Source organism: Gobio gobio (assembly GCF_949357685.1).
Source record: "Gobio gobio genome assembly, chromosome: 7".
In the NCBI taxonomy this organism is placed as follows: Eukaryota; Metazoa; Chordata; class Actinopteri; order Cypriniformes; family Gobionidae; genus Gobio; species Gobio gobio.
In genome coordinates, this window is record NC_137103.1 from 7,355,738 (window position 1) to 7,499,916 (window position 144,179).

At 40.3% G+C, this 144,179-nt stretch overlaps 6 protein-coding genes across 10 annotated transcripts in view; 2 read left to right on the forward strand and 4 right to left on the reverse strand.

Annotated features, from left to right (window-relative positions):
• The window catches only part of dip2a (disco-interacting protein 2 homolog A), a 203,141-nt gene extending 185,663 nt beyond the window's left edge, over positions 1-17,478 (reverse strand). Inside the window, exon 1 of one of the 2 annotated variants that reach the window (XM_079822075.1) lies at positions 16,971-17,478. In XM_079822075.1, coding sequence (XP_079678201.1) covers positions 16,971-17,094 — 124 coding nt within the window. In that variant the 5' untranslated portion in view covers positions 17,095-17,478. The remainder of the gene's footprint in view (positions 1-16,970) is intronic. The other variant, XM_079822074.1, reaches the window with a different exon arrangement.
• A 6,469-nt stretch (positions 17,479-23,947) lies between these two features.
• On the reverse strand, positions 23,948-45,421 carry cflarb (CASP8 and FADD-like apoptosis regulator b). Its single transcript, XM_079822080.1, has 9 exons — positions 45,324-45,421; positions 42,326-42,626; positions 38,578-38,683; positions 38,369-38,504; positions 36,866-37,030; positions 36,528-36,577; positions 34,505-34,574; positions 30,151-30,652; positions 23,948-24,612 (listed from the first exon to the last, which is right to left on the reverse strand). The coding sequence occupies exons 2-9, from the start codon at positions 42,607-42,609 to the stop codon at positions 24,483-24,485; spliced, it is 1,443 nt and encodes a 480-aa protein (XP_079678206.1). The 5' UTR covers positions 42,610-42,626; positions 45,324-45,421; the 3' UTR covers positions 23,948-24,482.
• A 4,289-nt stretch (positions 45,422-49,710) lies between these two features.
• ndufb3 (NADH:ubiquinone oxidoreductase subunit B3) lies at positions 49,711-53,526 on the reverse strand. Of its 2 annotated transcripts, none has more exons than XM_079822088.1 (3): positions 53,455-53,526; positions 52,529-52,667; positions 49,711-50,273 (listed from the first exon to the last, which is right to left on the reverse strand). In XM_079822088.1, exons 2-3 carry the CDS (start codon positions 52,654-52,656, stop codon positions 50,123-50,125), a joined length of 279 nt encoding a protein of 92 aa, XP_079678214.1. In that variant the 5' UTR covers positions 52,657-52,667; positions 53,455-53,526; the 3' UTR covers positions 49,711-50,122. The 2 variants fall into 2 exon arrangements, with proteins under 2 accessions (XP_079678214.1, XP_079678213.1); XM_079822087.1 differs by having other exon boundaries at positions 52,529-52,664; positions 53,455-53,520.
• Positions 52,959-58,766, forward strand: ybey (ybeY metalloendoribonuclease). The gene is made up of 4 exons (XM_079822086.1): positions 52,959-54,160; positions 55,971-56,102; positions 56,190-56,258; positions 58,610-58,766. Exons 1-4 carry the CDS (start codon positions 53,951-53,953, stop codon positions 58,703-58,705), a joined length of 507 nt encoding a protein of 168 aa, XP_079678212.1. The 5' UTR covers positions 52,959-53,950; the 3' UTR covers positions 58,706-58,766.
• An 11-nt stretch (positions 58,767-58,777) lies between these two features.
• usp37 (ubiquitin specific peptidase 37) lies at positions 58,778-93,473 on the reverse strand. 2 transcript variants are annotated; one of them, XM_079822078.1, is made up of 24 exons: positions 93,334-93,473; positions 91,707-91,916; positions 84,190-84,355; positions 83,991-84,085; positions 83,796-83,911; positions 82,508-82,585; positions 80,203-80,291; positions 80,026-80,119; positions 78,133-78,288; positions 77,766-77,897; positions 77,531-77,654; positions 75,812-76,017; positions 75,616-75,733; positions 72,128-72,207; positions 71,881-72,045; positions 71,757-71,804; positions 71,558-71,675; positions 67,191-67,398; positions 65,752-65,912; positions 62,033-62,093; positions 61,843-61,958; positions 61,703-61,772; positions 61,463-61,601; positions 58,778-59,806 (listed from the first exon to the last, which is right to left on the reverse strand). In XM_079822078.1, the coding sequence occupies exons 2-24, from the start codon at positions 91,878-91,880 to the stop codon at positions 59,725-59,727; spliced, it is 2,796 nt and encodes a 931-aa protein (XP_079678204.1). In that variant the 5' UTR covers positions 91,881-91,916; positions 93,334-93,473; the 3' UTR covers positions 58,778-59,724. The 2 variants fall into 2 exon arrangements, with proteins under 2 accessions (XP_079678204.1, XP_079678205.1); XM_079822079.1 differs by having other exon boundaries at positions 91,707-92,411; positions 93,334-93,468.
• Positions 93,411-109,013, forward strand: insig2 (insulin induced gene 2). 2 transcript variants are annotated; one of them, XM_079822085.1, is made up of 6 exons: positions 93,411-93,848; positions 96,211-96,538; positions 99,357-99,481; positions 106,393-106,559; positions 106,729-106,828; positions 107,986-109,013. In XM_079822085.1, the coding sequence occupies exons 2-6, from the start codon at positions 96,289-96,291 to the stop codon at positions 108,025-108,027; spliced, it is 684 nt and encodes a 227-aa protein (XP_079678211.1). In that variant the 5' UTR covers positions 93,411-93,848; positions 96,211-96,288; the 3' UTR covers positions 108,028-109,013. The 2 variants fall into 2 exon arrangements, with proteins under 2 accessions (XP_079678211.1, XP_079678210.1); XM_079822084.1 differs by having other exon boundaries at positions 93,716-93,848; positions 106,396-106,559.
• The last annotated feature ends 35,166 nt before the right edge of the window (positions 109,014-144,179 follow it).

Genomic DNA, 144,179 nt, shown 5'->3' on the forward strand with positions numbered 1-144,179 from the left:
GGCCCGTTCCCCAAGACAAATACAGGTTTTATTGTCCACAATAAACCAGTGTCAGGTGATTGCCTCTGGTCGACTGGATCAGATCATGTGTTTTACATTAGTCCAGGCCACACTGCAGCCGATCGGAGTCCTCGACTTCCCTCCAATCATGAACGGATGAATTCAACAGAAGTATAAGACGCTACTAAGGGTGCTTTCACACCTGCCTCATTTAGTTGGGTTGAATCGTACTAGAGTTGGTTTTCCCCTTTGGTGCGGTTCGTTTGGTCAGGTGTGAAAGCAGCAATCGCACTCGGGTGTGCACCAAAAGTGGACCAAACAAGCATGTCCTTGAAAAGAGTGATCTTGATACGCTTTCAAACGAACTCTGGAGCGGTTCGTTTGTGGTGAGAACGTGATCCAACCTCGAACAGACCCAACTGCAAAAAATACTGATCATTTTTGGACTAAACCAGCTGCCGTAGTCAGCTGCGCTGTGCATTATGGGATGAGGGAGTGTTTTTCGACAATTTGCACTTTAGCATTAGCCTGGATGCCAGCCAAACTTAGCCCCGCCCACAACATTTGAGCTTGGGCAGTTCGGTCTGGACTTGATCCGTGGAGGAGTAATTATGCCAGAACAGAAACTGTTCGGACCAATGAAATCATCAGGGCGGGCTTTAGACGATGATGGACAGATGATCAACAGTAACGTCATCAAAGAGTGCTTGGGTTGAATTTGTTCTAATCCTAAACTGAGAACTTGTTCGTATATGCATTCACCTTCACTATTTCTCTCAGAAATGATGATCGTGTTGGTAAGTACTCTGTGTATCCTTAAATTATTATTTTACAACTTCTTCTTCTTCTAATGTTAATTATTCCAGCGTGTGGGCAGACAGGGTTGCTAAGTTTTTACAGCAAAACTCGCCCAATTGCTACTCAAAACTAGCCAAAAACAAGCGCAATATCTTTCCGGTTGGGTTCTGAAAAAAAAGGCATCTGGGGGGTAAAATATGTGTTATTTGGGCAGGGCTGCCTGCTAAAATTCGCATTCCTGGGTCTGTATATCACATAATTGGGGTCGCTTCACTGTGTGCAGTTGAGTTCTGTTGACATTTGACAACTAACGTTATGCGTCGCTTCGTTGCTCTGATTGGTTGTAGGTCTATCCAATTGAGGTCTTTCCTGGTTCGGTTGAAACACGCCCCATAATCACAGCCCAACGGAGCAGATCAGACTCATATTCTGACTAGAATTGAGTATGACGACGTCAGGCTACTTTAGCATGGCAGCTCGCGGACAATCTTGGAGTAGTGAGGAGGTGCGGAGCCTCATAGACATTTGGTCTGATGACCATATCCGGTCCCAACTTTGGAAAACTCACAAGAACAGAGCGATCTCCGCTTGAAGTGACGAGCGATGTGATGTGGATGTAGTCATGTGACTGCATTTTGGTTCGTTTCAACTGGTTCGGAGCAAAGCAATCAGTGTGGTGTGAAAAGGAATCAAAAAAGCTGAAAAATGCTACAATGTATAATTGTTTGCCCTTGGTTCAGTCCAAATGAACCGAACTAGAGATGTGAAAGCACCCTAAGAGACACTGACAACAAAATGATGATACGATCGGATCTATTGACTACACTCGCCCGTCGGGCAACTGATTGACCCATCCCTGGTTATGTGTGTGTTGATGTGAGATTCCCTAGGTCTTGTTCTCACGGCATATCTGAGAAAAGTATCAGTATCCTCTCAATTCCTCTCAAAAATCCAATGAGATTCACTGATTCAGGCTTCATGTGGTAAAATCTTGAACAATTGATTTTATTCACGAAAAAAAAACGTAATATAATAAGTTACGCCAAAACAATGAAATGATTTCGTTTTGCTTTAAATGTTAGATTAGGTATGTTAATATGCTTTAAAACGTGTTAAGCATCATATATAACAAATAAGGCCCTATTTTAGCGATCTGAGCACACGGTGTGAAGCTCATGCCGCAGGTGCACTTCGGGCGATCTGGCCTGTGCTGCTCTTCCTGTGGTTCTCAGAGCCCGGCTCTCGGCTCCAGGCCGCTTCAGGATGCGATTGGTGTTCCGCGGGCCAATCAGAGGACACCGTGTGACAGATGGAGGCAGTGAGGGATTCTGGACAGTGGACAGTCAGTGGTGTCTGCTGAGATCAGACGACGCACACACAGCAGGTACAGAGCCTCTGAGAAACAGCATTCGTATTATCAGCAGACTCATGCACAATCAACACACACCTGTAACATTTAACAGTGACCTCTTATCTTGTAATGTTGCCGTTTAAGCATGAAAGCGTCCCTCCAGCGGGAGTTCTTCTCTATATCAGTGTTTCTGAACTCCTGAAACGCCTCCATTGTAGTCTTGAGTTTCTTCTGGCCTCTATTGTAACACGTCACAATATTCCTTATTATAATAATTCATACGCAGTATAAGTAGTTTGTTGAAAGTGCCGGTTATGGTAAGGGGCGGGACATTTCCCAAACACTCGACCAATCACAACACACTGCTCCAGCCGACCAATTTTGTGGAGGTGAAATACGGCCTGGATTTGTTTTCATGAGATTCGCCCTAAAAGACTCTTAAATCTTTTGGGTGTGAAGCTTTATAGATGAAAAGCCATCCATCCAAGCACATATTTTCGCTCTCTGCATTGGGATCTTGGCAAAAACAATGAGCTTAACATGTTTTATGTAGTCTTGGGATCAAAGGCATTGATTATAAAAACACTTGTTCGATCTCACCCTGGACCCGCGTGATTTGACAGCAGCAGTTAGCCGAAAGCCAGCGGAGGATCCTGGGAGTGAAATTAAAATGTGCACTAGCAATCTGCTCGTGGGCTTTCAATCACACACGCAGGACTCCTGCCAGCAATAAATCAATTCCCTACAAAACACAGCGCCTCAGTCCTTCTTCAAGAGCCCTGAACGCACTAAACACCTCCTGAGAGAGCGGCTGATAAAAGCACAACGCAAGCCAGAGGATATTTGTTAAAGAGATGAATGACACTTAATATACAGACACTAGCACTAGCTCTGGACCAAAAGCTACAGACGGTTGGATATGCTTTATAATGTATTCAATACTGCAAAATGCTGATAAAGGACCAGCACCGCCCATCCAGTTAGCATAACTAAGGTTCTGATGTCTTTTCTTAATTGAAAAGTGCAGATTTAAACCTAAATACAACTTGTTTTTTTTGTTACAGTGTAATTATACAACATGTACTTATGATAGGTTTAGGGTTAGTTGTGTTACGGTTGAGCAGGGAAGAGGATCTAATCGCAGCAGTTTATTAAACAAACACACAAAGAAAGATAATCCACACAGGGAAGACAACGACAATAATCCACACAGGGAAGACAACGACAATAATCCAGACAGGGAGCAGAAATGCAGCAGCTTCACAAACACATGTACAGACAACGGAAACAAAGGGAATATACACTGGATAACAAGAGGCTAACAAGAAACAGGTGTGAGTAATCAATCGCTATGGAAATGAAGTAAAACAGGAGGTAAACACTGGAAATGAACACCGGGAATAATCCACCTTTTTCCTGAGCAAACGATGAGCGCCGCCATGATGGACTCTAACTTCCGTTTGGACGCTGTCCTCTTCCGGTCTCCAAAACATTGTTAAAACAGGCTATAAAGAGCAACCGCATTCATTTTTGAATTATTGAATATTAAAATGAGTGCAGGGTTAACCTGTGCTGTTGTTGACTTCCATAACAACAGCAATAAACTGAAGGTATTCCAGGAAAGTACATGTTTTGAGCACCAGAAAAATCTGAAAAAAATGTCCGTATATGGCTTCATTTGCCTTACATTTTATGCCAAAAATGAGTATGGCTAGCACTTAAAGGATTAGTTCACTTCAAAATTTCCTGATAGTTTACTCACCCCCATCGCATCCGAGATGTTCATGTCTTTCTTTCTTCAGTCGAAAAGAAATTACGTTTTTTGAGGAAAACATCCCAAGATTTTTCTCCACATAATGGACTTCAATGGGAACCAACGGTTGAAGGTCCAAATCAATTCAGTTTCAAAGGAAGGGCTTCAGAGGATCTGCACGATCCCAGACGAGGAATAGAGCCTGATCTAGACAAACCATCGGCCATTTAAAACCAAAACCAAAAACATTTATATACTTTTTAACCTAAATTGCTCATCTTGCGCTCGACGTGTCACGGATTGCGTAATCACGTCGGAAAGGTCACGCTATGTCACGTAGCATCACATTTACCTCAGTGTCCACAGCTGTTAGTTCACCGAATACTCTATAAATATATACACTACATTAGCCTATTCATTATATTTTATCTTGGTATTTAAATAAATCTGTCATGAAAACTGACAGCCACCGTGTAAATGAATACAACGAATTGGAGTATAATTTGATTATTATATCTAACTGAATTGAATAGTTTGGGTTCTGTTGTTGATTGTGATATTACAGCAATGTCTAAGGGCTCCCTATATAGTTTACAGCATTAGCAGAGATTTTCCTTTTTATCCTTATAAGAAGTTTTAATTATAATTGAATTTATTTAGAGACAGGTACACAATTTGTTCAGCAAACCTTTGCTAATAATAATTAAATTGATTTTATGTTTAGTTTTCTCTCCCCTGCTGTACTGAACCTGTACCGAACTGCCATTTTGGTGTAGCGTTACACCCCTAATGTGCGCTCATCATTTTGAGGACAAAACCCCTCGAATGAGACTTTCACGTTCAGGAAAAAGGTGGATAGGAACAGAAAATATACTTCAAAATAAAAGTCCTTGAACACAAAACAAGGGAATCGCGACAAATTGCATGTAATTATGTATAATTTACTGTTATTACATAGTAGGTACACATGTAACAGTGTTACCACATTTGATTTAGTTTATTTATTTGTAGGTGTGGTTTCCAGACCTTTTTATACTGTGATGTTACCTAATTGCAACCAACGTTATGAAATGTTGTAATAATGTTGTGAATGTATGTGGTCACATTTACTTTTGTACGGTGAAATTTGAAGACCGCGAAATGCAGTCTTTGCAATAAACATCCAGTGACTCCTTCTCACGTGAGTTTTGCATTGCATTCAAGTTTGTTTAACTTTGAACTATTGATAATAGAAAACCGCGCTCTAAATCTAGCACAAGTTTTGCTAATGTGGTAGCACCTTATTAGAGTTAAAATTGAGGATTTGACCCGATAATTTTGTGTGCTACGTATTCTATATGCTCACCAGTGTTGCGATATAGCTTAGCAACATGCTAACAATACGATTTCTGTGACAATAACAAGAACTGATCGAATGTCTTCACTTTTCACCGAGTTAATTTAGTGAGGCAGCTTTGAAACAAAACCTATAATTTATGCAAAGGATGTTATGTGGCTGCAAATGATGTGAAAACCTGGAAACTGATAATATCCATTTGGTAACTGTCCAAAGAAAAGGTTTTTAGAAAGCGCTGAGCGACTCCATTAGCCTGAGCGGTAGAAACATCACTAAATAAAACATGACTAGCCCAAAAATACAAAGAGTGAGAGTGTTGAGATGTCATGTGGTGGGCGTATAAGTCAAATAAACCCAAAGAAGCAGTAACATTTTCATTAATGAATAATATTTAGTCGTATCATAGCATGGAACGCAAAGTAGGCCTAACAAAAAAATAAACATCAGTGAAAGAAACCCACAGAAAGTGCTCGAAAGAGAAGAGACCGTTTCAACAAACAGATCACGGCCCATAAAACAACAAACCCAGACACACACACACACACACCTACATACGACAGCACAGCAACACTCTGAAGTCTTCCCATGCTTTCAGGCACAAGCTTAAAAAATGTATGACCCCCTTAGAAAATCTATTCTCCACAGCCGCAGGCCAAAGCTGGCGTATCTGGCATGAGCTCCCGCCTGAAACAGCAGCACACTGGAGCTGATCTAGCTGGATCCCGTCTGTCTGTCTGTCTGTCTGTCTGTCTCAGAGCACAAACACAAGCTTTCTGTTCCTCACGGCGGTCCGGACGTGGTGTAACTTTAGAAACCAGTCAATCAAACTAACACATTTGGATTTGTTTGGGGGGTATTTGGAGGTTATCAATACTTTTCTCTCATTAAAGCAATGGTGTCACAGTTAAACAGTCACTTTTAAACACATAACGTGTCATGTGTCAACGTTTCGACGCTGCATGACAAAACTTGTTTACATACGCAGGGAAAATCACACACATGCTAGAGTTTCCATATCATCTTCCAAGCATCAGGAAATCTGAGATACTGACTCACACTTTACAATGTGGGCTCATTTTTTAAACACACATTAACTCAAATGAACTAATAACTAGCAATATATGTTTCCATTCATATTAATCTTTGGTAATACATATGCACATTTTGTTTTTGTAAAGTGTTACCAAATTCCAAAAAATGACCAAATTCACAGGAATCTTGCCAAAACTTTCCAAAAATGAATGACATTTTAATCAAATTAGAGAGGCTGGATTCTAATATAATACTTTTATTATTGATGCAACGATATGAACATTTTTGCCAATACCGATAACCGATAATTCCTTATATTTGAAAACCGATAACCAATATATTGGCCGATAAATCGAAATCCAAATTTTTATATGATTTTTGAGAGCCTGATTACAAAAACAGAAGTCTCAGCATTAAATCCATGTCCCAAACACACAATATTAATGTTCTCATTATGATTTGATGTAGTCTATATGACAGACTTACACTGCACACGTATTTTCCTTTATTGAAGTGATTCAATCATATTTCAATCAATTCAAACCCATCAGTGCGTGTCTGAAGTGTCTCAGATGAAGGAAATAATACATTATTAATCACCTTTAAATGTTCTTATCGGCTGATAACGTTAAAAATGAACATATAACGGCCGATGCTGATATGGTGGCCGATATATATCGTGCATCCCTAATTTTTATATAATGTTCTTACATGTCTAATAATAATAAAATAATCTTTAAAGGGTCAGTATTGGACAAATTCAGCCTCAAATTAATCTAATTGTTGCGCACTAATAATTAAACATATTAATTATTGATTCAAAATGCCTACAAAATAAACATAAGTTTTTTGTCAAAAGTCTTCCAGTGGTTTAGCAGGCCTATTCGCTTCACTAAACGGCCCATTCTAGGAGTTGCACGACGGTGTTCCTGAATATCCCGCCCACCGGTGAGCAGGATTACACGCTGCGCAAACGCTGAGTCATGTGAGCCGGGACGATCCTGACCTTTCCATCCCAATCCAGACCGGGATACAGGGAAGAGAGTTTCCCTCAAGCACACTGCCAACCTAAAACTTGGGATTTTGGAACCACATTTAGGGAACCAAGTTCAACTTCTACCAAGAGCAATATTATGATATGGTCTTTTATCTAGTTTTAAGGCCATTACATACTCAATGTAAGTGTACTCAAAGACAAGTCCCCGCTCCCAGGGCTGTGAGAATATAATGATGTCATTTTGTTCTCGGGGCCCTGGTTTGGGAGTTCGTTCTCGACACATCGTCTGAGCAGAACTTGTTTCTTGTGGGTGTCCGAGAACTATGGTGCGATTGGTCAGAAATGTAACTGTCCTGGCCAGAACGAACTTTGTTCTTGTTCTTGCCACCTCGAGAAATCAAACAAATCTCTTTGTTCTTGTGGAGTATGTGCCAAGCTTTACTTCCCACAGCAATAACAGACCACCGGAAGAAAATGAGTTTACAACGTTGTAAATAAAACAAAGATTATTGGAGTATGTTTCACATGAAAATACCAGCTTTTCAACTCCAAAATGTCATGTTTAATTTAATGTTACTTGCTTGTTACTTTGTAATATTTGTGAAATTTACAAGCAATTTCAGCTTGAAAACTGTTTCAAAGTCAATCCTACAGCCATTATATTTCAGTGTGCACTTCTGTGTTGTCTCTGCTTGAACTCTAGACTGCGTGCCGCTGAGCTCAGTATGGAGGGATTTTACATGTCTTAATTCAACCTCACAATGTGCCTGAGGAAACCTCCAGACAAACTCTTATTTCTGTCTTGGCCTTGCGCTAATAAAAGACAGCAGAAACCCCCTCGAACACAGAAGAAAGGCACGTCCAGAGCCGTGAAGAGGACCTGTTATACCCTTGATGTTGTTTTTGGCTCTACTAGAGCAGCTTTTCCTGCTTGAATGTTGATTATTATCCATATTCTCCATTGTTGCAGCTCGTCTCTTCCCAGTCTGTCAGTAACGCTTTGTTTAGTTCCCGTCTCTAAAGCTGGGTTTCCATCCAAACGTGAAGCAAATCTTTTCAAAGTCCGAGCGGATGATGGTATTGGTAACCAAGTAACCAAAAGCAAATAAAACTCAGCTTAACCTTTACATGAAAAATGCTTAACTTGGCTAAAGAAAGTGGTATTAAAAGACCAAACTAATAAAGCTGTCACGTTTGGTTTTGGGATTTTGGTTTATGTTTTCAAGTCTTTTATTTTGTAATTTTCCCTCAGTTATGTTTCCTGGTTCTTGTCATGTGACCTCCTTGCCCTCTTGTGATCATGTCATGTGCTTCCCTAGTTTCATGTGTCATGTTCTCATTGGTCGGTCTAGTCATCTGTCCACAGTTCTCATTGGTTCATTGTCTTGTCATGTGGTTGAGGTCTGGTTGTTCATTGGTTGTCATAGTCATGTGTTCCCCTAGTCTCTGTATATATAGTCCTCATGTTTGCCTTTGTCAGTTTGTCGAGTATTATCCATGTCTTCCAGTTCCATGTCTTTTGTTCATGCCAAGTCTGTGTTTATTGGATTTCTGTTCACATTTTGGATTTAATAAACTGCGTTTGGCTTCACTTACGCTCACCTCCAGTGGACTTCCGTTACAAAAGCATACTATGTACAGAAAAGCAGATGAGTCCAGAATATCAACGCACGTTAAAGGGTTAGTTCATCCAAAAATGAAAATTCTGTCATTAATTCCTCACCCTCATGTGGTTGGACACCCGTCAGACCTCCGTTCATCTTCAGACACAAATGAAGATATTTTAGTGTAAATCTGATGGCTGTGAAAGGCCTCCATTGGCTCAATGGCACGGTTCACTCTCAAGACCCTTAAAAGACACTAAAGACGTCGTTACAAAGTCCATCTCACTACAGCGGCTCTACAATAACTTTATGAATCGACGAGAATAGTTTTTGTGCGCAAAAGAACCCCTAAATAACGACTTATATAGTGATGACGATTTCAAAACACGGCATCATGAAGCTTCGAAGCGTTATGAATCAGTGAGTCGAATCAGCAGTTTGGATCGCGAATCATGATTCGACTCACTGATTCATAACGCTTCGAAGTTTCATGAGGCCGTGTTTTGAAATCGTCATCACTATATAAGTCGTTATTTAGGGTATTTTTGCGCACAAAAACTATTGTCGTCGATTCATAAAGTTATTGTAGAGCCGCTGTAGTGAGATGGACTTTGTATCGACGTCTTTAGTGTCTTTTAAGGGTCTTGAGAGTGAACCGTGCCATTGTGCCAATGGAGGCCTTTCAGAGCATCAGATTTACACTAAAATATCTTCATTTGTGTCTGAAGATGAACGGAGGTCTGACGGGTGTCCAACGACATGAGGGGAAGTAATTAATGACAGAATTTACATTTTTGGGTGAACTAACCCTTTAAGCGTTTTCCTCCCAAAATACGTTATACATTATTAATAAAACACAGGCAGGTTAAGTGATTTGCAAAAAACCTAATCTGTACTCCCACTTAGATTGTCATAACCACGAGGGAAAACTATTCCAACAAGCTCTCTCGCCCTGAACACAAATGTGTGTTCTTTCGTCAGATTCTGGGCTCATCTGCAGTGTGTTTGGGAAATGTCCCGCCCCTTACCATAACCACCAGTTTCAACACACTGCTAACTCACTCAACCAGGCCCAGTCCCTTTATTCTGCGTATGAATTATTATAATGAGGAATATTGTGACATGTTGGTTCCCAGAAGAAACTCACGACTACAATGGAGGCGTTTGAGGAGTTCAGAAACTGCTTAAATGTAGAGTTAGGCTGTGTTCACACTGCAGGTTGTCTGGCTATCACCAGACCAAGCTCAGTTTAAGATTGAACATTAGTCTGTGGAGTCTGCTCTGTATTTTCTACTGCACAAGAGGCGTGATAAACGGGCATCGTTCAAATGACTCTGAACGCAATTGGATAGTCCTTCAACCAATCAGATCCATCACTTCTCTATCCGTCATCGTGTTAAACCTGCCAATAGCGTGCCAGGTGGATAAGCCGGTTTGTGATTGGTCCCCGCAAATTTGTAACAGAAGCAGGATATAAATATGTACAGGTTTCCAGCCTGAGCTGCAGGGCGAAATCAAATCGCCGGCAGATCGGGCTGGGTTTACCCAGTCTACACCGCAGGCAAAAGTGGCCTAAATGTTTGCTCATATAACAGTGTCAACAGCACAAACCACAAGGAATATGATCTTTTCGGTTCTGATTTGGGCCTAAACCAGACACAGGACTGAGTGGTCATATCAGAATTCAGAAGACTTTTACGTCACTCTAGATCAACATTTGTCAAAATTAGTTATTTGGTAACTCGATGAATATGGGCAGTGGGACGGTGAGCTCTATACACAAGCCAAACGCGACTCTTACTCAGTGGTGTGTGTGTGTGTGTGTGTGTGTGTGTGTGTGTTCCTGAAGAAACCTACTCACTACAAAACACAACAGCTGGACAGAGTGCGCGTGGTCAGACCACAAACAAGATGGGAATATGACTTGGATGTTGTTGACCATGGACAAAGAAAGACTAACCAGCAATAACAAGTTATATATAGACTAGGAGCGAAATGATTCCTGTAAGAAGTAGGAAAAAAAAGCTTCACCATTTGGCTTCATGCCGTTCACTAGCTAGTGTGTCACAAAAAGTTGCTTGAAAAAGTGAGATAGAAGAATCTAATAATGACCAAACCAATACCATCACACCCAAACCACAGTCGCCTGACCAACCACATGAGAGGGAAGGACTAGCGATGACCGGTTCAACAGTCGTTTTAGGTCAAATTCATCACATGACCTGACATATGACTGTTGTCAGACTAGACTACATCCTCTCCTGCTTGCGGACATTGAGCAATACTCTTCAGATAATGTGTTCCTGAGCCATGGCTACAGACCGGAGAGGTCCGAGCGCTGAGGGAAAGTGAAGGAGAAATGAGAAATGAGAGAGAGAATGAATTATCAGTAGGAGCAGAGGCTCGCCGCAGGAGTTAATGCACACTATTTGTCTTCTTGCACTCATTCACGCCCCATCTCTCCACTGCTGATCTGTATCGAGGTCAACAGCTCGGCATGTGTGCATGACTCCCGGTCAAAGCCTGTGAAAACCCTACCAGAAGAGCCAGAGCACATTGGGTCTCTCAGACGAGCCCGTCCAACAGCTCTACATCAGATCTGACTTGAAGGTGTTGCATGAGTGTTTTTGGATTATCATTCTTTTAAAGTCTGTAGTACCTGACAAATATCACTGAAAGAGGCGTCTCGAAATCACACCTGCCTCTGTGACAGACTGCAGAAAAAACTGTCAGGGGAGCGTTGTGTGTTAGCCAATCAGAAACAAAGATCGGACAATCAAAGTGGATCTGAAATAGCATAAATGTGGTATTGCAATTAATCTCTCATTTCGAAATACCCACAAGTATCAAACCATGTGACTGAAAGAAAAACCCAAAACGCTGCTGGTGTACAGTACACGACTATAGAGCGCACAGTGCCCGGACACTTTCCCAACGCTTATTTTCCCATTCATTTGAAGAGTTATAAGCCATGAATCAAACCAAGCAGCTCAGATGTGAATCACAGCATTACAAACTTTGAGAACCTAAAGAGCCTTTGAAAACTGGACCAAAAGGCAAAGATACCTAATGAAGCATTGCACACAACATAATCGACTTAAAACAATATTTGAAGTTCATTATATAGATAATATATGAAAGACATTTTGGTGTCATGATATATACATGAAAAACATAGAAAATACAAATAAATTGTGTCTACTTTCATGTTTCAAATAACCTTCGTGAAAATAAAATGTCGAAATATGGGTGAAATAATGTGTAGAATTGGGTTACCCTTTACTTTAAGGTGTCGGTGTTAGAGTGTAAGTACTGAGTGATAGTAAGTAACTACATGTACTTACTATAGGGTCAGGGCTTGGTTTAGGGTTAGTCAGTTGCATGTAATTATGCATAATTTACTGTTATTAATATGGTAAGTACATGTAACATATGTAACACTGTAAAACAAAGTGTTACCTAAAATTGTCATTCAGCGTAATAGTCCGGATTCACCATTACATCTTAAAATAAACAAAAAATACCAAGTTAAAGAATATATTTGTTTTCTTGGTATCTTCATATAAGTGTTGGCTGTGTTATATTAATAGGACTATGTGACATTATTGTTCTTAAGTATTGAAATAACGAGAGGACTTTTGTCCTGAATATTAGGGGTGGGAGAAAAGGTCGATGCATCGCGATTCGTTATCTAGCGATTCAGAATCGATTCTCAAACATTCATACATAGCTAAACACACAATACATAGCGGAGCAAAGAGGACAACACGCCGACAGACAGGACAGAGCCAGTTACTTTTGATATGAAACAAAGTCTAAAATGTTTAAAATTTTGTCTTTTTTAAAGAAATTTGCGTAGAAATAGCGTTTTGTGGCTCTTTAATGTGTGGTGATCGCTATAGCGCCTCAGTTAAAGCTGTTTCGTGAACCGATCTCTTTCTTCTAGTTCATTGATAAGCATCAAATTAACAAGAATGAACACTAAAATAAATATTGTTTCAACCGCGGAAAGACGTCAGTAAATTCGGCGATGTGATTGGTCAGATCGCCTGTCAATCAAACTCGCGGCGAAGGATGAATTGGAAGTTAAAATGGACAAACGACGACCTGCTTACCTGGCGTAGCTCTGTTGCTTTTAAATGTGCTATATAAATAAAATTTTACTTGACTTGAAAGGAAACTTTTTTGGGTTTAAAGACTTTTTTTTGTTCAAATGTTCTAAAGAAACTGAAAAATAGTCACACTTAGTTGCAAATTGAGAACTGTTTGTTCTTAATGATTGTTCTTTGCAATTGTATGGCTTACCGTGTTTCATTCAGAGCGTGTTAATCCTGAATATAACGTTGTTAATAAAATAAAAATATTGAAAGGAATCTGTCAAATACTGTCAAACAGATATTCTAACTATAAACAAAAAGCATAGTAACTCCAATTTTGGATAACATGTAAAGTTCATGTATTTGCACAGCAGGATAATTAGTTACCAAAAAAGTATGTTAAGAATCGTTTTGGGAATCGGATCGTTACTCCCAGAATCAGAATCGGATCGAATCGTTAAGTGCCTTAAGATTCCCAGCCCTATTTCAGTGTCAACACTATCAACGGTGAAATGAATCTGCAGCAGTCAAGTGGTAAAAGTCCGAGCTCTGTAAGTTGTTCACCTTCATTATTATTGTAATGTCACGTGCTTCGAGACATGAGGTAGTTCAACGCTGACTCTCGTGATGCTTTGCTGAATCTGTGTGCGTTCGTGTGTTTTGAAGGAGGCGTGGCTTTGGAGCAAAGCTAACGTGCTATTGCTAGGCTTACCCTACCTTTAAACAAGTGAAGGATTGAGACCTTGAACATGAACCGGTCCTCGACACACACATCTATCACAGCTGAACTTAGCTAACAATGCAGTGCGGATTGACACGCATCCTTCAGCCAGTCATTAGCAGCAGCACATCAATGGATTCTCAAAGCTCAAAAAGACTAGCGAAAGAGCCTCGGGTTCCTCAGGGTTCCTCGAGGTCTCTGAGTCCTGCCCTGCATCTGAAGAGAGCCGAGAATAACACTAAACCAGCGTCACGTGATGCTGGATCCTCTACGGTGCACTTTTCCTTCTGCTCAAGACAAAGGGAATGGATGTTTTTTGTTACTTCAAGTTTACTTGAATCATTAATGCCGCCATACTGACACCGGCTGTGTGAAATAATGTCGAGCTGGGCCTGGTGACGTCTGCGAATGAAGGGATGGAGGAAAACAATGGCTATCAGACAGCGTGCAGGACAGGAAGTTATGCACACGCAAACAGGAAGCGGACAGGGGTTCGGCTGTTTTCTGCCGTCCCGCTGCGTTCCCTGTGTTGTTCGCTTGCGTCATATGCTCTCGAATTGTCAAATCAAGCAAAAATGATACTTTTACATAAGCCAGTACTGGGGATGTGTGGTGTGGTGATGGAGAGGGAGAAATCAGCCGTGACACAGAAGGAGCTGCTGCTATTTTGGATTGGTGAAACTTCCCTGAGCCTGCTGAGAAAGTAGGCCCGTCCCACAGCGAATCAAACGAGACACGGGTCAGAACGCCAGAGTTTCTGTCTGCACCAACACTACCATTCAGTGAGATCTGATCATAAATACAGTAAAAACTGTAATGTTGTGAAATATTCCAATGTAAAACAGCTGTTTTATGTGTATGTTTATTTGAAATTGAATCTTTTGTAACATTATAAAAGTCTTTACTGTCACTTTTGATCAATTTAGTGCCTATTTGCTGAATAAAAGTATTAATTTCTTTTTTAAAATATGATGAAATCTTCCTGCCCCCAGACAGTAGAGTATATTCTCAATCCTGCTCTACAATAATACTCAACCAACAGATCATTACTCAGCAGAACTAAAATTATAATGAATGCCCCTAGCCTATAAATCTAGACGCACCCTAGCGGCAGCAGATGTTATTTGCAGCCAGGGTCGTCTAGCAACTCTCCGTTGGCTTGCGAGCTTGTAAAACCAAACTCTGGTCAGGCCAATCACATCGTGTATAGAGTCTGTGGGCGGGCTTAACATAATGACGGCAGATTTGCGGAGGTTCTGCGTGCTACTCGTAAACACAGAAGCTGGCGAACTGCGGTCTTTTGAATCGGCTTTGGCCGTGACTCTGGAAGACTTGGAGTTAAGCTTTTCTTTGAGAAAAGAACAAAGAACGGCACTGAAGTCATTCTTAAGAAAGGAAGATGTGTTCTGAGTTTTGCCGACCGGATAGGGAAAAAGTTTAATCTATCAACTAGCTCCGCTTCACCTTCTGTTGCTCTGGTTGGTTGTAGCGCTGTCCAATTGCGTGCAGAGGGAATCTGATGGACAGCCGTTTATCCCGCCCCTCGGATTGAGCCCTGCCAATGGTGTGTTCCCAGACCCAACATCTCGATGTGTGTCTGGCTTGTCAGGCTAGAATGCCCCTGAATTACATAAACAAATTCTATAAAGAGCAGTTTTAAAGCCACAATACTGTGTGTAATTTTTCGCCGCAAGTGGTCGCTTATTCAAAACAAAGGCGTGTCTTGGTGACTTGATTTGGCGGAGCTTTTATTCAGCCGTAGTCGCCGCTTCCTCTTCTTCCGCTCATGTGCATGTGTATAACTCAAGCGGCTCCTCCCACAGTTTCTCTTGAAGCCGATACGGAAGTGAGTTAAACTGCAGTTCATGGACTGGCCACTAGAGACAGACTCCAGAAGGAGCAGAATCTCATTGAGCTCATGTTAAAATGGCCAACTTTACAGCAGAAGAACACATGTTTACAGTCTGGGACAAACTGTGCTTTTGGTCAATACGGCTAATTTTGCCCTTCATGACGACTGTGAGGGGGGTGAATTATTTTATAACTCATTCGTTTACATTATATAAAGCCTTAAAGTTCTGCAGGGCGTGGCCACTTTGAGTGACAGGTGGAGTGCTGCTTGTCTGCTGTCTATATTTTTGTACAGTCTATGTGTGTGTAACGCAGCGCTGTTTATCATATTACTCACATGAGTGTGTTAAAGTGATGTTATAATGCGACTACTATGAGACACTTGTTCACACTGCAGTGAGCGAGATCATATTAGGCGCTAAAACATGGGACTCACGGTAACTCAACAACACCAGATTTACACAAGAAGACTAACTGTGTTGAGCTGGAGAACAATGATCAGTTTCAGTCCATCAATGACCCAAACAGTGTCTAATAAAACACATCAGATATTAAAGCGTCTTTGGGGTTTGCATGGTTTCTACAAAATAAAACCGGAAATCGATGGTCCTGGATAAAATCACTTATTTCTATGGATTTAAACATTCTTGGAAACATTTGGGATAATGTAAGTACAAAAATCAACGTTCTAGAGATTTTTGGATATTTTAATCCAAATATCTTACATATTGTGCCTTTAAAAAGATCATGCCCTAATCGTGCATCCTGTTTAAAAGCATTGTAGTGATCTATATTATCTATTTTTTTTATGGATATAACTAAAAGGATATTCCTTGCAAGTCATGCTTGTGTGGGTTTAATTGGGGAAAGTATTAAGATCTCTGCCTGTTCATCATGTCAGGAAGAGAGACAGGTTTGATCAATACTCCTGTCAGCCAATGGCCTGCTCAGAGAAGATGTGCAGCACTGACTCGCACGTGACACGAGAAATGCAAAGCATGCTGTGGTTCATGTCTGAAATTTCCCTATCCAGATAAACTGGATGACCGGTAACAATCCAGATCACATTTCATTCAACAATCACAACTGAATGAAGTCTTGCGTGTGTTCCAGCAGCGCCTTTAAAATCACAACATGGCCATTCAGATGAAAGCCAAAGTAGCCTGAATTAAGCCAACGTGTTACTGTCTTTCTGCATTGCATTGCATTGCTTTTGGTTAGTGATCTGAAGCACTGAACCTGCGTTACAGCTATCCTCACCTCACAGAAACATGATGACAGATCTGATATCTCAGAACACATATGGACAGCTATTCGTATGTCAACAGCTCACAACCGTCATAACGCACGAAGCCCTGTTCAATCTGATGCAACCCCGATGTGCCGCATGGAGATGGGAATAAGGCAGCACGCGGAAATCCGCGACTCACCCTCGGAGAGCTCCAGCTCGAGCTCCGCCAGCTTCTCGCGCACCTCCGCCGGGAGAGTCATCGCGATCGCCGGCGACGGGTCCAGCATCATCATCAGTAATCCGGTGGAACTGCGTTCTGCCATAATGATCCAGCTGGGTCCGACAGCTCCAGGTCCTCGCCGGCCAGAGGGCTTGTTGTGGCTCAGATCAGCTGGTGGAGAGAGAGGGGCGGGCCGGGCGGCTGCTGGTCGCGGATCGCATGCAGATGTGAGAAGTATCGGGGCGGTTGCATATAGGCTGCTGTGCGCGTACAGCCCTGCCGCTCGGACCGCAGATCAAATGCTCAAATAGAAGATCCACACCCTTCTTCACGCCGGATGGCCGTGCATGTCTGAAGATTCCCGTATAATTCTTGGTGAAACAAAGGGAAACTCGCCCAACTCCGCTCTTCAGCGCGCCACCATCGCCATTGCAGCAGAGCAGCTGGGAAGAGCGCGAGAGCTGCTCCAGTCAATCCTGTCTCACCTACACACACACACACACACACACAGCAGTGACATGCGCTGGCAGTGCGCTGCACTTACTAAATAAACTGTAACAATAATGGGTCATTCCCCAATTATATAATTATAGATTTTGCAGTTTGATGGTTGTTTTGAAGTAAATTAGATGCATCCTATCAGACAAATAATATCTTATAATGTGTCAAATGTTTATAAACATGCAATGTGACACTTAAGCTAAATTAAAACTTTTAGTAGGCTATATATTAAGCTATAGGCCCAGCCATGACATTCAAATAACGAACAGGATGGTAACAGAGTTAAATATTAACGATCATTCTCTACTGACACAGTTTTCATCTTGATCATGTCATTATGACAGAGGTTATGATGGTAACAGGGCTGAATATTAAAGATCATCAGTTTTCATCTTGATCATGTCATTATGACAGAGGTTATGATGGTAACAGGGTTGAATATTAAAGATCATCAGTTTTCATCTTGATCATGTCATTATGACAGAGGTTATGATGGTAACAGAGTTGAATATTAAAGATCATCAGTTTACATCTTGATCATGTCATTATGACAGAGGTTATGATGGTAACAGGGTTGAATATTTAAGATCATCAGTTTACATCTTGATCATGTCATTATGACAGAGGTTATGATGGTAACAGGGCTGAATATTAAAGATCATCAGTTTTCATCTTGATCATGTCATTATGACAGAGGTTATGATGGTAACAGAGTTGAATATTTAAGATCATCAGTTTACATCTTGATCATGTCATTATGACAGAGGTTATGATGGTAACAGGGCTGAATATTAAAGATCATCAGTTTACATCTTGATCATGTCATTATGACAGAGGTTATGATGATAACAGAGTTGAATATTAAAGATCATCAGTTTACATCTTGATCATGTCATTATGACAGAGGTTATGATGGTAACAGGGTTGAATATTAAAGATCATCAGTTTACATCTTGATCATGTCATTATGACAGAGGTTATGATGGTAACAGGGTTGCATATTAAAGATAATCAGTTTACATCTTGATCATGTCATTATGACAGAGGTTATGATGGTAACAGGGTTGCATATTAAAGATAATCAGTTTACATCTTGATCATGTCATTATGACAGATGTTATGATGGTAACAGGGCTGAATATTAAAGATCATCAGTTTACATCTTGATCATGTCATTATGACAGAGGTTATGATGGTAACAGGGTTGCATATTAAAGATAATCAGTTTTCATCTTGATCATGTCATTATGACAGAGGTTATGATGGTAACAGGGCTGAATATTAAAGATCATCAGTTTACATCTTGATCATGTCATTATGACAGAGGTTATGATGGTAACAGGGTTGAATATTAAAGATAATCAGTTTTCATCTTGATCATGTCATTATGACAGAGGTTATGATGGTAACAGGGCTGAATATTAAAGATCATCAGTTTTCATCTTGATCATGTCATTATGACAGAGGTTATGATGGTAACAGAGCTGAATATTAAAGATCATCAGTTTTCATCTTGATCATGTCATTATGACAGAGGTTATGATGGTAACAGGGCTGAATATTAAAGATCATCAGTTTTCATCTTGATCATGTCATTATGACAGAGGTTATGATGGTAACAGGGTTAAATATTAAATATCATCAGTTTTCATCTTGATCATGTCATTATGACAGAGGTTATGATGGTAACAGGGTTGAATATTAAAGATCATCAGTTTACATCTTGATCATGTCATTATGACAGAGGTTATGATGGTAACAGGGTTAAATATTAAATATCATCAGTTTTCATCTTGATCATGTCATTATGACAGAGGTTATGATGGTAACAGAGTTGAATATTAAAGATAATCAGTTTTCATCTTGATCATGTCATTATGACAGAGGTTATGATGGTAACAGAGTTGAATATTAAAGATAATCAGTTTTCATCTTGATCATGTCATTATGACAGAGGTTATGATGGTAACAGAGTTGAATATTAAAGATCATCAGTTTTCATCTTGATCATGTCATTATGACAGAGGTTATGATGGTAACAGGGCTGAATATTAAAGATCATCAGTTTTCATCTTGATCATGTCATTATGACAGAGGTTATGATGGTAACAGGGCTGAATATTAAAGATCATCAGTTTACATCTTGATCATGTCATTATGACAGAGGTTATGATGGTAACAGAGTTGAATATTAAAGATAATCAGTTTACATCTTGATCATGTCATTATGACAGAGGTTATGATGGTAACAGAGTTGAATATTAAAGATCATCAGTTTACATCTTGATCATGTCATTATGACAGAGGTTATGATGGTAACAGGGTTAAATATTAAATATCATCAGTTTTCATCTTGATCATGTCATTATGACAGAGGTTATGATGGTAACAGGGTTGAATATTAAAGATCATCAGTTTACATCTTGATCATGTCATTATGACAGAGGTTATGATGGTAACAGGGTTAAATATTAAATATCATCAGTTTTCATCTTGATCATGTCATTATGACAGAGGTTATGATGGTAACAGAGTTGAATATTAAAGATAATCAGTTTTCATCTTGATCATGTCATTATGACAGAGGTTATGATGGTAACAGAGTTGAATATTAAAGATAATCAGTTTTCATCTTGATCATGTCATTATGACAGAGGTTATGATGGTAACAGAGTTGAATATTAAAGATCATCAGTTTTCATCTTGATCATGTCATTATGACAGAGGTTATGATGGTAACAGGGCTGAATATTAAAGATCATCAGTTTTCATCTTGATCATGTCATTATGACAGAGGTTATGATGGTAACAGGGCTGAATATTAAAGATCATCAGTTTACATCTTGATCATGTCATTATGACAGAGGTTATGATGGTAACAGAGTTGAATATTAAAGATCATCAGTTTACATCTTGATCATGTCATTATGACAGAGGTTATGATGGTAACAGAGTTGAATATTAAAGATCATCAGTTTTCATCTTGATCATGTCATTATGACAGAGGTTATGATGGTAACAGAGTTGAATATTAAAGATCATCAGTTTTCATCTTGATCATGTCATTATGACAGAGGTTATGATGGTAACAGGGCTGAATATTAAAGATCATCAGTTTTCATCTTGATCATGTCATTATGACAGAGGTTATGATGGTAACAGGGCTGAATATTAAAGATCATCAGTTTACATCTTGATCATGTCATTATGACAGAGGTTATGATGGTAACAGAGTTGAATATTAAATATCATCAGTTTTCATCTTGATCATGTCATTATGACAGAGGTTATGATGGTAACAGGGCTGAATATTAAAGATCATCAGTTTTCATCTTGATCATGTCATTATGACAGAGGTTATGATGGTAACAGGGTTGAATATTAAAGATCATCAGTTTACATCTTGATCATGTCATTATGACAGAGGTTATGATGATAACAGAGTTGAATATTAAAGATCATCAGTTTACATCTTGATCATGTCATTATGACAGAGGTTATGATGGTAACAGGGTTGCATATTAAAGATAATCAGTTTTCATCTTGATCATGTCATTATGACAGAGGTTATGATGGTAACAGGGCTGAATATTAAAGATCATCAGTTTTCATCTTGATCATGTCATTATGACAGAGGTTATGATGGTAACAGGGCTGAATATTAAAGATCATCAGTTTACATCTTGATCATGTCATTATGACAGAGGTTATGATGGTAACAGGGTTGAATATTAAAGATCATCAGTTTACATCTTGATTATGTCATTATGACAGAGGTTATGATGGTAACAGAGTTGAATATTAAAGATCATCAGTTTTCATCTTGATCATGTCATTATGACAGAGGTTATGATGGTAACAGGGCTGAATATTAAAGATCATCAGTTTACATCTTGATCATGTCATTATGACAGAGGTTATGATGGTAACAGAGCTGAATATTAAAGACCATCAGTTTTCATCTTGATCATGTCATTATGACAGAGGTTATGATGGTAACAGGGCTGAATATTAAAGATCATCAGTTTACATCTTGATCATGTCATTATGACAGAGGTTATGATGGTAACAGAGCTGAATATTAAAGATCATCAGTTTACATCTTGATCATGTCATTATGACAGAGGTTATGATGGTAACAGAGCTGAATATTAAAGATCATCAGTTTACATCTTGATCATGTCATTATGACAGAGGTTATGATGGTAACAGAGTTGAATATTAAAGATCATCAGTTTACATCTTGATCATGTCATTATGACAGAGGTTATGATGGTAACAGAGCTGAATATTAAAGATCATCAGTTTACATCTTGATCATGTCATTATGACAGAGGTTATGATGGTAACAGGGTTAAATATTAAAGATCATCAGTTTACATCTTGATCATGTCATTATGACAGAGGTTATGATGGTAACAGGGTTGAATATTAAATATCATCAGTTTACATCTTGATCATGTCATTATGACAGAGGTTATGATGGTAACAGGGTTAAATATTAAATATCATCAGTTTTCATCTTGATCATGTCATTATGACAGAGGTTATGATGGTAACAGGGTTGAATATTAAAGATCATCAGTTTACATCTTGATCATGTCATTATGACAGAGGTTATGATGGTAACAGGGTTAAATATTAAATATCATCAGTTTTCATCTTGATCATGTCATTATGACAGAGGTTATGATGGTAACAGGGTTGAATATTAAAGATCATCAGTTTTCATCTTGATCATGTCATTATGACAGAGGTTATGATGGTAACAGGGTTGAATATTAAATATCATCAGTTTTCATCTTGATCATGTCATTATGACAGAGGTTATGATGGTAACAGGGTTGAATATTAAAGATCATCAGTTTTCATCTTGATCATGTCATTATGACAGAGGTTATGATGGTAACAGGGTTGAATATTAAATATCATCAGTTTTCATCTTGATCATGTCATTATGACAGAGGTTATGATGGTAACAGGGTTGAATATTAAAGATCATCAGTTTTCATCTTGATCATGTCATTATGACAGAGGTTATGATGGTAACAGGGTTGAATATTAAATATCATCAGTTTTCATCTTGATCATGTCATTATGACAGAGGTTATGATGGCAACAGAGCTGAATATTAAAGATCATCAGTTTTCATCTTGATCATGTCATTATGACAGAGGTTATGATGGTAACAGAGTTGAATATTAAAGATCATCAGTTTACATCTTGATCATGTCATTATGACAGAGGTTATGATGGTAACAGGGTTGAATATTAAATATCATCAGTTTACATCTTGATCATGTCATTATGACAGAGGTTATGATGGTAACAGGGTTAAATATTAAATATCATCAGTTTTCATCTTGATCATGTCATTATGACAGAGGTTATGATGGTAACAGGGCTGAATATTAAAGATCATCAGTTTACATCTTGATCATGTCATTATGACAGAGGTTATGATGGTAACAGGGTTGAATATTAAAGATCATCAGTTTTCATCTTGATCATGTCATTATGACAGAGGTTATGATGGTAACAGGGCTGAATATTAAAGATCATCAGTTTTCATCTTGATCATGTCATTATGACAGAGGTTATGATGGTAACAGGGCTGAATATTAAAGATCATCAGTTTTCATCTTGATCATGTCATTATGACAGAGGTTATGATGGTAACAGGGTTGAATATTAAAGATCATCAGTTTACATCTTGATCATGTCATTATGACAGAGGTTATGATGGTAACAGGGCTGAATATTAAAGATCATCAGTTTACATCTTGATCATGTCATTATGACAGAGGTTATGATGGTAACAGGGTTGAATATTAAAGATCATCAGTTTACATCTTGATCATGTCATTATGACAGAGGTTATGATGGTAACAGGGTTAAATATTAAATATCATCAGTTTTCATCTTGATCATGTCATTATGACAGAGGTTATGATGGTAACAGGGCTGAATATTAAATATCATCAGTTTACATCTTGATCATGTCATTATGACAGAGGTTATGATGGTAACAGGGTTAAATATTAAATATCATCAGTTTTCATCTTGATCATGTCATTATGACAGAGGTTATGATGGTAACAGAGTTGAATATTAAAGATCATCAGTTTACATCTTGATCATGTCATTATGACAGAGGTTATGATGGTAACAGGGTTAAATATTAAATATCATCAGTTTTCATCTTGATCATGTCATTATGACAGATGTTATGATGGTAACAGAGTTGACGTGGATGATACGGAGATACGACTTCAAGTATTGTTTCAGATAAAATGTGCATATTTGCTAATTCTGCAAGGATATGGCGACACATGTACAGGCCAACATGCATCCTAATGAAGAAAACAAAACTATTTATAAAATATATTCAAGACATATTCAAGAGGGGCAGAAAATCTAAGCACACTTTATGAAAATAAACAGATGGAAATATTGTATTGAAAAGGAAGTTTAATGTTTAATTCTCTGACAATAAATACACATATTAGCACCTTGTATAACAGCAACATATAACGATGTAAACATTCCCATGTAAAAAAATTCATTTATGGTTATAAATAATGTAATTTTGATCACGAGTAATACAGTTTCCTGTGACATAGTCTATAGAAGTTGTCAATGTTCAAATACATTATTATTGTTTGGGAAATTTGCCAGTTTAAACAAATCATTTGTTCAATAAAATGATTTAAATAAGTGCTTTTCATTAAGGACAGTCAGTTCAGATGTTTTTAAAAGCAAAGAAAATGTCAAAACAAGTCAGTTCAAGTGTTGGTGAAGTTTTCCGCCATCGCTGGACGACACTGCCCACATGTGGACAATATGGGAAACTACAGCCTGAGAAATGTTCCCAGAATCCCTGCAAACCATCCATAATTGATACAATTCATATCCACACCATTATGATGATAATCATTCCTCAAACATCAGATGTTCAGACATAATCATCCTCCTTCACTTAGTAAGGATTCACGACAGATACACATTTTTCCTGAGAGTGTGTCTCAGATTTATCAAGTACGATGATTGGGCAGATTTGCGATTGTGTTCATACACGGCACGGTTGACCGCCATGTGCACGTCTACCAAATGAGTCCTCCTGAAACCAGAGAAAAACACACCCGTTATACTTACATTACATAAAGCTTAATCAATAAAGAATATCTTACACAGACAGAAGAGAGGTTTAAAGACAAAAACCTGACAAATGTCTTGAAATAAAACGTCTGAGCAATGATTAACTGACTCCAGGCCGATTAATTATTAGGAAAATAATGCTTTGAATCGTGAGCGCATTATTTAAGTCAATTATTCCTAACAAAACTGCCCTCGGGATTCCAGAGAGCCGTGTAATAACACTGAAGAGTAACATGTGATCTACAGTGGAAGCTGGACAGTATAATTGTAAAAAACTAGGGGTTTTACGACACTATTTTTAAGAAATCTTCAATGACGAAATATATGACTGGAAAAATATTCAAACTGAAACTCATAACATGCAAAACAATGCAGGTTTGATCTAATCTGGGGCTGTCACTAACGATTACTTTGGTAATCGCTCGATTCATATTTCGGCGATTAATCGAGTAATCAGATAATTTTTTTGTGTGGTAATAAAACTAGACCTAACTGAACAATAGCCTTTAAAAGACTTAAAATACATATAACAATAAGGAAATAATAACTAGTTCAAATAAAGCATCAAAAGCAAATCATTTTTCATGATTTGTTAACACAACCTTTTCAACTTCAGCTGGGTATCGATTCAGATGCTCTAATTCGATTCGATTCAACTCAATGAATATAGATTTAATACAAATACTATATTTATAAAACATAAGTTTACAAGTGGCAAATTAAAAAGAAATTAAGAGCCACAAACCTGTATATTAAACTCGTTTTATTTAAACCAATCTCCTTTGTTGTATTAACTCTCAACTTTAATTTCAATGAACTCAAATGTTAAAGTCAACCAGGTAACTTACATTTTTAAGTTAAACCAACAATTTCAGTGTATGGTTTTACTGAACAATAATGCAATCCTATTAAAGTTGTGTACATGTATTATAACACACGCCTGCAGAGGGCGCCAGCCTGGTGATTGTTGTTCCTTTACAGCGGATCAAATCCTTGCTTAATATTAAAAAACATTTCATTCAAATGTCCATTTATCTTTAATATTTGGCCACTTGTTCACGATAGAAACAAGCCACTGTCATTTCTTGAACAAGAATATATGGACGTCAAAAGATGCAAACTCAAAGCGAGGGATTCAACCTTTCTTTTGAAATGGTGCAGATTTAGAAACATGTATTCTGCTGTGTGGGTGTAGGTTTATTGACAGAAATTGAAGAGCTTTTTAAGAGCAATTGAAGAAAATGTAACTCAACACGTCAGTATGTGCTCTAAATGTGAATACAACTTCCAGCAGATCTCCATTACTTTATTCATTTGACTAAAAAGAGCTTAAAAGTTTGGGATAAGAAATCTAGGGAAATCTTGTGCTTTTATGATTAAAACAAGAACAAATATCTGCCAAACGTGTTCATAAAAATCAGCTTCATTCAAAAGCAATAGCCATTGACGGACACTTGTTCTTGTTTTAAGCATGAACTCACTTCATTTTGTTCAATTTCCCAGAAAACAAGACTGAACTTCCTCATTTTGTCACGTAAATGTCTCTTGATTTAAGGATGTTTGGAGATTTCAGACTTGCAATCAGTTTGAGGTTTTGTTCTTATGTAGCTGACACTGGTAGGATGGTGTGATGTATATATTGGTGGTTTTTCAGGGGTTAATGTTTATTTTTTAATTCTTTATGATTCAAATATGTATTTATGTGTATATGTGCCAATTTCTTTATTTTTTTGGTGGTATTGGATTTTGTTGTAGTTACCTAGCTTGTCTAAATCGATTGTCATGTGACTCTTCCTGGCGTATTGTTCAGATATACAGGCGGTGAAAGAGTTCATATCTTATGCCTTTCTTTATTAGGGCTTGAGCACCGATGGTGTGAGGACCCTACTGGAATTGCTCAGTTTATTATTATTATTATTCTCGCAAATTAATCACATTTTTGAGGGCCTAAACACACTGGAAAACTCACGAAAGTTTGCACACGCGTCAGAAGTGGCTAAAATGTTCGTCTGTTATGAGTTTCAGAATTAGGCGTGGCGAAATGAGAGCGTTACCAACAGCATTTCAACTAAGTGCCCCTCCCGCTACGTTTCACGTACAGCTATGAAATTCGGTACATATATGTAACAGCCCAACACCTACAAAAAAGTCTACTGAAAGATCTGAAAACCAACAGGAAGTCAGATATTTTGAATTTTCTTTGCTAAATTGTTGCCAATTTTTTGATTTGGTGTCTTTAGTGGGGCTATGTGTAAAACTGTTTTGCTGTTTCTAGTTTTCACAGTACCTCAGATCAATAAATCAAAACATGGACGTCAGTACATCAGAAGCGTGGACTGTTGACGCGTAGTTACAGCTTTAATGTTTAAATTACATTTTACTGACTTTCGTTCATCTTGGGAACACACACATGAAGATATTTTAATGAATATTGAATTCCTGCCCCTCCATTGACAGTCTACGCAGCTTTGATGCTTCAAAAAGTTCATAAAGAGATCCATAATCCATACGAATCAAAAGGTTTATTCCAAAGTTTCTGAAGAGACTCAATCTCTTTATATGATGAATGAAAGTCTTACGGGTTTGGATTGAATTTTAATTTTTGGTTGAACTGTCCCTTTAAGTGCTCAGACCTACTTTTATATTATTCATCCAAAATTTGACCCATTCTGAGAGTAAATTCAGTTTTTATGAATGGATTCTGCGGTTCTGTCCATGTTTTCTGCATCCCAGAAATCACAGTGCCCTAATTTAATGCCCTGATATTGAACTTAAAGGGTTAGTTCACCCAAAAATGCAAATTCTGTCATTAATGACTTCCCCTCATGTGGTTGGACACCCGTCAGACCTCCGTTCATCTTCAGACACAAATGAAGATATTTTAGTGTAAATCTGATGCTCTGAAAGGCCTCCATTTGCACAATGGCACAGTTCACTCTCAAGACCCTTAAAAGACACTAAAGACGTCCGCTGAATCGACTCACTGATTCATAACACTTCAAACTGCTGAATCTACTCACTGATTCATAACACTTCAAACTGCTGAATCGACTCACTGATTCATAACACTTCAAACTGCTGAATCGACTCACTGATTCATAACGCTTCAAACTGCTGAATCGACTCACTGATTCATAACACTTCAAACTGCTGAATCGACTCACTGATTCATAACACTTCAAACTGCTGAATCGACTCACTGATTCATAACACTTCAAACTGCTGAATCGACTCACTGATTCATAACGCTTCAAACTGCTGAATCGACTCACTGATTCATAACACTTCAAACTGCTGAATCGACTCACTGATTCATAACGCTTCAAACTGCTGAATCGACTCACTGATTCATAACGCTTCAAAGCTTCATGATGCTGTGTTTTGAAATCGGTCATCACTATATAAGTCGTTATTTAGTTTCTCATCGCTCCATAAAGTTATTGTAGAGCCGCTGTAGTGAGATGGACTTTGTAACGACGTCTTTAGTGTCTTTTAAGGGTCTTGAGAGTGTAAAGTGCATTGAGCCAATGGAGGCCTTTCAGAGCATCAGATTTACACTAAAATATCTTCATTTGTGTCTGAAGATGAACGGAGGTCTGACGGGTGTCCAACCACATGAGGGGAAGTCATTAATGACAGAATTTACATTTTTGGGTGAACTAACCCTTTAAGACTTTTTGCTCCAATTTAAGAGATTTTAAGGCCTTAAATTGTGGAAGGTGAAATTAAGACTTTTTTAAAACCCTGTTGAAAGCTGAGAGTTTGTTTCATATCAAAGGTAACTCGTCTGTGAGAGTGTGAGAACAGCAGTATTTCCTGAGTCTCACGCTGACTGTGCTTTAGCCACAAACCCTTTGACCTGGACCAGGGCTGTTTTTAGGCATAGGTGAACTAGGCGGTCGCCATCAGCTGAAGGAGCGCCAATGAACGCATATCAGCGGTGTGTGTAAAGGGTGTCAAGGCCACCCTGAGATATGATTGCCGCCCCCACTGGTTCCCCTAACTCTATTGGATCAGAGAACTGTCAATGACTATCTGACTGTTGCATGTAAAGTTTGCATTTGGAGCTCAACACCATCAGATCAGAGCTCGGTCAAAGCTTTAGCAAGGTAACGTTTTTTTTAACCACACAATAAAGCTAAATTCAAAGGCCAATTAAAAAAACAGGTACAATAAAAAGTGCACAAATCTGTATTTTGTTAGGGCCGTATTTGTGGCAGTCGAGAAATCACGCCGTGAAATGGGCAGATGGTGTAATATTACTCGGTGTGTATTATAGAGGCAAGATATAGGCTAACTTTAGCTGATATCATTATATTTAGACTCTATTAAGCTTTCTTCTCTTACTTGCACCTCCAAAAGGTGTGTGTTTTTGCGCTAATGCATTGTTAAAGGATCAGTGTGTAATTGCCCCATATAAAACTTCAACAGCCAATTTAAAAATAGTATAATAAAATGTGCTAATTCACAATATTTATTATCCTTTATCCGAATTGAATGCATCTTTAACAGATGGTGTTGAAAGCTGAATCGATTCATTCAGTTCTAACAGTGTCTACAGGGCATAGCGGTGCGTTATTTAAAGGGGAAGTTCAAGCGTCAATGAGAAACAAAGACCGCACTGAAGCAATATTTATTCTTGTTACTTTCATGTGACTGGAACAGCTTTTATACATAGTTTCCAAATTGTATTTGTATATATTTGTTAATAAGGATTACAGTTCCAAAATGGTATGTGTGTATGTATTAGTTAAAGGGTTAGTTCACCCAAAAATGTAAATTCTGTCATTAATTACTTCCCCTCATGTCGTTGGACACCCGTCAGACCTCCGTTCATCTTCAGACACAAATGAAGATATTTTAGTGTAAATCTGATGCTCTGAAAGGCCTCCATTGGCTCAATGCACTTTACACTCTCAAGACCCTTAAAAGACACTAAAGACGTCGTTACAAAGTCCATCTCACTACAGCGGCTCTACAATAACTTTATGAAGAGACGAGAATAGTTTTTGTGTGCAAAAAAACCCTAAATAACGACTTACATAGTGATGACGATTTCAAAACACGGCCTCATGAAGCTTCGAAGCGTTATGAATCAGTGAGTCAATTCAGCGGTTTGAATCGCCAAATTTCAGCAGTTTGACACGCGATACGAATCATGAATCGACTCACTGATTCATTGAGAGTGTAAAGTGCATTGAGCCAATGGAGGCCTTTCAGAGCATCAGATTTACACTAAAATATCTTCATTTGTGTCTGAAGATGAACGGAGGTCTGACGGGTGTCCAACCACATGAGGGGAAGTCATTAATGACAGAATTTACATTTTTGGGTGAACTAACCCTTTAAAAAGGATTACAATTAATACCAGTAATACCATGTTGCGTTTTAAGATTTGGCTGGGGGTGCCAATAAGGATTTCGCCTAGGGTGTCGAAATGGCTAGAAACGGCGCTGACCTGGACGGGAGATATGGTCAGGTTTTAATAACAGTGTCTCACCTCTTCTGTCCTTCAGTCAGGGAGGATCTCAGGGCCTGCAGGTACAGGGACCGGTGGCTGGGCGTCTCCAGCTGCCGCCCTTCAGTCCAGCAGTGGCTCCAGAAGACATCTGCGTCCGCTGGGACGGTCCTGGGCCGGCATGAGGACATGGGTGCGTCCGTCTCCAGCTCCCCGTCCTCCTGCCCTCCACAGCCCACACAGCCAGCACAGACCTCATAGCCCTGGATAAAGAAGAGCTTGGGCTTGCCTGCCAGGCCGGGGCAGGAGTGTGAGCTGAAGAGGCTCCTGACGGTGTCCAGACTCAGGCCTGGAGCGTGAGAGTCGGTGGCCAGCAGATCCGAGGAGCGGCTCCGGCTGATGATGCAGCAGATGAAGGCGGACGCCCGGTAGTGGCCCGGCTGACGGGCGGCTTCCCTCAGGGTGGACCGCACATCTCTCATGCTCAGCAGCTTGTGTGTGATCACATGGAAGTGTAAGGCCTTGAAGGTTTGCGCCAGCTGATCTGTGAGGAAAGCAGAGGTCTTAACCAGACGATAATCTATGTGTTTATCAGAACTATAATCTGGAGAGCTCTTTATTGGCAGTGATGGTTTCACGAAGAACCTTTAGCATCCATCCCACAAACATTCTTTAGAACCAGAAATGGTTCTTCTATGGTATTGTGCGAAAACCCCTTTTATTTTTAAGTGTGTAAAGCAGGGTTCCCACTCTTTTTCAGCAACCATTTTCCAGTACTTTTCCAGGACATTTTCAATTTTACTACGGCGGGAATAAAAGACAAGGATCATGCCAAATATTGCTTTCTAAGTCGTACAGTTTATTGCCATTACTTAATCCAGCATTTCTCAATATGAGCTCTTCATCATACATTATGACTGTGGAAGCTTGTTTACACCACAGAATAGAAAGAAAAGGTAATTGTGACTTTATCTCGCTATTCTGACTCTCTCGCATTTGCGAGTTTACATATTTGTGATATAAACGTGAAAATTGTCGCAATTCTTTTTTCCTCAGAATTTGACTTTATAACTTGCAATTGCAGTTTAGATTTCACAATTCAGAGAAAAGAAGTCACAATTGCAAGATATAAACTCGCAACTGCGCAAAAAAGTCAATTGTGAAGAAAAGGTCAGAATTGCGAGTTTATATCACGCAATTCTGACTTTATAACACACAAATGTGACTTTATATCAAAATGATGTGATTAGGGAGCAGCTTACGAGTTAACATTCACTGCATACATTTGAGCAGTTATAGCATTAGCATTAGCTAACACAAGACTAAACATCATTATTCAAAAAACTACACACACGCATCAAACTCAGCATTCCTGAACATGTGCTTCTGCAACTAGCGCTAATTGTTTGGGCCAGCGATAAACTCTTTATACTCAGCTAAAGAAATAACTTTTTTTTAAAGAATTTTCCCAGACAACAACAAGATTTTCCAGGACATTTTACATTTTCTCTAATTTTCCATGTGTTTTCCAAGACTGGAAAATTTGTCATCAATTTTCCAGGTTTTCCAGGACGAGTGGGAACCCTGTAAAGGCCCGCTCACACCATTAATAATAACTATAAATATAAGCATAACAATAATTTGCATCCACAGCAGCGGATGATAACACAGGGCTCAACGCCAAGGAGTTTTTCTACTGTCCCGATCAGGCCAGCGGTTCAGATTTTTACTTTCCCTGCCAAAATTTTCACTGGCCCCGCCACAAAAAAGTAATACATAAATGAATAAAATAGTAAGGTAGAAAGAATCAATAATCAAATGTAAAATAGCACTGCATAGTCTTCATTGTATATCTTAAAGGACAACTCCGGTGAAAAATGAACCTAGGGGTGATTAATACATGGTTAGCGAGTAGATCGTTCTCTGGGATGCGTTTTCATGAAAATCGAATGTAAAGAGTTTTATCTCTAAAAGCAGATTAGCTTATAATGCTAGTATATGGGGCACAGAATAAGTCAGATTAAATCGCTAGTTAATACCACTAACAAGGCTCAAAATAGCCTCACACTAACACGGGAGCATAATGAGGGTCCCTACAAGCAAACCCAAGCATTGAGAACTGTGTAAGTGTACAAACAGTTTAATAAGAAGATACTTTATAAAGACAGAACATTACGCATATACAGACAGGAGCCATCTTGGAAAACAGTCTCGACAAGTCGAGCCACGAACGCTGTGCTAAGCTGAACTTAATTCCTATAGACCAGCTCACTTCTTAGTGGACCAGCCTTGTTTGTGGTATTAACTAGCGATTTAATTTGACTTATTCTATGCCCCATATACTAGCATTATAAGCTAATCTGCTTTTAGAGATAAAACCCTTTACATTTAATTTTCATGAAAACACATCCCAGAGAACGATCTACTCGTTAACCATGTGTTAATCACCCCAAGGTTCATTTTTCACCAGAGTTGTCCTTTAAATATAGATGAATCTTTATTAAAGTTAGTCAGTTAGGCCCTGATCAGACAGACTGCGTTTCTCAGGTTTGAAAACGCCTCTTTTTGGTTGACGTTTTTTAATTTAGAAAATAGCAGTGCTGCGGTTTTTTTAAGTTGCTAGGCAACCCCCGAGTCAGCTGAGCTGTCAGTTTAATCAGAGTAACCGCCACCACAACGGAAGGCCCGCCTCTCCATTCATCCGATTGGACAATGGAAAATACGTGAATGACGTCAGGCTAGGGCTGGGCCGATAAATGATATCATATCGAATCGCGATAACATTTATGTCGATAACGATGATAAACTCTGGACATTTTTACTCGATATAGATTACTATAACAGCCAATCACACAGCAGAAATAAACGACAACAGCCAGTCAGAGCCAGTCAGCTGCAGCTTTAACCTGCTCATCAAAAGTACGGAAAACTCCACACCAGAAGGAGAACATGAGTGGAAGCCACGACGAACGTTAAATCAAAAGTGAAACTAGCCTTGAGTCATCATCCAAAGATGACGAATTTATTGATAAAAGGCGGCACGAATTGTTACTCATTTGAACCGCGTTAGCACATGCGGAAACTAAGACATTCATGTTTTCTATTAAGAAATGTATTTAAGGAAAAATGACTGGAAAAGTGTAAGGAATTCAAAAACATGAAGTGTTTGTCATATTCTGACAATAAAGTAACAGTCTGGTTTCTATAGCTTTCACTTCGGAGCAAAAATCTGCCTTTAAATTTTAAAGAACGAAAGAAATATATTTATCGTGATAATTATCGATATCGACTGATATGAAAAGATTGTATCGAGATCCTTTTTTGGGCTTATCGCCCAGCCCTACATCAGGCACTTTTCTGCTCAGACTTGAATTCTTTTCAACTTCAGGTGCTCCTGCAAGATAATCACCAAACAGATCAGCGTAATAACTAAAAAACACTCTATTTTGAAAATAGTTTGCTAATGAATGAACCTGTCATTACGATTACTACATGCAAACGTCTCATTCTGCTGTGCTGAATAAACAATTTCTCATTACAAAAAAAAAGTTTGTTCTATGAAAAGAAACATCAACAATACAATAGCAAGTTTTGCAGGAATAACTTTTAGATAGAAGTTTTGTACTGACAGATTTGAACATATAACCATATGTGACCATATCTGTGGCAACAGCCAACAATACATTGTGTGGCTCAAAATGATTAATTTTTCTTTTATGTAAAAAATCATAAGGATATTAGGATCATGTTCCATGAAGATATTTAGTAAATTTCCTACTGTAGATATATCAGAAATGTATTATTAGTCGTGTAATATGCGTTGCTAAGGACTTCATTTGGGCGACTTTAAAGGAGATTTTCTCAATGTTTCGATTTTTTTACGGCCTCAGATTCTAGATTTTGAAATATTGTCATATCCTAACAAACCATAAATCAATGGAAAGCTTATTTATTCAACTTTCAGATTATGTATACATCTCAATTAAAAAAAATTACCCTTTTGACTGGTTTTGTGATCCAGGGTCACATATGAAATATTACCTGATTAATCATAGAAGTTATTTGCTGTACTATTCAAAAGATTGCGCTCATTTGAAATGAGAAATTCATATTTTTATTCAGCAAGAATGCGTTAAATAGATCAAAAGTGACAGTAAAGACTTTTATAATGTTACGAAAGACCATATTTCAAATAAATGCTGTTCTTTTGAACTTTCGATTCACCAAAGAATCCTAAAAAATAACACGTATCACAGTTTCCACAGAAATATGAAGCTGTTTTCCTCACTGATAATAATCATAAATGTGTCTTGAGCTCAAATCCTCATATGAGAGTGAAGACTGCAGTAATGATGCTTGTGAATGAAGGTCTAAAGCAGTGATATCTCTCTCTCACCTCCTTCAGTGCCGACACAGTCTATGATTAAACACACTCCTCTGGGCTCCGTCTGCATACTGTACACTTCCTGCTGGACGTCACAGAGGTCAAAACAACACACTCGCATCACACACGCCACAACAATCACTCATTTCACTTCTGTCTGGAGTCTGCAGCCATAAAGTCTTACTAGGAAGCAGGGCTTGACATGAACACCCGTCAAATGTGTGTGTATTTCAGCAGTGGTGTGTAACACAGACACAACACACTTCGGTCGGTGGGCTGAATTTGATATAATATATCATTTTTTCAACTGCAGTCTTTTAAAAGGGCATCTGAAATGATAAACTAAGTGCAGTGTAGTGTAGTCGCCTTTCACTCAGACAGATCGCAGCGCCAGTTTAGCGGATTATTGGCTTTGAATGGTAATAAAGATGTAAAAATGCACGTCCTGGTGAGTATTCGGGTAAACACAGCCGGATGTCTTTAGTGAACGTTTACAGAGTTGAATGAGAAATCAGGTGTTACAGTGAATTGGGTCTGTGCAGCTCTTAAAGGGCCAGACCTCATATTCTGTGTGAGTAATGTTAATCACACAACAAAAGATAATAGAAAATCAGCCCATGCTTGACTGAATAACTTTAATATATTTAATTATTTAATTTCTCTATTGAATGCTACTGTTAATTAGAGCTACTGTAGCTGAAAATAAAGCACTGTTTTTGTCATATTGTTTGTATTTTATATTTTGGCTTATTAAAAAAAAAAAAAACTGATAAAATTAAATTAAATATCTATATTGTAATTATAAAATTACATTACAAAAATATTAAATTACTCGTATCATGAAATAAGATTTCGGTCATCCCAACCTGTTCAGAATAGTGGTTAGTGTTAACATGACAAACATCACGAAGTCATAATTTTGGTATCGTGACAACACTATTCTATATAAAAAGTATTTTTGCTGATATTCTCTTTTTTTGTTATGTTGGTTTACAAATTTGTACCTTTTTACATTTTTACTCTTTTAGTTTTACATTTTGTCAAGGGCTTGTTTACATTTATTGTTTGTTATAGTACACGACTGAAGGCCAACGCTGCAAGTTAAATTAAATGTTTTTAAGTAATTTCTTTGAAAATGATTGTAATAAATTAGTCGATAGATTAATCGATAAATTAGTTGATAGATTAATTGATATAAAAATAGGCGTTAGTGGCAGCCCTAGTTCAGTCGCTTAACGTGAAGAAATGGACAGAATATATTGGGCTACTGTTGTACAGTAGATTTAGCGCCGTCTCTATGTAATAATAATAATACGTCTCTACTAATAATAATAATAATAATGCAGATGGTTTATTATTTTTCACTTGATCTTTTTTATAATCAATGTTTACTTTTAAACAGCATACAGCCTTTAAATGTTTATGTATTAGTTACTTCTAATGGTTATCATCATAAATAATAAACTTATTGAATTTAATTCAATATTTAAATAAGATATTTTTAAAAAATATTTTGCTGTGGTACTGAATTTGGTACAGAGCACTGTAAAATGTTTATGGTATTGGTACCGACTACTGGAAGTTTGGTATCGTGACATCCCTACCGTTTCTCATGGTATGAATGTCCAAACTGTGGTCAGTGTAAACGCTCAGTGGCTTTAACTTTGGAAAACCACTAGCCACAGTGACCGCTGAGCAAAAAGGTTCATGTCAAGCCCTGCTAGCAAATAATGCCTATATAAGAATCGCTATGTTGCAGATATTTAAAGTGACTGTAACAAAATATTACCCTACATGCAAAACTGTATTTCAGTCTACATGCTGCTAACCTAAATGAACACGGACTCATCTGCATACACACCAGAGCGCTATATGAAGGTACTTTGCATGTGACCAAAGTACAGAATGAACCTTTTGTTTGAATAAAACCCAACAGTTTCCAAAGAACCATTGATGTTCCTTGTACAAATATAGAATATATGTTAAGCATATAATCGGAGAACATATTTCTAATTCATAACAGGGAAGAAATTACCTGAGAACAGGAGCTAGAGCTGGGCAGTTCCTTCCTCACGGTTTGCTTATCTATAAAAAACATAAATGTGTTATGCTACATAAGCAGTTCTAATGAAGGCGGATCAAAAAACATGAACTATTCTGAAACCCAGCACTATTTGAACATGTGTAATAACACAGATCACACAGGAATGGAGCAGTCAGACTGAATGTGTGTTTCTCATGACGCTTCACACACATGTCAACTCATTCATGAAGGCTGGTGGCTTACCACTTAACTCACAGTTTCTGACTTCACTGGAAAATGTGCAGCAGTGAGAAAGAATGAGTTTGTCTGAAGTATTTCCATCAACTCACCACAGGATTGGTGAATGCGGCTGGCGTTACAGGAAGCTGATGTGGGCACTGGCTGTGAATGAGAGGAACAGTGAGTGTGCGCTTGAGACTCAAAGCAAGCCCTGGATCTCACCAATGACGGACGCTCTGGAGGACACGCCCCTGCTCCAGCTCCGCCCCCTACAGCTGCAAGAGAGGTTTGCAGATCTTTAGAAAGGAAACCAAATCTAACCATCTCCATTTCCCAACAAACCCACATTCACACTAGTGAAGATACTATAACAGATAACAGATGACGTGAAGGAAGAGGAACTGAATCTCGATGTGGCATCATCACATTCCTATGACATTACTGAGGAAGTGATACTGTCTCTGATTGGTCAGATGGCCCTTTGAAACTTTACAGCCCTTTTACATTCACTAACAGCTCTACAGGAAAAGGAAGATCAAAAACACATACTAGGGGCACTTTAAACAGGGTTTAAGACTTTTTAAGACCATTATCAATTAAATTTAAGACCTATATCACGCAATAAAAGACTTACAAAGGAAAATGAGGAATCACAAAATGACTTGCAAAGCAAAATAATGAATTTATTAGTATTAGTAAACTTGCACTTCCTCATAGCTCAATCCCACCAGGATTGAAAATACATTTTTCACAAAAAATAATATATATAAATATATATATTCTTTTTATTATTCTTTTTTTTGGTGGTCATTTTGTGTGTTTTGTTTGTTTTTTTTCTTCATAATTAGGATGCCACATTTACCCTATTAATATATTAGATGCACAATAGTGACACATGGCAATAAAAGGTCCAGTGGTGTGCTCTAGCTGTAATAACATGACCGCTTAAAGTGACCAAATCTTACAACTAAACCACATCAATAAGCAATAGCTTAATATAAGTACAAATTCTCAAAGTAATCAAGTAAAGGGTGTGTATGTGTGTATTTAATCGTTCAGGGGCAATAAGCCTAGAAATAGAAAACATTTGCGCGGCAAACGCGTGCACAGAATCCAGTCAGTCCGACATCGGTCAGTAACGAACTGAGTTCGTGGTTTATTAACTTTTAGTGCTTTATTTGGTCATTATGCGAGATAGCAGGTACGAAAGATTTGGCTTTGCTTTCCCGATCGCGGAGCTGGAAGAACTGGAGAACTGAAGAATAAAATCTGTTTGATGTGTGTGTGGTACAATCCGAAAGAGACTCGCGCCAATAACACGAAAGCTGATTGGCTGCAATATAAGATGCATGCTGGTCTCATTTGTAGTTGAAATACAGCGAACTATAGTTGGACTAGCGGAAGAAAGAACTACAACAGCCCAGCCGGAATAAACACACACACACACACTTAAGCATTAGAGGTAGTGTTACATAAGACCTGTTTAAAATGATTTAAGACCTAGAACTCAATACTTCAGCGAATTTAAGACTTTTTAAGGGCTAAAATGTTGATTTTTAAAACCCCGTGGGACAATGACAACAAAGCACTAGTTCCCTGACGGTAAAGCCTACCTGTCTGCTGGAAGCGGCGGATCTTTTTAACCAGATCCATCCTATGAATGGACCTCAGGCAGCTTTCCATCAAGTCCATCTTCTCACTCGAGAGCTGGTCGAGTTTCTCCAACTCCACTACGATGTCTAAAAAACTCTGCAAATGTATTTCGCAAATGGTTAAAAATGCACAACAAGCATTAAACAGAGAGCTGAAGAACATGGCATACCTGGACGTTTTCCAGTTTTTGTTTGGGTAGAGTGTCCCTCAGTAAGAACGCCAATGACTTCAGGTCCTCCGTGTCCATGTCCTCGCTCACCTCCGCCATCAGGGCCCTGAAAACACACGGTTAAAGCCCATAGACGGTTAAAGCCCATAGACGGTTAAAGCCCATAGACGGTTAAAGCCCATAGACGGTTAAAGCCCATAGACGGTTAAAGCTCATAGACGGTTAAAGCTCATAGACGGTTAAAGCTCATAGACGGTTAAAGCCCATAGACGGTTAAGGCCCATAGACGGTTAAAGCCCATAGACGGTTAAGGCCCATAGACGGTTAAAGCCCATAGACGGTTAAAGCCCATAGACGGTTAAAGCCCATAGACGGTTAAAGCCCATAGACGGTTAAAGCCCATAGACGGTTAAGGCCCATAGACGGTTAAAGCTCATAGACGGTTAAGGCCCATAGACGGTTAAGGCCCATAGACGGTTAAAGCTCATAGACGGTTAAAGCTCATAGACGGTTAAAGCCCATAGACGTTTAAAGCCCATAGACGGTTAAAGCCCATAGACGGTTAAGGCCCATAGACGGTTAAAGCCCATAGACGGTTAAGGCCCATAGACGGTTAAAGCCCATAGACGGTTAAAGCTCATAGACGGTTAAAGCCCATAGACGGTTAAAGCTCATAGACGGTTAAAGCCCATAGACGGTTAAGGCCCATAGACGGTTAAAGCCCATAGACGGTTAAAGCCCATAGACGGTTAAGGCCCATAGATGGTTAAAGCCCATAGACGGTTAAGGCCCATAGATGGTTAAAGCCCATAGACGGTTAAAGCCCATAGACGGTTAAAGCCCATAGACGGTTAAAGCCCATAGACGGTTAAAGCTCATAGACGGTTAAAGCCCATAGACGGTTAAAGCTCATAGACGGTTAAAGCCCATAGACGGTTAAAGCTCATAGACGGTTAAAGCTCAGAGACGGTTAAAGCTCATAGACGGTTAAAGCTCATAGACGGTTAAAGTCCATAGACGGTTAAAGCCCATAGACGGTTAAAGCTCATAGACGGTTAAAGCCCATAGACGGTTAAAGCCCATAGACGGTTAAAGCCCATAGACGGTTAAAGCTCATAGACGGTTAAAGCTCAGAGACGGTTAAAGCTCATAGACGGTTAAAGCTCATAGACGGTTAAAGCCCATAGACGGTTAAAGCCCATAGACGGTTAAAGCTCATAGACGGTTAAAGCCCATAGACGGTTAAAGCCCATAGACGGTTAAAGCCCATAGACGGTTAAAGCCCATAGACGGTTAAAGCTCATAGACGGTTAAAGCTCATAGACGGTTAAAGCTCATAGACGGTTAAAGCCCATAGACGGTTAAAGCCCATAGACGGTTAAAGCTCATAGACGGTTAAAGCCCATAGACGGTTAAAGCCCATAGACGGTTAAAGCCCATAGACGGTTAAGGCCCATAGACGGTTAAAGCCCATAGACGGTTAAAGCCCATAGACGGTTAAAGCCCATAGACGGTTAAAGCCCATAGACGGTTAAAGCCCATAGACGGTTAAAGCCCATAGACGGTTAAAGCCCATAGACGGTTAAAGCCCATAGACGGTTAAAGCTCATAGACGGTTAAAGCCCATAGACGGTTAAAGCTCATAGACGGTTAAAGCTCATAGACGGTTAAAGCTCATAGACGGTTAAAGCTCATAGACGGTTAAAGCTCATTGACGGTTAAAGCTCATAGACGGTTAAAGCCCATAGACGGTTAAAGCCCATAGACGGTTAAAGCCCATAGACGGTTAAAGCCCATAGACGGTTAAAGCTCATAGACGGTTAAAGCCCATAGACGGTTAAAGCTCATAGACGGTTAAAGCTCATAGACGGTTAAAGCTCATAGACGGTTAAAGCTCATAGACGGTTAAAGCTCATAGACGGTTAAAGCCCATAGACGGTTAAAGCTCATAGACGGTTAAAGCTCATAGACGGTTAAAGCCCATAGACGGTTAAAGCTCATAGACGGTTAAAGCCCATAGACGGTTAAAGCCCATAGACGGTTAAAGCTCATAGACGGTTAAAGCCCATAGACGGTTAAAGCTCATAGACGGTTAAAGCCCATAGACGGTTAAAGCCCATAGACGGTTAAAGCTCATAGACGGTTAAAGCCCATAGACGGTTAAAGCTCATAGACGGTTAAAGCCCATAGACGGTTAAAGCCCATAGACGGTTAAAGCCCATAGACGGTTAAAGCCCATAGACGGTTAAAGCTCATAGACGGTTAAAGCCCATAGACGGTTAAAGCCCATAGACGGTTAAAGCCCATAGACGGTTAAAGCCCATAGACGGTTAAAGCTCATAGACGGTTAAAGCTCATAGACGGTTAAAGCCCATAGACGGTTAAAGCCCATAGACGGTTAAAGCCCATAGACGGTTAAAGCCCATAGACGGTTAAAGCTCATAGACGGTTAAAGCCCATAGACGGTTAAAGCCCATAGACGGTTAAAGCCCATAGACGGTTAAAGCTCATAGACGGTTAAAGCCCATAGACGGTTAAAGCCCATAGACGGTTAAAGCCCATAGACGGTTAAAGCCCATAGACGGTTAAAGCCCATAGACGGTTAAAGCCCATAGACGGTTAAAGCTCATAGACGGTTAAAGCCCATAGACGGTTAAAGCCCATAGACGGTTAAAGCCCATAGACGGTTAAAGCTCATAGACGGTTAAAGCCCATAGACGGTTAAAGCCCATAGACGGTTAAAGCCCATAGACGGTTAAAGCCCATAGACGGTTAAAGCCCATAGACGGTTAAAGCCCATAGACGGTTAAAGCCCATAGACGGTTAAAGCTCATAGACGGTTAAAGCCCATAGACGGTTAAAGCCCATAGACGGTTAAAGCCCATAGACGGTTAAAGCCCATAGACGGTTAAAGCCCATAGACGGTTAAAGCTCATAGACGGTTAAAGCCCATAGACGGTTAAAGCCCATAGACGGTTAAAGCCCATAGACGGTTAAAGCCCATAGACGGTTAAAGCCCATAGACGGTTAAAGCTCATAGACGGTTAAAGCTCATAGACGGTTAAAGCTCATAGACGGTTAAAGCTCATAGACGGTTAAAGCCCATAGACGGTTAAAGCTCATAGACGGTTAAAGCTCATAGACGGTTAAAGCTCATAGACGGTTAAAGCCCATAGACGGTTAAAGCTCATAGACGGTTAAAGCTCATAGACGGTTAAAGCCCATAGACGGTTAAAGCTCATAGACGGTTAAAGCTCATAGACGGTTAAAGCTCATAGACGGTTAAAGCTCATAGACGGTTAAAGCCCATAGACGGTTAAAGCTCATAGACGGTTAAAGCTCATAGACGGTTAAAGCCCATAGACGGTTAAAGCTCATAGACGGTTAAAGCCCATAGACGGTTAAAGCTCATAGACGGTTAAAGCTCATAGACGGTTAAAGCCCATAGACGGTTAAAGCCCATAGACGGTTAAAGCTCATAGACGGTTAAAGCCCATAGACGGTTAAAGCTCATAGACGGTTAAAGCCCATAGACGGTTAAAGCTCATAGACGGTTAAAGCCCATAGACGGTTAAAGCTCATAGACGGTTAAAGCTCATAGACGGTTAAAGCTCATAGACGGTTAAAGCCCATAGACGGTTAAAGCTCATAGACGGTTAAAGCTCATAGACGGTTAAAGCTCATAGACGGTTAAAGCCTCTCCCCAGGCCCATCCCGCAGCGCTGGAGCTCCACAGAAGAGCCTGTACCTGTATTCTGACACAGCGTGGCCGTTCTTCAGCATGCCCTCCACCGAGCTCTTGCTGGTGCTCAGCACTTCTCGCAGCAGATCGTAGCGCTTGATCTTCAGAACCAGCTCCATGAGGAACACATAGTCCACGCGGGTCTGGCTGAAGAGCGTCCGGAGCGATCCTCTGGGATCTGTGGAGAAGCGGTCGGTGTCCAGAGCGCCGCAGAGGTACGAGACGCGCTTGCATTCGTCAGTGCTGAGCTCATCGGTGATCTGACTGATGGTGCGGGACAGGCCGGACATTCTGCTCCAAACCAGATCTGAGGAGGACCAGCACTCACGTCAGGCCTTTACTCCACTCACAGCCGGAGCATGGCGCTCAGTTTACACTTTTAGAGTATGTTTTGTATTAAACCTATGATTCATTCAAAGATACTTTCATAATTACACTTAGAAAAGGCATCCCTGCCGAAAACCACCCAGCTAAAACCAGCCTAAGCTGGTTGGCTGGTTTAAGCTGGTCTCCCAGTCTGGCTAAACTGGTTGGCTGGTTTAAGCTGGTCTCCCAGTCTGGCTAAGCTGGTTGGCTGGTTTAAGCTGGTCTCCCAGTCTGGCTAAACTGGTTGGCTGGTTTAAGATGGTCTCCCAGTCTGGCTAAACTGGTTGGCTGGTTTAAGATGGTCTCCCAGTCTGGCTAAGCTGGTTGGCTGGTTTAAGCTGGTCTCCCAGTCTGGCTAAACTGGTTGGCTGGTTTAAGCTGGTCTCCCAGTCTGGCTAAACTGGTTGGCTGGTTTAAGATGGTCTCCCAGTCTGGCTAAGCTGGTTGGCTGGTTTAAGCTGGTCTCCCAGTCTGGCTAAACTGGTTGGCTGGTTTAAGATGGTCTCCCAGTCTGGCTAAACTGGTTGGCTGGTTTAAGCTGGTCTCCCAGTCTGGCTAAACTGGTTGGCTGGTTTAAGCTGGTCTCCCAGTCTGGCTAAACTGGTTGGCTGGTTTAAGATGGTCTCCCAGTCTGGCTAAACTGGTTGGCTGGTTTAAGCTGGTCTCCCAGTCTGGCTAAACTGGTTGGCTGGTTTAAGCTGGTCTCCCAGTCTGGCTAAACTGGTTGGCTGGTTTAAGATGGTCTCCCAGTCTGGCTAAGCTGGTTGGCTGGTTTAAGCTGGTCTCCCAGTCTGGCTAAACTGGTTGGCTGGTTTAAGATGGTCTCCCAGTCTGGCTAAACTGGTTGGCTGGTTTAAGCTGGTCTCCCAGTCTGGCTAAACTGGTTGGCTGGTTTAAGCTGGTCTCCCAGTCTGGCTAAACTGGTTGGCTGGTTTAAGCTGGTCTCCCAGTCTGGCTAAACTGGTTGGCTGGTTTAAGCTGGTCTCCCAGTCTGGCTAAACTGGTTGGCTGGTTTAAGCTGGTCTCCCAGTCTGGCTAAACTGGTTGGCTGGTTTAAGATGGTCTCCCAGTCTGGCTAAACTGGTTGGCTGGTTTAAGCTGGTCTCCCAGTCTGGCTAAACTGGTTGGCTGGTTTAAGCTGGTCTCCCAGTCTGGCTAAACTGGTTGGCTGGTTTAAGATGGTCTCCCAGTCTGGCTAAGCTGGTTGGCTGGTTTAAGCTGGTCTCCCAGTCTGGCTAAACTGGTTGGCTGGTTTAAGATGGTCTCCCAGTCTGGCTAAACTGGTTGGCTGGTTTAAGCTGGTCTCCCAGTCTGGCTAAACTGGTTGGCTGGTTTAAGCTGGTCTCCCAGTCTGGCTAAACTGGTTGGCTGGTTTAAGCTGGTCTCCCAGTCTGGCTAAACTGGTTGGCTGGTTTAAGCTGGTCTCCCAGTCTGGCTAAACTGGTTGGCTGGTTTAAGCTGGTCTCCCAGTCTGGCTAAACTGGTTGGCTGGTTTAAGATGGTCTCCCAGTCTGGCTAAACTGGTTGGCTGGTTTAAGCTGGTCTCCCAGTCTGGCTAAACTGGTTGGCTGGTTTAAGCTGGTCTCCCAGTCTGGCTAAACTGGTTGGCTGGTTTAAGATGGTCTCCCAGTCTGGCTAAGCTGGTTGGCTGGTTTAAGCTGGTCTCCCAGTCTGGCTAAACTGGTTGGCTGGTTTAAGATGGTCTCCCAGTCTGGCTAAACTGGTTGGCTGGTTTAAGCTGGTCTCCCAGTCTGGCTAAACTGGTTGGCTGGTTTAAGCTGGTCTCCCAGTCTGGCTAAACTGGTTGGCTGGTTTAAGCTGGTCTCCCAGTCTGGCTAAACTGGTTGGCTATAAGATATTAATTTAATACAATTTACTGCTATTTTGGCGGAAACAATGGTTCCCATGTTATAATCATAACGTTAGTTGTTATTATAGGATAGACGGATCGTTTTATGATAGTCATGTTGATTGATGTTACATAAAATCAATATCCCAATATTTACTCTAATCTAAAAAGTTGATGAAGTAACGTTATGCTCTATTGCCACATGATAAATGTGACCCTGGACCACAAAACCAGTCATAAGGGAATTTTTTGATACATCATCTGAAAGTTAAATAAATAAGCTTTCCATTGATTTATGAGGGCAATATTTGGCGGAGATACAACTATTTGAAAATCTGGAATCGGAGGGGGCAAAAAAATCTAAATATTGTATATTTAGATATGCTATTTTTATAATAAATTTAATATGATTAAATTTAGATTTTTACATGTAACTTCAAATGACATCAATCAACATGACTAAAACGATCCGTCTATCCTATAATAAAGCTAACGTTATGATTATAACATGGTAACCATAGTTTCCGCCAAAATAGCAGTATAATCATATTAAATTAATATCTTCAAGCTTTCTGTTTTACTATATTAACAATAACTTTAGTCACACGTACAGTGATAAGTGTATTACAAAATATGGATGTTGAAACTATGGTTACCGTGTTGTGTGATCGCGCGCCTTTAACGTTATGTGTTTATGTGGAGATATGATGTGTGTTTATGTGGAGATATGATGTGTGTTTATGTGGAGATATGATGTGTGTTTATGTGGTGTAGTAAAGTAAAGCTTACCTCGAGATTGCTGCTCTATGGTCTGAACCGAACTCTTCCTCACAGCGTTAATATTAAAGAGGACCTCTGTTACAATATATTCGGTTCCTGAAATATTTGGTTCCAGTGGGTGGTGCAATCATGAATATTGATTAGTTTACCCGTGCTGTGGGCGTGTCCTTGAGACTACGCGCAAACGAATGGAACAGAAAATATTGGTGCACGCTCTTCAAATCGCAACATGTTTAATGGATTACAACTCAACGCAACTCTTCACATTTTCAGAACAGTTTGTGTATTATGATACTGACTGAGCTGTTGTGCTGATTGATTTATTAGATGCATTCAAATACAAAGCATAATAAATACAATTTATTTTGACTTTGATGTGTTTGGGCTTGATTGATACTTTAATTGGAATAGTTTGTGTCGACAAAAATAACTGAAATAAACCTCCACAAATGTATAAAATAAATGCATGTGCTACCCTGGTGTGATTATTCATGTCATCCTTAATTTCTTGCTTATTTTTTAGATAGCCAGTGTTTCCCAACCTCCACATGCCCATCGATAAGACTCAAGTACCTCTTTTCAACAACTACAAATGTTTATTTTCCCATATTATACTGGCTATTGTGTAGCATTAAAGTCACAAAACTTTAAAAAAAGCCAATAAAAATATTTGTCTATACTGTAGCCTATCTAAACCTGTATGGCTTCTTATGTGGAGCACAAAATATATAATGTGGAAAAAAACAACAACACTTTTCTCACATATAATTTCAAAATATATTATATGTTCCACAGAAGAAAAAGTCATACAGGTTTGAAATACAATGAAGGGGACCATTTTAATGTTGGTGACAATCCCTTTAAAATGAGTCCACAAAAACATAGACTAACATGTTGTCTGTTCTTTGACAATATGTTGCACTGTGGTGAAAATTATTTTGAAACAACCTTAATGTCATGTTAATATAATGTGTGGAAGCATCCAAAATGATCCATATGATCCATAGAGGTGTGTTTAATTGTGTAACATTCTCTAATCTATCAGAGGTGTTTTTCTATACACCATACAATGATAAACAAAGGTAAACCATAATCTTGTAGGGCAGGGATTGCCAAACTATTTTGCCAGCCAAACTCGGTTGACCCAAAATATTTACCTGAAGTCTCCTGAGATTTTAAGTTAATATTTCAATTTAACAAAACATTTGCATGTTTGCTATTTTTACTATTGTTATATAACAAATAAGTAAGGAGGCAGTTAATCCATTATTGTAACTCACATTGAAAAGACAAGGAACATTTCAAAACAATGTGTGGAAAGAAGGAATGCTAGAATAATGCGTCTCTGAGATAACTGTTTATTAAAACAGGGCTTGGTCACTCTTTGGCAAATGAGAACATCCTCCATGTGTGTCCAGATCACACACAGCAGAACCAGCGTCTGCAGCTCTCACATCCAATCCGAAACAGACAATCTGACTTTGCATGATTATGAAAACATAGAAGATACATTGGTGAGGACATATTTCCTCATCTTTCCAAAAAATATTGAAGTTGCTGCTTACCTTTGTCCAAGAAGAATATGTCATCAGAACAAATAATTCAAAAGTTTATACACCTGTGTATTTTATAATACTGCAATGTTTATTATAATGACTACAATAATAATAATATTTTTCTTCGGTATGTAGCTTATGTGGTTAATTGTGCATTTATTATTGTGACTTTAATGATAATAATTTATGCAGTATAATGTGAGAAAAAAAGGAAAACATTTGTAGTTTGGTGTTGATAATGGGCACTTGAGACTTACTGATGAGGTTTTCTACAAAATGAACAAGAAATTAAGGATGACACAGAATAATCAAAAAAGCTTAAATTCATATTATTAGGCCACAGGAGATTAATTTCAGTCGTGTATCACTGAATGACAACTATAGCACAAGGAAACTATTCAAATGAATTTTAAATCCTGACACGTAAAAAAAAAAAAAAAAGGCCAAACAGATCAAAGAGTTAAAAGAAGCTAGACTCACCAGTTATTCGCTCATATTTGCTCTGCATTATCTGAATGTCTGCAATCAATCAGGCAAAACAGCTCTGACGATTTATCGAACTATGAGTTGTTTTGAAACTGTTGCACAGTTGTTGTTTATTATTAAACACTTTTTATTAAACTTTTTTTACTATTTTGAAATAATAATTAATAATAATTAATAATAATTAGCCCATAGCACGGGGAAACTTATGAATATTCATGAAAACACCACCCACTGGAACCAAATATTTCAGGAACCGAATATATTGTAACACCTCCATTGTGGAAACTTAGAGGAAATGAGATCACGGGTCGGTTCAGCGCGTCGGAAAGCTAAACTTCCATATGCGTAAAAAAAAAAAAATTTCCATTCGCGTCATTTATTAACACACATTTGTTTAAAACCGAGTGTCTATATGAGGTGTAGTAAGACACCTTTTAATAACACACATTTGGGGAAAGTGAACAAACTGAAGCATGGCATCATGGGTCGGTGAATTCCCCCGTCGTTTTAAGGTGACTATAGGCTAGTTATACATAACTAAAAGTACATTCTATAGTAATAACAGTAAATACAATTCTGGAAAGTATGTATACGGCAAGAAAGGAGAGAAACTGAAATAGTTAGACTGTTCTGGGGACCCTTAGAACCTTCTGGAGGACCCTGGGGTTTGAAAAGCCCTGAATAATGCAGAATTACAAGCAGTGTTGGCTGTACTTACCAAGTAATTAGTACTGCAATTTAATTACTTTCCCCTTGAAAAAATAAAGTAATTTGTAATTTAATTACTGATGCAATTATACTGTGTGTAAATTATATATAATACAGTAAATTAACATCAAAATGTAAAGTCTAACTTTAAAATGCATGTTTTTATGAATCCTTCTAACATTTGTAATACTTTGGTCAGTAAAGAATAAACGTCGTTTTATAGTTTTTATGTGAATGAATTAAAATATGTTTCATGTCTATTATTGAATCTGTTAACTAGTCGAGGTTGATATAGGATTTGGAAGAGAGAGTAATCTGATTACACTATTGCAGATGTCATTAGTAACTAGTAATCTGATTACACTATTGCAGATGTCATTAGTAACTAGTAATCTGATTACACTATTGCAGATGTCATTAGTAACTAGTAATCTGATTACACTATTGCAGATGTCATTAGTAACTAGTAATCTGATTACACTATTGCAGATGTCATTAGTAACTAGTAATCTGATTACACTATTGCAGATGTCATTAGTAACTAGTAATCTGATTACACTATTGCAGATGTCATTAGTAACTAGTAATCTGATTACACTATTGCAGATGTCATTAGTAACTAGTAATCTGATTACACTATTGCAGATGTCATTAGTAACTAGTAATCTGATTACACTATTGCAGATGTCATTAGTAACTAGTAATCTGATTACACTATTGCAGATGTCATTAGTAACTAGTAATCTGATTACACTATTGCAGATGTCATTAGTAACTAGTAATCTGATTACACTATTGCAGATGTCATTAGTAACTAGTAATCTGATTACACTATTGCAGATGTCATTAGTAACTAGTAATCTGATTACACTATTGCAGATGTCATTAGTAACTAGTAATCTGATTACACTATTGCAGATGTCATTAGTAACTAGTAATCTGATTACTTTTTTAGAGTAACTTACCCAACACTAATTACAAGCAACTAACCCTAACTCTATAGTAAGCACATGTACCGGTAGTTAATATTACTCAACACTTATTTGAGTACGCAAAATGTAAATACGTCACCTTAAATTACCGTGTTATTTGACATCTTTTTAAGAATTGAGATCATAAAACGTGTCTTGTGCTATGAAATAATATGTATGGTCACAATATTATAAGAATTACTGACAATAGCAAAGTTTCTTCATTTACTTTTTTATAGCAACCGTCTTCATCAAAAGACTTATGATTTTAAGACGGGGTGATTTATGAAGTAGCCGCTATCATATCGTGTAATATTTGTGGGAGCAGCTGCATTTTGATGAGAAAATGTACAAGTGTTGTATATATAATGTGACCATCAGCTTGAAGCACAAGCCCAGCCCTTCCCATCATGAAATAAAGAAGACTTGTGAATGTTTTGTACATTAATAACCTCATGCATTATGTGAATGTGATCGCTCATTGTGAATTTAGCAGTATAAAACTTCAGCTCTGGGTTTTTTAACTTACTAGAGGGCCGACCGAGTCTATCACTGTGTATAAAGAGCTGAGATTCAGATATGACAATGAGTGTTTGGTTTCTGACACAAGCTGTAAGCGGTCGGCCAATCACAACGGACTGGGCCATCTGACCAATCAGAGCAGAGAACCTGCTGTAGGAGAGAATGAGGAGCGTTTAATATAGTCAGGTTAATCATATACAGTAGTTGACCTGTTGTTATTCAGAGGAGGGTTTAGGCTTCAGTGTTTTAGTCACATGATACAGTCTCACTTCCACAGTAACGTAGTAGGAATGCCACTGTGATTGAGTTCCTCTTTCTTTACGTCATCTTATCTGTTATCTTCTCTAGAATGAATGGGGATATTATGAGGTGATGTAACTCATGGCTCAGACGACCTGACACTGGCATTCATACCAACACAGAGAACCATAGTTCAGGATACATTCAGGTGGCTCTAAAGGTTTGACTACAATATCCAATAAAAACACCCGCTCAGCCCAAATCAGTTGATCTCTATTTATTGTACAGACTGGCGAAGGGAAGCGGGTGTTTCAGGATCAGAAGATCAGTGCTCAGACTTCTTCGGGGGGAAGAAAGCGTACTCCACAGCCAGAGCCACGGCGAACACGGCGAAGCCCGTCCTGAAGCCCCGCAGCAGCACCTCTCTGAAGCTCACCGGCACGCCGAAGCTGCCTGTGTATCGCCACGCCTCGTTCCTGCACACACACACACACACACACACACACTCTTCAGCCCTCCATTTATAAAGACATTCCTTAAGACAGTGTTCATTTCGTTGACGAATAATGTGTCAATTTTCATCAACAATCTTTTTCCACTGACGATAACTAAATAAAAACTAGTGTTGGATGGCAAAAACTATGAGGAAAATCAACTGTCGCTTTCGTCAGCAGATAAAAAGGAGATGTAAATGTTAGTGAGGGTGGATTAGGGCAGAGATGGGGTCAGAACTGATGATCTGTGTCACAGATGCTGATCTAACCTCTGGAAAACACGGCTCATCCCCAATCCAGCTCCAGAGCGGCTCAATCAATAACACACATTTATGCCAGAATATTGCTTATGAACTAAAGCTGATGAATAATGACTGTTTACTTTACCATGTTTATATAGTAATATGTTTTAGACGGTTGTAACAATGCATATTTTATCTCCTGAACTTAGTAAGGCGCAGATATTTCAAAATAAGAGTCCTGCTGTATTTCAAGCTTGTTTATAATTAAAAGTCATGCATTATATATTCGTTTTTGGTTACACAATAAACTGATTTCATTCCCATTTAATTCATAGTCAGGAGGAAAGACCAGTATTTGACACATATTCAATAAAGTATCAGGGTTATAATAGTTCACTAAAACCATTAAACAAAACTTCATTACTTGAAATTAAATAAATGTTAACTGAAATGTAAAAAATAAATAAACTTGTTTGAAGCTTTAGCTTAACCTGATATGGTCTACTGACTAAAACAGAAATACAAAGTTATAAAAACTATAGATGTTTTTAAAAAACAAACAAAAAAGTGAATTGAGCTCTTTCGTGTATTTTTAATGTCAAAACAAAATGATGTCAAAATGTCTGTTCAAGTGACAGTCAGTTATGTAAAGCTTAAATGATGAATGTATTACAATTGAACTAAACTCATTAGACTTTAGTCGACTAAAACTAGACTTAAACTAAAAACTATTCAGGTGACTAAAATATGACTAAAACTAAATGGCATTTTAGTCAAAAGACTATGACTAAAACTAAATCAAAATATGCTGTCAAAATTAACACTGCCTTAAGATAAATGGACAAATGTTATATTGTTTCCTCCTTCATATGTAGATCTCACGCGTGCAAAAGACTGAAAAAGGGCAAATCTCAACATAACACCGACTGTGACGGCGCACCCTCATTAATATTCGCACCCTTAAAATGTGCATATGGCAGCCCATGTTCTGGGCCAGGCAGTGTTAAGCACAGCGCTCCACCTTCAAGGGTAAAGTTACTCATCATACAGCGTGTGTGCTGCGTTAAGGACAGATTCATAGTGTATTATTAATTGTAAGCTTGTTAAGCGCGGTGAGTCAGCTGCTATTTGCAGAAGAAACAGCCAATCAGAGCAGAGCTCAACATTATTATTCATGACCCTTCCAAATAACGTAGATATCAGAGAACAATTAAAATATTATATCAATGCATTTATGGCAGCTTGAATATAGTAAAGTGTGATCAAAGCTGACTTTATCATCATTACTCCAGTCTTCAGTGTCACATGACCCTTCACAAATCACTCTGTCATCTTCTTATCATGTCTTGATTATCAGTTTTTGCTGCTTAATATTTTTATGGACAATTTTCACCGGTCAACCAGTAATCTATCAGGGTTTTCCAATTGAAGCAACAACTTAAAATAATCATAAATGTGTGTTGATCATCAAATCCTCATATGTGAGTGATTTGTGAGGGATCATGTGACACTGAAGACTGATGATAAATTCAGCTTTGAGCACAGGAATACATCACACTTTACCATATATTCACACAGAGAACAGCTGCTTTACACTGGAGGAATATTTCACTGTTTTTACTGTATTTATGATACAATAATTACCGCCTTGTGAGCAGAAGAGACTTCTTTCAAAAACATTAAACACCTTTTACAGGTATTGTATATGTATATAATACACAATCTAGTTGTGGATATAGTGATTTTCACTGTATTTTGCAAGACCACAATCTCAGACCTAGAGCATTGAAACATTTGTGGTTAGGAATAAAACAAAATTGACAAGTGTTAAATTAGTTTTGTTGTAGTCGAGATGTGCATATAATAACCCTAATAGTAGAGTTATTAAAGCAAGCTGAGAACATTTGGTATGATTACAAATCCATTATTAAACTCTGCATATCGTAGAGGACTCAATACAGGAGCAACTAGCCAAGAGGGACCCCAATCTCTCACCTAGCCCAGGGGTCCCTGAGTCCTCTCCGGGCCAGCCTCTGCTGGGTCACTTCCAGCGGCGTCCCTTCCCACTTCCACACTTTGTAGTCCGGCATGGACAGCTTTCCGTGTCCGTGATCCCCACCCATGCCTGCTGCTGCTGAAGACAACTCTCAATCATCAGTGTGCAGAAATAAAACAGTGTCCCTCACTCTGTTCAACACATCTAAGTGTGTCAGCAATCTAAAACAACCAGTTCAACTGAGTCGACTCACTCATGAACGAGTCGAATCACGGGGAAACATTAGAGAAACGTGTGCTTAAAATGTAGGATAAAGGGGTTATGGAGGTTAAATTCATAGTGTGCAGAAATAAAACAGCTAAGAAGTGTCTCTCAATCTGTTCAACATATTCTGTTCAAGAAGTTCAATTGAGTCGACTCACCCGAATCACACATGAACGAGTGGAATCACGGTGTAACATTAGAGAGAGGCATGGTTTAAAATGTAGGATAAAGGGGTTAAATTCACAGAGTGCGGAAATAAAACAGCTAAGCAGTGTCTATCACTCTGTTCAACCAGTTCAAGTGAGTCGACTCACCAGAATCGCTCATAGACTGCACTAGTCGAATTCAAAGTGTATCATTGGAGAAACTTGTGCTTAAAATGTAGGATAAAGGGGGTGTGGCGGTTCAATCAATCGCAACTGAGCAGTGTAGTTGTAGTAAGTTGTAATTATGTGTTCAGTCGTGTTAACAGGAACTTAAGTGTTCAGATACACACATAAACAACACAAGTGAAGCAGCTAATGACAGCTAGCACACAAACAAACACCGACTCTGATGCTGCTTCAGTAGCGCATACACACACGGTCCAGTGTAAAAGAGAACATTGCATTAAAAGAGGTGTAAATCATTTGTTTGTGTGTTAAACGGCAGTATAACTTACCTTTTGAATCAAAGTCACCTCCAACACGAACGCGCAAGCGATGCAGGACGGTCCTAGTTTCTACTTCCGGTGAACAGTAAAAGTCATTGTACATCGAAATAAATACGAAGCAGCGTATATTTTTACATTTGTATATACACAAAAACTCTAGATTTTTCTTACAATACTTTCAACATACATAAAACATATTTAGTATATAATAAATAATAAATAAATATCGAACGGTTTAATGACAGAACTTTTATTTTGACATGAATCAATGGTCGCGCATGCGCACTTTCAGTTTACAAATCAATGGACAGGGCAAGTTGGGATCATGGCAGTTGTATCAAAATGACCGGTCTTGTTTATTATTTATGTTCTATTTTGAAACGTACATGTCCTGTCCGTGAGGAGCAGAGTGAATACATCTATACATGTTGATTCCGGACGGTGACCTAGTGAAAGGAGCCTCTAGCCGGTTGTTTAGTCAGGTTTTATCCGCTGTGTTGCACTGATGGGGCTCGTGCTGCGGAACCTGCAGACGGCGGTTCCCCTGAGGCGCGCGCGCCTGCGCAGAGACGTGGAGCTCCTCAGGCACATATTCGGCGTACAGAAGTTCGACATCGGCATCATCTGCGTGGACAACCGCAGGATCCAGCGCATCAACCACATCTACCGGAAGAGGAACCAGCCCACAGATGTGCTGTCCTTCCCGTTCTATGAGGTACACGGTTCAGTGACAGGAGGACGCGCGTGCGTGTGTGTGATTGACAGGAGGAAGCGCGTGCGTGTGTGAGATTGACGGGTGTCCATCAGGGGTGACCGTTAGCCCGTGTCTGTGGAAGCTCGTTTCCGCCACAGAATTAAACAAATTAACAATTACAACAGGTAATTGTGTGACTTTAGCTCATACTCTGAGGGGGAAAAGGGGTAATTGCGAGTTTATTACAATTCTGACCTTTAAAAAAAAAAATCTAGCTATATATATATATATATATTACAATTTGGACTGTAACTCAATTGTGAATTTCTCACAATTTCGAAGAAAAAAAAAGGTAATTTTAAATTTCTCACATTATATTTTCCCCTCAGAATAGTGATCGCCTATAAATTCATAATGCAAGTAAAAAAAGTCGATTTTAAAAGGTAATTACATTTTATCTCACAATTGAGTTTATACGTTACAGTTTGGACTTCATAACTCAAAATTGTGTATTTATCTCACAATTCTGAGGGAAAAAGTAACCGTGGCTTTCTAAAAAAACTTTCTTGCAATTGAGTTTTTTTCCTCACAATCGTGACTTCGCACTTATGATTTTCTTCCCTCAGAATTGCGAGATATAAATTAAGAATTGCGAGATATAAATTAAGAATTGCAAGTAAAATAATCAAAACATATTTACATATTACATTTAATACATTTTTATACCTCAATTCTGAGAAAGTGTCAGAATTGTGAACTACAGTTGCAATTAAACATTTTCTTGAAATTCTGACCTTCCAATTGCAAGTTTATCTCAATTTTTAGATTCACAAAACAATTGTAAGATGCTCACAATTCAGATTTTTTCCCCTCGTAATTCTTTTCCCCCCCCACAAGTCATACTTTTCTCACAAATTTGATTTTTCCCCCCTCAGAATTGAAATATAAATTCAGAATGGCAAGTAAAAAAGTTGATTATAAAAGGTAATTGCGAGTTTTTGTCTCACAATTCAGATGTTTCTTCTCAGAATGGCGAGTTTATATTACAGTTTTAACTTTATAACTCACAATTGTGAATTTATCTCAATTCTGGGGGGAAAAGTAATCATAGCTTTCTAAAAAAAACGCTCTCTTACAATTGCGATTTTTCTCAATTCTGATTATTTCAACAATTGCGAGTTTATATCTTTATAACTCAAAATAGCGAGTTTACATCTCAATTCAGAGAAAAAAAGTCTGAATTGTGAGATACACATGTAATTTAGGCTTTATTTCTTGGAATAGCGAGTTTATATACAATTCAGCAGAGGTGGACAGTAGCTAATTTACTTGAGTATTATTATCTCGGGATGTGAATCAGTGTATAGGGTCTGTGCGTTTGGCCTTAAAGTGACAGCAGCTTTGTAAAGAGCGTTGTAACTTTTATAGAAGTATTGAAATTAATTTAAGGTGGTCGTATGTTAGAATGTCGGATGGAGCATCACTGACTGGGCTGGTGGCATAATGTGCATTTATACAATGCAAAAATAATCAAATAATGGACATAAAAATGCATTTTTCAAAACAAATACTTAAGTAAAAATCAGTTTTACAACTGTCACTTGTAACAGAGTAATATTTGACCAGTACTTTTACTCAAGTAATAGAGTTGAGTACTTTGTCCACCTCTGCAATTCAGAGAAAGTGTAAATTGCAAGATATAGCCCATGACTTGCAGTTCTGACTGTAGTAAGGTATAAAGTCTGAATTATGAACTTGTGCTCAGTCTTGATGTATTGTGAAGTGGTTTCCTCACTGTGTGTGTGTGTGTGTGTGTGTGTGTGTTGTGCAGGATCTGCGGCCGGGCCGGATGCCGAGTGTCCTGCAGAGGGACGAGTATAACCTGGGGGACATCTTCCTAGGGGTGGAGTACGTGATGCAGCAGTGCAGAGAGACGTCCCAGGACCTCCACCAGACGCTCACGGTACCACACACACACACACACACACACACACACACACACACTCTCTCAGCCGTGTCCTGAAGGTCTGTGTGTGTGTGTGTTGAGCAGGTGGTCACGGCACACGGGATCTGCCACTTACTGGGATACAGACATCAGACCGAAGAGGACTGGAGTGAGGTACGATCACACACACTCACACACTCTATTCCCCTCAAACTGCTCACACACTAACGTATTCTATACAGTGAAGTCCCTGTCGATCAGCGCTGCATTATAAACACTCCACTATTGTTATAATAACTCCATATATTGTCGCAGTCGTGTGTTTATCGGCCTATTTCACCACCTGACGTCAGCAGTAGGGAAACATCGTTTCCGGTGAAAGCGCTTCCAGAACAGTGGCGGAGACTAAAGTGGTCAATCTAGTGGCTAACTTGGGAAAACGAGCTGTTTATATATTACAGTTTGGACTTCGTAACTCAAAATTGTGTATTTATTTCACGGTCCATTATGAGAATGAATGACGATCGTAGCGGGCGGAAGAAGAATCGCTTCCCTACTTCTGTTCTCGCTGGCCATATTGTGAAATAGGCCTATTGTCTTCCTGTTTAATCATCTTTTCATTGAGCTAGTAGCTTTAGTTCACATTAGGGATTTCCTGCAACGTCATCATATGACTTCTCTCTGCTCGAGGGCGCCCTCTGGCCTCCAGGAGGAATGAAACATGAGTGTGTTTAGTGCCCAGCTGTGCTCCCGCCATCCCATTTTGGGTAAAAAAAAAAAGACATCCAAAGATATTATTAATCCATGAGCTTCTCCGGTGTAGTTTTCCCCCACAGTGGCTGCATGAGGAAAAACAAAGACCGATTTTCATAATATATTTTATAATAGTGCGGTCAAATCGAATTATTGCGATTTAATCGCGTCCAGAATAAAAGTTTGTTTTCATAATGTGTGTACGGTGTATAAATATGTATATATAAATACACACACATGCATACATTTAAGAAAAATGTGATATATAAAATATTTATATACATTTAACACATAATAATATGGACTCCTTATATTTGGTGTCCTTTTGGTGTCTCCACTGATCCTTAAAGCTGCAGAAAACACAGTTGTGTGATGGTTGACTTTGCTAGATATAGCAAATGATGACTAAATTAATGTGTTTAATGACAAAATTAAGCATAAGGGTGCGATTACATTTTAATCATAGCCCTAAAATATATACATGCAAATATTCTTAAATATATACACAAGTGTGTATTTATATATACAGAATTACACACATATGAAAAACTTTTATTCTGGATGTGATTAAATCACGATAAATTGATTTGACAGCACTAATAATAAAGCTTTAAATCTTTCTAATGATTTATACTCATCCTCTGCCTGCATGTTAACCCTGCAGGTGTGTAAAATACCTTCTTATATGGTTATATTGATTGTGTTTTTAATGTTTAATAATCAACATTTATTGCAATATTTCTTATTTGGTTAAAATAATGTTATTTAGCTAAAATAATTATTAGTCATTAATACAAGCACAAAATGCTGTGCAGCCCAACAAAACCAGGTGTTTGTATATTTAGATCTCATTTGTTAAAAAAAGTAATAAAAAAAAACACATTTAAATAAAATAAATGCTATTAGACCCCCCCAGATGGAGGAGGCCGTGTGTTTATACACACAGCACACACATGAAAAACTTTTATTCTGGATGTGATTAAATCACGATAAAATTAATTTGACAGCAAAAATAACAAATCCTTAAACCTTGCTAATGATTTAGAAATCTGCAGTTGTGTGTAAAATAACTTCTATAGGGCTGTCAAAAGATTAATCGCATCCAAAATAAAAGTTTCTGTTTACATAATATATATAAGTGTGTGTGTACTCTGTTAATTATTATTTATATAAAAATACACACACATTCATGTATATATTTAAGAAAAAAATATTTTTATATATAAAACATTTATATTTATGTACATTATATAAATGTATATACATGCAAATATTTCTTAAATATATACATGAATGTGTGTGTATTTATATATAAATAATAATTAACACAGTAAACACATATGTAAACACAAACTTATTTTGGATGCGATTAATCGCGATTAATCTTTTGACAGCCCTACTTTTCTTATATGGTTATATTTATTCAATGTTTTTAATGTTTAATAATGACAATGTTATTGCAATAGTAATATTTATGATTTTGTTAAATGTTATTTAGCTATAATAGTAATTATTAGTCACAAAATGCTGTGCAGCCCCACAAACCAGGTGTTTGTATATTTACATTTCATTTGATAAAAAAAAAAAAAAACACATTTATATTTATATTATAAAAATGCAATTAGACCCTCCTCAGATGGTGCAGGCCTTGCTGTAAATCCAGCATGTGTTCGCCCCAGTGTTTCCTGCAGCTGAGATTCAGAAGTGTGGTGTGTTGTAATGTTTTAGTTAAATAATGTTATTTAGCTATGATGATGATGTGTTGTGTGCAGATGCAGCAGAAGGAGAGCTACATCCTCAGCGAGTTCAACAGGCTGACGGGCAGCCGTCTCCAGCCGCTCACCAAGAGAAGCTCACAGCACACGTGACCACACACACACACACACAGCTCCTCAATTAAAGCTCAAAGAAACAAGACAGGGCTTTGGGTTTAGTTTTTTCTAAATAATTTTTATTTTAAAATGTGTTTAAGGAAGTCAAAGACTGAATACTAAGCAATCAAGTAGAGCTTATAGCACTGTTTCAGAAACACAATCTCCTCAGACCCCAGAACAGAAGACAAGAAAACAGTGACAACACACACACCTGCAAATAAATAACATCAGCTGACTCCATCTGAAGCAGTCACACTGGATGTGTACAGGTGTGTGTGAGTCCGTACACACACACACACGCTCGACACGACGGCTGTGCAACTTCACAATGTAAAGCTCGATACAGAAGGAAAACTAAACGCTTCACTAGGTCTGAAGGTGTTGGAGAGGCGATCTTTAAAAAAAGACAAGCCACGTTTGATCAATACCACTGAGCTTGTTAGATTAACGCTTATAAAATGAGAATAAAACATAGAAACCGTTCTCCTCCTGGTGTCATCATATAAAAGCCCAAACGCAAATATTGCACCACACATTTCCAGCTGCATATCAAACGAGAAACACACACCCCGCATTCAATACTCCACCCAGACATATACAAGAATAAAGTTTTGTATGCAATAGATCAGGAAGGAAATCTAAAATTTGCAGAGGGGAAAGACAAAAAAGAAAAGAAGATTTCATCGAGAAACGAGCAGACTTCAGATATTTAATGCATGAGAACTTCACCAAAGGGGCTTCTCATGTTAAAGGCAAACAAAAGAGGAAAAGTCTTTGATTTTGAGGAACTCAAAACGCTTTCTATATTTATATATTTATTTTTCCCGACCGATTTCGCACCTCTGAGTTTCTAGAACATGTACCCATCTAACTGCAAGTCTACAGTAGTTCACAGGGGGAGAAGTGCCCTCAGAAGGGGTGTGTGTGAGTGTGTGTGGACGGTCTTCAGTAGCACTGATGAAGGGTGTGTCTTTACCCCGGCTCAGTTCAGGACACCGGTGGATGATGGGATGTTAGAGCGGCTGCAGCACTGAGCGTCCGGCGTCTGCGCTCCCTCCGGCCTTCTCCAGCTCCGACAGCTCCTCGAACACATCTCTGCACACACACACACACACCAGCCTCAGATCATACACACGACCCACAAATATCCCCAACATAACTTTGAGCACTCTGACTGCAGTGTTCATTTCGTTGACGAATAATTTGTCATAATTTTCTTTAACAACCTTTTCAGGGTTCCCACTCTTTCAGCAGCCATTTTCCAGGACATTTTTAAATTTTACTACGGCGGGAATAAAAGACAAGGATCATGCCAAATATTGCTTTCTAAGTCGTACAGTTTATTGCCATTACTTAATCCAGCATTTCTCAATATGAGCTCTTCATCAAACATTATGACTGTGGAAGCTTGTTTACTCCACAGAATAGAAAGAAAAGGTAATTGAGACTTTATCTCGCTATTCTGACTCTCGCAATTGCGAGTTTACATATTTGTGATATAAACGTGAAAATTGTTGCAAATCTTTTTTCCTCAGAATTTGACTTTATAACTTGCAATTGCAGTTTAGATTTCACAATTCTGAGAGAAGTCAGAATTCCAAGATATAAACTCGCAACTGCGCAAAAAAGACTTGCGACTTTATATCACGCAATTCTGACTTTATGACACACAAATGTGACTTTATATCAAAATGATGTGATTAGGGAGCAGCTTACGAGTTAACATTCACTGCATACATTTGAGCAGTTAATAGCATTAGCATTAGCTAACACAAGACTAAACATCATTATTCAAAACACTACACACACGCATCAAACTCCGCATTCCTGAACATGTGCTTCTGCAACTAGCGCTAATTGTTTGGGCCAGCGATAAACTCTTTATACTCAGCTAAAGAAATAACTTTTTAGAAGAATTTTAACAAGATTTTCCAGGACATTTTAAATTTTCTCTAATTTTTAATGTGTTTTCCAGGACTGGAGAATTTGTCATCAATTTTCCAGGTTTTCCAGGACGAGTGGGAACCCTGCTTTTATCACTGACGAAAACGAGACGATAACTAAATAAAAACTAGTGTTGGATGACAAACTATGACGAAATCAACTGTCATTTTCGTCAACAAATGAAAACGAGATGAGATTGGCCACCCCTGGTTTACATCAATACATATTGTTGCATTTTTTAACTATTATATTCGGAATTAGATTTCACCAACGGTACGAGTATTGTGTACGTGTGGCTTCATTTATGCCTACATTTCTTTGCATAAATTCGAAAACTAATTTTTAGGGCTGTCAAAAGATTTATCGCGATTAATCACATCCAAAATAAAAGTGTGTGTGTGTGTACTCTGTTAATTATTATTTATATATAAATACACACACAAGCATGTATATATTTAAGAAAAAATATTTTTATATATAAAACATTTATATTTATATACATTATAGATTATATAAATGTATATACATGCAAATATTTCTTAAATATATACATGAATGTGTTTATTATTTATATATAAATACACAGAGTACACACACACACATATATTATGTAAACACAAACTTTTATTTTGGATGCGATTAATCGTGATTAATCTTTTGACAGCCCTACTAATTTTATTATGAAAGTTGCTGAATTTGTTCACGGCATTCATACGCAGATATGGCACAGATGTGCGCGCATACACATTGAGACACAGCAACCAATGGTGTGTGTGTGTGTGTGTGTGTGTGTGTGAAGAGACTGACTTGTGCATGTAGAAGAAGATGTATCCGCTGCGGTCCCGGTCCCTCTGCACGGTGGACTCCTGCGTGCGGGACACGTCCAGATCGTTATAGGTGAGCCACGACTGCTTCTTCATGTCGAACACGTCACTAATGTAATGCCCTACAGGAGGAGACACACACACACAGCAGCCGGTCACACACACACACACACACACACAGTCCATCTGCAGAGCGGCGACAGGAAGGAGGATCAGCCAGTACCTGAGGAAGAGCTGCTGCCGATGTGGCTGACCACACTGATGAGCCTGAAGGAGTTGGGCAGGTCTCCAGTCTACACAACAAACCACAGTCATTAAAACCACAGCGAGAGAACCGGCACTTCTAGAAGCTCTGAGACGCACCTCCGCGTTCTTCTTCAGCTCCTCCGCTTCAGCCTCGCTGTACTCCATATCCAGCCCGTCTTCATTGCCCGAGTCCTCATCAGAGCACAGCAGCTCAGGCAGAGAGTTGTTGAACTCTACAACACACACACACACGCGTTAAACACTGGCTTTAACACACAGATCATGTGACACAGGGCATCACACTGACCTTGCAGGCTGAGCTCAGTGGCTCTCTTCAGATCATCGTCTTCTCGCATCTCTCTCGCCTCCTGCGCAACAGCACACAACACTATTACTGTAGATCAATCACGATCGGTTAAAGCTGAGCTGACGTCAAACATGAGAGAAAGCGGTGCTGAAAAACTCTAAATATGCCCGAAAACATCTGAACTAGTGTTAGACCGATATATCGGCCCCATATTTGTGATTTTTACATGTATCGGCCGACACAAGGCTGCTGCGTTCGCCCATATTCTTCTTCATGAGATTAAGTGAAGTGCACCTAAGCATTAATTCACTAGGTTGCAAATAGTTTTAAAATTATAATAGTTTTAAGTATAGTACAGTCAGTGTGCACTTCACGATGCTTGCTTGTTGATACTGTGTGCAATAGTGTCATTATTTTATTTATGCTTCAATATTTATTTTCAGAATTTAGTTTCACCACTGAACTCTTTTTTTCTTGTTCTACCTCACCTGTTTTTACTATTTGTTAAATATAGTTTTTTTTTTTTTAGTTCAATAAATGTTCCTTTTTTTAAATTTTAAATTGTTATCATCATGATCAGTGTCATTTTTATGATGTAAATTGAGGGAGCAAAAGCAGTATCGGCTCCAAATATCAGCTCAAGAGAATCGGCAGCCCGTATTGGGAAAAAATAAATAAATTAATTAAATTAAAGTGCCCCATTGTTTTTTTCAGATATTCCCTTTCCTGTAGTGTGATAGAGCGGTCTGTGAATGTGAGAGGTCTGTGTATTTTTGTAACTTGTGCATTAGGGCTGTGCATTATGGACAGAATAATCATATTTTCAAATTTGTTTTTGCTTTTTCAAACATGCCAGTGCATCTCACAATGAAATATGATTAACAACAGTATCAATAGCTTGATAAACACAACTGTAATAAAACAGACAACATGAAATAAATGAAAGTTAACGAACCTAAATTCCAGTCATAATCAATAAACTTCAAAACCGTTAAACTCATGTGTCCAGCAGAACGATGGAGCCGCATATATCTTAGTAAATGTGCTGTTGTTCACTAGTAACATTTGTTTCATTAAACAAATAAATAAAGAGCCTTCTAAAATTGTTTGACAGATTATTTTTGACCGCATTACAGTTCTGAATATAATTTAAATATGTTGCTTTGGAATTATATTCATTGTGAAATGTGAGAAATCTTAAATGAATTATTCATCATGCAAGCAGGTGCTAAAAAAACCTGATAATTTTCAATAATTAGCTTTGGCATTAGTGGCAGTATAAAAGCTAATTATTCAAGGGTGTAGTTTTGGTACAGTCTATGGTTTAACATTAGCTGGCAAAAAAAATTACAACAGCAAATAAAAATGAGGTCTGAGTTTCACAAACAAAAACCGAAGACGGGCTGAATGAAAATGTAAATCAATAGAGCCGTTTCCACGGTAACCTCAGAAAACAAAGCCGTGCTGCGCTTATTAAACAGTTTACATGGAGGAAAGAAGAAAAAAGACATCAACTCTTCTCTTTTCCCTTCAGATACATTCATAGAATTCATACTTTAAATCATACAGACTAATTTCTACTCCAATTCGTTTTTTGAAATATAAATGGTTACTGTCAAAAACTTGCCAGATGTATTCATACATAGCCTACATGCATTAAATAAGAACATTAATAATGACAATCAATAGCCTATGTAATGTGGTGCATATAATCAGCAATGCTCCTCTCTGGAGTTAACTTTTCTAGCTGACTAACGGCTTTATGGACACTGGATATGGTTTTTCTGAGGTAAATGTGACGTCACATGACATTGTTTACAAGCCGTTTTATACTGACGTCTTTCTGCGGTTGAGACACTGATTGAGCGATTCTATGTGACGTGATACAGATTTCGGGAAGTTGTCCTGCTCATTCATGTTTATTTTGCGCTGTTACTGCTTTTAAAGGGTAACTTCAGTGATTTAGCATTAAGCTTTGCATCAGTAGAAACCCGCTAGTACATTTGAATTATAGATTATTGAATTAGGGAGTAGGGAGTGGCCTCGTAGGGCAGCGAAGCAAGTGCATTCTGGGAGTTGTTGTCTTTCATTCACATGAGACATTTTCTGTCTTCTCAGTCTAGTTACTTCACATTTCTACAACATAAATGACCCAGTTTAAATACACATTAATTGATTTAATTGTCCTTTTAAGGCGGAAGAGAAGATCAGTTCATGTGCGCTCAGCGCTGCGGCTTCTCTTGAGCGGAGCGATTTCACGCCACTGCCAAAACGGTATTTATGTTTTAGAATTTCGAAAGAAAAAAAAATGGGCGTAATTTGAAATCTGAGACCATTTCATATCAATAGTAATAAAGCACAAAGATTATTGCGATTTATTGGATGGGAGGCGCGCTGTAATGTCCCGTTCATTCAAGCGACGAGAACCTAAATAACGACTTGTATAGTGATGACCGATTTCGAAACACTGCATTATGAAGCTTCGAAGCGTTATGAATCAGTGAGTCGATTCATGATTTGGATCGCATGTCAAACTGCTGAAATCACGTGACTTTGGCGATTCAAACTGCCGACTCACTGATTCATAACGCTCCAAACCGCTGAATCGACTCACTGATTCATAACGCTTCAAACCGCTGAATCGACTCACTGATTCATAACACTTCAAACCGCTGAATCGACTCACTGATTCATAACACTTCAAACCGCTGAATCGACTCACTGATTCATAACACTTCAAACCGCTGAATCGACTCACTGATTCATAACGCTTCAAACCGCTGAATCGACTCACTGATTCATAACACTTCAAACCGCTGAATCGACTCACTGATTCATAACACTTCAAAGCGCTGAATCGACTCACTGATTCATAACACTTCAAACCGCTGAATCGACTCACTGATTCATAACGCTTCAAACCGCTGAATCGACTCACTGATTCATAACACTTCAAACCGCTGAATCGACTCACTGATTCATAACGCTTCAAAGCTTTATGATGCTGTGTTTTGAAATTGGTCATCACTATAGAAGTCGTTATTTAGTTTCTCGTCACTCCATAAAGTTATTGTAGAGCCGCTGTAGTGAGATGGACTTTGTAACGACGTCTTTAGTGTCTTTTAAGGGTCTTGAGAGTGAACCGTGCCATTGTGCCAATGGAGGCCTTTCAGAGCATCAGATTTACACTAAAATGTCTTCATCTGTGTCTGAAGGTCTGACGGGTGTCCAACCACATGAGGGGAAGTCATTAATGACATTTTTGGGTGAACTAACCCTTTAATGCAGAAGAGAAGATCCGTTCTGCGGCTTCTCTTGAACAGAGCGATCTTGCGCCACAACAGTATTTATGTTTTTGAATTCCGTAAAAAAAGGACGTAATTTGAAATCTGAGACTTTGTTTCACATCAATAGTAATAAAGCACAAAGATTATTGTGCTTTATTGGATGGGAGGCGCGCTGTAATGTCCCGTTCATTCATCAACTGAAACAGGAGGACTAATCGATTCTTGGGATTTAAGAATCGATATTGTTTCGTAAAAGTGAGAATCGATTAAAATCGAGAAATCAATTTTTTTTTACCCAGCCCTAATAGATGGAGTTTAATCAACTCAAACAGCTTGTAAACATACCTTATCTCTAGCAAAACCTGCCATAACCGGTTTCCACAGCAGTAAGAGATTAGTCGTAATACAGAAGCGTTGTAGTGTGTGTCTTACGTGTTCCTGCAGACTCTGAGCGAGGGCCTGCTGCAGCTCCTGCTCCTCCCGCTCCTGCTCTAAGCTGTACTGCTGCACCCAGTCCAGCTCGCCCTGCACTCCTTCAGGCGTCTGGTTCTCCTTATTCTCATCCATGGTCAGATCTAGAGACTCCAGAGCGTCTGCACACAAACAGGACGTGCTCAGGGCTGAGAATAATCACAATCTACACTCACCTAAAGGATTATTAGGAACACCTGTTCAATTTCTCATTAATGCAATTATCTAATCAACCAATCACATGGCAGTTGCTTCAGTGCATTTAGGGGTGTGGTCCTGGTCAAGACAATCTCCTGAACTCCACACTGAATGTCAGAATGGGAAAGAAAGGGGATTTAAGACATTGAGCGTGGCATGGTTGTTGGTGCCAGACGGGCCGGTCTGAGTATTTCACAATCTGCTCAGTTACTGGGATTTTCACGCACAACCATTTCTAGGGTTTACAAAGAATGGTGTGAAAAGGGAAAAACATCCAGTATGCGGCAGTCCTGTGGGCGAAAATGCCTTGTTGATGCTGGAGGTCAGAGGAGAATGGGCCGACTGATTCAAGCTGATAGAAGAGCAACTTTGACTGAAATAACCACTCGTTACAACCGAGGTCTGCAGCAAAGCATTTGTGAAGCCACAACACACACAACCTTGAGGCGGATGAGCTACAACAGCAGAAGACCCCACCGGGTACCACTCATCTCCACTACAAAGAGGAAAAAGAGGCGACAATTTGCACGAAATTGGACAGTTGAAGACTGTAAAAATGTTTCCTGGTCTGATGAGTCTGGATTTCTGTTGAGACATTCAGATGGTAGAGTCAGAATTTGGCGTGAACAGAATGAGAACATGGATCCATCATGCCTTGTTACCACTGTGCAGGCTGGTGGTGGTGGTGTAATGAAGTGGGGGATGTTTTCTTGGCACACTTTAGGCCCCTTAGTGCCAATTGGGCATGGTTTAAATGCCACGGCCTACCTGAGCATTGTTTCTGACCATGTCCATCCCTTTATGAGCACCATGTCCCCATCCTCTGATGACTACTTCCAGCAGGATAATGCACCGTCACAAAGCTCCAATCATTTCAAATTGGTTTCTTGAACATGACAATGAGTTCACTGAACTAAAATGGCCGCCACAGTCACCAGATCTCAACCCAATAGAGCATCTTTGGGATGTGGTGGAACGGGAGCTTCGTGCCCTGGATGTGCATCCCACAAATCTCCATCAACTGCAAGATGCTCTCCTATCAATATGGGCCAACATTTCTAAAGAATGCTTTCAGCACCTTGTGGAATCAATGCCACGTAGAATTAAGGCAGTTCTGAAGGCGAAAGGGGTCAAACACAGTATTAGTGTGTGTTCCTAATAATCCTTTAGGTGAGTGTATGGTCACTCGTGAAGTTGTGTACCTGCAGGCTGTTTCTCTCCATCCAGCAGCTCCAGATGATGCGTGAGGTCCGGGCCGTCGTGATCTCCAAAGCCCGTGTCAGGGCTGCTGGTGGGCTCGTCCTCAGGGCATCCGGACAGACTGGTGTCGTGCCGGCTCAGCTCCAGCACCGCCGCCAGCATCTCCTCATCATTGATGCCGTTAAACTCTGAGTGCTCGTTGTGCTGCACCTGAGGGGGGAAGGAGATTAGATGTGGATTCATTTAGCTGAATATTTAAACAGGGTTCCCACTCTTTCATGAACACCAGATTCAAGGGCTTTCAAGGACTTTTTAAAGCACCTTTTAATTTAAATCAAGCACAATTAATACGATAAAGGTGGGTGTGTTACTGCCAATATATCAAATACCTACTGTACCTGTGTCTAGGGCTCACGGTCGCCATGACCACCGTGCCACCGGCGGTAGTGTGCACGTGACCTGACACACTGTATGAAATGCACAAAAAGTTTTGTATAGAATATAACATTTGCAATAGCAGTTGCTATTTATAACCTGTACCTTTTAGCTCTATGAGTTTTATAGACTAGCGTATAAAATAGCCAATTCATTAATCCTTCACACGCCATATATGGCGTTTCCTTTAGATGAGCGAGTTTGAGCGCGGCAAAATCCAGTTTCTTCTGCATTCCGCAAACTAATATCGTGTTGAGCAATGGACCTGGTTGGGAAACCAAATACTACATCGCCGATCTGGGATCATTTTGGATTTGTGCCTAACGAAAAAGGTGAACCTTTAAATAAGGATGAAGCCATTTGCCGGATTTGTAAAAACAAAATAAGTGTTAAATGGGCGAACACATCAAATCTCAAGAGCCATCTCCAATCATGCCATCCATCGGCGTTTGTACAAGTTATGTCCCGTGAACGCAAACGCCCAGCTGGTGGTCAGGTTGGTATTGGAGAGGCTTTCGCCAAACAGGCCAAATACAAACGAGAGAGTGACAAGTGGAAAATGCTGACGTATTTGGTTGTGGAGAATGCGCCGCTCCGCACTGGAGAAACCAGCCTTCAAAAAAATGCTCCAGTCGTTCGACAAACAGTATGAATGGCCAAGCAAGAAATATTTTTCGAACACTGTAATTCCCCAGTTATACACAGAAACGAAGCAGAACATAATGGCTGAACTGCAAGAAAGTGTTTTCTTTTCCACCACTACTGATATGTGGTCCAGCATTAACATGACTCCATTTATGAGTCTGACCGTGCATTTCATTACCAATGAATGGAATCTGAAGAGCAGTGCCTGCAGACTTCACTCACACCCGAAAGCCACACGGCGGAACATTTAGCTGAAACTCTCCTCTGTGCATTCAAGGAATGGGGATTAGATGAACGAAAACTTGCATCACCACAGATAACAGGGCCAATATAGTAGCTGCTGTTAAGAAGCCACAATGGCTGAACTGTTTCGGCCACAATCTTAACCTGGCCGTCACTAATGCAGAGACAGCCGAGAAGGAGAGGACATAAGTTTGTGCCGAAATATGGTGGCTGCATTCGCCCACAGCTGGCAGAGAAAGAGAAAACTTGGAGAAGAGCAAGAGGCCCTAAACCTACCAACACACAGTTTGATACTGGTGAGTTAGAAGAATTATGAAATGACAATATAGAATTCTTAAATAATTAGGCCTACATATTTTAATTAGAAAAATTCCATCAAATGTAATTGAATAATATTTTTCATATTTTAATTAAATAGCCTAATCCTTACATTTTTTACATAAGGATTATTCAATGAATTCTTTTAATGTTGAAGAAAATTATTTTTTGCGTGTGGAAGCGTGTGAAATGGTCATTTAGAGGTGGGCGAGATTGAATAGGCCTACTTCAATAAAGTGAAGTAGGTAATTGAAGTATACGCTTAAAAAATAACGAAGCTTTATATTTTTTATTTAGATTTATTTCTATGCTAAGGCTATGCTAATTATTTAGTACTTTACAGATACCTAGCCTATTTTAATTATAAAACACACTCGCTTTTTATGAAAACCGTGCAATTCTAAATTCATGGTGAGACATTTTGATAGAAAAGGCAAAAGGGAAAATAAATTAAGAACTTGGTTTGTAACAAAAAATGGTTTGTAATTTTGTTATCTCTTGTTCCTTCGATATACGCCAACAGGACTGCCCCACGCGATGGGGACGCAAACAAAAAATGATAGAGAATTTTGGAGCAAGCCCCCGCAATTAAAAGAGCACTGGATGACCGACGACATCAACACCTTAACCTGACAGGGCAGGACATTGCAGTACTCGAGTCGATAAGCAGCACTTAAGCCAGTTGCAGAATTCACAGATGTTTTATCGAATGAGAAAGTTGTTACTGCATCATCGGTTAAACCTGATCTAAGCCTGCTGACCAATGATCTCCTGGACCCTTCGCCAGAAGATAGTGAGCTGACAAAAAAACTCAAAGTAAAGATGATCGCTGTCAACACTCAAGCTGAGGAAGCATTGGATGCAGGGGAAGGAACCAGCGTCGCGCTGTCAAGAAAATGAATCTCGGACAACTACTTGGGAAGAGAAAAGCGAAGGCCACTATTCCAAAGACAGCGCGTGCAGACGAGGAGTTAACGCGCTATTTGCAAGAGGAGACCATTGATGCCAATGATGACCCACTTGTTTGGTGGCGGAACAATGAGGCAAGATACTTTCGGCCGCAGTTAAGAAAAAGTATTTTAACATATGCGCCACGAGCACACCATCTGCAAGCGCATTTAGTGCTGCTGGAACTATGGTAACACCAATGCGGTCCTCTCTTAAACCGGACAATGTCACATGTTAGTTTTTTTGTCAAAGAATTTAAAATCTAAATAGAAAAGCCAAGGTAGGCTTAAAGCATTTATGTTTACTAATTAGAAAGCTGAGTTCTAATTGTTTGCAGTTTTTATTCCCCTGCATGTTACGAATTCTGTTTGAAAGTTGCAACGATTTATAGTTTAATATTTAACTTTCTTATTTACCCGTTTATTTCACTTCATTATCTCTGATATTTAATTTATTTATTTAAATGTTAGCAGGCTGTGTTTCACTCAAGTGCTGTAATAAACACGCACGTTTGTTAACCGATGTTTGAGCCTAATTTTTTAAATCTCACAATATATATTTTTAAATGTGAATTGTTTTATTTAAAAGCAGACATTCAAGCTTTCTTTAAACATGTGTTTCATGTTTGTGTGATAAGTAGGCTATAGCGCAGTATTTTACTTCATTGTTTCAGTTTCAGTTTCATCCCCCGAACTCCACAAACACCGTGATCAATAACCACCGTCACAGCCCTACCTGTGTCTATCATTACTGCAGTAACGCGAAGGCATAAACTGACAACTAAAATACAATTTCCAATGAGGAAAAACTTCCAATTTTACAAAATCCAATGAGGAAAGAGGCTGGTGTACAAGATGCAGTTTGCAGCTCTTATTCCTGCTTTTAACATTTATTTCACACTAGTTTTAGTTTACTTTTTTATAAATCATTACTTAATTAAAACATCAAAATAGAGATAATATTGTATACTTGAATTTTCCAATTAAATGAAAAGATATGGACAAGTTAATTGTTAGGCATTAAAAGTATGCAAAATTATTTATTAAATCACCAGTACATGTACTTTTTTAAAAATCCATTTGAAGGCTTTTAAGACCTGCACATATATTATATTTAACATGTATAATCGCTGCCGTAATAACGGCCCATTTCAAATGTTTACGTGCTTTTCTCCTTTTTATTTTTTTGAGCGGTGATGAAATATTGCTCTTGTAAATACTTGCCAGCATTTCAGTAAGGAAAGTCTAGATCTTTAAAATGCATCCGAATTACAGCGAAGCTCAACCGTACGGTGACCAAAAAGGATATAAACAGTGAATTTTGAAGTGATCTCATCGTGAAAACTCAGATGGCAATTAAATGACCACACGTCCTTGGTGTTTGTCTATAAACAGGAGGTAATTCGGCCGAGGATTTTACGCGGGTGGTGGGAGAAAAACACTGACATTATGGATTCGGGCGGCAATAAAATCACAGACTAGCCCCTGTTAATGATGAAAATACCTTACGACCCCAGGAGAAACAATTACCGTCCGAATAGGGCTTTTGACAGTAGATGGCGCTTGCGGAACAGCAGAAATATATTGAAATAGCTTCCTCCTGTAATGCTGTTTTGTTCTGGCAGTTCATGCTTAATTCAAGCACTTTCAAGGACCCATGTTTGTTTTCAAGTACTTTCCAGGCCTTGAATCCATGCGTCTGAAATTCAAGAAATGTGGGAACCCTGTTTCAATACACACACACACTCCCAAAGAGCCCGTGGTGAGGACACCAGCCTCACCTCTTCCGTCCGGTCGTCTTCTGGATGATGTCTGCGAGCAACTTTTCTGACTAGCTCCTCCTCACTATCAGAGTCGCACAACACACTGCCCGAGCTCTCCGGCTTCTGAGAACCTTTCCTGTGGACCACACATGCACAGCACATGAGCACCAGCACATCCAGACTGAGCATAATCATGGCCAGAGGGGCGCGCTCTCACCGTAGTGTCGACGAGTTGACGGACTGGGACGTCTTCAGGGTCCTGGAGCTGAAAGGAAAGGAGCCGTTAGAGATGGTGAAGAACACTAAGCAGGAATGACCGTAGGAGAGCGAGCGAGGCTTACAGGGCGGTCTGTGCGCTCCAGCCCAGGCTGAGCGGGGGGCGCGTGCCGTCTGTGCAGTGGGACAGCAGCGTCAGGAACTTGGGGATCAGCACTTGCTGGCCCAGCTTGCTGTTTAAAGACAGCTGAGTGTTGTAGCTGTAGCGTTTGAGGTGAAGGATCAGGACCCTGCACACAGACAGTCACTCAGATCTTTGTTCTCAATGGCCCACAGGTCAAAGCGGGAGCATGAGCGTCTGTTGATGCCTACCTGGGAAGCCTGCTAAACTTGTGGGAGACCGTCGCGGCTTTTCCACTGCATTTTTCACAGGAATACTCGATCTCCTCCATCTGCAAACACACAGTCAGAAGGCATCGTCAGGCACAGGCGTTGAAGAATCAGGGAAAATAAAACTTCAAAACTGAACATTCAGTATGTGTGACAAAAGGGCTGAAGGAGTGGTTTCAAGTAAAGTTCGATTTGCATTAGATTGGTCTCATTTTTCTGCAAGTGTCGCACTTGTATATAAAATTAAAAAGCACAAATACAGCGGTTATCCCAGTACACAAAGCAGCACTGTGCAACTGTGGTTTTGCATCACCAAAAAAGGTCAAACAGTATTTAAAAGCTTTCAAAAAGTTGTATGCACTATGACGTTTAGAGGTCGTCCGATAGTGGATTTTACCGATACCGATAACTAGGTTGGACCGCACTTGCCGATAAATCGACCGATAGTTTTTAAAATGGATACTGGATAAAACATAATTAAAACGGTGCTGAACTTTGAAAATGTGCTAAATTAAAAACATAAATATGACAAAGTTCTAACAAATTCTTCAGAAAATAATTTAAACATTAATATATTACAGGTCAAATTTGTTTCTTTATCTATAATCTAGAAACATGCATTTACATTTCATAGGTAACACTATACAAGTCCCTATGGATGTATTAGCTTACATGAACTATATGCATTATGCATACATTTTTACAGCATGTATTAATATGAGCAATACAATTGTACGTTGATCATTCATGTTAGTTCATAGTGCATTAACCAAGGTTAACAGATGCAAATTCAAACTCAATTTAATGTTGAAATTAACATACTAACGATGAACAATACTTCCACAGCATTTATTAACCTTAATGTTACAAATGGAATCTTATTGTAGTGTTTCCATTTCATATAATCAAACAGTCTGCTTTTTTAGAAGGAGATTATCTAATAAAACACGAATGCGCTTCTGCTTTATGTTTCTGTCGGCAGCATGACGATACAGTTTGCGTTCTCACATCACTAATTGATGTGCAACATTTGGGTCGAAATTGCGTGTGTTTATCACATTGTTTAACTGCTTGAGACACTGCTAATGTTAGCGTCCTCTCAGCCTTGTTGACAAACATACACACTGCTGTTATTTAGCTGCTAATGCAGCATCTAGTCAAGAAATTAATTACTTTATAATTATTTGGCAACAAGTACTGTAGTGCTCTGTATTCATACCGTTTCGCTGGCATGTTTTAAACATCTGAAGTGTCAGTGCTATCAACTATCGGTGCCGATTAATCGGCAAAATCGATGAATCGGTCGACCTCTAATGACGTTTATCAAACACTGAACACAGAGGCGGTTCTGGATTCTTCCTCTGCTATTCAGTCACTTATGCGGTGTTCAGTCTACATGACACTAGGGATGGGCATTTTCACTAAATATTGTATTTGAATATTTTGAGCTTATAAAAATCCAATATTCGTTAATTTAAAATGACACAATTTTGAGAAAATTAGAGATTGAATTCAAGTTTGTCACCATTTTTGAATAAGCTTACGATAAGACAATATACACAACAAGCTTGCATCATATCTAAAGGGTTTCTTTCAGTTTAAAACAAAATATTTGTAAACAAAAAATATAGGCCTAAAGAACAGAAGCATTATAAGCTCAAGCAGCGCGAGCGGGGAAACAAACACTAATAAAGCAGAGCGCACCAGTTATCGTGCAGAACGTACATATACACTCGAGTTGGTTATTGTGTTTATATCGCTTCACATGTTCATGTTGAGAGAACATTAATATCATGATTATGATGATATTCTCGGGTGAGAAAACGCACCCGCTGACACAAATGCAGAGACAAAGACACCTGTTGAGTAAGTTTTGTCAAGGGTTTAAGGACAGAGAACACCGTTAGAAACGTCAAAGGAAGCATTTGTCTCGAGATCATTGTCCTGTCATACAAGTTATCTCGCTCTGTGCTCACCTGCACTCCTGATGCAGTGATGGACCGCCGTCTTTCCTCATTCGCCAGGGGCGTATTACAGAAACTGTCCATCTTAGGTCCTAACTTAAGATATGATTAAGTTAATTTAGCAAATCTTAACTTGATTTAGGTTTCTTATCCTATCTTACAAAGTCTCATCTTATCTGTAGTTAGGAAATCTTGAACCGCTCTATCGAGTTTGGTTATAAACCTAGAATCAAAATGGAGAAACAACGGCGTGATTGATGATGAAATTGATGAGCTCCGTTGAAAAGTTAAAGCCTGTTTTATAAATCACCTTTTGTAAAAAACAAAACGTTGGTCATTTGAAGAATGAGCGGTAATGCTGTGTGACGGCTCGTTGGCCTCTGTAATGTTGATCGCAATTCGTCAACTAACTGCAGAATCATGTGTGGTGGGAATCTCATTATTTACAAGCATTTTATCATCAAATCACAGCACATCCTCTGGGTCCTCCAAAAGTATCGCCACCATCAAACATCGCTGCTCTTCATCTTAATTAATAAACGTAACTCTTGAAAAAGGATTTTTTTACCGTTGGATTTCAAAAAGGTTTGACGTTAGGACACCAGTGGGGTTTTCCTAAAGCTAAGACAGCTCAGGCTTTTTTGTCGAGTTAGGATGCTTCTGTAACACCCGTTTCCGATCCATAGTTAAAATAAGATTAAGCATTTAGGAAAAGTCATTCTGTAATAGCATTTGTCCTAAATGCGGTTCTAACTGAAATAGCCGTGGTTAGCAAACACATAAGATAGGATTCTAAAGTTAAGATGTTTCTGTAATAGCCCCCTGGAGTTTGGATTTCATGTGATTTCTCATTGTGGTCGTGATAATATGATAACTCTGTATCATTAATTCATTTGATAAAAAGTAAATCATTTTAAATTTTCATTCAAGTACCTCCAAACATCTCGAGGCAGTCGATGACATTATGTGATCAAATGCATTCAGCTTAACGCTCCACAGCGTCACCCGGTGGATTTAGTTATAGCTGAGTTTTAGAGATTTATCATGGATTCACAGCCAGCAAAGCAACGTAATAAAATCCGAAGTGTTTTAATTTTTCTAATATTAATTACAGATCGAATATTCGACTACTCATGCACACCCCTTCGATGACATCAGCCTGATCCTTTGGCATTGGGCTGTGTTGGGATTCATAAAAAACAATGGCCGTTGGGACGTAAGAATCAATCATTTTCTCCCGTATAGTGCGTCATCCGAAGCCTACATTTTTCCCGGTTAGGGTTAGGATGTACTCCAATAGGAGCACAGAAGCTCTTCCGTACACCGCTTTCAAACATGGCAGAAGAAAAGACAGACAGTGGTACTGCTGATGCTTGGAGGAATCCTGCAATGCAGGAGGACGTTCAGGACAGAGCAGAAAATAAACGCTGGAGAAGGATAGTTCTTGTTTTGGTTAGTTAGCTGGTGTTTAGTGCTTTGGTCAGCGGGTAGGATGCAGTGGCTCACCCTGAAGAAGAGATCCAGCGAGTCCTGTATGGATCTCATTGGGAGCGTCTTCTTCCTGCGGGGAAGGTCGATGGACAGATCATTGAACTGCTCCCGCTTCGTCACCACCTCTCCACAGCTGAGGAAGAGAGGGCCGAGTCAGGCAACATGCAGCTCTTAAAGCTCATTATGGCTGATCGCTTCGCTGCCAGCTCACCTTTTACAGGTGATGGTGTGCTGCACTTCGAACTCCATGTTGACGGTGACAGGACAGGTGTAGACGCGCGAGGTGTCCGCCTCCTCCGCCAGCCGCGCGCTCTGAGGCTCATCCCAGGCCGAGGGATCGTTCTTCCAGCTTTTGTTGATCTTCTCCACGTCCTCCTTCAGCTGGTCCAGACACTGACTCAGGAACTCATGGGCATCCTGAGGAAACACAGCTGATTGGCACTTGCATCATATGAACATTACTTCATCTATTATGTACCCGTACACACCAAGAACTGTAACGATCACCATCCACAGCAATGGTCGATCATATTCTGTTTATTATAAGCACACTGCAGTTCATAATCCGCTTGATCTCTCATGTCTGAAAGTGATTTCAACAATATCTGTCTCACGTTGATTACCTAGACTCTGACCTCCGACTAATAATGAAACTAAAATATTTAAAAACTTCTTATAATAAAATGTCTGAGCGATACTTTGCCATAGTAATAGCACAAATCTACGTTAAACGCACTAAAATTGAGAACACAATATGGCTCAATGCTCTTATCAAATCACATAAGACTAAGATTTAATGAAGTATATAGTCTATTTGAATGTAATATAGAGACACTATCACAACAAAAAAGGAGTCGAGTCCACTTTAAAGTTCAGATACAGGTCCATTTGCACACAGAACAAGGGTTGTGCTCTTCATTTACAAAATTAAGTCTCAATCCTGTGGGAATATTAGGGCTGGGTATTGACAAATGTCACGATTTGATTTCTATACACAAGATTTCCAATTTGGATTGCTTTGGAGATATGCATCTCAGGTACAGTACACAATCTCTCAACTAATGCTGTAACCCATACATGGGTGTACATTACTGCAGGCTAAAATTAACTACTGTAAATACAAACATTTAAATCACACCCAAGATATAATGATAACTTTACAATTACATGTTTACATTTCAAGAGTAGAAATGTTTATTTAAATAGTGGCTGTCAAAAATGTACAGATTAATTCAAACATGCATTACATATTGAAGAAGATTAAAAGATTATAATGAATATGTAATGTGGGGCGTACATTTATCAAAATGCTCCTAGAGTTGATTTTTCTAACTCCCCAACGGGTTTATGGACACTGGATATGGTTTTATCTGTAAATGTGATGTTACGTGACGTTCACAAGCTGTTTTACTGACGCCTTTCTGCGGTTCTGATTGAGTGATCCCATGTGACGATACAGATTTCAGTAAGTTGTCCTGTATCTTTTAACACACGTTCAGATGCTCATTTGTGTTTATTTCATGCTGTATAGCGGAGATGATCCGTTCACGTGAGCTGCGCTACTGCGATCTCTCACGGCACATTAAACAGCCACAAAACTATTTTTTTAATTTCGTAATAAAACGGTTAAAAAAAAAAAAATTGAAATCGGTTTCATTTCAAAAGCACAACCATTCTTGCGTTTTTCTTTTTTTTTTTGAACGGAAGGGGCAATACAATGAGAATAGGAGGACTAATAAATCCTTTGGGATTTAACAATTGAGATCGGTTTGTAAAAATGAGAATCAATTACAACGGAGAAATAATTTGTTTACCCAGCCCTACTGGATATTATTCCTCTATGTTAACACAAAATATAACATTACAAATATAATTATTGTCCTGTGTGTGAACAGGCCTGAAACAGAAAGGAAGATGTGCCATGTCTTACATTCTGCATGTAGCCAGAGAAGCGCTCAGCGGTTGAGGAAATGGCGTTCTTCACTCGCCGTAGAAGATCTTTCTTCACTTCTGGGGGGGAAATGTCTTTCTTAGCCAGCAGAAGAGCAAACCGCCTTCATATGGACACAAGAGAAAAACATCAACAAGTGTGTAAACGGTTTTCATTATACGTGAACTTTGAGGAGTGTGTGAAACGAGTGGCTATATCAGGGGGAAAGGCATACTTCAGAAGGGCGTTGACGGGCACCCTCTTCCACTGGATGCCCTGCTTCAACAGGTCGTTGGAGAACGAGGGCAGGCTGAAGAGAGACTGCAGTATGGCGTTCATATAACAGGTGTTCCCAAGATTGGAGAATCTAAAGGACAAACAACAGGAATGGCATAAGCTGAAGACAAAGTCGATCAGAGCACTCTGGGCTTTTCAGAAGGAGGGGCTTTTGTAGACAGACTGGGACAAGAGGTGCTGCAGTAATGTACAGGACGTGAATAAGGACCAATCGAGAGCTCTGTTAAGCTGTGTTTGCGTCCACACAAGGCAAATCCATGTCCATATTCTGGGTTTAATGCTCTGAGTGAATCCCAGACGCTCACCCTTGCAGCGGAGGCTGAGGCTGAGCCAGTGCGGATGGTCTTGGTTTGTTCCAGCCACCGTAGTCCAAAGTTGGGCGCACCTTCTTAAAGGGAGTGGAGTGATTGGGTAACATTAGGCTTCTTTTGGCAGATGGACATTGGCCTGTACTGCTGGGCCTGAAATGAAGAGTTAGGAGCACAGGGTCAGATCTCATTACATTCAGCAGGAAAGCCATGCACTCATTTCAGTCTCAAAATATGAGAAATCACAACAGCTCTTAGCTCGAGATAGACATAACTAGGCCTGACGAGATAGTCATTAAATCAAACGATAAAAAAAGAGCTCTATAATTTCCAGTGTCCGTTTTTATATCCATTTTTGCCGAGCGTTACATTATATGATCACGCTCTTATACATGTAAATGCTAAGCGTGACAAGACAAGAGAATGAGCTGTATGCCAATGTCCTGTCTGTGTGTGTGTGTGTGTGTGTGTGTGTGTGTGTGTGTGTGTGTATGTCAATATCCTGTCTGTGTGTGTGTGTGTGTGTGTATGTATGTCAATGTCCTGTCTGTGTGTGTCTGTGTGTGTGTGTATGTCAATGTCCTGTCTGTGTGTGTCTGTGTATGTCAATGTCCTGTCTGTGTGTGTCTGTGTGTGTGTGTGTGTGTGTGTGTGTGTGTGTGTGTGTCTGTGTATGTCAATGTCCTGTCTGTGTGTGTGTGTGTGTGTGTCAATGTTCTGTCTGTGGCTGCGTCTCATGTCAGCTAATCGAGGGACACACACACACACACTCGACGCACAGACAGACTGGCGTCAGTCTCCTGAGTTCTCCACATCGAGTTCTCTTTTGCTCTTGAACAAACAATAACAACAACACAGAATTATGAGTACTCATATTAGGAGTCTTAAATTAGTTAAATAACGTCTTAAATGAACTTAAGAGTTGTGAGGGGATTAGATGTGCGGGATTGGCCGATCTTAAAGTGACAGGAGCACTGATGATGTCATTAATGTTCATCAAAGAACAACGGGAACAGAGAAAAGTGTAGCTTTAATGATGATTAATCTATATTTCACTTATTATTTATGCAGTTAAGAAAGGTGTTTGATAACTATTACATTTCTGTATATGTGTAACAGGGAAGGCCAAAGGTAAAAAATAACATTCATTATAAAGGGTTTATGTAAAGATTGTTAACTTAAATTAAAAGTTGTTTTTTTAAAGCCTAATAAATGTTGAAATTGTGAGCTTTCAGTTATACTGTAATGTAATGTCATTAATGTTTCATAGAGACATCAGTGATAAAAAGATGACAATACAACACATTTAAAATATGCTGTCAATAAATTGTTGCTACATTAATTTGGAGAGTAACTGAAATTACAATATCAAAACATTAAAAACGTATTAATCGGGATTAATTACAGAAAAAAAAATGTTTTTTTAATGGATTCCCAGCACTAGCTAAAACACAATCATCCGCTGCAGTTTTCCAGCTGTTTATTCAAGTGCATTTGTTTGTTCACAGACTGAGAGTCCATTACTTTTATGGTTTTGGTTGTTTGTTCATTTATTGTGGATATTTAAAATGCTTTCAGTGTTAAATAGTCTTTAGAAATAAAAGTGTATTGATCTTTGAAAAGGTGTACCTGCATTATTATGCCATTATCATTTATTTTAGATGAAAATACGACAATATTATCATTTATCGCAATACTTTCTTGGCCAATTTATCGTCCAGCAAAATGTGTTATCGTGACAGGCCTAGACATAACTGATGATGTCAAGACTTGTGGATCAGGGATGAATTCAGCACAGGATGAACGGATAAGACTTATGGGCTGGCTCTTTTAAACTCATTTGTTTGTGAACTACACTGGGCAACTGAAGACAATGCTCAGGCTCTTTACCTGTCCAGAAACGAATGGGTCTGTGTGTAGTCTTTACTTCCTGTTCTGCTCCCATAAAAGGATGTTGGCTGAAGAGGAGCAGGCGTGTGTGGAGCTGAGGGAGTAAAGCAATGAGCATGAGTGCCAAAGCCCAGGGGGACGCAGACACTGTAGATAAACCGTGAACAGAGCACTGACCAGACGACCGGTTCTCCTCGGACTGCTTCAGCTTCTCTTTGCAGCTGAGCAGGAACTTCCTGGAGGCGTCGGTGATGGCCTTATTGTTGCTGGAAAACAGAGAAATCAAGCTTATTCTCATTTAACTACAAAAGGTGGAGATTTGTAATGTTTTGGTAAGAAGTCTCATGTTCACCAAGTCAGCATTTGATCAAAAATACAATAAAACAGTGAAATATTAAAGATAAATGTCTTCCATGTGAATATATAGTAAAGTGTGATGTATTCCATCATTACTCCAGTCTTCAGTGTCACATGATCCTTCGCAAATCACTCTCATATGATGATTTTGAAGACACATTTATGATTATTATCAGTGTTGAAAACAGTTGTGCTGCTTTATATTTTTGTGGACATTTTTTGAAAAGCATTTATTTGACAATTTTCTTTGTAACACTAGGTGTGTTTACGTGGAGCACTGTAATCGGTTTAAAAGTCCAATCCGAATGAAAATGCTCCAAATAACACCTCAGTCGGAATAAAAATGGCCAATCCGAATGAAAATGCTCCATATAAACACCTCAGTCGGAATAAAAATGGCCAATCCGAATGAAATTGTAATTGTTTTGAGAGAGGTGGGATAAAGCTTTCCATGAACCGATCAAACGAAAGGTTCACGTCTCTCTGTGAGATGATATACAGCGCCTCTACCACTGAAGAGTGTGTGCCGCGCTCACACAGGCTAATGTTCACAAGAGAGGAACGTCCATTTTTCTGAGGTATTACACTTTTTATTAAGTTATGAACCTAATGTTGGAATAATGACAGACATAGCCTGACTACAGCATCTCATCTTGACAGTGTTTGTCCTAGGCTTCAACTGCGCCTGACAGAAGAATTCATTTTTCTGAGGTGATTCTTACACTTTACAACAAATAATAAATAGCTTCTATAAAACTGTATAAGTCCTGGTGGCCGTTGAGAGTTGCCATGGAAACGGGGAACATTCAAGCTGCTGGAGAGGACGTGTCGACAATTCTCCCGTTTCCCGTAAGAAAAGTTCAACAACTGCTTCAAATTGATTAAGTAACATTACCCACAGTCTACTTTAATAACCTTTGTTAATATTTATACCTCTGTGATCTTTCGCTAATCATCTAAAATATCTATGCGTTTAGTACTAGTGCAGATCACGTCTTGAATGCTTTCATTCATGCTTCACCGCAAATATCCTGTTTTTATGAATAATTTGGGTGCATTTTATTGTTAATTTTTGTGTTTTTCAAAATAAATGAATTGACTTTGATTCCGCATTCATCATTCACAGCTGTTGAAATAGCCATTGTATAGGACATAAATTAGGTTAAACTACTGCATATCCGCCCACAGAAAAATAAATAAATATTAAAATTACCAACACAGAACTGTTGATCCACGAACGTCGCAGTTAACGTTACGATTTCTGATGCGACAGACAAACTGTGCTGAAAGTCAGCAGATGTAAACCCCAGACCGGTTTAGATCACGTCTCATGTAAACAGTTCACCGAGTCTTTCAATCGGAATGACAAAAAAAGTGCGCATGTAAACGTGGCTACTTGATCAATTTAATGCATCTTTGCTAAATAAATTAATTGTCAAAACAAAAAAAAAGAACAAGAATCTTAAACTGGGCTCAGACTTTAAATCTGATTTATTCCCCATTTACCTCTCCCAATAACTAAAAAAAAACTACCGGAAATTTGGTAATGTGGCATTTCTTTGTTGTTTAGAATCAGTATTCTTGTAATTCTATTGTCTTTTACTAGTTTAATAAAGAACACGATTCATCTTTTGTCCAAACATACCGAATGATCGACTTTTACGTACGCCAGATGACCTGTAAATGCGGAAAAACGGTTTCCATTGCAGTTTTGTGAAACTTTCCTTTTTCGAATAGCCTGAAAAACCACCTCATGCGAGCGTTTTTACTATTTTTGCGATATAGCTACGTTTCCATTGGGCGTATTTTCAAGTCGCAATTTCAATTGGCACAACCAAAATAATGTTCTTCTGCAAAATGCATGCAGTTTAACCACTAGAGGGCCAAAAGTTACATGGTGAGCATAGTGACAGAGATATTTTAATTATATCTCGTAGCGTGTGTGATGTGCTACGACCGTCAAATGTGTACTTGCTTGAGATTGCGAAAGACAGATTTGCATGATGTAACCAGTTTTGATAATCTGTTAGGATTTAAAACCTCCTGAGACCGGCTTCACGAAGGCCTAAACTTCTGCACAGTAGCCTCAGACTGACTTGCGTTCACGCAGAGAGGAGACGTGTACCTGGAAGAGTCGTTCTCTTTGGGATAGTCCTCCGTCAGGTCTCCATCAGAGCTCATCAGCCTCTTCCTCTTCTCACTCCTACAGGACGGCAGGTGCTTTTAGTGGGGCTCAAGGATATTAATATGCTTTTCAACCAGTGTTCATTTCGTTGACGAATAATTTGTCATAATTTTCGTCAACAACCTTTTTTCACTGACGAAATCGAGACGATAACTAAATAAAAACTAGTGTTGGATGACAAAAACTATGAGGAAAATCAACTGTCGCTTTCGTCAGCAGATAAAAACGAGATGTAAATGTTAGTGAGGGTGGATTAGGGCAGAGATGGGGTCAGAACTGATGATCTGTGTCACAGATGCTGATCTAACCTCTGGAAAACACGGCTCATCCCCAATCCAGCTCCAGAGCGCCTCAATCAATAACACACATTTATGCCAGAATATTGCTTATGAACTAAAGCTGATGAATAATGACTGTGTTTACTTTACCATGTTTATATAGTAATATGTTTTAGACGGTTATAACTGCATATTTTATCTCCTGAACTTGAATGAGCTCCTGCAACTGCAATAGAGGCGCAGATATTTCAAAATAAGAGTCCTGGTGTATTTCCAGCTTATCATTAAAAGTCACGCATTATATATTCGTTTTTGCTTACATAATAAACTGTATTTAATTTAATTCCCATTTAATTCATATTCAGGAGGAAAGACCAGTATTTGACACACATATTCAATAAAGTATCAGGGTTATAATAGTTCACTAAAACCATTAAACAAAACTGAATTACTTGAAATTAAATAAACGTTAACTGCAATAAAAAAAATTAAATAAACAAACTTGTTTGAAGCTTTAGCTTAACCTGATATGGCCTACTGACTAAAACAGAAATACAAAGTTATAAAAACTATAGATGTTTTTAAAAAACAAACAAAAATGTGAATTGAGCCCTTTCGTGTATTTTTAATGTCAAAAACAAAATGTAATTTCAAGTGACAGTCGGTTATGTAATGCTTAATTTAACTAAACTCATTAGATTTTAGGAGACTAAAATCTTATGATATTTAGTCGACTAAAGCTAAACTAAAATTAAAAACAATTCAGGTGACTAAAATATGACTAAAACTAAATGGCATTTTAGTCAAAAGACTATGACTAAAACTAAATAAAAATTTGCTGTCGAAATTAACACTTGTTTCAAGTCAACAAAACCTCAAATTAAACACTGTACACACTTTCTAGAGTCAGTGTCCCCATATCTAAAGGCATTGGCGGGGTAAATGCGCACCTGTTCTCTGAGAGGCCGTTGCGTCCGGGTGTGGCCGTGACCCTGCTGGGGCTCCCGAGGGGCTTTCGGGGCGTCCCGTCCTCTCTGCTGTCCAGACTGGGCCGTCTCGGAGTGGACTGAGAGCAACAATAGGTCAGTCAAACAACATTCAGACGAGAGTTGATGAGCATTTGAGGGCGTGTGATGCTGTGCTACCTGCTTATCTGATGGAGAAAGGCCAGAGTCGTTCTGTGCTGCGCGGTTCCCAAGAACCAATCCAAAACTAGCACTCCCCTGGTTCGTCTTTAAAACTAAATGAAGGTCAAAAAAACGACAAGCGCAAAAGTTAACACTGCTCCAGAAAGAACAGACGGCCATGTGACCGCTAGAAAACATGCCGGGCAGAGAAACATACCTGCTGGTTTACCGAGCCGGACCTTTTCAAGGTATTCCTTCATTTTTTTGGCAACCAACATGGTCAGTTTGTCCATCATCACAACACTCGAGTCTTTCAGAGTCAAAGTCACGCGGTTTGGGCCGTGCGCTTGATACCACGAAACCTGCTTTACATTGTGATTCAGCTGTAATAAAGCAAACATAAAATGAGTTAACCCAAATGTCTAAACCTCTAAAAGATGAACGACCTCTCACTAAATCTCCTCCAGTCCCTGTCTCTGATATTTTACAGTTTATCCAGTAAAAGTCTTAGTATAACTGTCCTTCACGTGTCTTTCTGCTGTCGAATCTGCTCTGGTTTCATCAAGTACACGCAATAACTGATATTGTTAGTTATATTTCAAGATCAACACTTACTGGACTGAAGCAGGTTTACTTGACTATCCATCAGTTATTAGACAAATCATGGGTGGCATCCCAACTCTACTGTTATAAAGATCTCATTTTGACTTACATTACAAGCATCAGAATGTCATCCATAATATCAGCATTAGGGCTGCATGATATTGAAAAAAAGATCTTACATTGTGATATTTTGTATTTCTGTGATACATATTGCGATATAAAAATTGCACCAGATGATTTTTGTAGGGGAGTGAATCTGCATAGAAAATAATAAACACAAGCATAGATAAATACAATAGAAGATAGATAATATTGAAACCAGTGTTCATTTCGTTGACGAATAATTTGTCATAATTTTCGTCGACAACCTTTTTTCACTGACGAAATCGAGATGATAACTAAATAAAAACTAGTGTTGGATGACGAAAACTATGACGAAAATCAACTGTCATGTTCGTCAGCAGATAAAAAGGAGATGTAAATGTTAGTGAGGGTGGATTAGGGCAGAGATGGGGTCAGAACTGATGATCTGTGTCACAGATGCTGATCTAACCTCTGGAAAACACGGCTCATCCCCAATCCAGCTCCAGAGCGCCTCAATCAATAACACACATTTATGCCAGAATATTGCTTATGAACTAAAGCTGATGAATAATGACAGTGTTTACTTTACCATGTTTATATAGTAATATGTTTCAGACGGTTATAACTGCATATTTTATCTCCTGAACTTGAATGAGCTCCTGCAACTGCAATAGTAAGGCGAGATTTCAAAATAAGAGTCCCAGTGTATTTCCAGCTGGTTTATAATTAAAAGTCACGCATTATATATTGTTTTTTGGTTACACAATAAACTGTATTTAATTTCATTCCCATTTAATTCATATTCAGGAGGAAAGACCAGTATTTGACACATATTCAATAAAGTATCAGGGTTATAATAGTTCACTAAAACCATTTAAAAAAATCTTCATTACTTGAAATTAAATAAATGTTAACTGAAATCAAATAAAAAGCACAGCTTTAGCTTAACCGGATATGGCCTACTGACTAAAACAGAAATACAAAGTTATAAAAACTATATAGATGTTTTTAAAAAACAAACAAAAAAGTGAATTGAGCTCTTTCGTGTATTTTTAATGTCAAAAACAAAATGTCAAAATGTAATTTCAAGTGACAGTCGGTTATGTAATGCTTAAATGATGAATGTATTACAATTTAACTAAACTCATTAGATTTTAGGAGAATAAATCTACTGTAGTGCCACGAGATCTCGCGAGACTAAACTGTGACGAGATTTCTCGTCGAGGTGAAAAGCTGTCTCGTGTCATAATGTCATGACGGAGTGTGAGGGTGAAGGTACGATAGAATAGGCCAACACTACGTTTACATTACACATCCACTCTAGCTTTGCTTTTTATATAAATAAAAACTATTTAATTCAGGCGGATAACGGTCGCTTCAATTCCATCAGCTCACCCAGCACGAGCTGATTGAGTCGCACGCGCAGCACTGATCACGTGACGAGAAGACATTGAGCGTGTTATGAGTGTGTGTTACGGGTGTTAGTGAAGCCAGCGCTCGCATTGTACGAGTGTGTGTTACATGCTAGTGGACTCGACCGCGGGGAGTTTATATTTTAAAATGCGCGTTCAGCACCGCTTCCTATTGCCAGAGTATGCACGATCGCGAAATTTAAAGTGAAAGTAAACGCGAGCGCACATTCAAACGCGATTTCAATACGTTTAGGGCTGCAACGACGCGTCGACGACGTTGACTACGAAAATACGTCGACGTGCGTGAAATGCGTCGGCGGCACATTATTTACGTTCTAGACATATTGAAAATGATCATTTATCATATAAAGCCAGACCGCGACATTCAAAAGTGTGGGAGTACTTTAAACAGAAGCCGAATAAAACTGTGCTTTTTTCGCTCTGTAACGCCGGTTTCACACTGCGCGCGGTGGCAGAGCAGGAGCTGTGTGTGTGTGTGTGGAGAGCGGGAGCTTTCACTCTGCAGTCAGTGTTGCCAAGTCCGTGTTGTTTCCGCCGCGGGCTGTGTCTCATGTCCGCGGGTTGAAGCGATCCCAATTATGTGATATTTAGCCCCGGGAATGAGAATTTTAGCAGGCAGCCCTGCAAAAAAACACACATATTTAACCCCCCGAACGCAATGTTTACCAGAGAACCTCCCCGAAACGCGATTGGGCTTGTTTTGGGCTAGTTTTGAGTAACGAATGGGTGGGTTTTGTTGTGTAAACCTGGCAACCCTTCCAGTGTTCTCTCGCGCAGCTGAACCGTGGCGCGTGTATTGCAACAGACGGTCACATTTTCCGGGTTTCTTCTCCGACCCCAGTACGTCTCGTGCTTTTATTTATTATGGGCTGCATATATCTGCTGTATATGCGACCTGGTTCCCCTCTGTCCCAAACACATATGCATAATAACATGCTGTATAAAGGTAGTTTACATGATTAAAGTAACATTACAGTTAAGATATGCCTCTAGCTTTAATCATTTAAATGTGTCTTTGAAATTTGGGCAAAAACTTCTGGTAGCTTTAGTCGTTGTTTATGCACATGTATCTTCAAAATAGACGACTAACTAGTTATACTATATTAACACTATGCTGAAAGCTCCTGTATGTGAACCTTTTGCAGATAAATGCAAGTGCATTTTCGTTTACTATTGACACAAATCAATAAGTAAATCATACTCAACTACTATAGTAAACAACTTTTCCTGATTAGGCCTACACTGTATATATTTTATGATGAATAGTATCATTATATATTATGTTTAAAAAGCTTCTTGTGTTCATATATTTCATTATAAAATGGCATACTATGTACACTACCCTTCCTGAAATACAATTAATATTGTCATCATTCATTGATTTCATGTTAAAATAATATACAAATTCACTACCCTCTTTGAAATACAATAATCAGTAAAAAAAAAGAATCATAAAATTAATCCGTAAAAATAATCGTTAGATTAGTCGACTAATCCGTAAAAATAATCGTTAGATTAGTCGACTAATCCGTAAAAATAATCGTTAGATTAGTCGACAGAAAAAATAATCGTTAGATTCGTCGACAGAAAAAATAATCGTTAGTTGCAGCTCTAAATACGTTCCCGCTGTTTGAAAGCGGCTCCCTGAGGCATGCGAATATCTCCCAATATAAAAGCTATCCCGTTGTAACCATCTCTTAGCTCTGTATCGCGCTTAAAGATAAATTTGGTCTCTATGTGCACTTTGAATATTGAGTACTTTGATTTTGGTTATTGTTTGCACTTAATATGATAATTTTGAGGGAAGGAGTTCAGTTAGGAGGTCAAAAGAAGCTCATGTGCAGTTCTAATGTCTAAAGAGACAATCATACAGGAAAGAAGCCAGTTGAGTTTTTGCCAAAACCTTTACAGTGCTTGAGTATTGTTGTCTTTGACGGCATATGATAATTCATACTCAGAAAGTAGAATTGAAATGACATTCATTACAAGATGATGAGTTCAATCTAGGGCTGCACGATTCTTGCTAAAATGTGAATCACGATTTTTCTCCATGGGAATGGAGATCACGATTCTCTTACACGATTCTCATGTTTTCTTATACTTTAAAAAAAATTAATCAATTTTAAATAAAAGTAATTAGTTACAATTAAATTAATGTAGAAACAACAAATGTAGACAGACTAGATGTAAATATATGCTTACTGTTTATTTCTATTTGTATGATTATTTAATATCTTGCCTTGTGGAGAGAGGGTTTTTGTTGTCTTATTTCGTTGTTTCATTTTGTTTTTGCGTTTTTGTAAAAAATGAAAACTATAAATAAAATATTTAAAAAAAATGTTATAAGAAAACGCTTAACGTGGCTTAATGTACTAAGACAGTGTTACAGACATCCCAACCTAAAAAAAGTCATTTCAGGGAGGTCACTTTTACTATTTACATAAGCTGCTTATACTATTTATGTAAACTGCTTTTATTTATATTTCATTGCAACTTTAAACAGGTCTAAGGAGTTTGTTGTTTTCATGTAGCCTTGGCAACTAGCCGACCTGAAAAATATGCACATGAAATGAAACTTGTTTAACTCAAACATAACAGTAACAAACTGTACAGCGTGCAAGATTGTCATTATGTCTATACTTTATACTTTAGTTTTTTGGGGCACTCTCCCTCTGCCATGGCGCTCCAGTTTCTAGATACACTGAACTGATTAATTCGGTTCGTGAGAAGAGATAAAAGCCCGCCCACACTGACAGTTGATTGGTTGACTTACCGAAACAAGCCAATCAGGACGCTCTCCGTCTGACATGCGCAAGGTCTCTCGCTCTCTCTCTGCCGTGCGCGCGTGCACAGTTTGCGGTTAATTTTTACCTCTTACCGCTACAAATCTGACTCCGTTTAGATCTGCTCTGCTCTTGTTACACGCCAGTAACAGCGAAACATGGCCAATGAGGGAGAGGAGAGAAGTGGAGATTGATGATTGATTGGTTAGTGTTTTGTTATTGTGTGAGTGTGACAAGCTCTGGTGTGACCAATAACGCGTGAACGCAGCATGATCTGAGGGAAATACACGGAAGAGAATCGCCAACATTAAGAAATGAGATCGCATTTATGTTTGAATCGAGATCGTGATTTTTTTTTCCATTAATCGCGCAGCCCTAGTTCAATCATTTCAAATGCACCTGCAAAAATTCTCTCTAGTCATGCATTTCATCATTGAGGATTTCTTAAAAATACTATGTAAAAAATATCGTCTCGTCCTCGTGAGATAAGCGTCTCGTCACACCCCTAAATGAAGTGTTTTGCAATAATAGCCTAATAATAGGGGTGTAACGGTACACGTATTCGTACCGAACCGTTTCGGTCCAGGGCTTTCGGTGCGCGCGTGTGTACCCAACGGTTATGAATGCAATCTTTAACAGTTAAAAGTCGGCTTGTTTTAAGCGCGGAACACACTTCAATCCTAGTTCCCACACGAACATTAAGTATTCAGTCTATTTTATCACGAAATTCAAACGATAAATGGCGTTTTGACGCTCTTTAATGTGACGACTGATCACTGTATAGGCCCGTCAATTCAAGCGGCCGCGGCGCGCGTGTGAACGCGATCATCTCTTCCAGAAGAATAAACATGAATTAATATCTTAAGGCATGTTGAGAAAAACACTTATTGAAACGTATCATATGTTGTGTAATCGCTCAGTGTTTCAATCGCGGAAAGACGTCAAACAGCTTGTAAACAATGTCACGCAGCATCATTTACCTCAGAAGTTATTTAGTGTCCACAGCTGTTAATTCACTAGAGAAATACACTCTTTCACTAAATATATGCACTAATATGGAATGCAACAATACAGTTAGTCCACGGTTCAATACATACATCGGTTTTTAACCACGGTTTTGGGTTCGGTTCGGTTCTGATGGCTTGTCACATCAGTTTTTTGTTATTCTATTCTCAAGCGACAGGAACAGCAATAGGTTAAGGAGAAAAAAGACTATTTTTTATTGCAATACTCTCTTTATTTTACTTAAAATAATTGAAAAACCTTACTTAAACTTAAAACTTTACTTAAAAAAAAACCTTGTACACATTCCTAGTGTACTGCATAATATAAAATAGATATATATATATATAAAGATTTACACTGGCAGCTCAGAGCTGTACAGCAGCATTTAAGTATGAAATTGAATGAATGAATGTAAAAATAAATCACTACATAGACTTCACTATAAAATATACACTGAATCTTATTAAAGCTACTGTATTAGTTCTTCAGTCAAGAGCAGTGAGTGATTTTCTCTTTGTCTTTTGTTGTTGTATTAACATTAAAGGGATAGTTCATTCAAAAATGAAAATTCTGTCATCGAGAAATGAAAACAGGTTTGGAACAATATTATAGTGAGTAAATAATGACATTAGAGGTGAACTGTCCCTTTAAGGACAGCGTGTTCACTATAGGCTGCGCCGCTGTCAATTTAAGACCTGCGTGCATCTAATATACAGAGACACGTGATTTTACTTTCACTTTAGACATAACCGACTGTGTTTATGTTAACCTTGTGTGTATTTGACAGTATTAGCGCAGTAAGACTACTTAGTCCAGTAATCACGTGTTTGACAGGCGTTTAGTGCGCGCACTCTGAAAAGCGCATGTTAAAACCGCGCACACGAATGAGCCGGCAAGGCTTTAAAACGTATGCAAATAATGAACGTTTGTGATTGTGAATAACTATAGTGTTCCGTGAGTATAACTCCACCACTAACGTGTGATGTGAGTGTATGTCGCGTTGTTCAGTATTGGGATGGAGGAAAATTATGGAATTTGTAGAAAAATAATTAAATGCGAAACCGAAAAAAAAAACGCAATTCACAAGCGCGTATTGAACTGTGAAGAGCGTACCGAGCAGTTCAATATTATATTGAGAAGTGTGGCATCCCTTATATATATATATATTATTAATTCTACTTAACCTGTTGGTGATGTCTTGATTATTTAATGCTATGTTTAGATAAATCTGTCATAAAAATGACAATCACTAAGATTACATTTCAACAACGAATTAAAAAAAAAAAAAGTTATAATTAGATTTAGAAGTTATTGCAAAAACAGCCTTATGTGAAGTTTACATGTTTGCACACAATGTGTTATTTGAGTGTTGATTATCCTATAACTAAACATGAATATCAGCTGAATATAGGCTCATAGTTCTGCTAACCTTTAATATTATAGGAATAATGTGCAAGTAAGGGCTCCCTATATAGTTTACAGCATTATCTTTAAGAAACTTTAAGTTGTAATTGAATTAAGTTAAGGACAGTTTTTTTCAGTAAACCACTGTTTAATAAAAAAATAAGCCATTTTTTAAAACTGTTGCCTATTTTTGCTCTGAGCCTCTGAATAAAACAAAGCTTTTACTCTGCATTCTCACTCTATCAGACTCTGTGTTGCGGAGTAACTAATGTACATGTAATAAATGTAACCGTAATCAGTTACTGAAAAAAAAAGTGTAATTAAATTACAGTTACTTCTGTCAATGATTAACTCCACGAACGAGCTCTTGTTTCCTGAGCATGGCTTCATGTGTCGCGGCTAAAGGGAGAGAGATATCGCACCTGGAACATCCGCGGAGCTCCGCCGCTGTTGAACTTCACCAGCAGGTGTATTTTGTTGTCCCGCTCGTGGATCTCGAAGACCCCCTCCTTCCATTTGGTGGTGCCCAGCTCGCCACACCTGATGCGGATGCGGACAGCGCCACCACTGGTCAGCCTGGGCACTGCGACAGCCATGAGAGAGCTCGAACCCGGCTCAATGATCCTGGAGCCCTGACAACACACACACACACACATCACACCAGGTCAACACACACACACACATCACACCAGGTCAACACACACACACACACACATCACACCAGGTCAACACACACACACACACACATCACACCAGGTCAACACACACACACACACACATCACACCAGGTCAACACACACACACACACACATCACACCAGGTCAACACACACACACACATCACACCAGGTCAACACACACACACACATCACACCAGGTCAACACACACACACGAGGTGAACACACATGAGACACACACACACAAGAGTGTGTAAATTATAGCGTCCCCCCTCCCTTTGGAGAAGCGAAGCTATGGTGGCTGACACAGGACAAAGATGTGGTCGTCTGAGACAGCAGAGAGTGACTAGCGCTCTGTAGAGAAGTTTGTCCCTTTAGAGCCACTGTAGAAACACGGCGGCGGCTTCACTGTAAGGGACCCGCGGTGTGTGTAGATAGAAACGGCTCATTCTAAGGTAATAAAAGCATAACGGTTCATTATATAAGCTCTTTATACAACACTGGAAACATCGCTATGCATATATTGCATTTCTGTCAATAGATCCTCATAAATACTACACACTGCACCTTTAACACAAACACACCGTTATGAACCTGCAAGTGTCATGCTACACATCTGTGTGAAGGAGACACTTTATATACACAAGACAACTGAACATGTGATAACTAAAATGAACCAAAACACAACCCACGTGTCAGAAATTGACTCCCAAATAACAAACCAAGCCGAATCAAAGTCACGCGCGTGAACTTGTCAAGTGTAAATGTCATTTTAACAACCTGTCTGGTGTAATACCATCCCACTCATTAAAACCTCCTCTCAGACGACTAGCAAGCATTACAGTCCTTTCATTTGCATATTTACGGATATATCACGTGATTAATCACTCGAGTCGAATCGCATAATTGTGGTTTTAAAAGCCTCGAGCTTGACTTCTGACATTTAAAGTTGACTCACTTACATACGCCGAGCCTAGGGCTCTTCCTCATGAGATTTTATCATAAAGAGCCCGAGGTCCGGCACGTTTAGAGAAGTTATAACGAGAAAAAAATGAAAGTAAACAAACGCAAGTCATCACGCGCGCTTTAAATCAACCAACTCGACTAGCCTCCCGAGACGGAGCGCGCGCGCGCACTTCATGCATGCACGTTCCCGCCTTAAAATACAGCAACACTCGTGTATTTCGCTGTAACGAGTGTTTATTTGGCAGTATCCTCACATGTCGCTGTGAAATAATGACACGGGCTTCATCCACACGCGGCTAATTAACTAGCATTAGCTGCCCGGGCCGAGTGACAGGCTTGGTTCGGCTAACTGACCATTCTGATCAAAACATGAGCAAATTCGGCACATAAACCACATCTCGTTTACCTGGGGCAGGGTAATTCCTTAAAGAAGGCGCCGGGGAGTAAATAAATCCTCTTAGTGTGTGTTCCCTGTCAGCGCGTGAGTTTCGCCGGGTGTGATGATGATGTTATCGTGTCCCACGAGCAGCCGATGATGGCGGGAATGTGAAAATTTAGAGCGGAAATGGGAGGTGAGAAGAAGTGCGTGAACTCACGCGAGATTGCGCGGGATTTTAGGAAACGGTGAAAACAGCGTTTTTTGTATTAAAAATATTCTGTAAATTTTTGTGAGAAATATCGAATTAAATATGCACGATTAACAACCTAAGCGTAATCCGCAAACAAAACAAAAAAACATTACGCACCGCCAACGGTTTTTCGTTACGTCACAAGCGCCCCCTCTGATTGGCTGCGGAGGGAGCCACGCCATCAGCGGGGCGGAAGTCCAGCATTATCCACGCAAGAGGGTCTTTCTTCGCTCATGACTTTATTATCCCAGTTCAGAGAAAGAGAGGAGAGGTTCTTTAAAACTGCACAACGGTGAGTAGTTTTATTAGACACGTACTGTAATAGAGTTAATAAGTTAGCACATTTTGGATATGACCGTTTTTGCCCCTCACTGGTTCAGAAAGTACGAGTTGAGCTGTAATGTTATGGTGGTGTTTTGGAGAGCTCGTCGTCTTCAGTCCACTAGTTGTGTCATGATGTGCTTCAGTGATGAAGGATAGGTGGTGGTTATCCAGGTAAAGTGTTGTGAGAGTCGCTGTGGTCGAGGTGAGAGAGCTGAAGGCCTCCTGCTGATGTGGCCTGTGGTCAGAGTCCTCTAACAGATAGAGATATGTAACTGGTTTTGTTGACATGACCAGCAGTGACCTGTCCTGGGGTGTGTGTGTTGGGTGTCTAAAGGGGTTTACAGTACTATGATTGCAGATATTATGTGTGTATGTATCTCAAATGGGATTATAGTATGTATTTGTTATTATGAAAATATCAGGTATGCACGTTATCGGCCGATATTTGTTCATTTTTTATGTTAACGTTATCGGCCAGATAGATTTGTCCAATATATTAAAGCGGATTAATAATGTATTATTTCCTTCAGATGTGCACTGTTCAACATGATGGGTTTGAATTGCTTGAAATATGATTAAAATCCCTTCAATAAAACAAGTGCAGCTCAAGTCTGCCATATAGACTACATAAAATCATAATAAGAACATCATAATTGTGTGTTTAGGACGTGGCTTTAATGCTGAGACTTTTGTTATTGTAATCAGGCTCTCAAAAATTATATAAAAATTTGGATTTTAGATTTATTAGCCGATATATCGGTTATCGACTTTCAAATATAAGGAATTATCGGTTATCGGTATTGGCCAAAATGCTCATATCGATGCATTATCAATAAAAATACTGTGAAACAGGGTTCGTACAATGACATTTTTAAGTCATTTTAATTTTTAAGTCTTGAAAAACCATTGAAAACAACAATATTTTTTGAAAAGGTGCTTAAATTATTGAAAGACTATATCAAATTAGTGTTTTATTTGATTGATAAGACAATCTTTTCACGCAAAAGCCCGTCTGATATAGATATGGAGCCATTTCTCATGGCTATGTGTGTGATATTGCTCATATAAATATCCAAGTATATGATACAGCTTTCATTCTTCAGGTCAATCGTATATTAATGGGGGGAAATCTGTTTCAATAAGCGATATCTTTGTCATAGCATTCTTTCAGTGGTTAAAGTGACCTCAGTCATTGTATATGCTGCACTTTATTTCTACCATTTTGTTTTATTAGGTTATTATTAGATCAGTATATTATTAAAGATATTGTTTGATAAGTGAGATCTCTGATTTTAGTCGGCCACCGTTCCGCTGGTGGGACGCCTGGCACTCTTTTTATTTTTTTTTGATCGCTTTTTTTGTATCATATTTTAGTAATTATCATAAATTGGGTATCATTCGAAAGCTTACAAACTCAAAATTCGTCCTGTGGAAACCGTTTTGAAATCAGATGTTGCGTTACCATGGAAGCGGTACTTTAAATTCTTCTAGCAGACTCCTCCCCTAGTGGGCGGGGTCATGTTTCGTATTACAAAATTTATTTAAACTATTACAATCAAAATCTTTTCTAATCTTGACAAAACGCATATCGTCGGAAATGTCTGAGTTTCAAGGGTCCATATTTGGTGACTGTTTTGTGATGGAAGTGATATTTGGACAGAAATTTACGGGAAACTGCATCAAAAAAACAATCAATGGCATGTGTGTGACACCCGGTGGATATTTTTGGGACAGCGCCTAAACAAAATCTCATGGGAACTTCAATTTTTGTGATATCGACTTCAAATTTGGGACACAACTTGGTTAGACATATGGCTTTGATTTGATAGTAATCTTAGAGTAAAAATTTTTTTTGTAAAATATATATGTGATATAAAATAGAAATATTTAGTACAGTATTTTTCATTTACAGTAAATTTAAACTTCCATAACTTTTTCACACGTTCATCTTTTGAACAGCAAGGTTCATCTTTAAAACAAGGCCAAATTTAGGTCTATATTCCAGAGCACTCTTGAATTACAACCATTTAAGTTTGGATAGTGCATTTTCATGACTATTCTCAAAAACTTTACAGTCAAGGGGTTAAACAACAAACAAGTAGTGATTGAAAAGTCCTTAAAAGTAACTCTTTTCTGTGTGAATATATAGTAAAGTGTGATGTATTCCTGTGATCAAAGCTGAATTTATCATCAGTCTTCAGTGTCACATGATCCTTCACAAATCACTCTCATATGAGGATCTGATGCTCAACACACATTTATGATTATTTTAAGTTGTGCTGCGTCAGATCTTTGTGGAAACCGCCATCTTGTGTGTTTGTGTATTGCAGGAGCATCATCAGGATCTTTTAGTCTTTGTCAGGCATGTGATGTCCGCCGGTCCGCAGCAGATGTAGCGCTGGTCCTCCATGGCCATGGAGATTTCGGCTGTGAACAGGGCGGGTCCGATGCGGCGCGGGCCCTACATCAGCATGATCACCAACCGCACGCTGAACCTGCTGATCCGCGCCGCCATGCTGTTCATGGTGGGCGTGTTCCTGGCGCTGGTGCTGAACCTGCTGCAGGTGCAGCGTAACGTCACCCTCTTCCCTCCGGACGTCATCAGCAGCATCTTCTCCTCCGCCTGGTGGGTTCCTCCCTGCTGTGGGACGGCCGCAGGTACACAAACACACACCACACTGAGCAAACACCAAAAATATGACATTGGAGGAAAAATTATATGTCGATGAAACTTCGCATTCGCTCGCAAAGAACACACAAGTTTTGCAACATTTCTCAGGGGAACCAGATCTGCGAGCATTGAAATATATTTTTTCCATCACCATGTCCCATTAGGGCAGTGTTCATTTTGACAGCATATTTTGATTTAGTTTTAGTCACAGTCTTTTGACTAAAATGCCATTTAGTTTTAGTCATATTTTAGTCACCTGAATTATTTTTAGTTTTAGTCTAGTTTTAGTCGACTAAATATCATAAGATTTTAGTCGACTAGATCTACAGTATATTTAGTCTCCTAAAATCTAATGAGTTTAGTTAAATTGTAATACATTAAGCATTTAAGCGTTACATAACCGACTGTCACTTGAACTGACATTTTGTTTTTGACATTAAAAATACACGATAGAGCTCAATTCACTTTTTTGTTTGTTTTTAAAAACATCTATATAGTTTTTATAACTTTGTATTTCTGTTTTAGTCAATAGGCCATATCAGGTTAAGCTAAAGCTTCAAACAAGTTTGTTTATTTATTTTTTTAATTTCAGTTAATATTTATTTAATTTCAAGTAATGAAGATTTTTTAAATGGTTTTAGTGAACTATTATAACCCTGATACTTTATTGAATATGTGTCAAATACTGGTCTTTCCTCCTGAATATGAATTAAATGGGAATGACATTAAATACAGTTTATTATGTAAGCAAAAACGAATATATAATGCATGACTTTTAATTATAAACCAGCTGGAAATACACCAGGACTCTTATTTTGAAATCTCGCCTTACTATTGCAGTTGCAGGAGCTCATTCAAGTTCAGGAGATAAAATATGCAGTTATAACCGTCTGAAACATATTACGATATAAACATGGTAAAGTAAACAGTCATTATTCATCAGCATTAGTTCATAAGCAATATTCTGGCATAAATGTGTGTTATTGATTGAGCCGCTCTGGAGCTGGATTGGGGATGAGCCGTGTTTTCCAGAGGTTAGATCAGCATCTGTGACACAGATCATCAGTTCTAGGGATGAAACGGTATGGAAATTTAACATCACGATTATAGTGACCCAAATTATCACGGTTATCAATATTATCACGGTTTTGTTCAAGTTTTATATTTGAAAATCAACAAACAAACTAAAGCAGCTCTAAGCACTTTTTTAAGCAAGATTCTGTGGGATTTTCTTCCTTATAATGGCCGTCGTCAATAGCAACGCATAAATAATAATAATTTCTCGTAAATATAATCTCTAATATTATCTCTGTAAATATATTCTCAAGCAATATTCTCATCAGTGTTCAGCAATGATGCATTTAAATCTAGCATGTTTTGTGTAAGAGCCCAAACAGTATCCTAGTGAAATAAAGCATATCCATATTTCCATATGATTTGACAGTTTATTTTATTAAATATCAAAATGACTGCATCATACCTGACACCTAGATGATCACTTTACAGCCAGTTTTATGACTTTCATTCTCTTCAAATGCTATTGAAGTTTGAAACGCGTATAACGTTACCAATGTTGTATGTAACTTTAGAGACGGTCCCTAAATTCGCCAGCGTTATGCCAGTCATATCAGATGCGCTGTGGCTCTGCTGTGTTTTTTTTAAACCATTGTCGCTGCTGAAATAGAACAAAAGCAGTCAACCTCTGTATGATGAGTGAATCTCTTGCGTACATCACACACACATCTCTGCTTTTAGTGTAGATTTCAGCGTGTGAGCGGCGCGCGCTCTGAACAAAATTCCGGATAATCTGAACGCCTCTGATTATGAGACATTGCATTCATAAACTCAATATAAACACGTGTGAGTGGTTATAATGCTCAACGCGATTATAACAGATGGCTTGAGAAGACTATAATAAGTTCAACAGCAGAGTGGCTAGTGTGCAGCCGAAATAACGTTAACTTACACCCGCAAATGGCGGTTGTTAATGTCAAGCCCTGATTATTATCCCTAAATGTCACCCTAGTCTTGTCTGAACTTGTTAGTTCGCTTCACGTTATTATTTCCCAGACGTAGTTTTGGTATTGAGGTCAAAGTCCACTTGCCTTGCGTTCGTAGTTTTGAAGTGTTTCCCTCTATTACAGCGACTTTCTTCTGGCATGTTCTGCAGACAAGGTGACCATCTTAGATTAAGTTTCCCTCAGGACTTTTGTAAAAGCCAAAATATGACCACACCTCAGATTGGGTCCTTTTAGAAGTCTGAAAAATCTCCCAGCGCTGTCACTGCCTTCTGCCATTTCTTCTCATTCAGAAAACAGCAGTGCGCGCAACAGACTGACGCTGACTGGACAAGATTTACCACAAGTTTTAAAATCGTGATAATCACATGCGGTTTTAATGATAATTACATTTTATACGATATTACTAACCGTCACTAAATTTTACCGTGGTTTATCGTGAAACCGGTAATCGTTTCATCCCTAATCAGTTCTGACCCCATCTCTGCCCTAATCCACCCTCACTAACATTTTCATCTCGTTTTTATCTGTTGACGAAAGCGACAGTTGATTTTCGTCATAGTTTTCGTCATTCAACACTAGTTTTTATTTAGTTATCGTCTCGTTTTCGTCAGTGAAAAAAGGTTGTTGACGAAAATTATGACAAATTATTCGTCAACGAAATGAACACTGCATTAGGGGCTCCGTACAGCCCTGAGCAGGAATCTCACGCACATAAACAAAGCTTTGCAGTGTGTGTGTGAGGTCTGTGATGTCGGTCTGATTGAATGTCCTCTTGTTTGTCCAGCGCTGATAGGTTTGCTGTACCCCTGTATGGACCGGCGTCTCGGGGAGCCCCATAACCTCAAGAGGGAGTGGTCGAATGTCATGCGCTGTGTGGCCGTCTTTGTGGGCATTAATCACGCCAGTGCTGTATCCTTCTCTCACAACACCTCACTTCCTCTCTCTCTTCACCTTCTGTCATTCTGTTCCAGTCTGTCTTAGGCCGTTTTCACACTTGAGAGTCCAAACCAAGGTCCGAGCTGAAGTTCATGCTTTGATACGTTCGGTTAGTTTTGGTTTGGTTTCACATTGCAATTATGCGAGCGCACTAAAGAACTGCACATGACACACTTGCGTCCACTCGTCATCATCTATGTGGGCGGCATCTGGACATTGATTGGTTTGTAAACAGACGTGCGTCTGACGTCAGCGTCTTTGACAAGAATGAATGAACAGACTCATATCTTTGCCACTATTGAACTTTGCATTGCTTGACTATTTTCTTTTCGTTACGTTTAAAAGTGGACATTTCAAGCTTTATATTCACATATTTCTCATGTTTGTGAGACAGTATCTGCTGAGTTTGGGTTTATTTGAGACGCGCTCCAGTTCATGTGTAAAGCATGTGATCGCTCCCGCGATTATTGTCTGCTATTGACTATTTGCTTCTTATTTATTAAATCCAGGCAATTATCTGATAAAACATCGATTAAAATTAAGATACAATTTATACAAAACGAAATTCACATTAAAGAAAGGCTTTCTAAGCAAAACAAAACTTAATGAAGTGGTCAAAATCATTTCTGACCGTCTGTCTTCTGACATATTGCGCATCTTTTCACTTTTCATAATCAATGTAGCCTAGATGAAGTTTAAAAATAACATTATGATATTTAAACATAAACATGAACTTCCTGTAAATGCTCTGAAAGTATGAACCATACAGAAAATGCTTTCACACTAGAAACGAACCGCACCTTTGTTCAGTTTGATCCGGACTGAGACTACCTCTTTTTGTCGGACCAAATTTTGTCTGTTTGGTAAAGGAAAGTTTCACACCTGTAATTTTGAACAAGGTGTGTGTGAAAGCGCCCTTAAAGTCACGGTGTAATGGTGACGTACATCTTTGTGAAACAGATTATCGGAAAAGAATAAACTGTGGGGCGGGACTTGGTTCAGTTTGTCAGCTGCTGATTGCATGGAGGCAAATCTGAATGCAAGCTTGTAAGAAAGGGGCGGGGTTTAAGATGACCAATCCGAGCAGAGTAGACCAATCACAACAGACTGGGCCATCTGACCAATCTTGAGTCACACAGTGATGCTGTGAAAGTGGTCTAGATGAGTTCACCTGTTTATTTAGACACGTGTTAAAGGGATAGTTCACCCAAAAATGAAAATTCTGTCATCATTTACTCACCATCAAGTCCAAACCTGTATGAGTTTCTTTGCCCTTCCACTTCCTGCTTCGCTACTGTTCGGACGCTCTTGCTTACTGCTCCGCTGCTCCGCGCTTTGCTCTATCGCTTCTATATTTTACAACTTCAGCAAATCAGCACATTGACAAAGCTTGACTCCAATGATAAAATTAGAAACTCTGGTGACTGAATTCCTAAACAAAAAGCGGAATATTTCAACCGACCAGCCTCCCACTGCCTTCAGCTTACATTCCGGAGAAGGGAAAACACAGCTGCCTACATTCAAAAGGATAAGAAAATGCCTCTTCTAGAATCTACTTGCTGCACAAACTGCCACAGACTTTTACAAAGGATTGCAGTTCTTGAAACAAAGTTATTTGCGGAACCATCCAACCAGACGAATCACACAGCAGAGCTTCATCATGATCGCCCTCTGCACACTGCCGGTGAGTCCCATAAATGTAGTTCTACTCAACATGTAGAGAAACAAGTAACTGATCAACACACTAATCAATGGAACAAACAGGGAGCAAGACCCAAAGGCACTCGAGACATCAGATTGTCACGAGCATCACATATTGCCGCAGTAGCATGCTCTACCCCAGACACAAGGATTGCAAACACTAGTTTTCTACCACCAAATATACATCTTGAAAACAGATTTGAAGTGCTAATGAATGTGGGTGAGGAATCCCCAAATGTGATGAATATGACCGAACACAGATTGAATCAGCCCGCAGCTAACACTGCTAACAGGCGCTCAAGGTCAAGCAGACAGCGGCCCTCAGCTCAGAGCGCAGCCGAGCCCAGGACTCTCATAGTGGGGGACTCAACAATCAGAAACATTAGCAGCAGGGATACAACTACATGCTGCCTTCCACAAGCAACAGTCTCTGATGTAAACAGGGAACTTAAGAACATTCTGATGAAACATAAGACTGCAAATCGACTTATCATTCATGTGGGAAAGAACGATATTCAGAGAGAGGAGTCAGAACTTCTAAAGAGGGATTTTAATGAACTTTTTGAAACACTTATAAAACTGAAAGTTCAGCCGTTCATCAGTGGACCACTTCCAGCAAGAGGAACAAATAGGTTCTCACGGCTACTTGGGCTTAATACATGGCTGCAAAAAACCTGCAACATGAAGGGAGTGAACTTTATCGACAACTTTAATCTCTTCTGGAGTCAGAGACAACTGTTTACATCAAATGGCCTCCACCCAAACAAACTCGGTGCAAGAGTGCTAAAGGACAATATTTATTTTTCCCTTCATCATCCTTCAGCTGTGTGTGCTAACCCACTCAACCTGAATAGCACACACACACCAGTAAAGTACGATCACAGGACTTCATTTCAGCATCTGAATGGACATGCGGTTGATACACCCCACAAGGACAATGATAACACCACGCAGCCACAACAACCACTTCTCATGGACACACTCCCAGCTGAACCCCGCCCTCAGAGCTCACCACAGATAGACTGTGATGGATTAGAACAGCTCGAAGTGACACAGATCGAGCCACTAAACAGTAACATCTCAGCCCATACTGTGGAGTCTGTGGAGGCACTGGTAAAAATGGGGACCATCAGGAGTGACACTGGTGAACTTTTAAAACTTATATGTAATATAAGCAATAGGCTGGAAGAAATGTCAATCCTTGAACCGGACGATAACATATTGCAGTTTCCGGTAACACCAGAGAAACAGCCCCCCTCACCAGACATGTTATCCCGCTCTACAGCATCCCCGCCTCTGAGCTTCACAGAGAAAATGGATTTTGTTTATACTGGAAACAGACAATCATACTCGATCACTGCGAGCCCCCAGATATCAACCAAAGAGCGTCGAGCCCCACAACCACCAAAGACTGTGGGCCCAGCTCGCTCTGCCCCTCCTCCTGTGAGATTTCTTCGGTCACAACGCCAGGGCACACACCCTCCTCCATCTGCACCAAAAACAACTGATACCAGCTCTCAGTGACGTGTTCTGGGTCCTCGCAACGTCAACAGCAATCTTATCAAATGTTTACAAAACATGCGTGAATCCAGTGTGCCTCTATCTTTCTCTATTTCTGTTCTGTTACGTGATAGAAAGTCCAAGGCTTTCTCAGGCCGTATGGCAAACCCATCTAATCTGCTGCCTGTTAATTGTCAAACTAAGATTACTATGGGGGAAAAAATTAAAATTAATACTGTTAAGTTAGCACTCTTAAACATCCGTTCACTTAAAAACAAATCATTTCTAGTCAACGACTTAATATCCACAAACAACCTAGATTTTTTGCTGCTAAATGAAACGTGGCTAGAAGACAGCTGCAGTGCAACAGTCCTCAATGAAACAGCCCCTCCTAACTTTACTTTTATGAGTGTCTGCAGACCAGTCAGAAGGGGCGGGGGGGTCGCAGCACTATTTAAAGATGTCTATCAATGTAAGCAAGTATCGTTTGGTGACTATTTGTCTCTAGAATATCTGGGCATTGTGCTAAAAGGTGCTCCACGCATCCTGCTTATCATTATTTATAGGCCTCCGAAATATTCTCCGGCCTTTATTGATGACTTTACAGAGCTGTTATCAGCAATCTCATCTGAGCATGACTGTTTTGCTATTGCTGGGGATTTTAACATTCACATTGACAATGCTGAATCCAGTACAACAAAAGATCTCATGACTGTTCTTAACACTTTTGATTTGACACAACATGTTCACGGACCCACACATGATCGTGGACACACTCTAGATTTACTTATCAGTAAGGGGCTAAACATTTCATCAATAGTTATTAAGGATGTGGCAATGTCTGATCATTTCTGTATTTTCTTTGATATATCAATCTCTCCTGCCATTGAAACCAGATCTGTCTCTATCAAAAAGAGATGCTTAAATGAGAACACTAGTGTGCTGTTTATGAAGGCTATATCTCTAACACCAAGCATATCTGCAGACTCTGTTGATTTTCTCCTTGACTCTTTTAACTCAAAAGTTAAGGGTGTAATTGATGATATTGCTCCTGTAAAAGCCAGGAAAAAGAGTGGCAAACAAAAAGCACCTTGGAGAAACTCAACAGAAGTGCAATTAATGAAAAGACAATGCAGGAAATCGGAACGCATGTGGCGAAAGACAAAACTTGTAGTCCATTATAAGATCTATAAAGACAGTCTTCGTGCTTTCAATGTGGAACTAGGCAAAGCTAGACAGACCTTCTTTTCAAATATTATAAACAGAAACATAAACAACACGCGCACTCTTTTTGCTACTGTAGAGAGACTAACAAACCCCCCGAGTCACATTCCCAGTGAAATGCTCTCAGACAGCAAATGCAGTGAGTTTGCTTCCTTCTTCTCCGAGAAAATCATTAATATCAGAAATGCGATCAGCACATCGTTTAGTTGCTCTGAGGTGAATCAGATCAGACCACAGCCTCAGAAAGTTACTATGACTGATTTCGAAGCAATTGATGGTAAAATTTTAGAAGAAACAGTACAGCACCTTAAAACATCAACCTGCGCCCTTGACACACTCCCCACTTCTTTTTTCAAAAGTGTGTTTAACTGTTTAGAAGCAGATCTCCTAGAAGTGGTAAACGCCTCACTTCTTTCTGGGACTTTTCCAAACTCCCTTAAAACCGCAGTAGTTAAGCCTCTCCTGAAAAAGAGAAATCTGGATAACTCCATATTGAGCAACTACAGACCAATCTCAAATCTCCCCTTCATAGGCAAGATCATTGAAAAAGTTGTTTTCAGTCAGCTGAACAAATTCTTAAGCTCAAACGGATACTTTGACAATTTTCAATCTGGTTTCCGACCGCATCACAGCACAGAGACGGCGCTCATAAAGATTATAAATGATATTCGCCTCAATACAGATACAGGCAAAACATCAATTCTGGTACTACTGGACCTCAGTGCTGCATTCGACACTGTTGACCACAAAATACTTCTTGACAGGCTAGAAAATTGGGTTGGGCTTTCTGGAATGGTCCTCAAATGGTTCAGGTCATACTTAGAAGGGAGAGGTTATTATGTGAGTATAGGTGACCTTAAGTCTGAGTGGACATCCATGACATGCGGAGTCCCACAAGGGTCAATTCTTGCACCACTCCTATTCAACCTGTATATGCTGCCACTGAGCCAAATAATGAAAAATAACAAAATGGCTTACCACAGCTATGCTGACGACACCCAGATCTACTTAGCCCTATCACCTAATAACTACAGCCCCATTGACTCTCTATGTAAATGCATTGATGAAGTTAACAGTTGGATGTGCCAAAACTTTCTTCAGTTAAACAAAGACAAAACTGAAATTACTACATTTGGAAACAAAGATGAAATTCTGAAGGTGAATGCATATCTTGAGGCTAAAGGCCTGAAATCAAAAAATCAAGTCAGGAATCTTGGTGTGATTTTGGAGTCAGACCTGAGTTTCAATAGTCATGTCAAAGCAATAACTAAATCCGCTTACTATCATCTCAAAAATATATCAAGAATTAGATGCTTTGTTTCCAGGCAAGACTTAGAGAAACTCGTTCATGCTTTTATCACCAGCAGGGTGGACTATTGTAATGGTCTTCTCACCGGCCTTCCCAAAAAGACCATTAGACAGCTGCAGCTCATACAGAACGCTGCTGCCAGGATCCTGAGCCGAACCAGAAAATATGACCATATCACACCAGTCCTCAGGTCTTTACACTGGCTTCCAGTTACATTTAGGATCGATTTTAAAGTGCTATTACTTGTATATAAATCACTCAATGACCTAGGACCTCAATACATTGCAGATATGCTGATTAAATACAAACCCAACAGATCACTCAGATCATCAGGATCAAGTCAATTAGAAATACCAAGGGTTCACTCAAAGCAAGGAGAGTCTGCTTTTAGCTATTATGCCAGCCGTAGCTGGAACCAGCTTCCTGAACAGATCAGATGTGCTCCAACAGTAGCCACTTTCAAATCCAGACTCAAAACACATTTGTTCAGCTGTGCATTTACTGAATGAGCTGTGCCACTGTACGTGCTTTGTCCGAACTGCTTGCATTTTAATTTATATGCTTAAATTTAACCCTGTTTTTATTTTTATTTTTAATTATACTCTTTATTTTTATCTTTCAATATTTTCTTTATTTTTTATTTCTTTAAATTCCTATTATAACTGTAATATTTTTATTTCATTTCTGTGTAAAGCACTTTGAATTGCCACTGTGTATGAAATGTGCTATACAAATAAACTTGCCTTGCCTTGCCTTGCCTTCTGCTGAACACAAAAGAAGATATTTAGACGAATGTTTGTAACCAAGCAGAAACTATTGACTATCATAGTAGGGAAAAAAATACTATAGTAGTCAATGGCTTCTGCTTGGTTACAAACTTTCTTCTAAATATCTTCTTTTGTGTTCAGCAGAACAAAGAAACTCATACAGGTTTGGACTTGATGGTGAGTAAATGATGACAGAATTTTCATTTTTGGGTGAACTATCCCTTTAACATCCGCCTAAAGTAAATGCTTTAAAAAATCACGAGGGGGTTTGACTTCACTGATGTCTTAGAATAAAGCATGTAATGTATTGAAATGCGTCACTCCTGCAGCTGTAATGGCGGTGTTGTTGTCCAGACTGTTTTCTTTAACGCTGTTTCCGGCAGAAGGTGGACTTTGTGAATAACGTGCAGCTGTCTCTGACGCTGGCGGCCCTGTCTGTGGGCCTGTGGTGGACGTTTGACCGCTCTCGCAGTGGATTTGGGCTGGGGGTCGTCATCGCCACCCTCGCCACTCTCGCCACTCAGCTGCTGGTCTACAACGGGGTGTTTCAGTGAGTGTCAGACACACACACCTGCATGATATCATGACTACATCACCGCCCACACACACAGACCATAGCGCTCTGTTCATCAGCGGCCTGATCATTCATCAGGACTCGCAGCCTTTATAATCATGGACAACTGTGCGTGTTTTGCGTGTGTGTGTGTGTGTGTGCGCAGATACACGTCCCCTGACTTCCTGTACATTCGCTCCTGGCTCCCGTGCATCTTCTTCGCCGGAGTGATAACCGTGGGGAATATCGGACGACAGCTCGCTCTGGTAAACTCCCGCATGTTCACATGATCCAAACACTGACAATAAAGACACATCATAATATTACAAAAGATTCTGTTTCAAGTTAAAGGGTTAGCTCACCCAAAAATGAAAATCCTGTCATTAATTCCTCACCCTCATGTCGTTGGACACCCGTCAGACCTCCGTTCATCTTCAGACACAAATGAAGATATTTTAGTGTAAAGCTGATGCTGAGAAAGGCTTCACACAGGCCTCCATTGGCATTCAGTACATTTACACTCCCAAGACCCATAAAAGGCACTAAAAACGTCGTTACAAAGTCCATCTCACCACAGTGACTCTACAATAATCTTACGATGCGACGACAATAGTTTTTGTGCGCAAAAAAAAATCAAAATAACACCTTTATCCAACTTGTTCTTGTCTTCCGTGTGTGTCTCCACGACGCATGCGCGAGAATATGACGTAGATCCGGCGTTCGGACACATGACCCAGAAGTGATTTGTTTACAAGCAGAGGAAGACGCGCGTGTCTCAGCTGTTGGATTCTACACTGATCGTGCTTTAGGTCTCGGCGTAGTGCTCAAAATGGGGTTAGAGTGTGCATTTCATGGATTCCCGAACGCCGCCGCTACGTCATATTCTCGCGCATGCGTCGTGGAGGCACACACGGAAGACAAGAACAAGCTGGATAAAGGTGTTATTTAGATTTTTTTTTGCGCACAAAAACTATTGTCGTCGCATCGTAAGATTATTGTAGAGTCACTGTGGTGAGATGGACTTTGTAACGACGTTTTTAGTGCCTTTTATGGGTCTTGTGAGTGTAAATGTACTGAATGCCAATGGAGGCCTATCTGAAGCCTTTCTCAGCATCAGCTTTACACTAAAATATCTTCATTTGTGTCTGAAGATGAACGGAGGTCTGACGGGTGTCGAACGACGTGAGGGTGAGGAATTAATGACAGAATTTTCATTTTTGGGTGAACTAACCCTTTAAAACACATGTGTGACTGTTTCTGGTCCAAACTAAATTAAGATTATTTTTCTTACCCCATTGGCAGATACATTTGCTTGTTTTAAGAAAAAAACTCACTTCATTTTGATTTTGCAGTGTTTTTCCCGCGTCTGCTGCCTTTGAAACCGTGTGCAGGGCATTGATCTGTGTTTCCCTGTTTCCTGCAGTACGAGTATAAAGTCAGTCAGGAAAAGAACCATCAGGATTAAGGGAGAATCCTCCACACACACAGGAAAACCAGGAAAAAGGAGCGAGGCATGGACCGGGCGGAGCGATCCGCTCTCTGTGTTTGAGGACGGACAGTGTTACGATCCTCAGACGCTCCGGTTCTCCACGTGTGTGTGTGTGTGTGTGTAACGGGAATATATGACGTCTCCTCCCGTCTGCGCCAGCGCTGAGATGCTACTGAAGTGCCAAACGGACTCTGATTGGTCAAGACGGTCCTCTCCTCTCGACTGCAGCGAGATGGACAATACACTGACTGAATATTTAGACACATCACATGCAGAGAGACACAGAAACGCATTTAATCACACAGAACCTCCTCCATCCTCTGTGATCTGGATCTCATTCATATGGAGTATTATAACACATCGCAGTCCATCCATGGGCGGCTCGCTCCTGCGGCGTCTCACATCCAGCACTAGTGGGCGTCAGAGCGCCACGTCAAACACCATACATTGAGCTGGGAAGGGAATCACTGGTCAACTTCAACACTTTAGTGTGATGCCTTCCTGGTAATGACCAAACATATCCACTGACATACAGAAATCACTTCCAATATTTACAATTTTTGGCTTCAGAATAAAAATAAAGATTTTTTTAATGACATTCCATTGATTAAGCCTTAAAATATCAGAGCCTGGAGCTGTGAAGAGCAGGCAGAACACCATCTGTGCACTGATTTTGGATTCATTAAGGGATACATATATACTCTTTTTTGTATTATCTTACCTCGTTTGGGTTTTTTTTTTTTGTTTCGAGGATATTTTATGAAATATTGAGTAGGATGCAAAGATACATATTTTATTAAGTGTTACGAGGAACTTCCACAGCTGAAATAATTGATTAGTTGCAGGAGTAACTGCACAGTTCATTGGTGAGCATCAGAAACTGCGTCTGCGTTTGTGTTGAACCACATTTGAAGTCACATGTTTGTTATCTGCATCATTAAAAGAGACTTTCTTTGAAATGTATTTGTGTGTGTGTTATTATTATTGGGTCACACACTCAACCAAAGGCTCAAATTTCGTATTTTGTTCATATTCTGTCTGTAGGAAGACAAACATGAAAAGTGATGAAAGCCAAAACATTAAATGTCCAATGAGTAATCCACTGGTTAGGAGGGTCAAAATGACCGTTTTCAAATGAGATTTGGAGCCAGATTGCAGGCGTGTAAAATGACTTTAGAAAGATGGCAGCATCGTAATTTTATTTTCACACAGAGATTAGTAGATCTATTAGTGAAATCTGTTGACTTTAGCAATCTGTGTTGCATTAAACGCCAACGGTGACCGTTCAAACATGGGAGAAATGCACTTCTTGTGTGTTTTTGCCTTAAGTTTGCATGCCTATAACTCATAAAGTGTTAAAGATTTCTCAATATCCTTTTAGATTCTGATTCTTAACACACATTTCTATTGTAATCTTCATTTTAAAGGCCCTCGATGGCTCAATCCCAGAGATATGGAGATCCTAATGTGGCTCCATGAGTAAATTGTTGAATTTTACCCATTTTCGTTGGCCAAGAACCAAATGTAACAAACATTTTTTCTGAAGTTTGCGTGCCTATAACTCAAGAAGTATTCAATAAATCTTAATATCCTTCTAGATTCTCATTCTCAATTAACTTTTCTTTTGTAATCTTCATTTTCAAGACCCTATATCGTTCAGTCCCATAGATAGGGAGATCCCAAAACAGCTCAAATTGTTGATTTTTACCCATTTTCGTTGGTCCAGAACCAAATGTGTAGTACAAACAGCTAGAGATGTATATTGTTTCCCTCAATCAAAACAATTGAATACAACACCTCTCCGAGTGCCAAAAACAAACATTTTTCTGAAGTTTGCGTGCCTATAACTGAAAAAGTGTTCAAGATATCTCAATATCCTTCTAGATTCTCATTCTCAATTAACTTTTCTTTTGTAATCCCCATTTTCAAGACCCTATATCGTTCAGTCCCATAAATAGGGGGGTCTCAAAACAGCTCCATGTTCAAATTGTTGAATTTTACCCATTTTCTTTGGCCAAGAACCAAATGTTGGTCACTTTTTAAACAGCTTGGGAAGTATATTCTCAATCAAAACAATTAAACACCTCTCTGACTGCCAAAAACAAACATTTTCCAGAAGTTTACACGTCTTTAACTCAAGAAGTGTTCAAGATATCTCAATATCCTTTTAGATTCTGCTTCTTAACAAACTTTTATTTTGGTATCTTCATTTTAAAGGCGCTCGATGGCTCAATCCCAGAGATATTGAAATCCTAATGTGGCTCCATGAGTAAATTGTACACATTTTCAGTGGCCAAAAACCACATGTGGGTCACTTTGCATACACAGCTGATACTTTTTTCTTTTAAAGAGGAATATCTGAAGAACAAATAATGTTGAAACTGAAATGTATCTCGTGTTTTTCAATCAACTCGACTGCATAGAATATTCCTTTTCTAAAGTTTGCGTGCCTGCAACTCAAAAAGTGTTCAAGATATCTTAATACCCTTCTAGATTCTCATTCTCAATTAACTTTTCTTTTGTAATATTCATTTTCAAGACCTTATATCGTTCAGTCCCATAGATAGGGAGATCCCAAAACAGCTAAAATTGTTGAATTTTACCCATTTTCGTTTGCCAAGAACCAAATGTAGGTGACTTTACAAACAGCTAGAGACGTATATTGTTTCCCTCAATCAAAACAATTGAATACAACACCTCTCCGACTGCCAAAAACAAACATTTTTCTGAAGTTTGCATGCCTATGACTGAAAAAGTGTTCAAGATATCTCAATATCCTTCTAGATTCTCATTCTCAATTAACTTTTCTTTTGTAATCCCCATTTTCAAGACCCTATATCGTTCAGTCCCATAAATAGGGGGGTCTCAAAACAGCTCCATGTTCAAATTGTTGAATTTTACCCATTTTCTTTGGCCAAGAACCAAATGTTGGTCACTTTTTAAACAGCTTGGGAAGTATATTCTCAATCAAAACAATTAAACACCTCTCTGACTGCCAAAAACAAACATTTTCCAGAAGTTTACACGTCTTTAACTCAAGAAGTGTTCAAGATATCTCAATATCCTTTTAGATTCTGCTTCTTAACAAACTTTTATTTTGGTATCTTCATTTTAAAGGCGCTCGATGGCTCAATCCCAGAGATATTGAAATCCTAATGTGGCTCCATGAGTAAATTGTACACATTTTCAGTGGCCAAAAACCACATGTGGGTCACTTTGCATACACAGCTGAGACTTTTTTCTTTTAAAGAGGAATATCTGAAGAACAAATAATGTTGAAACTGAAATGTATCTCGTGTTTTTCAATCAACTCGACTGCATAGAATATTCCTTTTCTAAAGTTTGCGTGCCTGCAACTCAAAAAGTGTTCAAGATATCTTAATACCCTTCTAGATTCTCATTCTCAATTAACTTTTCTTTTGTAATATTCATTTTCAAGACCTTATATCGTTCAGTCCCATAGATAGGGAGATCCCAAAACAGCTAAAATTGTTGAATTTTACCCATTTTCGTTTGCCAAGAACCAAATGTAGGTGACTTTACAAACAGCTAGAGACGTATATTGTTTCCCTCAATCAAAACAATTGAATACAACACCTCTCTGACTGCCAAAAACAAACATTTTTCTGAAGTTTGCATGCCTATGACTGAAAAAGTGTTCAAGATATCTCAATATCCTTCTAGATTCTCATTCTCAATTAACTTTTCTTTTGTAATCCCCATTTTCAAGACCCTATATCGTTCAGTCCCATAGATAGGGGGGTCTCAAAACAGCTCCATGTTCAAATTGTTGAAATTTTCCCATTTTCTTTGGCCAAGAACCAAATGTTGGTCACTTTTTTACAGCTTGGGATGTATATTCTCAATCAAAACAATTAAACACCTCTCTGACTGCCAAAAACAAACATTTTCCAGAAGTTTACACGTCTTTAACTCAAGAAGTGTTCAAGATATCTTAGATTCTTCTTCATTTTTAAGGCACTAGTCTCATAGATATAGGGATGTTTTACGCCATTCTTTTGATCACTGTTGATCACTGAGAAGTTTCTGAAACTGTGTGGATTTGACACGGAATGACTCTTTAATAATGTGTGTTTTCACTATTTTTCTTTTGCTTTCTGAGGCTTTTCTTCTACGACCAGTGACTATTTTTAACCCTGCGGTCTCTGCTCTTGGTGTAAAGTGAGGTTAATCTCTATCGGTAGGATCTGTGGCAATGTGAATAGAGCTCTACTTGTATTGATGAATAATGACTTCAATCTCCAGTACTGGAGAGAACAGGGAGAAAAAACACAACTTTTTAATGTAAAAATCCATGGTTTGTGTGAAGGTTTAGGGTGTTAGGGGATAGAGAATATTAGCTCAGTATAAAATGGAAAGTCCAACAGAAAAAAGTGCGTGTGTGTGTAGATTTGGAGGGGGATGTTCAGCATCACTGGCTCCTCATATCGCAGTAACACCGGCTGCTGTAATCCCAGTTTAATGGATTTAACCGTGTCCGTCTGTGTGTGGTCCCACACAGCCAGTGATCAGGACTCTCCACGGACAGTTATCTGGCAAATATATGGCTGCTGCCTCACACACACACACACACACTGCGCCTCGCTCTGTAAAGGTTAATGCAGAAGATCTGCGTCGCGCTCGAGGTAATCCATTCTTCCCAGTTCCAGAGTGTGAACCAGTGCACCGACTCACAGCTGTTTGCCATTCATCTCTCCTCATGACTTCTGGATTCCTTCTAACTAGATTTTCCTTTTCAGTTTTTCACCAGTTTGAGCTGAATGATAAATGGATGAATTATTTTGTGCTGCAAGAATGCATTTGCCAAGAGGTTTGGACCGTGGCTTTTTGCAGCCGTTCGTTTTCTCAGGGTGGGTTTAATCTTAAAGCATTAATTCAGCCAAAAATCACTCAAGCTCGTGTCATCCAAACCCATGAGATTCTGTTCATCATCAAAACACAAATGAAGATATTCTTCATATTTTAGCGGTTTAATCCGAGTCTGAAGAGACGTGATCGCTTTACATGATGAACAGATTTAATTTAGACTTTGATTCATATATAAACATTGATCTCTTATCATTTTCTATCCATTGAAAATCAACACAACCAACATTTTGATGCCTCAAAAAGTATAAAATGACATCATCATATGAATTGAAATGATTTATCAATGCACATCATTGTTTTAAAGGGATCATGAACTGAGAAATCAAATGTTCCTTGATCTTTTGACATATGAGGTCATCGTACTGTAAGAATATCCTGTACGTTTCAGAAATAAAACTTCCTTGTTAGCTTTTATTGTAACCAAGTCCAGAGAACGACTCATTGAGGAATGAGCCTATCATAGATGGTGAAAGCCCGCCTCTGCGGAAGAAGATCAACGCCCACTTCATCATCACAACTCTGGCCCCGCCCACTGGAGTGTTAGTGAGATGACGAGGAAAGAAGAGCTACTAAAATAACTTCACCTTCTAAAGGATCCTGATGCTAGGAATGAGCTGATTTATTTTCACCAATGTGAATGTCTTGAGTTGAGCATTATTTATTTCATTTGCAAAGATGTCAGCCAATCACAGCAGTGGGCGTTTACACTGAAGTCTCACAGGGGCCAATCACAGCAGTGGGCGTTTACACTGAAGTCTCACGGCGGCCAATCACAGCAGTGGGCGTTTACACTGAAGTCTCACGGCGGCCAATCACAGCAGTGGGCGTTTACACTTAAGTCTCACAGTGGCCAATCACAGCAGTGGGCGTTTACACTGAAGTCTCACAGTGGCCAATCACATCAGTGGGCGTTTACACTGAAGTCTCACAGCAGCCAATCACAGCAGTGGGCATTTACACTGAAGTCTCACAGTGGCCAATCACATCAGTGGGCGTTTACACTGAAGTCTCACAGCGGCCAATCACAGCAGTGGGCGTTTACACTGAAGTCTCACAGCGGCCAATCACAGCAGTGGGCGTTTACACCGAAGTCTCACAGCGGCCAATCACAGCAGTGGGCGTTTACACCGAAGTCTCACAGTGGCCAATCACTGCAGTGGGCATTTACACTGAAGTCTCACAGTGGCCAATCACAGCAGTGGGCGTTTACACTGGAGTCTCACAGCGGCCAATCACAGCAGTGGGCGTTTACACTGGAGTCTCACAGCGGCCAATCACAGCAGTGGGCGTTTACACCGAAGTCTCACAGCGGCCAATCACAGCAGTGGGCGTTTACACTGAAGTCTCACAGCGGCCAATCACAGCAGTGGGCGTTTACACTGGAGTCTCACAGTGGCCAATCACAGCAGTGGGCGTTTACACTGGAGTCTCACAGCGGCCAATCACAGCAGTGGGCGTTTACACCGAAGTCTCACAGCGGCCAATCACAGCAGTGGGCGTTTACACTGAAGTCTCACAGCGGCCAATCACTGCAGTGGGCGTTTACACCGAAGTCTCACAGCGGCCAATCACTGCAGTGGGCGTTTACACCGAAGTCTCACAGTGGCCAATCACAGCAGTGGGCGTTTACACTGAAGTCTCACAGTGGCCAATCACAGCAGTGGGCGTTTACACTGAAGTCTCACAGCGGCCAATCACAGCAGTGGGCGTTTACACCGAAGTCTCACAGTGGCCAATCACAGCAGGGGGCGTTTACACCGAAGTCTCACAGCGGCCAATCACTGCAGTGGGCGTTTACACCGAAGTCTCACAGCGGCCAATCACTGCAGTGGCCGTTTACACTGAAGTCTCACAGCTGCCAATCACAGCAATGGGCGTTTACACCGAAGTCTCACAGCGGCCAATCACAGCAGTGGGCGTTTACACTGAAGTCTCACAGCAGCCAATCACAGCAGTGGGCGTTTACACCGAAGTCTCACTGCTGTCAATCACAGCAGTGGGCGTTTACACTGAAGTCTCACAGTGGCCAATCACAGCAGTGGGCATTTACACTGAAGTCTCACAGCGGCCAATCACAGCAGTGGGTGTTTACACTGAAGTCTCACAGCTGTCAATCACAGCAGTGGGCGTTTACACTGAAGTCTCACAGCGGCCAATCACAGCAGTGGGCGTTTACACTGGAGTCTCACAGTGGCCAATCACAGCAGTGGGCGTTTACACTGGAGTCTCACAGCGGCCAATCACAGCAGTGGGCGTTTAAACCGAAGTCTCACAGCGGCCAATCACAGCAGTGGGCGTTTACACTGAAGTCTCACAGCGGCCAATCACATCAGTGGGCGTTTACACTGGAGTCTCACAGCGGCCAATCACAGCAGTGGGTGTTTACACTGAAGTCTCACAGCGGCCAATCACAGCAGTGGGCGTTTACACCGAAGTCTCACAGCGGCCAATCACAGCAGTGGGCGTTTACACTGGAGTCTCACAGCGGCCAATCACATCAGTGGGCGTTTACACTGAAGTCTCACAGCGGCCAATCACAGCAGTGGGCGTTTACACTGAAGTCTCACAGCGGCCAATCACAGCAGTGGGCGTTTACACCGAAGTCTCACAGCAGCCAATCACAGCAGTGGGCGTTTACACTGAAGTCTCACAGCTGTCAATCACAGCAGTGGGCGTTTACACTGAAGTCTCACAGCGGCCAATCACAGCAGTGGGCGTTTACACTGAAGTCTCACAGCGGCCAATCACAGCAGTGGGCGTTTACACCGAAGTCTCACAGCGGCCAATCACAGCAGTGGGCGTTTACACTGGAGTCTCACAGCGGCCAATCACATCAGTGGGCGTTTACACTGAAGTCTCACAGCGGCCAATCACAGCAGTGGGTGTTTACACTGAAGTCTCACAGCAGCCAATCACAGCAGTGGGCGTTTACACTGGAGTCTCACAGCGGCCAATCACAGCAGTGGGTGTTTACACTGAAGTCTCACAGCAGCCAATCACAGCAGTGGGCGTTTACACTGGAGTCTCACAGCGGCCAATCACAGCAGTGGGCGTTTACACTGAAGTCTCACAGCGGCCAATCACAGCAGTGGGCATTTACACTGAAGTCTCACAGCTGTCAATCACAGCAGTGGGCGTTTACACTGAAGTCTCACAGTGGCCAATCACAGCAGTGGGCGTTTACACTGAAGTCTCACAGTGGCCAATCACAGCAGTGGGCGTTTACACTGGAGTCTCACAGCGGCCAATCACAGCAGTGGGCGTTTACACTGAAGTCTCACAGCGGCCAATCACAGCAGTGGGCATTTACACTGAAGTCTCACAGCTGTCAATCACAGCAGTGGGCGTTTACACTGAAGTCTCACAGTGGCCAATCACAGCAGTGGGCGTTTACACTGAAGTCTCACAGCGGCCAATCACATCAGTGGGCGTTTACACTGAAGTCTCACAGCGGCCAATCACATCAGTGGGCGTTTACACTGGAGTCTCACAGCGGCCAATCACAGCAGTGGGCGTTTACACTGGAGTCTCACAGCGGCCAATCACAGCAGTGGGCGTTTACACTGAAGTCTCACAGCGGCCAATCACATCAGTGGGCGTTTACACTGGAGTCTCACAGCGGCCAATCACAGCAGTGGGTGTTTACACTGAAGTCTCACAGCAGCCAATCACAGCAGTGGGCATTTACACTGGAGTCTCACAGCGGCCAATCACAGCAGTGGGTGTTTACACTGAAGTCTCACAGCAGTCAATCACAGCAGTGGGTGTTTACACTGGAGTCTCACAGCGGCCAATCACAGCAGTGGGTGTTTACACTGAAGTCTCACAGCGGCCAATCACAGCAGTGGGCGTTTACACTGAAGTCTCACAGTGGCCAATCACAGCAGTGGGCGTTTACACTGAAGTCTCACAGCAGCCAATCACAGCAGTGGGCGTTTACACTGAAGTCTCACAGCAGCCAATCACAGCAGTGGGCGTTTACACTGGAGTCTCACAGCGGCCAATCACAGCAGTGGGTGTTTACACTGAAGTCTCACAGCAGCCAATCACAGCAGTGGGTGTTTACACTGGAGTCTCACAGCGGCCAATCACAGCAGTGGGTGTTTACACTGAAGTCTCACAGCAGCCAATCACAGCAGTGGGTGTTTACACTGGAGTCTCACAGCGGCCAATCACAGCAGTGGGCGTTTACACCGAAGTCTCACAGCGGCCAATCACAGCAGTGGGCGTTTACACTGAAGTCTCACAGCGGCCAATCACAGCAGTGGGTGTTTACACTGGAGTCTCACAGCGGCCAATCACAGCAGTGGGCGTTTACACTGGAGTCTCACAGCGGCCAATCACAGCAGTGGGTGTTTACACTGGAGTCTCACAGCGGCCAATCACAGCAGTGGGCGTTTACACTGAAGTCTCACAGCGGCCAATCACAGAAGTGGGCGTTTACACTGAAGTCTCACAGCGGCCAATCACAGCAGTGGGCGTTTACACTGAAGTCTCACAGCGGCCAATCACAGCAGTGGGCGTTTACACTGGAGTCTCACAGCGGCCAATCACAGCAGTGGGTGTTTACACTGGAGTCTCACAGCGGCCAATCACAGCAGTGGGCGTTTACACTGAAGTCTCACAGCGGCCAATCACAGCAGTGGGCGTTTACACTGAAGTCTCACAGCGGCCAATCACAGAAGTGGGCGTTTACACTGAAGTCTCACAGCGGCCAATCACAGCAGTGGGCGTTTACACTGGAGTCTCACAGCGGCCAATCACAGCAGTGGGCGTTTACACTGAAGTCTCACAGCAGCCAATCACAGCAGTGGGCGTTTACACTGAAGTCTCACAGCGGCCAATCACAGAAGTGGGCGTTTACACTGAAGTCTCACAGCGGCCAATCACAGCAGTGGGCGTTTACACTGGAGTCTCACAGCGGCCAATCACAGCAGTGGGCGTTTACACTGGAGTCTCACAGCGGCCAATCACAGCAGTGGGCGTTTACACTGAAGTCTTACAGCGGCCAATCACAGCAGTGGGCGTTTACACTGAAGTCTCACAGCGGCCAATCACAGCAGTGGGCGTTTACACTGAAGTCTCACAGCGGCCAATCACAGCAGTGGGCGTTTACACTGAAGTCTCACAGCAGCCAATCACAGCAGTGGGCGTTTACACTGGAGTCTCACAGTGGCCAATCACAGCAGTGGGCGTTTACACTGAAGTCTCACAGTGGCCAATCACAGCAGTGGGCGTTTACACTGAAGTCTCACAGCAGCCAATCACAGCAGTGGGCGTTTACACTGGAGTCTCACAGCGGCCAATCACAGCAGTGATTTAAAAACGCCTTTTATTTCTAAATTATGACAATTTTTGATGTAAAAATCATGCTATTATAAGTGCACCCCAGGAAACATTATAAAACAAAGCAGTTCATGACCCATTAAATCTGCCTCATAATCTTAACTAGAATGTACATTTCCTGAAGAAAATGTGAGTGGTGCTTGCCGTGGCAAAAAAATCCTCTCGGATGCTATGTTGTGTGTACTGGATTCTCACCCGAAACAAAAGAGGCCACCCCCAAGTCTGTACGATGTTGTGGAGCTGAGATATGTCCTATTCATGTGTTTGTACGGTTGCTAGGGTACTCTATATGGTTGCTATGGAGTGGCTATACAATTTATGGGGTGACATTTAAAGACTATTTGCCAGTCTGAGTCAAAAGACCCAACCCCCATGCCTCTACGATGTTCTGATGCAGAGATATAGGTCCTTGTAAACGGTTGCTAGGGTACTCTGTTTGGTTGCTATGGAGGGGCTTGGCAGCATCCAATGATGATACTGCTTGTCTGTATGAATGATATAAACCAACCCCCATGTCTCTAGGATGTTCTGAGGCAGAGATAGAGGTCTTGGTAAACGGTTGCTAGGGAACTGTGGTTGGTTGCTATGGAATGTTTTGGCAACATTCATTGATGATACTGCTTGTCAGTGTGAATGATATAAACCAACCCCCATGTCTCTACGATGTTCTGATGCAGAGATATAGGTCTTGTTATACGGTTGCTAGGGTACTCTGTTTGGTTGCTATGGAGTGGCTTGGCAGCATCCAATGATGATACTCCAAAGGCTGCTTGTCAGTATGAATGATATAAACCAACCCCCATGCCTCTATGATGTTCTGAGGCAGAGATATTGGTGTTGCTAAACGGTTGCTAGGGTACTCTGTTTGGTTGCTAGGGGGGCTTGGCAGCATCCAATGATGATACTGCTTGTCTGTATGAATGATATAAACCAACCCCCATGTCTCTATGATGTTCTGAGGCAGAGATATAGGTCTTGGTATATGGTTGCTAGGGTACTCTGTTTGGTTGCTAAGGGGGCTTGGCAGCATCCAATGATGATAGTGCTTGTCTGTTTGAATGATATAAACCAACCCCCATGTCTCTATGATGTTCTGAGGCAGAGATATAGGTATTGGTAAACGGTTGCTAGGGTACTCTGTTTGGTTGCTATGGAGGGGCTTGGCAGCATCCAATGATGATACTGCTTGTCTGTATGAATGATATAAACCAACCCCCATGCCTCTATGATGTTCTGAGGCAGAGATATAGGTCTTGGTAAACGGTTGCTAGGGTACTCTGTTTGGTTGTTATGGAGGGGCTTGGCAGCATCCAATGAGGATACTGCTTGTCAGTATGAATGATATAAACCAACCCCCATGTGTCTATGATGATCTGATGCAGAGATATAGGTCTTGGTAAACGGTTGCTAGGGTACTCTGTTTGGTTGCTATGGAGTGGCGTGGCAGCTGCCAATGATCATACTCCAAAGGCTGCTTGTCAATATTAATGATATAAAACAACCCCCATGTCTCTATGTTGTTCTGATGCAGAGATATAGGTCTTGTTAAACGGTTGCTAGGCTGCTTGATAATGGTTGCTAGGGCGTGGCTAGGAAGTATTGAAGGTGACTTGTGATTGGCTGTTGATGCCCCGAGTCAAACAAACCCACCCTCTTGTTTCTATGACACTTCTATCAAAAGATATCCCTTTGATCTCTTTCAATGGAAGTCTATGGGATCAGTTGCTAGGGAGCTCTAAATTGTTGCTAGGGCGTGGCTTCATATGTTGACAATCATCCTGAGATAGTGATTGGCTGTCTGAGTAAATTGAGCCCACCCCCTTGTCACTCAGACACTGTGAGCCAGAGCTATGGTCAATACAAAATCCCTATGCAATTTCCCATTGTAAGAGAAACACATGAGTTTTATGGGACGTCCCTGCCCATAGTAAGTCAATGGGGCAAATTTAGGCAGCTCCTGCACCCCAGGGGTACAACTCACACCCCATTGCGATGTGTCATCTTACAGGGCCTGTCAGCCTCTTCAAATGTGGTGACCCACAAGTTTCTACGAAATCCTCGCTTAGAGTTATGACTTGTTAAATGTTTTTTAAATTTTTCCCAATGTTAAGTCTATGGGATTTTTTTCGCTACTTTTTCGCCCCTGGGGCGAACACCGCACCCCCGACCCCTTAGAAAAGATATAGCACACCATTCCCGAATAGGCCGCACGTTTTGACACCTCATTCATGGGTCTGTGACGAAAAATGTGGGAGGAGTAGCGGGACAAAATGTTGTCCGGAATAAGAATAATAAAAATAAACCGATATGGGGTGAGATATTAATATTTAGGGCTTGCTACGCAAGCCCCACTAATATTAATAAGTATGGAGAATAACAATATTGATGCATTGCTTCACAAGCAACACTAATAGGTATGTTTGAGAGTGATGGTGATGCCTTGCTGCGCAAGGCATCACTAAAACTCGTTCTGGGGCTAGATAGTAATAGTGATGCCTTGCTACGCAAGCACCACTAATAATCCCCTTCGTTGTGCAGCATCTCTTCACCTGTCACTCACATGAGATCCACCAATGGCAAACCACAACCATCCAATCAATTCCTCACAGACAAAATCAAGCCCCGCCTTATATTTGTTCTAGTTCCAGATATACACTCACCTAAAGGATTATTAGGAACACCCGTTCAATTTCTCATTAATGCAATTATCTAATCAACCAATCACATGGCAGTTGCTTCAGTGCATTTAGGGGTGTGGTCCTGGTCAAGACAATCTCCTGAACTCCACACTGAATGTCGGAATGGGAAAGAAAGGAGATTTAAGACATTGAGCATGGCATTGGTTGTTGGTGCCAGACGGGCCGGTCTGAGTATTTCACAATCTGCTCAGTTACTGGGATTTTCACACACAACCATTTCTAGGGTTTACAAAGAATGGTGTGAAAAGGGAAAAGCATCCAGTATGCGGCAGTCCTGTGGGCGAAAATGCCTTGTTGATGCTAGAGGTCAGAGGAGAATGGGCCGACTGATTCAAGCTGATAGAAGAGCAACTTTGACTAAAATAACCACTTGTTACAACCGAGGTCTGCAGCAAAGCATTTGTGAAGCCACAACCAGTGTTGGGAATAACGGCGTTACTAACGGAATTATTTTTTTCAGTAACGAGTAATCAAACGAATTACTGTTTCTCCCGTTACAACGCCGTTAGCGTTACTGAGGAAAAAAAATGCGGCGTTAGTCGCGTTACTATAATTGAGCTCACTGAATCGCTTTTCATCCGAACAGGCTCTCTGTCAGTCGGACCTGCAACGTGTGTGTGTGTGTGTGTGTGCGCGCACCAGCCATGCGTGTTGGGTGTGGATGGGGTGGTACACATAACTGATGATGATTGGTGGGTGGGAGACAAGGTTGAAGTTGATAGGTTGAGTTCACACCTATTTTTTTCACGGTCTATGGTTCACACACACACACACACACACACACACACACACACACACACACACACACACACACACACACACACACACACACACACACACACACACACACACACACACACACACACACACACACACACACGCACACACACACACACACACCTATGACGCACACGCATATGCACATTCAGCGATGGTCCAACGACTTCAAAGGTAGCTTTCGCAAACTGGAAGTATAAGCGCTACTTTTCCCTCGTTGAGGTGAAAGTTAAGAATATTTATGTAACGTGCAACTTATGCCCTGGAAGAAAGAGTCTCTCCACGCCGGTGGAAGTGATTCTGAAGCGCCTCATCATCATCACAGCCACAACATTAGTGGCTAAAAACCCAGGTGATAACGTGAGGTCCACTACCAAAGGAAAGTATAGTACTGATAATATTTACACAATATTTACACTATAGTAGGCCTACTGATAATATTTACAATAATGCATTGAATTTGATAGGTGTCTCTCACATTGTCCCACAGCAACATTACAATAGTGTACATTAATGTACAATGTTTTATAATAATAATTTATTCTATTTAGTGTCCAATTCATTAATGTAACATATCTAATATTGGGGCATCCAAGTTATTTGACATATTTGAACATTTGAGAAAAAAAAAAGTAACGCAGTAATTACTTTCCCTGGTAATTAGTTACTTTTATAATGATGTAACTCAGTTACTAACTCAGTTACTATTTGTAAGAAGTAACTAGTAACTATAACTAATTACTTTTTTAAAGTAACGTGCCCAACACTGGCCACAACACACACAACCTTGAGGCGGATGGGCTACAACAGCAGAAGACCCCACCGGGTACCACTCATCTCCACTACAAATAGGAAAAAGAGCAAATTTGCATGAAATTGGACAGTTGAAGACTGGAAAAATGTTGCCTGGTCTGATGAGTCTGGATTTCTGTTGAGACATTCAGATGGTAGAGTCAGAATTTGGCGTAAACAGAATGAGAACATGGATCCATCATGCCTTGTTACCACTGTGCAGGCTGGTGGTGGTGGTGTAATGGTGTGGGGGATGTTTTCTTGGCACACTTTAGGCCCCTTAGTGCCAATTGGTCATGGTTTAAATGCCACGGCCTACCTGAGCATTGTTTCTGACCATGTCCATCCCTTTATGAGCACCATGTCCCCATCCTCTGATGGCTACTTCCAGCAGGATAATGCACCGTCACAAAGCTCCAATCATTTCAAATTGGTTTCTTGAACATGACAATGAGTTCACTGAACTAAAATGGCCCCCACAGTCACCAGATCTCAACCCAATAGAGCATCTTTGGGATGTGGTGGAAAGGGAGCTTCGTGCCCTGGATGTGCATCCCACAAATCTCCATCAACTGCAAGATGCTCTCCTATCAATATGGGCCGACATTTCTAAAGAATGCTTTCAGCAGCTTGTGGAATCAATGCCACGTAGAATTAAGGCAGTTCTGAAGGCGAAATGGGGTCAAACACAGTATTAGTATGTGTTCCTAATAATCCTTTAGGTGAGTGTACGTCACAGAAGAAAAGACTACAGCGCAACTTATGTTTCATGCTGACTTAAATTCAGATTTTTTTCATATATTGACATTGATCAAAGGATAATAGACCACTTCAAATATGGTTAAAGCTCAATCTGAAATAAGAACAAATCTCATTGGTTTACATTTAGCATGTTGAGCTTACCATATTTCTGGAGCTCTGTGTGTGTGTGTGTGTGTGTGTGTGTGTATGTGTGTGTGTGTGTGTGTGTGTGTGGACTGGTAATCATCACGTTATGGGGACAAAATGTCCCCACAAAGATAGCAATATCCGAAATCCTCATCCTTGTGGGGACATTTTTAGGTCCCCATGAGGAAAACATCTTATAAATCAGACTAAGTGATGTTTTTTGAAAATGTAAAATTGCAGAATGTCTCCTGTGAGGGTTAGGTTTAGGAGCAGGGACAGTGTAGGGGGATAGAATATACGGTATGTACGGTATAAAAACCATTACGCCTATGGAAAGTCCCCATAAAAGATGAAAACCAAACATGTGTGTGTGTGTGTGTGTGTGTGTGTGTGTGTGTGTGTGTGTGTGTGTGTGTGTGTGTGTGTGTGTATGTGTGTGTGTGTGTGTGTGTGTGTGTGTGTGTACATTCCTCATTCCTCACAAAACATCTCTCAAACTAAATATGAATACAGCTTTCAATCCCAGAGGAGGCCCTCCGTGGGTGTGTGTGAATAACACAAGCTCCTGGTGTGTGTTGACTCTGATCTCTGCAGCATCTGAGCACTAAGGGCTGTTCAGACACGTCACACATTTGTCCAGCGGGTTGTTTTCCTCTCGGGTGCCCGTCTGCCGGCGTGTGCAGTTAAATGAGTGACAGGAGGCCTCGTTCTCCTCCCGGCCGGGTCAGCTGCAGATCTCTGACGGGCTCTGAAGGGGAAACCAGCGGACCTGAACGGCACAGGCTTCTTCATTATGAAGGATCTGCTGGACAAGTTCACTAACCATGACAGTCAGCACTGATCATGCGTCATGATATGTTAGTTGAATCACTCTGATTTTAAAGAAGTGAGAAACCGTTTTAGGTCATTTAGGACACATTTATACGTTTCCAGTAATTCAGAATTATCATGGTATATATGGAAATATCATAGTATTAACATCAGTAATCCCTAAAGCATGGAAACCCCACCAGACTGTAAATGTGAACACTGCTCTGATCACAGTTGAATAACAAATTATTATTATTATTATAAATGCAATTGTCACGGATTAGCCAGGCTCCACCGTCAGCCAATCACAACGATGGTCAGCTGAGTACTGATCGCCCGCCCCTGTGGTTCATTCCCTCTTCATCTCACTCGGCATATAGAGGGTATGCATCGACGCCATTTTCCTGCCGGACTGAGTGGCAGAAGAAGTAAAGCAAACGACTTTTAGTTTAAACTAAAGGTTGGACTCGATATAGTGTTCTTTACAACTTACCAAAGATCCAGTGGTCCATGGATATAGACATGCAGCCAGGAGTCGTGTTTTTATATGAGCCTGATACAAATATTTATCACTGTCAGTCATTTCGAGAGTGAATCCTGCATGTATACACTCTAAAATTGGGTTGTTTTAACACAGTGAATGGGTCGTTTTAACCCAGCAATTGGGCTGTTTTAACCCAGCAGTTAGGTTAAATGTTTGCTTAAAACAACCCAATCGCTGGGTTGGTCCATTTTCAACCCAACTGGGGTTGTTTTTAACCCAGCATTTTTTTAGAGTGTATGTGGATATGAGTCTATGTATTGAAGCGTGTTTGTGGCCGCTTGTCAAGAATGGAAAACAAAAGTTCTGAATATATTATAGGCCTATTAATTATTATTTTTTATATCGCCTAGACAGTGCCCAAATAGCGTTCCCTTTATAATCACTAAAAGCTGTCACTCATTCAATGAACGCGCTCTCACAAAGTTCCTTTATATTATTCAATGAAGCTGACGACGCAACAAATCTCTTATTTACATCATGTCTACACGTAGAGAGGATTAGCACACGTGCAGAACTGGACAAACACTTTCTGACTTCAACACCTGTGATTGGCCATTGTGTTCAAGAAATCAACAAACATACATTACTCACCAAAGCGAAAACACGTTGAAAATTTAATCATTTGACGAGCGCAAAGACAGATACGCACTGGATCGTTTGCCTACTCTTTTTCACTAATAATATGCGATTATTACGAAGGAAACAGATCTTAAGTTGTGTTCACACCTGACGCGAATTACGCAATTTGTGCAGGTGATTTACATGTTAAGTCAATGCAAAGACGCGAATAGACATTCTGCGGCGCGATTCGCACGAATGAGGCGGCAAACCAATCAGGAGCTTTTGCTCTAGTAGTGACAATAATGAGGAGAAAATCTGGTTTATATTAATCATATATTAATATCTGGTTCAGACAAGTGTGCATATGATTATCACTGTGATAATATTAAATGACATGAAACATGTTAAATGCAAGTTTATGTATGATCAATAATACAAAAGTATAAGTAAAAAGGTATAATAAGCTATGCATGAAATAAAGCAAACAATTCAGTCAAACATTCAAAGTCAGTGCTAGTCGGCTACAACGGTAACGTAAAGTTAAATAGCCTAAAAATAAAATAGTAATGAAACTTCACTTTGCCCTCAGCCTAAACGATTTGCCAGGGAACAAATTATAGATCCATGAGACCAAAGATCGGCCGTTACAAGACGAATTATAGCTGGAGACACCACAGAGACATCAGAGCCAGCGGCAGACGGCAGAAGGACTGGCCGAGGAAAGATTGCCCTCGCCGGCTTTGACGAGCGCTGAGCGCCGCTGATCCACTGGAGCTCACAACTCCACAAACACCAGATAAAATGTTCAAATAGGCGATCTTTATATAAATAAACCACAGATTTGAGCTTTAAACAACTACATTATCGCCTGAAAAAGTCTTAAAACTACTTTTATCACACATTAACAGTAGATTTTAACAAAAAAGACGTGTAAACACAGCCCATGTCAGTCATTTCACAACGAGACGAGCATCTGTTGTGAAGTGAATGTCACGCGCGAATGAAGCGAGTATACTCAAAATGTTCAAGCGTCCAGCTTCGTGCGAATAGTGTGATTTATTCGCGTCATTCGCGTCCGGTGTGAACGCACCATTAGACTAGCAGTGTTGGGCAGCTCTTCCCTCTAAAAGCAATCAGTAGCAGAAGCAGCAGACGGCAGTCGTTTAGTGAGGAAATGACACGCCATTATCAAGTCCGTCTCCCTCGGTCTGGAGCGGGGCACAAGGATGTCCATGGGGTCCGTGGCCAAGCCTCTCCTCGACTCCCCTCTGGCTCCGGGCCTGGTTTTGTGTGTTTTCGCTGCATTCCCGATGTAAACCAATGCTGCCTCTCAGTCTTTTTGCCACTCAATGGGGCGTAACCGCAGTCACTCCAGCTGACGGTGACATCACGTGCATACCCTCTATAAGCACACACCTCACACAGACACTTTGGGTGTGTCTCAATCAGCTCCCTAGTTCAGTAGTCAGGGCACTGATCAGGGAGGCGGCCATTTTAAGGGCTGTCTCATTTTGACCTATCGGTAAGCCCCGCCCCCCTTAGTTACTGTTGCTAACTCGGACAACAAACAGAGTTGCTATGTCTTACAATGACAGCTGTCAGTGTGAAAACCTTATCCCAAGATGTTTTTGGACACAGAATGTAGCGTATATCCCGTCCGAATGATGGACAAACTTTACTGATGGTTTATCAAGTTTATTATGTCCTTTTTCACTCCAAAAAAATAATCGTAAGACCTGAACAAGCATAAGAAGTGCGCATTAACGTCTCATTCACAAACTCTCTCTCTCTCCGTTTACCATTAACATACACAGCAAATTACACAAAAACACTCACAGTAAACAAACATATACACAGACCGTATGCCTTTTCGGGGGTACAGTTAATAACTGGTAAACTTTGTATCTGCAAAACAACTCCGATAAACTGCGTGCGAGCTCTTCCTTTCACTATCCGTAGACTATAATACCCATCAAAATAGGAGTCCTCCTTAGTAGGACAGATAATGTAGACCTTAAACATATCTAAAATGAAATTACATATAACCAGTTTAATATGGAGAGGCACTGAAACCTTCGTGTTTTTGACCTACAGTGTTACACCTTGTAAGGTTTAGAGCTAAACCTTGACTCACTAGGGCCCAGGTCAGGAAGCAGACAAACTGGCTAAACCGACCGTCTGCTAGCTGTCTCACGTTACCGGAGTCAGATAAATCCCAGCACATAGAGACTCTTTCACCTAGATATTATCATATAGAGACTGTGTCTGTTCCCCGAATTAGTAAATACAAAAAAACATCAAAACCATTCAACAGTAAAAATTTAATTGACGTCCAACAAATAAACAAAATATATAATACAGATGAACAATTGATAAAGCTTGGGTTGCTGAATATTAGATCCCTTTCCCCAAAAGCGCTTATTGTTAATGATATTATTACAGATAATAATCTAGATGTGCTCTGTTTGACAGAAACCTGGCTAAAACCTGACGACTACATTACCTTAAATGAGTCCACCCCCCAAGATTATTGTTATAAACATGAGCCGCGTCTGAAAGGTAAAGGGGGAGGGGTTGCTGTAATTTATAATAATATCTTCAGTATTACTCAGAAGTCTAGTTTCAAATATAATTCCTTCGAAGTTTTGGTGCTTTATGTAACGCTATGTAGTGTACATGATAAAACCCGTTCAACATTTGTGTTAGCTACTGTATACAGGCCACCTGGGCATAATACAGACTTTATCAAAGAATTTGCTGATTTTCTATCAGAGTTAGTACTGGCCGTAGATAAAGTACTAATTGTTGGTGATTTTAATATCCATGTTGACAACGGAAAAGACGTATTGGGATTAGCATTTAAAGACACACTAAACTCTATTGGAGTTAGGCAACACGTGTCAGGAGCCACTCATCGCCATAATCATACTTTAGACCTAATATTGTCACATGGAATAAATGTTGATACCGTTGAAATTCTGCAGCAGAGCGATGACATCTCAGATCATTACTTAGTATCATGTATACTTAATTTAGCTAAGGTTGCAAAGCCGCCCCCCTCGCTTTAAAAATGGCAGGACAATCACTGCCGCTACTAAAGATTGCTTTTTAAATAATCTTCCTCATCAATATCATCTGCTCAGCATCCCAGATAGTATAGAAGAACTCGATGTTGCAACAGAAACTATTGACTCTCTCTTTTGCAGTACTTTAGACACAGTTGCTCCTCTGCGCTTAAAGAAGATTAAAGAAAATAGTCCAACGCCGTGGTACAACGAGCACACCCGGGCCCTTAAAACAGCAGCCAGAAAAATGGAGCGCAGCTGGAAGAAAACAAAACTAGAGGTATTTCGTAATTCGTGGAAAGAGCACATGATCACATACAGAAAGGCTGTAAAAACTGCTAGATCTGCTTATTTCTCAACTCTCTTGGAAGAAAACAAACACAACCCAAGGTATTTATTCGATACAGTGGCTAAATTAACCAAAAATAAAGCTTCAACTTCTGATGATTGTAAACAGCACAGCAGTAATGACTTTATGAACTTCTTCACATGTAAGATTGATAATATTAGGAAAATTTTTTTAACCATGCAGCCGTCTAATACAGCATCACATCAGACAGAGCATTGTAGTGTCACTGAGGAAAAATAACACTCATTCACTGCTATAGGAGAAGAAGAATTGGCTAAACTCGTTAAATCATCAAAATCGACAACATGTATGCTCGACCCTATACCGACTAGGCTATTAAAAGAGATGCTACCAGAGGTCATAGATCCTCTTCTTAATATCATTAATTCATCTTTGTCATTAGGATATGTACCGAAAACTTTTAAGTTGGCAATTATTAAACCACTTATTAAAAAACCGCAACTTGATCCTACAGATTTAGTCAATTATAGACCAATCTCAAATCTACCCTTTCTGTCAAAAATACTTGAAAAGGCAGTGTCTTCACAATTATGTTCCTTTTTAGAAAGAAATGGTATCTGTGAGGATTTCCAGTCAGGATTTAGACCGTATCATAGCACTGAGACTGCTCTCGTCAGAGTTACAAATGATTTGCTCTTATCATCCGATCGTGGCTGTATCTCTCTATTAGTGTTACTCGATCTTAGCGCTGCATTTGATACTATCGACCACAACATTCTTTTGAATAGACTCGAAAATTATGTAGGTATTAGTGGAATTGCATTATCATGGTTTAAATCATACCTATGCGACCGTTATCAGTTTGTAGTAGTAAATGAAGAGATGTCACACCGATCGCAAGTTCAGTATGGAGTACCACAAGGCTCAGTGCTAGGACCGCTACTCTTCACCCTGTACATGCTACCACTGGGAGATATCATTAGGAAGCATGGCGTTAGTTTTCATTGTTATGCTGACGATACTCAGCTCTATATTTCTTCACGCCCTAAAGAAACTTACCAATTCACAAGATTAACGGAATGCATAGCTGATATAAAACATTGGATGACTGGTAATTTCCTGCAACTCAATTCAGAAAAAACTGAATTTTTAATTATTGGACAAAAAAGCTCCACAAGTAGTAACCTAGAATACTGTCTAACACTTGATGGCTGTTCTGTCAAGTCCTCGTCGTCAGTGAGGAACCTGGGTGTGCTCTTTGATACCAATCTTTCGTTTGAAAGCCACGTTTCTAGCATCTGTAAAACTGCTTTCTACCATCTTAAAAATATATCTAAATTACGGCACATGCTCTCAATGCAAAATGCTGAACAGTTAGTTCATGCGTTCATGACCTCAAGGTTAGATTATTGTAATGCTCTACTGGGTGGTTGCCCTGCTCGCTTAATAAATAAACTCCAGCTGGTCCAAAACGCAGCAGCTCGAGTTCTTACTAGAACCAGGAAGTATGACCATATTAGCCCAGTTCTGTCAACACTGCACTGGCTGCCAATTAAACATCGCATACATTTTAAAATCTTACTTATTACTTACAAAGCACTAAATGGTTTAGCTCCCCAATACTTGAGCGAGCTCTTAACATATTATACTCCATCACGTCTACTGCGCTCTCAAAACTCTGGCCAGTTGATCATACCGAGAATATCCAAATCAACTGCAGGCGGTCGATCATTTTCCTATTTAGCACCTAAACTCTGGAACAGTCTTCCTAACATTGTTCGGGAAGCAGACACACTCTGTCAGTTTAAATCTAGACTAAAAACACATCTCTTTACTGTGGCATACACATAAAACACTTTTTCAATGAAATGATTGTTAGGCTGCATTAACTGGGTCAGCCGGAACCGGGAACACTTCCCATAACACCTGATGTACTCGTTACATCATCAGAAGAATGGCATCTACGCTAATGATAGTCTCTCTGTTTTATCCCGAGGTTTACTGCAGTCAGCCGGATCCAGGCCGTATCCAGTTCAGATGGTGGACCTGCGCCCAGAGAAGACCAACACAGGACCCCGAAGTGTCTGGGAGACCATGATTAGACTCCCCCTGAAACTGCCTCATCGACACAGCATCTCAATAAACCCGTCTCCGGCGTGTTGCCTCCGATCATTCGAATATTGCACTTTAATAATTATTTAATCAACATCATCCTCAATAAACCCGTCTCCAGCATGTTGCCCCCGGTCCCTCGAATATTCTGATCTATTATGACCTCCGAGCTGTAAAACTGCCAGAATAATAATAATAATACGCTGTTTGTTAATTGGCCAGAGGAGAACTGCCCCCCCGACTGAGCCTGGTTTCTCCCAAGGTTTATTTTTCTCCATTAGGTCACCTAATGGGGTTTTGGTTTCCTTGCCACTGTTGCCTCTGGCTTGGCGTGCTCAGTTGGGGACACTAAATTTTTCAACTAAACATCGAAATACATCTAAATAATAAACTAAATTAACCATTTAAACTAAATTACTGATCAAATTATTAATCTAAAGCCCACACTGTCACTGTATGATACTTGAATTTTTTCCAGAATGGCTATACAGCTGAATAAAATTATGCTGCATTATTTTCCTGTTTAACACTGTAAAGCTGCTTTGAAACAATCTACATTGTTAAAAGCGCTATATAAATAAAGTTGACTTGACTTGACTTACATGAAGTGAGAACCGTCAAATATTTCGGTTTGTATGTTAGCAGGGACTTTAATCGTAACTTATCGAGAGTATCACAAACAGAAAATCCTCTCAGGATCCCTGGAATCAGTGTTGCAGTGCCTCAGGCACGACATTTTAGCATTTTTGTAGCATAAACACCATCAAACCGATGAGAGCTTCGGATTTTCCAATGTTTCTCTATGGCGCTGAAACCTAGAGATGTCCGAGTTCCGGTCCCAGCACAACTGATACTCAACTGCTATTGGCTCATCTGCGTTCGAGGGGAGGGGCTTACTGATAGGTCAATTGCAGAATCCTTCCAGTGCACTGAAACATTTGCTCCCTAAAAAGTCCCACAATGCACCACAAAACCCAGGGGACATCGATGCTCACTATGCTCCCTTAACGGAAGTTTTGAAGCGCTAAACTTAAATCCAGAGGTGTCAAGTAACGAAGTACAAATACTTCGTTACCTTACTTAAGTAGAAATTTTGAGTATCTATACTTTACTGGAGTAATTATTTTTCAGCCTACTTTTTACTTCTACTCCTTACATTTTCAAGCAATTATCTGTACTTTCTACTCCTTACATTTTAAAAATAGCCTCGTTACTCCTATTCCATTTCGGCATGTTTTCATTCCGGCTTGTCATAAAAAAACAACTATCCAGATAAATCGCGCCATCCGGACAGAGTGAATTTGATTGTGGTTGGATGAGAAGGATAAACACAAACCATTCCGACACCCTATTGGGTTGTAGGCGATCAATCACGCCTGCACCTGCACAAATCACACACACCATGTTGCCAGATAGGGCGGGTTCTCGCCGACGAGCACGCACTTTCAGCCAATCAGCGATCAGCAGGCAGACGTGCTCAGCCTCATTCATGACTTTAGCCGGGTTTTTAGCGCGATGACTCATAGCTGTATATTCCAGTGATCGCTATGCCAGTGGCATAAATACACAGTAAGTTGTATCTACAGCAAAGAGTGGGAGAGTGACTCAACTCTCAAACGTGAATTAAACCTGTGACTCGAAGACTCTTTAAATATAACCGTGACTCCCGTCCATCATCATACACACACTTAGGACATCTGCAACTAGCAACCCCGACAGCTGCTGAAAGAGGTTTAAATCAACGATTAATCCGTTTTGACTGCTAAGTGCATGTGCAATGTACTTCACGAAAGACATACTGTAGTTCCCTTTCGAACGGTCAGTTCGTACTGCGTCTTTAAGACGCTATGGGGATAGGTTCTCCTATTCTCGAATACTGAAGCATTTATAAAATCACGCAGTGCTACTGCACAGTCAAAACGGAGTCGAGACTACTCGCGCGCTATTGGCTGGCCAGTGGCAACTGCATGAACCAATGGCAGAACAGCGTATCTGAGCGAGCCTATGGGCGCTAAGCCCGAGACGCTGAACACAGAAGCCCGCGAACTGAGCGTAAAAGCCCGCGAAGGGCGCCCTTAAAATACGCTGTAATGCCCCCAAAACGTCAGATTTTTCTCCTTCAGCGAAGTTTTCTAATCCTCGCTGATACCTTTTTCTGAAGCTTACCGTGAAAGACGAGCCGTCAGCGGAATTGAGCCAGCCAGCCCGGACCTTGAGAGTCGGTCTGTCTTCAGCGCTCTCATCCAGCATCCGCGAGCTGTCGCTCCTTCTCCCCTGCGCTCGCCGGTGAAAAACACTTCGGTGTATCCTTGAGTACAATTAAGAATACACATGTCACAATTTTGTATTAGGTGCAGCACAACTCTGCATCAGGAGGATGCCCATGATCAGTGCATTACCTGTCTGGGCAAGGCCCACGCTGACACTGCTCTCTCTGGGTCCGGCTGCTCCCACTGCGAGAGCATGCCCATCTCCTCCCTCCGTTCGCGGATCGCGTTCTTCTCAGAGCGCGACCCCGCCCCTCGCGCTCTCCCGCTCCCTTTCCCGTCCGAACCCCGGCGGAAAAAGCGGCGGAGCCAGAGGGCTGACTATACTGAGGCGGGCGAGCTCACGTCGGCCCAGTGCCCGCGTGCCTCGTCCCCGCCTCAGAGAGACGTTTCCCCAGTAACGTTCTCTCGTTTAGACCTGCTTCCTCCGCTCGACGCCGAGGACCTGGTCTCATTCGGCGGCAATGATGAGGACGATCCACACGACGGCTCCGTGTCCCTCGTCGCCTCCGATGCCGAGGAATGGTCGGGCTCCGTTGGCGACCCCACCCCCTCGACATCTCAGCAGCGGAATGACGCGGCTAAGGCTGGTGCGGACACCGAGCTCATCCGTGTCCTCCATAAGGCCGTTGGCGAGCTGGGCCTGGATTGGGCAGCCCCTGAAGAGCCCACACCTAGCCGTCTCGATGAATGGTACCTCCCGGGGCGCCAGCAGGCCCCTCGGCAGAGAGCGGCCCCATTTTTCCCTGAGGTGCACCAGGAGCTGGCGAAGTCATGGCGCGCTCCCTACTCCGCTCGCCTCCGCCCATCCACCTCGCACGCGCTCTCCACCATTGACGGCGCAGTCGAGAAGGGCTATGAGAAACTCCCACCGCTCGAGGAGTCGGTGGCTGCACACCTCTGCCCGCCCTCCGCGATAGGCTGGAAGCCCAAAATCGCGCACCCTTCGAAGCCCTGCCGTACCACGGCGGCCTTGGCGAATAGGGCCTATGCTTCCGCCGGCCACGCAGGCTCCGCTCTCCACACGATGGCGGTCCTGCAGGTATTCCAGGCGAAGCTCCTTCGGGCTATGGACGAGTCCGGTCCAGACCAGGAGGTGTTTCGTGACCTCCGAAGCGCCACAGATCTGGCCCTTCGAGCTACGAAGGCCACCGCCCAGGCCATCGGCAGGTCGATGGCTAGTCTCGTGGTGTTAGAGCGGCACTTGTGGTTAAACCTCACGGAGATCAAGGAGGCCGATAAAACTGCCTTCCTCGACGCTCCCATTTCTCCGAATGGTCTGTTCGGTCCCGCGGTGGACGGTTTCGCGGAACGTTTCACCACGGCGCAGAAAGCGTCCCAGGCGATGAGCCATTTTCTGCCTAAAAGAGCCAGCGCCGCCTCTTCAACTCGGCCGAGAGCTCCGTACCAGCAGCAGCAACCGCAGCGCAGATCTGCGACCGCGACCACACCCGCGCTCGCTCCCGTGCAGCCCCGCCCACCTTATGACCAACGTCAACGTCAGCGTCATCACCAGGCAAAGCGCTTCCCACCGAAGCGTCAGGGCCCCAGACCTAAGATCACGCTGGACCCTGATCACAGGAAGCAGTCCTGACCGGCTGCTCAGGAAGAGAGGAGGGGTGAGCTCCGCCCAAGTTGGTCCGCCCCCCAAAAGACTCCGAATTCTCTCCCCGCGGCCCGTTTTTGTTCCGGCCCGGGAGAAACATATTGTGTTTATAAAAAATGTGAGCAGCGAGCCCGCGCTTGCGCGCGCTCCACTGCACTCTGCCGCTGTTATTGCGTGTTCAATAAAGAACTTGAATGTTCAACAAATGAGTCTTCTTTCTCTTCCGCACCACACGACGGTCGGCGCGCGGCAAAACGCGCCGCCGTTCGACACTATAAAACCCCTGTGCAACTGGGCAGAGGCTTGGAAAGCAATCCCTGGTGTGTCACAGTGGGTTATAGAAACAATTCAACTAGGCTATTCGCTCCAATTTGCTCGCAAACCACCGCGATTCGCGGGCATAACTTACACTTCAGTGAAGAGCAACGTAACCCACGTCCTCAAAACCGAAGTGGAAAGCCTATTGATGAAAGGAGCTATAGAGGCGGTGCCTGCAGCTCAAAGCGAGTCAGGGTTTTACAGCCGTTACTTCCTGGTTCCCAAGAAAGATGGCGGCCTCAGGCCCATCTTAGACCTCAGACATCTGAACAAGGCTCTTATCAAACGGCCGTTCAGAATGCTGACATTAAAACAAATCATTGCGCAAATCCGCCCGATGGATTGGTTTTTCTCAGTAGATCTGAAAGATGCCTACTTTCATATCCAAATTATCCCACGTCACAGACCATTTCTGAGATTCGCGTTCGACGGGAAGGCCTACCAGTACACAGTCCTGCCATTTGGCCTGTCTCTAGCACCCCGCACTTTCACAAAGTGTATGGATGCAGCTCTCTCCCCTTTAAGACAAATGGGAATGCGCATTCTGAACTACCTCGACGACTGGCTCATACTGGCCCAGTCGGAGGAAGAGCTACAATCTCACAAATCTGTGCTACTCAGCCATCTAGAATGCCTGGGTCTCAGAATAAATACAGCCAAGAGCTCGTTGCTTCCCAGACAGAGGATCTCTTTTCTGGGAACGATTTTAGACTCAGCCCAAATGAGGGCGTGGCTGTCAAACGAACGTGCGCTGACTACACAGCAGCTTGCACACTCGTTCAAAACAGGAACCAACAGACCCCTGAGAATTTTTCAGAGAATGCTAGGCCTTATGGCATCAGCTTCTCCAGTACTTCCGCTGGGTATGATGCAAATGCGCCCCCTGCAGTACTGGCTGAAATCACGGGTTCCTCCCCAAGCGTGGCATTCAGGCCAGCTTTGGATCAAAGTGGGCCGCGGCTGTGTCAAAGCCTTGGCCCCGTGGTCGAATCCCCGCCTCTACGAGTCAGGGGTGAGCTTGGGAACAGTTTCCAGACGGATGGTGGTCACCACAGATGCCTCCAACACGGGTTGGGGTGCTCTGTGCGAGGGCGAACCTGCCTTCGGCTCATGGTCGAACGCGGAGTCACGGTTGCACATAAACTGCCTAGAAATGCTGGCAGTGGTGCTAGCCCTCGAGACTTTCTCACCACGTCTTTTGGGTCATCACGTCCTAGTCCGTACGGACAACACGACAGTGGTCTCCTACGTAAATCGCCAAGGCGGGCTCAGGTCGAGATGGCTCAACCAACAGGTCAGACATCTCCTCCTATGGGCAAAAGACAGAATGCATTCGCTAAGAGCAGTGCACGTGCCGGGCAGACTGAACCAGGGAGCAGACATGCTCTCCAGGGGCCTCGTGTCCCCGGGGGAATGGTCCCTTCATCCCCAAACGGTTCAAATGATATGGAATGTTTTCGAGAGGGCAGAGGTCGACCTCTTCGCCTCCGAAGACAACTGTCATTGCCCAATTTATTTTTCAAAGAGCAAGGATGCGCTGGCCCACGAATGGCCCAGCTGCCTGCTTTATGCTTTTCCACCAGTACCGCTTATTCCCCAGGTCTTAAAAAGAATCAGGGAATGCGGGCACACAGTCCTGCTAGTGGCTCCACTCTGGCGAACCCACCACTGGTTTCCCGAGCTGATTCAGCTGCTATCAGCATCCCCTTGGCCAGTCCCGCTGAGAAAAGATCTCCTATCTCAGGCGAACGGGACAATATGGCACCCCCGTCCCAAACTATGGGCGCTACATGTTTGGCCCCTCAAGGGGAGCTCGAGAACCTCCCAGTGAGTGTCCTGAACACCATCGGTGAAGCTAGAGCCCCGTCTACTAGACGTCTCTATGCCCTTAAATGGTCAGTGTTTTCTGACTGGTGTTCAGCCAGGAACCATAACCCAGTGTCATGTGAGATATCACAGATACTTGTTTTTCTACAAGAGATGTTGGATGCAGGACGCACTCCATCCACACTCAAAGTCTACACGGCAGCCATTGCCGCATCTCATATGCCTATAGCTGGCCAATCAGTAGGCAGGCACGACATGGTCATAAAATTCTTAAAGGGAGCTAGGAGGCTTAACCCTCCTCGCCCTCCTACGGTGCCATCCTGGGATCTTTCTTTGGTCCTACGAGCACTAAAAGGACCTCCCTTCGAGCCAATGCAGACGGCTGAACTAAAACCGCTTTCACTGAAAACCGCCCTGCTATTAGCATTGGCATCAGTTAAGCGTGTTGGTGACATTCAAGCGCTCTCCGTGAACGCATCATGTCTAGAATTTGGCCCAGGTGATTCTAAAGTCATACTCAAACCAAGACATGGCTATGTGCCTAAAGTGCTTTCAACACCGTTCAAAGCACAGGTAATCACTCTTTCTGCTCTTCCACCCTCCGAGGATGAGAGACAGTTACACCTGCTCTGCCCTGTTAGGGCGCTCAGAGCATATATTGAGCGGTCCTCCCACTTTAGGCAGTCGGAGCAGCTCTTTGTAAGCTTTGGTGGCCGCACTAAGGGACTGCCGGTCACCAAGCAAAGTCTAGCCAGATGGCTAGTTGACGCAATAGCGCTAGCATACGATACTATGGGCCTTCAATGTCCCATAGGTGTCAAAGCTCACTCCACTAGAGGCATGGCCTCCTCCTGGGCGTGGTCTAGTGGAGTGTCTATTGGTGACATCTGTAGATCGGCAGGCTGGTCCTCACCATCTACTTTTACCAGATTCTACAGCCTAGAAGTCCCTGCACTGCAGGCACAGATCCTTGCTGTATAATAATAAGTATTAACGGGTAACCCGTCCTTATTAGTTAAGCATCTGGGTCTTCATATGCTCAATGCATAACTTAAATTTTTCCCCTTAAATTGCTGGCCTCTATGAGCCCAGTATGAAAAGGGAGATATATATATATATAAATATATATCATGACATGTCAATAACTCTAGTCTTGGGCCCCCTTATAGTGCTCAAACTGAGGGAGTACATACCATTGCGCTTCATAGCACGGCGGGATTAAATAGGCCCCCATAGCGTCTTAAAGACGCAGTACGAACTGACCGTTCGAAAGGGAACGTACTCGGTTACTTAACGTAACCTCGGTTCCCTGAGATAAGGGAAGGAGTACTGCGTAGACTGCCGTGCAATGGCGCTAAAACAACGGGTGACCTTCGCTTCAGTCGAATTAACCTGACGTTTTTGGGGCATTACAGCGTATTTTAAGGGCGCCCTTCGCGGGCTTTTACGCTCAGTTCGCGGGCTTCTGTGTTCAGCGTCTCGGGCTTAGCGCCCATAGGCTCGCTCAGATACGCTGTTCTGCCATTGGTTCATGCAGTTGCCACTGGCCAGCCAATAGCGCGCGAGTAGTCTCGACTCCGTTTTGACTGTGCAGTAGCACTGCGTGATTTTATAAATGCTTCAGTATTCGAGAATAGGAGAACCTATCCCCATAGCGTCTTAAAGACGCAGTACTCCTTCCCTTATCTCAGGGAACCGAGGTTACGTTAAGTAACCGAGTACGTTTTGTCAAAGCAAAGTGCAACACAAGGGTAAGCGCATTGTTGTTATGTATTTGTTGACGGATTATTGTACAGTATAAATGAATTACGCATTTTGACAGTGGTGTGTGCATTAACGTGTGAAATGCCTGTTAATTACATAGCGTTTTTCCAATCTCTATATTGGGCACTTTTTGCACGTAAATTGGCTTCTTACTGTTGACATTGAAAATCTTGTGTTTTTCTAAGGGATTGCTGTTTTGACAGTTTCTACCGGGACATATAGTCATATTTGAACCGTTTTACTGGGATTTTTTTTATGCTTTAAGGAGATAAAATGGTAACTTACTTATCAACATTGATTGGTATGGCAATAAAATAATATCACATTATTTTGGCAGTTAAAGTTTTGGGTTTTTTTCTTGGAGTGACTAGTTGCCTATAAGTATTGTAAGAGCTGCAAACTTGTTATCAATAACCAGGCATGTTATCAATAACCATTTTAAAAAAAATATATAAATGTACATTTGGTGAGGTTTTTGGGCTGGAAATTGTTGACCCAATCTGGCCACACTGATCACACATAAAAAAATGGTTATTGACAACATGCCTCTGAATTTTGACTTTTTGCACCTTTACAATATTTATAGGCAACTAGTCATCAAATCTTCCACTCCATGAAACACGTTAATGCTCAGTAGTACACAATATGGTTCTTTAATGTATTTGCATTGTCCTAAAATGCGTTCATTTTCAATGGGAATATATGCGGCTGAAACGCGTAGCCAAGTGCATCTAAAAATGTTCAACATTAACTTTTTAATATAACATTATAGTCATTATGGCCTTCAGAAAAATGTTTTTTTGAGGAGGTGGGGTATGCACTGTGGCGCGGCCTAATCTTTTGTCCTTAAAGGGATACTTCACCCAAAAATGAAAATTCTGTCATCATTTACTCACCCTCAAGTTGTTCCAAACCAGTATGAGTTTTTGTTCTGAAGATATTTTGAAGAATGTTTGTAACCAAGCAGATAGAGCAACCATTGACTGCCATAGTAGGGGGAAAATGCTATGGCATTCAATGGTTGCATATAATCTGCTTGGTTACAAAAATTCTTCAATCTTCAGAACAAAGAAACTCATACAGGTTTGGAACAATTTGAGTAAATTATGACAGAATTTTCATTTTTGGGTGAACTATCCCTTTAATGGCATTTTTTCCACTTACATTACTTTTACTTTTATACTTTAAGTAGTTTTGAAACCAGTTACTTTTACACTTTTACTTGAGTAAAAAGCTTGAGTTGATACTTCAACTTCTACAGAAGTCTTTTTAAACCCCAGTATCTATACTTCTACCTGAGTAATGAATGCGAATACTTTTGACACCTCTGCTTAAATCACGTGAGCCAACTCACTACACATAACGGCCGATAACAACACGCAGTGTGTGTTTTTAAAAACAGAAAGCATTATTTTTGTTATATTTCAGCATAAACATACATCACTAGAGAGATAATGAACACAATCTGGCTAACATTTATCATTTATTTACGTCTGAAATTTTGCACGTATATGTAACAAGCAAGTTATTTTTCATAATGTACTTTAAATAACATTACAAGTAATGTCAGAAAGATATCAGCTCTGCAGTTGTGAATAAATATCAGTAGTGAATAGTGATGTTGTGCAATAGTCATCAGTGTCCCAATGCGTAGTGAGCCAGCGTCCTTTATATAAATCGAATTATAATAATAAATATTGTTATGCAATAAATACAAAAATATTTTATTTAAATGAAATTAAATATTAACATTATATACATTTAATAATAATGATCATAATAATACATAATTATACATTAAATAAAATAATTATTTTTGTTGACATTTACATTATTATTATGAATGTAATAATGATAGTTATTAATTATCATTATACATTATAAATATTAAATAGTTATATAAATTAAATTATAACATTACTATTAGTATATATATTTAATCATTATTATTATGATAAAAATAGTAATAATTAGGGCTGTCAAAAGATTAATCGCGATTAATCGCATCCAAAATAAAAGTTTGTGTTTACATAATAAATGTGTGTGTACTGTGTTAATTATTATTTATATATAAATACACACACATTCATGTATATATTTAAGAAATATTTGCATGTATATACATTTAAATAATCCATAATAAATATAAATGTTTTATATATAAAAATAATAAATTTTTCTTAAATATATACATGCTTGTGTGTGTATTTATATATAATAATAATTAACAGAGTACACACACACATATTATGTAAACACAAACTTTTATTTTGGATGCGATTAATCGCGATTAATCTTTTGACAGCCCTAGTAATAATAAAAACATATATTTAACATAACATTTGATAAATATATTATTTTTGTTGTTATATCAATTAAATTAGATGATGATTATTATTATTATTATTATTATCATAAATGAATGGAGATTACAAACACAAACATGAGCACAGGACAACAGCTCAGACTGAGAGACGCTTCATCAACACTAGAGAGCGCCGACTGACAAGAAAACCTTCAGTGTTTCATTTAAACATGTGTTAGTGTCTTTTGTAGTGTCAATGTGCCACACACACACACACACACACACCAGCATCAGGTCAAAGGTCAGCTCTGTTTCTGATTTGCTCCAGAGTCAGTGAGAATGCATGTTACTACTGTGGAAAGATCTGGAACCAAATGAATTCACACACACACACACACACACACACACACACACACACACACACACACACACACACACACACACACACACACACACACACACACACACACACACACACACACACACACACACACACACACACACACACACACACGGTCACGTGTCCTCATTTCGGCCTGCTTTGTTGAAGTGTAAATCCAACCATAATTATATAATCTTTTGGGCTTTATTTCTTGCAGTGGTCTGTCAGGATTCACAAACACAGCACACTTTGAGCAGAGGAAATCAACTCATGAATATGTCCTGCAGTAACTCATCAGAATAACTGCGGTCTGAAGGCTCGTCCTCAGTGATTGTGGCATGTTTATGTTTGGTGTGAATGCGTCCGGGATTTACTCCTGCATAATTAACAACATACTGAAATATCAGATGAACTGAATTCAGGCGTTTAGTGTGTGTGGTGAAAATATGTTTTTCAACAGAATATCAGTCGGTTTGGATTCATTTTTGATGCTGAATGATTTAAATAAAATGCTAAATGTCTATTTAGTTCTCCTTTTCAACCCCATTATTGTGATATTTCACCCTTCAGTGCAACGATTTATTATTCCGACATCATAAAATACACGGTTCAAAGAGTCATCAAGTCTTCACACTGATATCGGCCTCATCAAGGTCAATATTTTCAGTCTGTTATGTAAAAAAGTGTTAATGTGAAGGAATTAACTTCATCCATATTTTGAATAGCGCTTTTAGGGATGAAGGAAGTCGGTAAAGAAGGTACTGATCATTTTATTCTTACACTAAAATTGATATAATTGTCTGGATTTTTTTTTTCATCATGGCACAACAGCACAAGAATACTGAATGTAAATAATGCGGTGTCATGTATTAGGCCCTTATTAGACATTTTAAACTCATCTTCAAACCCAAAACACATTTTTGAAAGAGCAGAGAGGATTCTGGGAGTGGATGAGGGCGGGACTCCAGGTGTAACCCGTGCTGAACATGTACAAATATGAGACGGTGTGAGTTCAGCTCACTCAAACCACTACACGCTCAAAATATAATATTTGGCATTGATGTGTGGGTTTCTCTGACATGTACTGGTCGGAGAGACTTCATCAGCAGGTGCCTGTCGGGTCAAGGGTCAGCACCTCCGTGTGTGCGGGGTCAGATAACTGGTTTTAAACGGTGTGGCAGCCACCTGTGCTAAAGGTCAGAGGTCAGGGGTATCCAGGCCACCAGCAGGAGTTGACCAACCACACAGAGACTGTGGGAAACACACCTCAGACGAGACTATAAACTACATCCAATAGACATCAGATTCACAATAATGGACATCAAATAAGTATATTACAGATTCTTGATTCATACCGCTAATTCTAAACAAGTGGTAACAAGTATCAATAATTATGTATTGCTAATAACCCCCAACACTACAGCACTACAAATGTTGAAGAACAATTTAAAAACAGCCACTAATAGCTTTAAATAGCTTTAAATATCTAACCCTATAACCCTAACTTTCTAGAATGTTGTTAAGATTAAATTAGGGCAGTCAACAAATGAAATATTTTTAATCACACCCCTTTGTGCGATTATTAATTATTGTGACAATGAAGCATACACCATTTGTCTTGTTTAACACGTTCATTTTGTCTTCTTTTGCAATATCCAGCATCGGAAACATTCTCACAAAACTGTATTTTTGCAAGCTTTTTTCAAGACTGTAACACTTGCCCTTAGAATTGCAATAATGTGACAGATCACAACACATGTTAGCTTAATACTATAAGACGAGCAATAATTTATATGAGATGTGCATTTAGTATGAGACATCCCTATATTCGCCTTTTCTGCTTATTAGAAAAGTTTAATTATGTTAAATATCTCCAAAACACTCCAGTAAAATGGTTTGATATGAGGTGTGTATATATGGGACGTCCCCTATAAGAACTGGTCATTATTTTTCTTCTACTTATTAGAAATAAGGTCTTTATAGGCCTATATAAGTCAAATAATGTGAAATATCTCCAAACCGCTGCGGTAAAATGGTGTGTATATAGTGGACTACAATAACTGGGAATTTTTTTTTCTTCTACTCTTTAGAAATAATGTTTCATATGAGGTGTGTATATAGTATGGGACATTGCATGCCAGAATAACTAAGAGTCAATGCATATTTATTACGAGTAACAAATGCGTTTGAGAGTAACTGTCATTCCAGTAAAGCTAAAGAGTGCTTTATTTAGTGTGCTTTTTGCAAAAAGAGGGGTAAACAGTATTCAAAATAATACACAACTGTTAGACAATGCATGTATAAATAATAAGGATAACAAAGTAGAAGTAAAAACATTATTTTATATTATCTCACAGTCCTGGGAAACTCAAATCACATGTGTTAATGCCAAACATTGGCAGCCCTAAATTAAATACATTTCAGAACAGAGCACTGGTTTTTAATGAGTATGTGTGTGTGTGTGTGTGTGTGCGTGTGTGCGTGTGAATGTGTGTGTGTGTGTGTGTGTGTGTGTGTGTGGTTTCTCCTGCTGTTCCTGCTGAGCATGAGTGATCAGAGTTCCTCCACACACAGTGGATCTGACACGACGTGGCAAGACCTTTGCATGTTTAGGAAGTGAGAAATCCCTCTTCTGTTTCTGAAGCTCTGCGGGAGAGAGAGAGAGAGAGAGAGAGAGAGAGAGAGAGAGAGAGAGAGAGAGAGAGAGAGAGAGAGAGAGAGAGAGAGAGAGAGAGAGAGAAGAGGACACAGAGCGAGACGTCTAGACTGCATCTGAACACTGGAGCCCTCGCTCTGTCCCCTGAGCATTTGTGTGAGCGATGCCTCTCTACACGAGTGTGTGGCGTTACTAAATCTGACTAAACC

Bases quoted from the DNA above. Each gene is read 5' to 3' on its own strand.
- insig2 (XM_079822085.1), top strand. From the start codon at position 96,289: ATGGCCATGGAGATTTCGGCTGTGAACAGGGCGGGTCCGATGCGGCGC. The intron at 99,482-106,392 runs GTATCCTTCTCT...TGTTTCCGGCAG, and splicing joins GCATTAATCACGCCAGTGCT to AAGGTGGACTTTGTGAATAA. The intron at 106,829-107,985 runs GTAAACTCCCGC...TGTTTCCTGCAG, and splicing joins TCGGACGACAGCTCGCTCTG to TACGAGTATAAAGTCAGTCA.
- usp37 (XM_079822079.1), bottom strand. From the start codon at position 91,940: ATGTGTGTGTGTGTGTGTTGTCAGGGCTCCAGGATCATTGAGCCGGGT. The intron at 77,655-77,765 runs GTATGCCTTTCC...GTCCATATGAAG, and splicing joins CCCGTCAACGCCCTTCTGAA to GCGGTTTGCTCTTCTGCTGG. The intron at 59,807-61,462 runs GTCAGTCTCTTC...GTGTGTGTGCAG, and splicing joins ATCTTCTTCTACATGCACAA to AGATGTGTTCGAGGAGCTGT.
- cflarb (XM_079822080.1), bottom strand. From the start codon at position 42,609: ATGTCCGGCCTGTCCCGCACCATCAGTCAGATCACCGATGAGCTCAGC. The intron at 36,578-36,865 runs GTGAGTTGATGG...TGTTTTTTATAG, and splicing joins CCGCATTCACCAATCCTGTG to ATAAGCAAACCGTGAGGAAG. The intron at 34,575-36,527 runs GTAATTTCTTCC...GACGTCCAGCAG, and splicing joins GCTCTAGCTCCTGTTCTCAG to GAAGTGTACAGTATGCAGAC.
- ndufb3 (XM_079822088.1), bottom strand. From the start codon at position 52,656: ATGGGTGGGGATCACGGACACGGAAAGCTGTCCATGCCGGACTACAAA. The intron at 50,274-52,528 runs GTGAGAGATTGG...GTGTGTGTGCAG, and splicing joins CTCAGGGACCCCTGGGCTAG to GAACGAGGCGTGGCGATACA.
- ybey (XM_079822086.1), top strand. From the start codon at position 53,951: ATGGGGCTCGTGCTGCGGAACCTGCAGACGGCGGTTCCCCTGAGGCGC. The intron at 54,161-55,970 runs GTACACGGTTCA...TGTGTTGTGCAG, and splicing joins TGTCCTTCCCGTTCTATGAG to GATCTGCGGCCGGGCCGGAT. The intron at 56,103-56,189 runs GTACCACACACA...TGTGTTGAGCAG, and splicing joins ACCTCCACCAGACGCTCACG to GTGGTCACGGCACACGGGAT.